General features: G+C 36.3%; 2 protein-coding genes across 2 annotated transcripts; one reads left to right on the top strand and one right to left on the bottom strand.

Annotated features, from left to right (window-relative positions):
- Window positions 1-4407: 4407 nt before the first annotated feature.
- Window positions 4408-4857, bottom strand: LOC134528956 (WAS/WASL-interacting protein family member 3-like). The gene has a single exon (XM_063362624.1). The coding sequence runs from the start codon at window positions 4855-4857 to the stop codon at window positions 4408-4410; it is 450 nt and encodes a 149-aa protein (XP_063218694.1).
- Window positions 4858-7295: 2438 nt separating this feature from the next.
- Window positions 7296-119239, top strand: LOC134529623 (carboxypeptidase D-like). Its single transcript, XM_063363919.1, has 25 exons — window positions 7296-7854; window positions 15992-16233; window positions 21853-22022; window positions 36039-36200; window positions 40516-40752; window positions 59803-60228; window positions 60335-60420; window positions 60504-60704; window positions 60788-61033; window positions 67809-67975; window positions 70772-71042; window positions 74974-75335; window positions 77840-77927; window positions 80285-80374; window positions 83921-84029; window positions 86784-86926; window positions 87819-87997; window positions 91586-91787; window positions 94715-94781; window positions 97464-97603; window positions 101641-101778; window positions 103110-103260; window positions 104007-104279; window positions 105477-105620; window positions 108758-119239. Exons 1-25 carry the CDS (start codon window positions 7402-7404, stop codon window positions 108835-108837), a joined length of 4827 nt encoding a protein of 1608 aa, XP_063219989.1. The 5' UTR covers window positions 7296-7401; the 3' UTR covers window positions 108838-119239.
- Window positions 119240-121896: the final 2657 nt, after the last annotated feature.

Below are 121896 nucleotides of genomic sequence, written 5' to 3'. Positions count from 1 at the left end.
TATAAACACCACACAATACTCCACAACAGGAATATGGTCAACAAACAAAGGTAAACAAAAAAAATGGTCTAACAAAATGGAAAAAAACCCACAAATGATGACAGCACACAAATACCGAAACCAAAAAATTCAGCACAACAGTTGAAATGTGCGCGCGAGAGCAGTGACCCGGCGTCCTGGTCTCCAGTCTCGTGCGAGCCACCTTCGAGTCTAGGCACGGTCGCGAGATGCTCAATAAACTCGCCGCTATTATCGCTTTTGGTTCTGTTCTACATTGTGTTATAATCTCTTTTATCTTTTTTTTTACCGTGTGCGTGAGTGTTGTTTTGTTTCTGGCATGTCCATGGGCCAAAACACGTGGACTAACACAACTAGCCTGCACCGCACTTTTCTCCAGCGCGGGAGACGTCCCTTGGCAGCTACACGGGCCGGATGGTCCACCCCTGCCTCCCCGCTCTACACGAGAGAGCTGGCGCTGGGCAATACAAGAAAACGGCCGAGATACGTCCGCCATGTCTCCAGGCATCCTACGGAGACGGGTACACGACATTTGGCGCCCGTACTTGTGGCGAACTTCAAGTCCACAGGAGAGCGCGTGCAGTGCGGGAAAAGAGTGTACAGTGAGTGATCAGACAGCATGAAAATCCACCTGGGACAATGGATGGATTCACTTATCCACCTAGACAGTACTTCTGATCTCATCAACGTGAGGACGCAACCATTCCTTTCCCACATTTCCAACACCTATCAATTTCACGGTTCAGATGATAACGCATCGCTGTCTCCGCCGCAACCAGATTATATTTCATGTCGATTCACCTCCCCTCCCTCTTCAACGTGACAACACACCGCGGTACCCCGTCCTTGTCCTCCCTTTCGCCGTTCTGCCATCGGTGATCTTCGTGGCGTGCCAGCGGTGTTCGGGTGGGTGCGGTGATAGCTTGCGCGGGCAGGCTGCGCAGACGGAGCGGCCACATGGGCCCCATGTTTGTAAACAATGCTGCTGCACAGGTTGACAGTTACGTGCGTGACGTGTAAGCTACCGAAAGGCATGAACCTTGTAGCAGGAGAGTGGCAGTGTCGGAACACGTGCACGTGCGCACCACTGAGGTGCAGTGAGGTGAAGACAGAAACTGCTGAGGGTGTGTTGTTGTGGGATAGGGAAACATCATCAGAGCAGATGCATAGGGTAGAGTGATGCATAGGGACGAGTGTAGAGGCTGCTCGGGCAACCGCCTCGGGTCGATGTTACCGAACCAGGATCCACCTTCGCCGAACCTAATTGACTGGGACACGCCTACGAACTCGGCAGTGCCGCCAGTCGCGTATGCTGTGCGGGTTGCCACAGGGACCGGGCGTTTAGTGCTGCCGGAGTTTAGCGGGCTCATGCACGAAGACCCATAGGAGTTTGTGCGATGGTGTGAGAGGCGTATGTTACAGTGCAGCGTGCCAGTAGAGGAGTGGACACAATACACGAGTGAACAGTTGCGTGGTCGAGCTTGTGAATGGTGGACTCCATGGGGGCGATACAATATGCAGTGGCGGGAGTTCGCCACGCGTCTCACGCAGCGATTTGATGACCGCCAGGCAGTCTTGAACTGCAAGGCCCATTTCTACGGCGAGGCACAGAGGGACACGGAATCGGTGGAGAGATTCCTGGCGGGCAAGTTGCAGCTTTATCGTCGCATAGCCCCAGGGGAAGCGCTGGAGCAAGCACTACGGGACGTGATTGCGTTAGTGCGGGAAGAATTACAACCCTTCCTCAGGCCGTATTGCAACGGGTCTGTTGAAGAATATGTGCGATAGGCCGTAGCCACAGAGGGCAACCTGCAGCGCCTTCTGGGGCGACGGACAATTACGACCACTCCTGGACGAGAGCCCAGACACACGTACAGAGCGCCCACTCTCCCAGAGGGAAACACGCAGCCCAAACGTCCACAGCAGACGGGAGCACGGGCAATCCAAGGCCCACCGAGTGGAAGAAAGAGCTCCGCACCAGAGTGGTGGAATGCAGGGAATAGGCTTGACGGAGGCCGACCACCCCCGTGTAGCCTTGGATGCCTGCAGGACATGTTCCATTGGCAAAAGGACTGCCCAAAACGACAACAAAAACAACAACAACCGTCGGGAAACGGGCAGCAGGGGGTGTAGGACCAACAGTTCTGCCCCCCACACCACCTAACCCCCTTCCCGAAGCCATGTACGAGACACGCATAAGACTGGGACAGCTCACCACCCCAGACGACCGGCTGATGCGGGTACCCGTCACTCTGAACGGGAGACCGACGGCCGCTCTCGTAGATACAGGTGCGAGCCACGTGTTTGTGGCCCAACACTTGGTACCGCCAGCGGACGTCACACCGAGACGCTGCGCGCTGCGCCTGGCCACGAGCACCGGAGTTGGGACAGCCATCGGGGACGCCATCATAACGGTGAGTGTGAGGGAGCTGGTTACACAGACAGCAGCAGTTGTAGTAGAGGGAATCAGGGAGGACCTAGTGCTCGTACAGCCTTGGTTGGTGGAGCATGACGCAGTGATAGCGCCGGCCTCTGGGCTAGTGAATGTCGGTAAACATGAGTGCCTGGCAGTGTATGCACTAGGTAGAGCACCACCTCCCCCGAGAGAGCCCACGAAGTTAGAAGATGTGGACAATGATGTACCCCCAGAGTATCAGGATGCATTCAGGTGGCTAATAAGGGAAAGGCAGAGTGTCTTCGCCACTGCCGACCCACTCAGGCGCAAAACAGTGACAGAACACCGAATCCCCACTATGCACGACCAACCAGTGTATGAGGCCCCCAGGGGATATGGTTTCCGCGAGCAACGGGTGATATGTGAGGAAGTGCACGAAATGTTGCGAGATGGTGTCATTGAACCCTCCAACAGCGCATACAACTCACGCATCATCCTAGCTGCCAAGAAGGATAAACCATGCACTTCTATGTGGACTTCCGTCCCCTGAATAGTGTCACCATCAGTTCACCACCACCACAGATCAGTGTGGAAGAGGCCTTGGCAGGCCTGGGCAATGCACGAGTGTTTACGACCCTTGACTTATGTTCGGGCTATTGGCAGGTGACAATACACCCAGGTGACAGAGAAAAGACTGCGTTCACGGTGCCCGATAGTAGACCCTTTCAGTTCTGTGCCATGCCCTTCGGGCTCAAGTGCACGCCGGCCACATTTCAAGCTATGATGGCCCGCGTGCTGGAAGGGTACATTGGCCAGTTCGTGACAGCCTACCTCGACGATGTGATCGTGTACTCCAAGACCTGGGAGGACCATGTGCGGCACCTGTCCCTGGTCCTGGAGTGGCTCGAGACTCACCACCTAACCTGTGCCACACAGAAGTGTCACACTGGACGGAGAGAGGTGGAGTTATTGGGGCATGTGGTGGATGCTGAGGGTAATCGTCCGCATCCGATGCACCTGGCGAAAATTTGCAGAAGTTGAACCCCCTAGAACCTGCAAGCAGTTGCAGAAGTTCTTGGGCCTCGCCAACTAGCTGCGGGACTATATCCCGCAGTTCTCCACGCTTACTGCCCCCCTGACAAATCTGTTGTCACCCCAGCAGCGCTACCACTGGACACCGGCTGCACAGAATGCCCTGGACAGCTTGAAGGCGGCTTTTCTCCGATGCCACACTCTGTCACAGATAAACCCCGAGAGGACGCTGTATGTTCAGACGGATGCGAGCGCCGAGGGCGTGGGCGCGGTGCTATACCAACGAGACGAAAATGGGGACAGGTGCATAATCGACTACGCCAGTGCCAAGTTCGGACGCGCTGAACGAAACTACCACAGCCAAGAGCAGGAGTTCCTGGCAGTGGTATAGGCATTGAGAAAGTACTGTCCCCACCTCGAGGGTAGGAAATTTGTATTGCGCATGGACAACCAATTCCTTATGCTGTTGCGGACTCTCCAGGGGCGGAAAACCAAACTCGTGAGGTGGGAGCTGTTTCTACAGTCGTTCGACTTCGTTGTGGAGCACGTCCCAGGAGTAGAAAACGAGCTGCCGGACACCCTGTCACGGGACCCTGATGAGGGATCGTGCCTGGAGGACGAGGTATCTTGGGACGAGATACTGCAACCTGGCCGTGAGAGGGATCACCACCACCCAAGGGACCCTACCAGCCGCCTGCTTGTGCTAGGTGTGGACGATGACCCGCCTTCTGCGGACTTGGTCGAGCTGAAACGTCGGATGCACGACGCCCAATGCACCTCTCAGGACGCTGAGCACAGACGCGCAAAGCAAATAGTGGAAACATGTGAAACCTGGACTATGAGGTACGGCATGCTCTACACACGAGGAACATGACCCGACCAGGAGTGGCGCACCTATGTCCCACCAGAGGCACGTGCAGCGGTGTTGCACTTTATGCATAATCACGACCTGGCTGGACACCCTAGGGTGGAACAAACATGGCGGGCGGTCGGTCAGCACTACCACTGGCACGGCATGGCCCGGGACATGTGGGAGTACGTGAGGACTTGTCAGATGTGTCAGGAGCAAAAAGCACGGCGGAGCGATGGGACAGAGGGGGCGGCATCGGAGGCGGTGGGGGCGGCGTCGTGTCTGCGTCGGCCTGACGTGTCCACCTGGTACCCTCGTGCCAATTGTACCACAGGGGCTGGACGGGTGTGGCTTCCTCTGTCTGTGGCGATGTCTTCCCGCATGGCATCTCCACCCCGTATGGCGGGGGCGGTGTCGTCGGCGGCGTCGGCAGTACTGGTGGCAGTGTAGGCGGTGTGTCGGTGGAGCGTGTCAGCTCCGCCCAGTTCACATATCTGCCCCCTTTGCTGTGCAGCTCTGTGTTGTTGTTGGTCTCTGTTGTTCGTGACGCGGGCGGCGTCATGGCTGTGACAGCGGCGTGGTGGTTAGCCGTGTTTGGCAGCGGTGATGTGGGCTGTGTTATGTGCTGTCATAGCGGCGTCCGGATTACGTTCGGCCCCTCGGTGTCCGCTGCGGTGTCGTCATCCTCCCACTCGTCCTGTTCTCCGTACTCCCAGTTGTATCCTGGGCATGGGTAGCCCTCGCTTGCCCATGCCTCATAGGCCTCCTGGAAGTTGTTCATTTTAAGTGACTCATGGTGACATCTGACGTTGTTGCTCCACTGTGCTTCCTCGCGGCTCCGACACGGCTCATGTCGATGCGCGCGGTGGTGGCGCAGCTGCGTCACACGATCCCCGTGTGTGGCGCGCGGACTTCTGCTCCCACAGCCGTTATTGTGCCTTGCGCGTAACTTGATGCGCGCCTATCGCGCCTTTATCGCGCCTTGCACGTAACTTGACGCGCGCCTATCGCCGGCACCCGCTTCCTTGTTCGTCTGCGCTTCGCATCTGTTCCCGCGCAATTACTCTGTCCCTACACGAGCCCTTGCTGCTTCCATAATTTAGACACACCACTAAGTTAAAAAAAAAAAAATTTGATTGTAAGTTATTAAAAGCCACACTAGTTGAGCGCCATTTTGATGCGAACCCCGCTACCTCTATATGAAAATGTATGTAATTTTAGTATTGTTCGGAATCTCAGGGTAGGTTCGGCCTTGTGGCTAGAGGTAGTGGTTCGATATAGTAGGGCCCCCCGAGCTGTTTAGGCCACTCGGGATGCCTGAAAAGAACAAGAAAATACCGGCTGATGTCTGATTAATTTATTCCGGCACAGCCCTATACATAGTGCTGCCCGTCCTGGCCTTAATGGTTGTTGGCCCGAATTGAATCGTCACACTCCCTCAGTGGCAGCTCACGATTTTATTACCCGGTAAGGTCATTCACTTGGACACGATGCGGTGATTACAAAACAAATCCTAACATAACAAACTAGAATCCTGATCAAAATTACACTTCACAATTACAATTATGTAATACACTGGGCTAAGAACACGCAGGCCCATAACTCCGGCGACGCTACCTGAATCTTAGGACTGTACCAGAAATTGACGCGTTAGTAAGATTGAATGTTACGTGTTGTCTACTGGCTGCCTTGTGCGGGCTGAAACTAGTTAGCCGATTGGTTAGGATGTCGCGTGAAGCGCCGAAGAAACATCTCGTAGTTCTTACACAGTAGGCCTACTTACGTATCATAACGAACACTCGTCTTGGGGCACTAAATAATTATGTTAAATACCATTCGGTAAGTCGAGGCTGACCACGGAACTGTAAGAAAAGGTTTGCGGAATCATACAACTATTGAAAACTACATATCGGTGAAAAATAAGAAATGCTGGTCCCGTGTTGCGCGGAGGCTGCCGGCCTCTGTGAGCTCCGGTAGGATACTCCCGCTATCACCGCGCGCTACCACCCTCCCCCGCCAGCCCTTCCACGGAAACGTGTGATTTTCGCGGTAAACTGAACTGGCCAGGTTCGGGACAAGGCGTACGGTGAAACATAATTTTGGAGAAAATAAACTGTTAAATAATGAAAATAATGTCTAATAATATCCTGTGGAAAAATACATAAACATTTGTTGTAGTTCGGCGGAGGGATATGCCATACCCGGCCGGATCCTTCCGCCGACGTAGCACTTGTTACCTGGCGTTCGCCCCATTGCACTTTCTACATTCCAGTGCGCGCACGAGCGCGTTCGGTGCACACGCCTTTGTGAGACTTTGATGAGGCATAGCGGTCTATGCGACATAGAGGAGCATTGGCGGTCGGCGTCAAAATAATGCTGATAATTACATATTCCCTTCTTTCACTCTACATCATAACATGCTTTCTCAACGAAACATTGTTTCACAACATCAACACATTCTACAGTGCTCTAATTGGCACTTCTCTTAAGGAAAAATATAAAATTTACCATCTCTATCAAGTCTCAAGTCATCATATGGTTCGCACACTAGCTATCAAAATTCCTACACGACAATCATAAACCATTCCACTAATATACATAGATTCTTATCTTAAGTTAACTTCTACTTGTTAATTCACAATTCTAACTTTTCAATCGTAAACCCACTTTAACTTTCACTATTATTTGTAGTTTGTTTTGACATGACTCGTTTCCTTTTCGATGTTGTCAATATTTTGACGTCATCGTTTTCCCCTCCGTTATTTTCAACCAATTGGAAACCGAATCTTAAAATTTACTTGACAAACATATAAATTGAATATTAATGTTTCTTTATACAGTCATAAAAGATCAACTTCGACATAAACCTTTACAATGCTAGGTGAAATAATTTAATTTAAAGGGCAACCTATAAAGTTGGGTCACTTGACTATTAGCCATTTTAAAACTAGTAGATCCAGTAAAACAACAGCAAATAGTAAAAACTTTTTTTTTTTTCAATTCCGGAAGATGCTCAATTGACATTGACATGTGGTTTGTTTATTTTTTAAAGAACAATGTTTAGGATGTTTGTATGATCATAGTTACAAGTTTTTACATTTGAACGATGGAATTTTGTCTGCGATTGTTGTTTTTTTGTGGCTTTTGTGTATTGAAATGTGCAGCTCAATTAACATCAAGGGCCTTGAATTTGAATGAAAGTTTTCTTAATCCAAATATATATTTCAGTAACGATCAGGTTACTTCTCTTTTACACGATTTACAGTCTTCATTTCCTAATTTAGCAAGAGTTCATTCTATTGGAAAGTCTGTTTTAAATAAAGATCTCTGGGTTTTAGAAATAAGTGATGATGTACATAATCGAAAATTAGGTGAACCTATGTTTAAATATGTAGCCAACATGCATGGAGACGAGACAATTGGACGTCAATTGACACTGTATTTAGCGCAATATTTGCTTTTCAACTATCAGAAGGACGAAAGGGTGACAAGGATTGTTAATACAACAGATATATTTCTGATGCCATCATTAAATCCTGATGGATTTGAACAGTCAACGGTAAGTTGCTTGGTTAGTTTTATTATCTATTAATTATCTAACAAAGGAGCCCCTTGGAAAAAAAATCCAACTGCTGGATAATTTTGCAAACAATCCTTTAAGAGGTTAGGTTATGTTCATTGGTGGTATAAAATTGTAAGAACAGTTGGTGATAAATTCCTTTTGTCATTGCTGTTCTATAAATAAAATGTAAATATGTAGTTGGGCGGTATTTGCGAAAACAATTGTTAAAAATCCGAAAATACCTTTATTTTATGCTCTTCAACGTCCTCTTTTCATTAAAAGTGGCGGAGGTAAGAAATTCCAAATACTTTAGGAGATATCGAATTTTTAAATTTCATCATATGTAGTTGAGCAGTATTTGCGAAAAAAAATGTTAAAAATCCGAAAATACCTTTATTATATGCTCTTCAACTTCCTCTTTTCATTAAAAGCGGCGGAGATAAGAAATTCCAAATACTTTAGGAGATATCGAATTTTTAAATTTCATCACAATACCAGTCCCGTGATGTGGCGGTTAACATTGTTTCTTGTTTACGTACGAGGTACGAGTATCTACTTTTTTTATTGGATAATGATGTCACGTGATCGTTCGTGATAGGCCAGAATTCAAACGAACCAATACGTGATTATTTAGTTCATTTATTGTTTAAAACGGTGTTTAATTACCGCCTCCAATTTAGGTGAGTTTTTAATGTTTCTAATTTTAAAGTCTTATTTATTTTGATATTGTTGCGCAAGTAATAAGTAACAAAAAAAATTTACGTGAGTTGTTACTGTGCATCCTTTGTTACGGGTTTGTTAGGTAAGGTCAGTTACATTATAAATAATTTAAAACTAAAGAATAATTAAAATTAATTGACATTATTTTTAATTTCGGCTTAGTTTGAAAGTATTAATAATGTAACTGACCTGACCTAATCAACCATTTTATTAATTACGAATTGACGATTCACGTATTCACGAACACACGGCAAAATAACAAAAATGGCATCGCTGGAATGGTTCCACAGGTCTTGTATTGCAAAATTAAAAAATTCGATGTCTCCTAAAGTATTTGGAATTTCTTATCTCCGCCGCTTTTAATGAAAAGAGGAAGTTGAAGAGCATATAAGAAAGGTATTTTCGGATTTTTAACATTTTTTTTCGCAAATACCGCTCAACTACATATGATGAAATGGGTGAATATTTGCAAAGTGACACATATAATGTCCCTAGGTGAATACTGTGCTTGTTATAAGTACTAAAACATTCTTCCAATTTTGATTTGTATTTGAAATCATGATTAATCTTACCATTATTAAATTTATTTTATAAGTACATTTTTTTAAATAAAAAATAATGTTTTTATGTCAAAATGTCAGTTCCGTGGCATGTCCCTTCTGCAAGTGGTTTTATTTAAATTCATCTAATTGTATATATATTCATGATACAAATTTACAAATTTTAGTCTGATTTTATAATATTTACAATTTTACAAACCATACTATAAAAAAAACCTGCATGTTTAATTTTTTTTTTCCTAATTAGTTAAATCTTGTCCCCAAGTGTTTTGTGTCAGTCCCATGGCTAATCATTTAGTTACAGTTATTAATAATATATGGCAGTTAAAAGCCATCTGCATATGCTCAGGCTTGTACCACAAATATTTGTTGGAAGTCATGTTGTTATTTCTCTTTCAGTGAGTACCTGTGTGTGTATGTTAGTGGTATTGTGTGTGGAATTTGTGTTGTAACCAACAAGGTGGTCAGTCCCAAGCTGTCTGTGAAATTTTTTTACGGAAAGATAACTTCACGGTTTTATTTATTTTACTTTCCAGGTAAGTACACCTACAGATGACCCAAGAATATCCTAGGTATTCCATTTCTCTGATTAACTGTGCCAATTTAACCTCAAATTTGTCAGTCCCGTGGTGTCAGTCCCGTGCCTAGCAAGACGACACGGAACTGACATATTTTCCATGGGACTGACATTTTCCATCAAAAATTCAATTAAAGCCACACTGGGTGGATAACATAACCTTAAATATAATGACAGATTAATTTGTTTTATTATGATGTGAGCATGATGTTTAAAATAATGCTTTATTTGTACATTTCAAGATTCTTATGTGGCAACAATGAGAACTATAAAATATAATGTAGGCTTTAATTGGCCTTTGATATATTTTAAGCTAAGATGATCTCAAACTTCTTTTAACATTTTTTTTTATCACATTGGCTACGTTATTCATTGTTTGACACAATTTTTTTTTGTTTGACACAATTTTTTTTGACAATTTTTTTTGTTTGTTTGGATATTTTATTTATTTATTTATTTATTTGATTTGTTACATGCCACACCAACAGCACAAGGCTCCAACGGTGGGCACAACATGTAAGACATGTAAAAAAACAAATACAGTAACAGAACAAAAATAAGAACAAAACAATAAATTATAAGAACAACAAATAGTAGGACAAAAACAAAGACAAGACAACATAACATACAAATATCCATATGAGTGCTTAACTTCTAAAAAGTACTTAAAATAACAAAAATGTTTCATGAGAGTAATAAATGTATAAGTACAGAACATATAATATTATGTAGATAAATACAGTTAGTATCCTTAGATTAATACATCTGGTATTAAATAATTTAGGTAATAACATTAGAGCATAAAGATAATTAATCTTTGGATGCCGAAAGAATAATATTTTTAACAAGTTTTTTCTCTCTGGTAGGTTGTAAGTGATTAACATACATATTAAAATTGTTAACAAGTCTATATATAATATCATTTGTATTTAAAAGTGTGCACAAAAAAGGTGGGTTACGGCTATTAAAAGAAGGAATTTTAATGCCAGTAACATCAAATATATGAGGACATATACGATTACCATAATAACAATGGAAGACAAAAATGGCATCTAAGATCTTTCTTCTAGTTGATAATGAACCAAGGAGGGAATTTAAATCTATTTTATTGATGGTATTTAATTTTTTGTTAATATAGTCAGATACTTTAGATTGAATCCTGTCAAGCTTTTCAATATCAGTGTTATTGATGCTATTCCATATAATAGAACCATATTCAAGTTTTGATCTTATTAGAGCTGTATAGAGGGAGAGAATAGAGTCAATATTGGAGGTGTTAAAGGTGATAAATTTAATTAGACCAAGTATTTTGTTAGATACCGAGATAATGTTTTCAATGTGAAGATGAAAAAATAGTTTTTGATCCAGTAAAATTCCTAGGTCTTTGACATGTTGAGATTTTTTAATAGGTGAGTTATCAAGTTTGTATTCATATTGCAACGGGTAGGTTTATTATTTCTTTGTCACCTGCATAATAATGAATATGAGTTTTCCAAGTTTGGTGTCATTTGCTATGTATTTTCAAAGGTTTGTGCCACATCTTTGTACATCAGACAGTCAATTTGACTTGATTTTCTTTTAAATTCATAAAAGAAAAGGTTTTTTTTGCTTGTTCTTGTTGCATAGAAGTAATTAAATGTAATATGTTAGCATATAATTTAGTAAACAACTACTTTGGAGACATTGAGCCATTACTGTCTATATTTTCAAAGTTAGATGTCAGTCCCGTGCCAACCTGTCAGTCCCATGGCTCAGTATTTTTGTTTTTAATTTAAGAAAACCAAGGAAATCAATATTATGTTGGTTACTTCAAGCTACAAAATGATCAGTTTTATCTTTCCACAATAAATGCATAAAAAAACTATTTTTTAATTTTTTTTATCTCGGACAAATGCAAGTCTCAAATGTGTCACTTTGCAAATATTCACCCAAATTTAAAAATTCGATATCTCCTAAAGTATTTGGAATTTCTTACCTCCGCCACTTTAAATGAAAAGTGGACGTTGAAGAGCATAAAATAAAGGTATTTTCGGATTTTTAACATTTTTTTTTCGCAAATACCGCCCAACTACATATTTACCAAATAAAATAATACAATTCCAAAAAATTGTGGTTTTCACTACTACAGATGTTTCAAATCACGTGGTTTCTTCTGAAGTTCTGTATACAGTATGTCTGCTCAGGTAAGCAGGCCCCTTAATCATATTAATTTGATCAAACTAACATCACCAACCTTTCATTACGTATATTTATCATCATGTTAATGGCCAAAAAAGCATATATGAGGAGGTACCCGAAAAATGTATGTTTGTCATAAAATATTTATTTATTATTATTCCATCAGTCACTTTCAAAGTACTCTCCATTATATTCAATGCACTTGTCAAGTGTTTTTTCTCACTGTTTGAAGCACCTCTGTAACTCTTCAACTTTGATATCCTCAAGTGCTGTTTGCGAAGCTGTTTTTACCGCCTCCACATTATCAAAACTCTTCCCTTGTAGATTTCTCTTCATTCTTGGGAGCAGGAAAAAGTCTCGTGTGTAGGCCTGGCGAATACGGAAGGTAGAGAATGACAGACCACCCCTGAGAGGCCAAAATAGCAGTTCACTTGTAAACCAGTGTGTGCGGAAGTGTTGTCGTGATGAAGGAACCAGTTACCCAATCGCCAAAGTTCCGGGCGTTTTTTTCTGCATATCTTCTCGCAAACATCTTAAAACTTCCAAATAAAAGTGCTGGTTAACAGTCTGGCCAGGGGAAACAAATTCCCGGTGCACAATTCCATGAAATTCAAAAAAGACAATGATCATCATCTTAACATTCAGCCTCACTTGTCTTGCTTTTTTGGTGGTTGGAAGTCTTCCACTGGCTTGACACATGCTTGGTTTCTGGGTCATACCCGTAACACCTACTTTCATCACCTGTAATGACTTTGGTCAAAAAGTTTGGATCACCTTCAATCTCTTTTTTCAAGTCCTGGCTCAAATTCAATCAAATGTTTTTTTTGATCCTGTTTGAGAAGGCAAAGAACAAATTTAACAGTACCTAACACGTCTCATTTGCAAATCCTCAGTCAAAATCTGCCGGCACGAGCTCCAACTCACTCCTGTCTCTTCTGAAACTTCGTCAATCGTGAAACGACAATCCTTGTTGATTTTTTAGCAGTTTTTTTAACGTTTTCATCGTTTCGAGATGTTGAAGGGCACCCAGATTGAGCATGGTCTTCAACACTCATCTCACCATGTTTAAAGCACAAAAACTACTGGAAAACTTGTGTGTGGCTCATAGCATCCTCCTTGAAAGACTTTTGAAGCATTTGGTAAGCTTCCGTTGCAGATTTTTCAAGCAGGAAACAAAATTTCAAACACACTCTTTTTTGTCCTTTTAAATCTTCCATGACAGTTTTGCAGGCGTAATACGAGAACAGTAAGAGAAAAACCAATTCAAATGTTGACCTGCAAACTGACGCTGTCTGGGCAGCTGTTTAGTGAAGGTATCTACTAACCCCATCTAGCGGGAGAACTCTATACTACGTCTACGCTCTAAGTCTGGTTTTTTTTTGGGTTACCCCTCATATACACATTTTTTATATTACAGTCTCAAAAATTAAGATTAATTTTCTCCATAGTTTGCTCAGTTACTAGCAACACAAGAAATACCACAATAATTTTGAACTACATGTTCAACGGTGGATATCATATCCTTCTAAATTCTAGATTCTGGAAAATATCTGCTCAGGTAGTGAAATAATACAATTATTGCTTTGCCCTTTTACAGAGTAATTATAAATAATGTGAGGAATGAAAAGAAATGCATTTTCAGAATTTTATTTGTTATATTTTTTGCATTTGACACCTTGACACTATGTGTCAAATCTTTTTACTTTTACAGTTCTTTTAAAAGGGTGTTCTTTTTCTATTAAGTAGTTTTTAACATAAAATTTTTTCTGATAATGGTGTTTTTGAGCACTACTACTCTATGTTCCTTAATTTTCAATCCAGAGTACTTAGGTATATTATAAGAAAATCAATTGTGGGAAGGGCTATGATGAAATGGAAATATGAGGTAAAAATTATTTAAATAAGAGGAAATTTTTAAATGATAATGATTATAATCCCTGATATATTTCAATATAAGCAATTTTAATACACAGTTTTAAAAGATTTACTTGTTTTTAAATGCTTAATCACATAATTTTCTTACACACTTAACAAGTACTGACATTTCTCAAATCTAGCCATAAAAAAAAACACCATTTGATAAGAATTAATATATTGCCTCAATTTTATCGTAGGCTGCTTTCAATGTAGCTAACCTAACCCATGATTTTACAGTATTATTAAATTTTGCTGACTCTAACCAATCTTTTGAATGATTTTACAATATTTTTAATGTTGCTGACCTTAACCTAATTAAAGTTCCACATGGTTTTTAAGTATTTTAACTGTCAATAACCTAACCAACCTTTCACAACATTTTACAGTATTTTAAATTGATCTGACCTTATCTAACCAAACTTTCGCTCAAATTTACTGTATTTTAAATGTCACTAACCTAACCAATCTTTTTGCACTTATTTAAATTGGTGCTGATCCTTACCTAACCAACCTTTTGCATATTTTACAGTATTTTGAATGTCACTGACCTAACATAACCAACCTTTTCTTGTAGGTTTTTCCTTGAATGTTCAAAGAAAAAAATATCATGGTGGAGAAATAAGCAGAATATGCCACATCGTTTGAAACATTTTCTGGCCATAAAAGTTATCTTTCATTTAATTTCCAAAACAATGCTTTTGTTATATAATTCAATGGACTGACTGCTACAAATAGTTTCCAGTTTTGGAGATACAAAATTCTTATATAATAAAAACTTTTAAAAATAATATGGCCTTTTTAGGTTACTATCTTTAAAATAATATGTCCTTTTTAGGTTTCTATCTTAAAAATAATATACCTAGCCTTTATAGGTTACTATCACCCCCTTAAAATTTTCAATAAATTAATGATTGAATCTGCAACAGTTTGCACATTATTTTCACATTGGTAAATGTCAGAAATCTGTATTTAACATGGCCCAATTGAAACAATGATCAAAAATACAACTGAAAAGTTAAATCTTTCTCAGGTAAGAAAATACTTTGAGTTTTGCAAGGATGTCTTTACATTACCATCATAATATGTGAAACTACAAAAAAACACAATTTTCAAGAATTAGATTATCTTTATTTTTGGACAAGCATATACCTACTTACTCTAGAAAATTACAGAAAATATTAAAATGATAATTATGGAAATTGCTATATAAACTAACTTAACCTAACCAAACCAACATTTCGCTTTTGTTACAATTACCTAGAAGTGAGAACATTTATCCTTCTCAATGAAATATCTCTTAAAAAACATGTCCTTAGCAGAAAAGAAACACAACTGACTGCAATGTAAAATACAAAAATACCATTTAAATACATAACTTCTATAAAATAACCTTTTTTGGAGTCACTCTTGTGTTGCTTGTGCAGATGTTAATATTAATTGAAGATAGTATAAGTGTCACAATAATTCCATGTATTATTAAAATAAATATGCAATATCACACATTCACACAATAACTACTTTGCAAAATCATTATAACTTCTACTACCAACACATTCTCTCTCACAACCATCAAAGGATGAAAAGGATCCTAAAATGTCTATGAAAATCTCCATTTGATAGTGTACACTCAAATACTTAGTTGTAATTCAAACGTATCACTGTCAACAACAAACGTAACCCAAAAAAATAATAAGCTTCATGAAATAAACAATAGTTAGATACCTATATTTAAAACACCTTAAATATCCCAATCACAACATTTAAGCTAGCCTAATAAACATTTTGCAACGAATAACAATCAATATTATATTAATTTGAACTGAATAAATAGGTAATTATTTTAGCCATTTGTTAAAATTTACAAAATTTTTCTTGTACCTACTGATGACAAATGACAATAATTATGTAAACATTGTTTACTGTATCAACTATAAAACTAATTTTAATGGTAATACAAACAAACTACTCAAAATAACATTTTCTCAGTTATCAAATTTATTGCAAGATCGCAATGTCCCTTCAGAGAATCTTCAAGGATAATCAATAGTACTCAAAATTACCATGTTTAGAATTGTATTTTCTTATAAAGTGTGTATTTGTTGCATTTTTGTGTTTTTCAAGTGATTGTGTTAGATGTTGGATTGCTTTTGTATTTTTAATTTGTGGTTTCACAAATTTTCAGGAGGGAAAATGTGACTCTAAGAAAGGCGAAGTTGGGCGAAACAATATAAACGGCATAGATCTGAACAGGAACTTTCCAGACCAGTTTGATAGAAACTTTGGTGAATGGGATAACGACATAACAGATGGCCGCCAGAATGAAACTTTGGCCATGATGAAATTCATTACTTCAAATCCATTTGTTCTGTCTGGCAATCTTCATGGAGGTGCTGTTGTGGCCAGCTATCCTTTTGACGATTCAGTGTACGTATTCTTTCAGTTTTATCATCATACACAGTGGCGCAACAACAGGGGGGGGGGAAGGGTATTTTGCCCCCCCCCCCCCCTCTGAAACCTTGAAGTGGGGGCAAACGGGGGCAAAGAAAGTGCTGTGTAATCAATTTTTAGATAATAAAACTGCTTAAATAGCACCATTTTCCACCTTGAAATACAAATTTTCCCGGGGGAGGACCCACCCCCCGTTTCAATAGGGGGGATCGATGATTCTTTATAAAAAGGTATATTGCCCCCCCTTTGGAAAGTTGTTGCACCCCTGATCATACATGAACATTAATGATTGAAGAACACTGTACAGCAGAAAATCCAACTTCAGAAACTGTTATTGTTCTTCTAGCAGTTGCGTAGGCCTAGTATGCTGTCAATATATCAACCGGTTTAAAATAATGTTTTAAAAAATATATATTAGGACTTAGCATTAAATATAAAATAAATTTAAAATTCATGAATACTTTGGCTTTTCTCTTAGTGAAGTTGTAACAAGTTTTAAATTAACTTTAGTTTTTTGTACCAGAAAAAAAATTAATTACTTTTGTAGTAACATTTTTGAAATCCAAGAAAAGGATTTGCTTCCAAATCTATTTTACCTTAGATGATTTATTTCTTCTGCAGCATCATACACATAGTTCATAATTTCTCTTGTAAAAATATAAACATAAATAAAATTTAAAATCAGTACTGTAGTTTTATAAGTTAATGTAATTGGGTGATTCCATAAAATTAGGGTAATTTTTGGAAATATATCTATTGCTGAAGCCATTTTGTGCTGCGAAAAAACTCATTGATTTTATGGAACAAAAATCTTAAGTTAGTAACAAAAAGTAATGTAAATGTACTGACTTAAAGAAAACCTGTGAGTAAAACAAAAACAAATCAGGCAAACAAAGCTGACAGATTTATTTACAACAGTGTCTTCATCCAGTTGTTAAATGCTGCGTGTTTATATAAGTGTCACAATAACAAAGGTGTCATCAACATACCTGTACCAGCACTTGGGTTTAAGCTGGCTGGTACTTATTGCTTTCTCCTCAAATCCAGCCATAAAAATGTTAGCTAATAGGGGAGAGAGGCGAGCCCATAGCAGTGCCTTCCTGTTGCTTGTAGATCTGCCCCTTGAATGAGGAGAAGGTCGAAGAAACACAGTGTGCACATTGCTAGCTTTATGCATTCTTTTTTTTCAAATTCAAACTTCTGTTATGGACATACTGCAAATTCATTTTAATGAATGAAATAGGGAAGTTAACAAAAATTTAGCATGCATAAAGCCAAATAACAGAAAAATTCTGTACAAGACCTATAATAATGTTATAATATATGTTCGTGTTGCTATGCTCGGAACTTTTACTTTATACTTAACTTCTTTGGAGGCAGAGCAAATTTGTAGCAGGGCAATATAACCGGTTAAATTACTCAGCAGAGCATACGTCATCCTTATCAATAGAAACATTTTATAATTATAGACCTTAATTGACTTTAAGGATAGGGTATTGCCTAAGTTGACTAGGGAACTACGTGAAATGTTTGCATGCAATGAAAATATTCTCAAATTAAATTAACGTATATTTTACAAGTTATAATTTATATATTTATAGTTTATATTTATAGATAATTTAAACTGCTACCAGCCATACCATGAAGATTGCAAATTAATCTTAATATTATCACGAGGATTAAAGTTTATTAATGGTGGTCACCTATTAAATTTATGTAGAATTGATGCGTAGTCATAAATTAAACATTAGCTTGAAGTATTTTACCAAGAAATATAACGCATGTATGACCGTTAAGGTTTTCTCTACTTTTAAATAAAAACATAAATGATGAATTATACATTTGCATGATACAATTATATTTATTTGTTATTATTATTTTTTACTCACTTAGCTGAATAAGTTTTGTGTGTCCTAGCAATCAGAAGAGAGAAATTAATTGCTAGCAGCTGCTAATCCTGTAAACACAGTTATTCCATTGAACCAGAGACCCAGTTATCTCTCCCCCCTTTTTTTCCCCCTTTGCCAACCAAGATACATTCTTCTGATGGGTATAGAGCGCTATTAAAAAAGGAGAATACTTGTACTACAATTATTTTAGTCATACTAGGTATGTTAAAACTTTGAGTTGTAGCTAGATACTTCGTACCAAATTTTAAGACTGTATTTACTTGGTGCTGAATAAAAACACATTGAACAGTGACAAAGCAAAATTCCTGATGTAGTGTTTCAGAATTTGCAATGTGTTCACCTTTCAAATGTAGCTCCATACCTAAGTTAATCTTGCTACTGTAAAAGTAATTTTTGTTTTATAATTTTGGCTTTTTATTTACAAACTTTGGCAGTTGTTTAACTGCAAATGTCTCCAACATTGTTCTCACTTAGTGTGTGGTATTCAGAACATGCTGATAATGGCACTCTTAAGTTGCATCATTGGAATTTTTTAAATGTAGAATAATACTTAAGTTATCTTCAAATTCATCTTTGACTTTGATTCCAATTTGTTTTCTTTTATCATCGAAAAGGACAAAGTTTTCAAAGTTGGATTCATGTGTACACAAAAATGATTTAATTAATGGAATACACTAAACAGTAGTGATACTTTTAGTTTTAACTCTTGATCGAAGAATGTGTGTGCTGATTGATGTTGAGCACAAGTCAAAAGTATATTTTTTAAAATTAATTAATTAATTTATAGAAACTGGAATAAAATTTGTCATGCTATTGGGCTGCAACAATCGAGAGTTTGCAAAAATTTTTTTTACAGAAAATATGTGTGCATATTTATTAAGAAAACCAAAAGAGAGAAAATAGGGTGCAAATATGCACGAAATGGTACATTTACAAGTAGTACACAAGTATATTTATTGATTATAGCTCAAAATTTCAGTAAGAGCATAGATAGAATGACAAATAAAGAAGTATGTTACTTGTTTTTAAAAAAGCTCTTTGAGAAACATATGTATTTACTTGTAAATGTTGAGGAAGCTTGCTTGCTGAGTGAGGTATTTTTTGTTATTATGTTTACCAATGGCATATGTAGAAGGTTTTATTACTTTTATTGTGCTTATTAATTTTATTCGTAATAAGTATTGAGCATCATAGTGATCAATATATATTAAGCAAAGTTTTATGGGTACCATTCATGTTAAGTTCTACTGTGGTGAGAAATGGTTGTAGATACCACTGGTAAACTCTTGTACATAGTTGCTATGTACAAGGCATGTGAAATCCAATAAATTTTTCTGCTAGAGAGCTTTTAACGGAAACATCATAATGTTAAAAATAGAGTTGTCGTGAGGTCTTTAATCTTAACACATTAGTTACAATAAATTTGCTGACACAAATTTGTGCAAAGCACTTACTGACAATATTTTTTAAAACCATAAATAATTTTGGTTATCATGTATCAGATTAGTAAAATATTAATTCTCAGGACCAGTATCGGAATCTGGTTTTTTCAGTATCGGGCCATTTCTGGCTTGCATAAATATTTTTTTCTTTTGACATGAATTGCTGATAGGAATACAAATGTCTTTAATCTCGGGTTGGGTGTCACTTCGGCTGAGGATTCAATACTGCTTAAAAAAGAGACATTTCGTAACCGGTGATCAAAGACTCATTAAGAGTTGATAAAGTAATTAAACAGTCTGCCAGCGGAGAGTAGCTCCGAGGATAAACGTAAACGATTCGAAAGACTTAATAAACGGAAGCTACTTATCAGAGCAGGCAAGAGATGATGTCCCCAGGGTGCTGGCGTGTCTTCTCTCGGCCGGTGGTGACGATAGATTGGGGAGAGCGTGTGCGTCTTTCGTGCTGAACGAGATTACCGCTATATTATCACGATTGTGTGTCAAGGGTTAATGAAGGTAAGACACACAAATTACTAGTACAAATATTGCATGCTTTCTCATGGCTATATCACTTGATAACATATAGTAAATTAAAATTTAGGATTGAAATAAAGTCTGGCTTTGGCTGGACTTGGATCCGCCTCGGGAGTGTTCGGTGTCATCTTTATGTTGAGTGGAATTATATGTAAAAATTAATAATAAACAAAACCCTCCCAGCCAATCCGCTGTGACACAAAATACTTGGGACAAAAATTAAAGGTTTACTATATAAGTTATGATTACTTAAGGGGACGGAGCACTGATGATATGGCGCCCTCTTGCAGTGGTCTGTGGTGTGCTATTTAAACACTCGTCCATGTAACACACGCACATGGATGGGGGCGGTTTTTAACAGAGGGTGGTGGTGGGAGGAGAAGGGGTCTAAAGCGGTGAGGCACATCAGGCCTAAGGGATGGCGTAGGCCTGGACTTCACATTCAGTGTTTGTGTGCGAAGTCATCAATAAGATTGTAAAATCCTGACTGTAAGGGATCGTCCATTAATCACGTGTGGCTCGAAAGGGGGGGGGGGAGGGGGTCGGGAAAAATCACGAAAAATCCCAAGGGGGGAGGGGGGGGGGGTGTAGAGAGATATCACGTGTATTTCTTTTTTGCCCGATTTCTACTAAACCGAAAAGCGATGCGTGACCTTGACTCGCCGTAGCCAGGCAACAATATCCCCGCCCGCCGCAACATGAACCACCCGGCTCGGCTTGCCAGTCGCCAGTAAGACTGTGATTTTGGTGCCGAATACATGCGTAATTCACATATAAGCCTTTCCTTTATTATTTTTATGCCAGTGAGAATAACCCTGCCACCTAAATGTGTGTCTGGACATTTTTATCACTGTGCTTAATTTTCCAGAATTAAATTAGATTATACCTATATTTAAAGATAATATTCCGAAATTTTTAAAAATATTTTGTACCAAAAAATACACGTGATTTATTGAGGGGGATGGTCTGAAACCTCACCACAAATCACTAGGGGGGAGGGGGGGTTAAAAATTTGCTAAAAAAACATCACGTGATTAATGGACGACCCCTAATCAGTGCATCAATAATTATGACTAATTATGGAAAAAGGAAAATTCCAAAATTATAAGAAAAAAAACAGTGGTCATGGTGATTTGGGCTAAAGGATTGTCAACATTATTATGTTTTGTCATTGTCTGAAAAGTGGTTTAGCTCTTTCAGTTTTGTGATTTCTCCAATAAGTCTATGTATAAAATCACATTAACAATGATGATTTATTTCTAATAATAATCATTTAGAAAATGTTTCCATAATCAACGGAGCAATGTGACTTGGTATTAAAATATTTTACTCACATTCAGAAGGTTCTGGGTACAAATCCTGATTTTGGTCATCTGTGGTTTCCTGAAATCACTTGATGTGAAAATGCTGGTATGGTTTCTTACTGTAGGCCATGGCTGATAAATTTTCCAGTTTTTCTAAATTGTATGTTAAGTATTCATATGTAATGACTTCTTTATTGACAAAACATAACATCTGTATCCATAGTACCAATTGGTTGTATACTCATGTGTCATTCTCATGAAGCGTAATCAACAGATTTTCAGCTGTGCAGGTATTTAGTTAGTGTATATCTGCTGTATCACTTTATCAAACAGTGTCTGCTGAGTCAAAACCATAATTTTGATGACACTCTTGGTCACAACCTGTGTGTATTTGTGATCTTACAGAGCTGGTCAAGGCAGTGGTAGAGAAAGTCGCTCTCCAGATAACGACATTTTTCGTTATTTGGCCAACGTTTACGCATCAAATCATCCCATCATGGGAAATGGCAGTGTGTGTCCCCTAGATCATTTCCAGGGTGGTATCACAAATGGAGCTGAGTGGTATGAGGTAAAAGGTAAGACTTATAATAATAACTTATTGAATTTTTTCATTTAAATTTAATATAAGTAATTTTTTAGACTTCAAGTAATTGGAAAATACCAATCACACAAATAAGAAAATAAATATTATAAATAATTATATTATATAAATGTCAAATTGTTTAGCCAAAAGACAAACATAGGAATGCAATGAGTAAGCACAAATAAACTTAAAAACAAAAAAAAACTGCTGGAGAAAATGTATATTTGTATACTCTACACCTATGCTGATAAATTTTTATATATATTTTCTCTGTTTGCTAATTTTGCATTCAATAATTGATAACTTTTTTTTTGCTGATTCTAAAGAATTTTGTGTAAAGAATATTGTTGAAAGTATTTAAAATGCCTTTTAAAAAAAGTATGCAAGTACATACTGTCCACATGCTACGTTTGGGTGGGTGGACTTCATAGTGCTGTGTGTTGCTGTTTGTGGCACGGTCCTGCAAAATAGTTTCACAGCATGGCCAGGCCGTGTACATGCTTTCCATGAAATATTAGTTGTGAGTGATCTCATTACTACATTAACAGGTTAGTTATTGATTTGGAACTAAAGGTTATAATGAATGCAGCCGTGTATTTATCGCCACTTGTATTAGTATTGCTTTCGGTTTTGGCAGTTTCTGCATTGCAACACAGAATTACTCTCTTTATAATTTTCTTCTCCCGACTGTTAAACGTCATTGATTCGGAATGTTGTTTGCAGGTCTACATTGTTTGATGCAAACTGTGCTGTATACGGAGTGTGCCACCTATTTTTTTTTGCCACTAATGACACACTGGCTTTAGTGCGCACGCAGTTGCTTCCCTCCTCGCTCAGACTTTTCCCCTTCTGTTTATTTCCAGCCACCCAGACAATGTGCATGGATCATATGTAGTGTCTGTCACTGCAAACAAATTACGAACATTTAGTACCCACCATAAATTCAAGGTTGTTTGAAGCTTTGCTCATGGATACAAAAATTATGCTGACCATTTTATTCATTACTTTTCAGAGTTAATGCTTTTAATTTTATTCAGAATTGAGAATGTGTCTCATTTAACTACTGGAAACAATGAGTAGAGACCCAGTTAGTTTTTTTTGTTATTGAGTGTGTTGAGAAAAATTATTATTTGAAACTTGAAAAATTATTGTGTAAGACAGATTTATTTAGTGTAAAACTTCAAATGGCATTCATTAACAACAGTGAGCCAATGATGTCATATGTATATTTTAAGGTTTAGAAAGGAGTCACATTCACAAAGAAACTAATTAATGAAACATTTTCTAACTCAGCATATCCAGATACAGTAAAAGGCTGTTAATTACTTTTTTTGTTATTTTTTAAACTAAACAACCACTACAATTGTAAGATATATGTTGAAGGTTTTAAAAAAAAATTGTGAGCATAACACCTAGGCTTCATGGTTTAAAAATAATGGACACTTTTAAAATCATTGGCAGATTAACATTGGTGATTATGGGGAAATAGCTTCCCATGTACGGAAATTCTAATAACAGGACACTGACATTATTTGAGATGAATAATGGACACAAATATTAATGCCAGTTCATCATACTCCTGTCATCTCTGTCAGTAACCAAGCTCCACACCTACCAGTGCTTGAAAATCTGGTGACAAGGGTTTAATATCTAGTATAGCTGTATATAGTTTGTTTTGTGTGCATCCAGTACCTATTATTGAAACAGTTTGGCAAGCACATATTCCAGTGTTTACATTGGTTGTACATCCTACTTAATGTTATAAATGTGAAAGTTTGGATGTTTGAATGTTTGTTACTCTATCATGCCCGAACTGCTGAATGTATTTGGATGAAATTTGGCACATGGGTATCTCATGTCCTGAATTAATACATAGGCCACATATAATTATGGAATTTCATCCCTAAGGGAGTGAAAAAGGGGGAAAATAATTTTTATGATAGAAAATCATAGGAGGTAAGTCATAGACATATAGACAGTGAGTGTGTATCATTTCTCTATGTCCGCCACATGGTCATATAGTAAGGTCTGGCAACTTATCTTTCTCCATAGCGAGACCTGTCCGCATAGTGAAGCTCGTGGTGGCTAGCAAACTAACAGCGCTAATGACAGTTTAGTTTCGAACTTCGTCAATAGATGGCTTTGCCTTGAATTTGAAACACGCTATCGTCTGGTGCATCCGTCACATGTTGCCTAGAGGTTACCTCTCTTCCCACAAACCGATTTTGCTGATGCATAACTGTGATGCGCTGAGATTGTACAATGATACCAGGCTGCGCATCATAGAGCAGGGGTGAAATATTACTAAGACAACTATTCTTATCGAAGCAGCTAAAGAAGAGAGCATGTTGATTTCCTGCATTTCAATAATTACCAATAATTTGCAATTACAATTTACGAGGCTGCAATTCCTGCTAAAGTTAGCATTTACAATGACAATAAGTCCTAGGGCCAAACATTGAAAGTGGTAGGAATCCACATGGTCACTCCATGCTTCTCTCATGGTCAGCTCAATGTTGGTTGTTCAAGAGTATCTAGTGTCCGAAACTTATACATACTGGTGGAAAATAATAAATCATATATTGTTGTCTACAGAAATATATTGTATTAAATAATGAGTGCCAAGGAACAATATAAATTCTGCAAGACTACCATGTCAATGAAGTGCAAAACTGCATTACAAAATAAGACTCATCCATTTTTTTTATAATTCATTCCCCTCTGTATCTATTGTTGAAAACTACTCAAGCTAAGTCGCAGGAAAAAGCGTGTTATAAAATCAGATAACTTAATCTATACTAAAAATTAAACGACTTTGGTAAATAGCTTTCTAAATGGTTTAGTTATGTATTAAATGTTTCATACACCTGACAGTTTATTTGGTCCATTTCTTTAGTTAAAATGTTTGGAATAAATTGCATACTTTTCTAACAATGGCAGAATATCGGCAATACCCTGAATTGTGCAAGTTGTGCCGTTAATTAGTAATTTCGACACGATATATTTTAAATTTTTATTATGTTTTTAAATTTTTTTTGTGTGGAAATTTTATTTGCTCTACTTTAGTGTGATTTTACTTTGTTAGTCTGGTGTACTCCTCTGAGTTAAACTTTGTCTCAGTGCTCTGAAGCCCCTTTCCCATCTGCGTCTCGGATATTTTGCTGGCCTAATCCCTGACTGGCAGACAGCTTACCATTTCCCCCGCCTTCAGTCACGCCTCAAGCCTGTAATATCATTTCTCTTCGAGACCCAAACTGCATAGACAAGCCTGTAGCTTGCAGGCGACCAGTTCTCAGAGACGAGCTGAGATTGGCCTTTTTCATCACGTATTAGTGTTAAGTTCGCTCCTCTGCAGGCACGACGGGACGTAGATTCCCAGCAGCGTTGCATTTTACCCTCACCCCCCCCCCCCCCCCCCTTCTCAGTTCCAAGTAAGACCAATGACCGGTCGTAACCCCCTGGGCAACCGTGACCGTCCTCAAGGTCTCCTCGCAAAAAACGAGTGCGCCAAAACTGATCGCAAGCGCTACCTAGCGACCAAGTCGCGAACTTCTCCGCTAGCCTACCCTCTAGGGCGCCAGAGAGCAGCACCTGCTTTCCCTAGAGTTATATGGACGCCGTGGGCGAGTCGATTGTTTTCAACTCAGACCCCTCCGACAGAGTTCTCTACTGTCGCCTAGTGATGCCAACTTCAAAACTCCTGCCAGAGTTTTTTTTCGCCCGCATTCGGGCAAGTTCGGAATCTTTCGGCGGCCCAGACTCCCTCCACCTGTAAGAGCCGGCGCCCCTTTTTAATTACGAGACGCGGTTTGCCGCGACACAGATCAGCGCGCGTCACGTTTGCAGACAGATCTCCGGCGAGCTCAGAAGACTCTGGAAGACTTCATCCGACCGCTAGCGACTATGTAATCGTCCTAAATAAGGGATGCTATCCCTCAACTAAATTCAAGTAGATTAGTCTGTCTGCATAGTGTTAGTAATTTTTTTGTTTTGAAATTTTCCCTTTTAATTTTTTTTAACTATGAAGAAATCATCCGCGCCCAGCCGCGCAAATCGCGAGCTACGGACCATGGCTGACTCCGCGATGGCAGCTTGAAGGCAACTCCCTTGTTTTGTCAGGGGTTCGACCTCCCAGCGATGCACATATTCAGCTAGATTCGAGATCCAGCAACTACTGGTGGACGAATTGTCCACCAGTATGTTTTTCGGCAGTCCGAGATCCATCCATTAGAAGAAGCAGCTTTCTTCCATTCTACAGTTCGGCATTTTTAACTCCACACCTGGAAGACTCGGGTGATATGGTTTCTATTCCTATTCCCCCCCCTTTTTAAAGACAAACCAGCGATAAGTGACTATCCCCTTAATCCACTGATATGGTAAACTAATCAGCGACAAATTTAATGTAGTAGAACATTGCAAGTTGTAATAATGTATCAATACAATGTACTTTGTTTTAAATAATCGCGGGCCGGCCCCTTTTCGTTTTTCTTTTGTTTTTTTTTAAAATCTTTGAAACTTGTTAAAACCTTTTGTATGTAAAGTAATGGAAACAAAATAATTCATCAGGGCAAATAAAACAGGGAAACTATAGATCAAGTTAATCGTGTAGTTTTTATTTATTGATTTTAACGATCCACCAACTTCCTCCTTGCTTGTTACAGGAAGTTCCTAAATTTTGTTTGTTCCCCACCTCGTGCCGCCTCTGGTAAATCAATTTATTTAACTAACTTTTTTTATCCCGCAAGTTTCCAAGGCTCCTTTTAATTAATTCAAAATAATTCAATTTTGAGGCACGAGGGGTGTAACAAAGTAAAGCGGCGGATTATTTTCTAGTTTATTATAATTGTGTACAGTTAAATTGTGGCTCCTTTGTTTTCCCAGTGAAATATTATCCTGGTTTGACAAGGGAACAATGTAAAGTTTTTCGTTTGGCGTGGGCATCCTCCTTCCTTTGCATTTGCAGGTGTTATCACGCTATTCCCATCTGTCGCTTCCCCGTGCTGATGTAAACAACAGTTGTTAAAAGTGGCATTAGTGGTGCAATTTAGATACAGAAGTGTAGTTCTGTGTGTCAGTTTATAGATATTGCATGAAATTGAGAAATTTGTAACTGATTTAGAAATTTACTCTGAATTTTTTTAAAAATCTTTATTTAGTTTTGTGAGTGCTCATAATAAGAGAAATCGTCCTCCATTGTCAACTTTAGTAAGTTGCATTGTTTAACTTCATTTACCTTCACAATAGATATATGTGATAAGTATAGAACAATAAAAATTTTGCACCAATATATAATTTTTTTTGTTATTTGAAAAATTTGATTTAAATTTTGTGTGACTTTTTCCCTTATATCTGACACTTCTCAATAATGGCCATATTTTTGTTCACCAGAGGTGTCCATTATGGGGAAGTTTCACTGTACATGTTTCATGATCTAATGACTTAATTTTTTTGGCCCCTCCCTCTAACAAACTCCTTTATGTGTCCTTCAGCACTAAACTTCTTCTTAATTAATCACCAAAATGTGTAGCAATTAGTATTACTTGAGTTTTAGTGAGCAGCATACACATTCTTTTTTTATAATGCATTTTTGTTTCATTAAATGCAAAATTATTTCAACAGTAGGGTATCTATAGTCCTGTATTGTAACTAAAAATAAGTTTTAGCACCAAATACCATGTCGCTGAAACATGCAGATTTTTATTTTCAATGTATTCTTGTCATAAACGTGTGTTTATCATGTTATTGATTTGTTGTAGTTATACATTTAATGAATAAAATAACAACTGCAAACATAACAGGCTTCCTGCAGACATGGGAAATCTGGAATATAGGGAAAACTCAAGGGATTGAAAAAGTGTCTTCAAAACCTGGAAAAAACAGGGAAATTGTAAATAAGCACAAAACAGTATCAGGAATTTTTCATACTACACAGTACAGTTAAACCTCGTCTCCGGACTAACTGGGACCAAAGGAAATCCGAAAAATCAAAAGTCTGAGTTTTATAAGTAATAAGCAATATAAAATCCTTAAATAAGCATACTTACCATTTATTATGATAAAAACTAAGTTTTGTAACAAAAATACCTAGTATACGTACCCTATATTGTTTACAAGACATTAAAAAAATATAAAAATTATTTTTCACATTATTAATTAACAAAGAATTGGTCCACTTTCTTCTCTTTCAAACATGTATGGCGTTTGAATGAAGCACAGTGACGCGAATGCGTTATCATTAATATTCAGCTTAAAGGTGTCGGGCTGACCCTCCAAGTATGTCATGATGTTTTTGTGTGAACATTTAATAAAATGTATACAAATATGATCCAATGTATCCAGAGATCTGGATCAACCAGGTTTTACTGTATCTTCATTTCTTAAAATTGATTGTATTTTAGTCACAATTTCATTTGCTGTTAGTAATTCATATTTGATTTTCAGTAACATAAATTAAGTGTAAGGGATACAAACCTTTTACTGTGTTTTAATTTGTAGTAGAAACAAACCTCTTTAGGCCTAGTCTTTAGTTTAATCACAATTGATAATGTCTCATTTGAAAGTTTGATCAAACAAATATATTTGTAATCTTTATCAGACTTGCAGTTTTGGTTATGTTGGCTTGATCAAAATAATAACAGTGCAAACTATTTATTGTGCAGGAAAATGTATTGTAGTCAAATTTTCATGAAGTGTATGTTAGTCAAAATGTGTTTTGATGATAACTTTTATTTTAATATATCTGTTATTTCACTGTATAGACAGATGAGACAGGGAAAAAATGTTACAGGGACAGGGAAAACATAAAAAAAATCTGAGAAACTTTTGCATTGCCAACCCCCCAACCTGAAGTTAATATCTCAAAACAGAGACACACTACCAACAGGACAAACACTTGGGTAAACCTCCAAAACAAACCTATTTTTTTAAAAATTGGTCTACTCTGAAAAAATATCTTTGATTTCTAAACAACACCCCCAAGTGGTGATGCAGACAGTGAAAATCAAATAGCAGAGCAACAAATTTGCAGAGTTCTCGAGAGCAAAACAAATTGAGGAACTAACAAAGTCAATTTTGAGCAAAAGGTAGCAAAAAATATGCAATCATGATTTTGATAAATATTTCTATTACTACATTTATTTATCAAGCACAAACCAGCCGGTATAATGGCAGTACAAGGTGTGTAAGAAAATATATAACTCTTAATAAATATCACGGTTGCATCACCGCTAAAAATTTGACTCTTAGCAAAAGGACTATTATTAAAATCTAACAAATACTTATAAAAATAACAATAAACACATTAATAAAGGTGTTCTACACACCAATGCTGGCATTGCTTACCTTAAAATATAAGCTGAAATATACTATTAAAATTTCAATACATAAATTATTAAAATATACATAATGTTTTAAAAAAGAATATATATCATTAAAATGTACTAAAATCCTAAGCCTTAAAGTCTTTATAGTATGCGCATATACAATTTACTATCACAGTCCGGATTGTTCTATCCCTAAAGTGTACTTTTTATTTCTTTATGCTGCCCGCAAAAATTCCGTGCCAAAAAAAATTGTGTTCGACAAATTTACATGTCCAGATCAATAATAGAAAACAAATTCCTCAAGTTCTTTACTTATTATCAAAATACATGGAATGATTTGATGCAAAAGAGCTTGTACAATTCATTTATAACAGATTTGCATCGCCGCGTACCACACCAAATATGGTAATGGAAATTCCCGTGATTCGTTGACTTGGTGACATTATTCAACAATTGATACACCATTTAAAACTATGCGTCCAGTTGCATGAAAAAATAATTTCATAAAGCAGCAACAATCAGTTTTTCTCTTGCACCTGGGATACCAGCCGTCATCCAAACAAATAATTAGGTTCAGTTTTACTTGAAGTTGTATCTGAAGTTGTAGAGGTCTTGTCTGCCCATGGGGCATGGGCAGTAATCCGTAGTCTGAGGCATTTGGCAGTTCGCACACCACATACACGTCCGGTCACCCCGCGAGCTAGTTCAGTTCTCCCTCTTCTGTCTCCCTGGCGAAAAAAAGCTTCGTTCCGATCGCCAGCTGTTCTCGTGCTTGCAACTTGCCGGCATGGAAACGCAAACAAACACAAAAGGGGCAGTCTTTTCTTTTTTAATTACCTGGCTTCACCTAAAATAAAATATAAAAATAAATGTACTAAAGTCATGTAAAAAATGTACTGCATCCAAATATTAAAAGATATTTAAATATTTAAAATACCAAAGAAAATTTACTTCAAAAATGAAACAACTAGTAAATTAAAAAAAAATGTATGTACAATCAGACTAAAAGACTTTAAGTTTAAAATACAAAATTTCTTAATTAAAATTCAGCTATCAAAATTAAATTATAAAAATTATTAAAAAAAAAAAACTAACAAGTAACCAGGGTTACTGGTTACAAAATGAGCTTGTGTAAGAGCATGGGAATCCTGATATTCAACTTCCTCTGGCCCCCTAAAAAGCATGAAAATATAGTGGATTGCAACCAATCTTATGTGAAAAGCATTAAATTTGTCAACCGTAGGCCAGGAGAATCTAAAAGTTAGTGAATTTCGGAGTCAAAAATTTGTAGTAACCCTGATGTGCAGCGCTGCTATATGTGAAGCATACGTAAGTTTTGACTGAGGTTGTTGGAGCTCAGTACTGCTTTAGCCTTGTCTGTGTCCTTAAATACAAGATACAAGCTGATGCCTGTATTAAAAAAAATAGGCAAGGCCTAGGTCCAAAATGCTGGTGCTTTCCAACTATATTACTTAGTAGAGCCATTCCATTTCAATTCAGGCAGGAGCGTGTCAGGTCACCATCTCGGATTTGCTTTAAAATATTACAGCAGTTACAACCAGTGCAGACAAGAAGTATGCCAAAAGGATTATGTCCCAAAAAATTTTTTCCCCATGTTATAGCCTTTTGAAGTTGGTTCGAAATCAAAAAAGGTGGAAAAAGGGGTGTTTTTTAAATGAGCGGCATTTCAAAACTATTATACTGATTTTGTTGATTTTTTTTTATTTTGTACCTATTATAGTGAACTACAGAGTGGAATAGTTCCAATGAGCCCAACGACAATATCTTTAAGGGGGGGAAACTAAAGAATTTGGCAAAAAATTTGAATTTTTTTGAATTTTCAAAAAAAAATTTTTATGTGGAATAATCAATTTTCATAAAAAGTAATTCTGGTAATATGTGGACCTATTACAGTAGTTTTACAGGAAAAATTGTTTTTAATTCTATGATGCATGGAATTATTAAAATTTAACTTTAAAATTTTCAAAATTTGACAAAAGTGCCATTTTTGATTGAAAATTACTCAAAAATCCCATATTTTAAAAATCTGAAAATTTGTAACTTTGTAGTCCTCACCTTTAGTAATAGCATGCACTTTGTTGGATAGTGTGTTTTTGCCTGTAAACATTTCTAGAATTTTTTGAAAATGTAATTTTCTTACATTTTCTAAGGTCTGCACACTCAATTAACAAATGTTTTGTTAGTTTCCAAAAAGTGAGATGTAATTTGTAAATTGGGGAAACCTTGGGAATTACAAAAGGAGAGTCTGTGTATACATTATCACATTAACATAATATGCACAATACATATACACACATATAATACATATGCATACTCTTTAACTTGCATGAAAACCAAAATTTCAAAGTAAAATTGAAACCAACAATATGTACCTATAATTAATTATATGTAGACTGCTTACCCTTCCTCAACTATATGTAACATATATTGACAAACTTCCTAAAATATTATTTGGCTGATTAAAGACAGTAGATCTGCTGGATCTTCATCAACTCAGCTTTGTCGAAAGTGTGGAGTCTTGCTGATTGTCCAAGTGGAGTAGGATTGCTTACTGCTTACAAAACATTTTGTAGTGGCACCGGACATTCATCCTTCTTCTTTCCAGATTCCTGTGGCCACTGAAACCCTTTAGCTGGACCATGGGGATGCATAAAAGACACTGTCATGTCGTTCAACTCTTTAGATATACCAGTGATCTGTCCCATCCACCAATTCTGATCGTATACACAAGCAACGAACTGGCCTACTTGGAAATCATTTATTGAATAATGTGTTTTAATCTGGTTAGATTGTACAACTATTTCTATTTTATCTTTAATTGTGCGTCCCATGTATGTCTCATTTTTAATCAGCCAGTAATGTTTAGATTGTATTCCAACAACTGGTTTTACAGTAGCCCATTCTTTTTCCTTAGATGACCTATACGTTTGAATTGTTTTACTTTCAAGAGCCAATAGAGTTATCTTTGGTACAAGGTTACCTACTTCAGCAACAAATGAAGCAGAATCTCTAATGGCATTAACACACTCTGCCCGAAGATTGAACTTAGTTGCAAAGTGTTTACACAAACCACCTATTGCATCACATGCACTTTTGCCATGCCCTGTAGCAGAAAAAATCCATTTTTTTTTCAACAGTTTGAGTATTTTTACATAGTTCATACAGCTGAAACCTATTTTTGAAATGTCCAGCTGCCCCATCTGTAATGTACACTATTGAACTCAAAAGTTCTAACTGACAAAATTTTGAAATTTCCAGTTTTATAACCTCTAAAGCACAGAGAACGTGAGCAGAGTCGTGAGCTATATCATCAGATACTATAACAAAACTTCTTATTTCCGCACCAAAGTATGCAACACAGGTAAACAGTGAAAGCTGATCAGTTTGCCAGTGGTAAGTTTGGATTTCATCAGGCAATACAACTGACCAGTTCTCAGCAAAATCAAAATGTAAAACAAGAGCATTATTTTGTTGGACAGAACTTCTTGCTTCAGCTATTCCTTCCCTTTGTATTTTCCTAATGTAACTGTGAGGAATAGCTTTTTTAACCCAATGCCTTACATGTTCCAGAAAATTATTTACAGATACAGTTTTTTTTATGAGGTCACCATGTTCCCAAATCGCAAATGTAACTTCTTCCCCTTCATCCAAGCCAAAGTTTTCAACAGTTAATGTTTCTGTGCCAGGACAGTCACCACACTCCTCGAGCCAGCAATCTTCATTCCTTGTTTCGTCACACAAACACTTCAGTAGAAGATAGTCTTCATCAATTTGGTTATTTGTTACATTTCGAAGAGCTACACAGATAAGTTGCATGTTACTGCAGTAAATACAAGAACACACAGTCTGTTCTGGCTGAATTTTCACCCATCTTGGTCGTAAGGCATAAAACTTTGAAAGACTAATTTCTATAAGAGGATTATCTTTTTTGAATGCTTTGTATGCCTCTTTGATGGACCTTGTCATTAATCTTTTAACCTTTTTTACTTTCTCGCCATTACCATCCTTAATGCAAATAACATCTTTTTTGTTTGGACTTTCCCTTGAACAGTCTTTACTATCTTCTAGGTAATATGATAATGCTAGATCTTGTACCTGTGTAGGTAAAGGATGTCCACTATAGGGGTCAGGTTGAGCATAAATTCCCTTATTTTTTATAACTGTGCGACATTTATCAATGAGGTACTTTGACACTGAAGGTAATTTTTCCTTCAATACAGTTTTACTAAATGTTTGTGGTACCAATGTTAGTAGCTGTACTTTTCCATTGTAGTTACAAGTATGAAGAGCTGAGTCAATATTCGAAAACCATAGACTACAATTGACACACACAGGCATTTCATCATCAGACTTACTTGAAAGATGCACGTGATATATGTCTTGTAATTTGTTCACAGCAGAAGTTTTTAACTCATCAACTAATTTTATCTTCTTTTTCCTCGCATAACCTCCTCTCCTATCCAATCTCACCTCTGAAGGGGATTTCAATGGTGATACTTCTACATTTAATGTTTTAATGAGACTGCTATTTAAAACACTTACTAGTTCATCCTCCGGAATAAAATTCTCTGATGTGGATGTTTCTTCTGCATCTTCAGCAAGTTCCAGAAATTTCTTTTTATAAAAAGTAACACAGTTGCTACACAAAATATCATTTTTATTTACTGAAACAGATACACCCACAAACTTTTGAATATCATCTGCTAAATCATTCACCTTACACATCCTCACACATTTACTTTTATACACACTTTTTTTGTGCCTTTTAATGTAGTCCACACATTTAATTCTCTCCGTACTATGAAAGTCAGACATGATTTAGTTCACTAGCTGAACATCACCCATGAACACACACAACACAACTGTAACAGCAAAAGTTTGGGAATTCCCTTGTAGTCTTGTAGTTGATTCCCCCTATGGTCACCAGGGATTTCCCTCAAGCTACCAGGGATTCCCCTTACAGCAAGCGCCTGGGAATATTCAGATAGGGACTCCCCCTTCATATTTCCCAAGGTTTCCCCTCATACAAAACCAGTTACAAATTATCACATACTATTTAGATACCAACAAAACATTTATTGATTGAGCATGCACAACATACAAAAGGTAATGACATTACATTTTCAAAAAATTCTAGAAATGTTTACAGGCAAAAACACACTATCCAACAAAGTGCATGCTATTAATAAAGGTGAGGACTACAAAGTTACAAATTTTCAGATTTTTAAAATATGGGTTTTTTCAGTAATTTTCAATCAAAAATGGCACTTTTGTCAAATTTTGAAAATTTTAAAGTTAAATTTTAAAAATTCCATGCATCATAGAATTAAAAACAATTTTTCCTGTAAAACTACTGTAATAGGTCTACATATTACCAGAATTACTTTTTATGAAAATTGATTATTCCACATAAAAAATTTTTTTTGAAAATCCAAAAAAATCTAAATTTTTTGCCAAATTCTTTAGTTTCCCCCCCTTAAAGATATTGTCGTTGGGCTCATTGGAACTATTCCACTCTGTAGTTCACTATAATAGGTACAAAATAAAAAAAAATCAACAAAATCAGTAAAATAGTTTTGAAATGCCGCTCATTTAAAAAACACCCCTTTTTCCACCTTTTTTGATTTTGAACCAACTTCAAAAGGCTATAACATGGGGAAAAAATTTTTTGGGACATAATCCTTTTGGCATACTTCTTGTCTGCACTGGTTGTAACTGCTGTAATTTTTTAAAGCAAATCTGAGATGGTGACCTGACACATTATCTTGCTAACTGCCTGAATTGAGGTGGAATGGCTCAGTACATACACATGATGTGTGTTGGCTTGGGCCTCAATTTTTGGAGCTAGCCTATCAAGTTTTTACATTTTTCTTATTGCAGAAGTCTCACCATTCTTTCTTTTTAACAAATTTATTTAACCTAGAACTTAGGTTATGAGTGGTGCTTATTGTATTGCTTGTTTGAGATGTCAAGCTACCTGTAAAGTTGGGAACTGTCAGGGAATTTTGAAAAACCTCTTGGATTGAGGCTGTAGTCAATGTATTTATGTAGACTAATTTATTACTTTAATAGTCAATAGGTACTTTGACATAAAACATTAAAAACATCAGTATTATTTTCTGATTTATAAAAGTACCTCTTGGTTCATACTATTGTGATAAAATAATTTTATCTAATATTAATGTGATGATATATTTGGTGAATAATAGTGCAATTGATTTTTAAATTTAATAGCTTTACTTAGTAATTTATGATGAGTGATACAGGCTGACTGAATTATCTTTACCAGTTCTCTGAATCAAATTACTTTTTTGGTAGTTTTATGTCTTAGTTATGAAAATTTTGTCAGTAGTTTTAATGTTTTACTTTAACTCTTTGTGTCATTTGCATTTGTACAGTGTCAGCCTATTTTGGGCTTCACAACCACTTGTCAGGTATTTAAAACTTTACAAAATTAAAACCAATAAAAATTTTATCTGTTACTGGAAGCATGTTATTTTACTATTCCTGTGTCCCCTTAACTTTATGTGATGGCTGGCTGCTTGTGTTCTATGTATGGTAGTCCTGTCCTTGCAGCTGTACTATATTGTTCTTATCTGGTTTACCTTTGTGGTTTTTACTTAATATTTTCATTGCTTTAAGGAAAAATTATTTTGTTTGCACAGGTGGTATGCAGGATTTCAACTATTTGCATTCTAATTGCTTTGATGTGACATTTGAATTGAGTTGCTGCAAGTATCCTGTGGCATCAAGGCTTCCAGCCATGTGGCAAGATAACAAAGAATCTCTTCTGGCCTTCATGGAAGCTGCTAATATTGGAGTGAAAGGTTAGTTCATTTTATTTATTCGATAAAAACAAAATTTCATGCTCATATGTAAACTAATAAAATATATATTAAAAACTGCTGTTAATGATTTGGTCAGTGTGGAACCCTTTATTTGTACTTTTCGAGAGAATACTTGAAATGAAAATTGACATGTTGTTTCCTACCTGAGGCAGGGTCTACATTGATGGAATGGGGCTGACACTAATAGTAGCTGCTGCCTTTCCTGATGAACAGACCTGATTTTCCAAGGGAATACGTAACTATTGTAAACTGTCGGAAAGTTTTTGTTACTGCTCCAATTTGCTTTATATGCAACTTAAGTATTTTAGGTACTCAAACAAATGATAATATATAACTATGTTTTGAAAACAGTTTTTTATACTTCAACAAAATACAATTTGTCAGGAAATGTTTGTTTAAAAATGGTGTAGATTATTTTTTGATAGCATGCATAGGCAATCTTATCTGATATTGCAAGTCTGCAAGTCCATGGAGAATAACCACATAAAAGTCGCTTAAGTTTTTAAATATTTTTCCTTCCCTTTTTAAAATACTCAAGATAATATTTTATACATGCTGTCAAGAGAGTCCACACTAAAAATACATCTGTCTTTGAGCAATCTGTGATTGGCTCTGCACTTCATTCATATACAAGTCATTTTCTTTTGGGCCCAGTTCTCCTATTTCAAGACTATAGAGTTTTATTTAATTTTTTTCTATAACCCCTTCTGGTGTAAGGCTTGATCCAGCAATAGCATATTCATGGTTGCTACAGGACTAGAAAACCGGGAAAACCAGGAAATGTCAGGGAAATTAAAATGGTCAGGGAATTCCGGGAAATGTCAGGGAAAATTCTACGAATTCTGGAAATTTTAAAGTTGCTTATAATTCAAACAAAGCTTTGTTTTGATGCGCTCGTACTGCTACCGAACGACTCCGCTAAAAGGCTGCTGCTTAAGGCACACGGCAACTGCAACTTTTTTTTACTTGGTCTACGATTGTCCGTTGCAATAGGCTGTTACAACCACCCACCATAACTTCTGGCCAATCCAGACACTCGTTTGTTCACTAGCGAACCCGGCCTTCATTTGTTCGTGTTTTGATCCTTTTTAATTTGCCCATGAGACTTTGTGTTTTGTTCCGTTCCATGCAAGAACTACAGAACGGGCATGGTGTCGTTTATCTTTTGAAGGCTATTTTCACGTGGAATAAGATGAGTACAAAGCTTATTACGTGAATTTAAAGGCGTTTCAGGTGAAGTTAGTTTTTGATGCGATCATAAGAAAATAAAGTGCATTTTGATAAAAAAGCAATACCAATTCTCATTTTGAAAACTACCAAGCTGATACGAAAACATGTGGCTTTTGTGTGCGGTTATGTTTTTGCATTTTTTCTAACTATTTTTTTTAATTACTTTTTATTTCAACCGTTATAATCCGTGAGTTCTGTTGCGTGACACTTACATTGTGTATAAAAAAAATATGCATAACTGAACATGTTTTTCCCCAGAATCGTTAGTTAACATTGTAAGAATGTAAGAGTATTGCATGTTGTAATGCTGCTATTGTAATTATCTAAGTAGGCCCGTTATATTGCTAGGTGTGAATTTGTAATAGTTTTTGTATTTGTGTAGTAATATTTTTTTTAAGAATTCATAATAATTTTTTAACCTAACCTGAAAATATTAATATGTACTTCTTTTTTTAGCTTAGAGATGTCGAAGAAAACTACTTTTAAGGAGAATTGGCTCAAGGAGTCACAGTTTCAGCATATTAAACCCTCTGCTAAAAACATAAATTCTGCGTACTGCACTTTGTGCTACAAAAGTATTCAACTCAGCAATATAGGCCGAAGAGCTCTCACCAGCCATGTCGAAGGAAAAAAACACATTCGCAATTCTGCCGTCAAAATAACACAATAAAAAAACTTATTTTACCTCATGTTGAAATGTTTATATTACATTTAATGCACGTTAATATTTATGATATGTACTTCATAAGAAAGTCAGGGAATTATTCTCTTAAATTTCTGGAAAACAGGGAAAAATCAGGGAATTCTAAGATTCTATTTCTGTAGCAACCATGATTTCACCTTGACAACTGAATAGTCACCAATCAGACTGTCTGGGGCAGCTGCTTAGGCATTTATTGGTCATCAAATAATCCTTATTCTGTGATTGTTTTGTTAAGTGTTTATTCGGCTGTTCTAGAACTATAGGATCTTTTTATGAACTGTATTTTTTCACAACTGTTCGTTAAAATCTGTTGTAGAATAAAGATACTGAGCTATTCATCTCGGTGTTGAAGATTTCATTTTACAAAAATGACTGAAAGAAGATGTTGTTATTTGTTACAAATGCTCTGTCAACCAAAACTGAAACTATGGTATTTTCCTGAAGTATTTTGCTAGAAATTATACTTTATCGTTGGATTCTGCATTAACATTGCCATAGTAACAGTTTGGCTTGGTCATTACTAATCACAATCTTTTAATTTATTTTTGAATTTGCTTTGGAGATTTTTTTACATTTTTTTCCTGCAGATATCTGTTCCGTACATTGCTAGTGCAGTAAAAACCTGTACTTTTACTTTTCATTTGTTTGGATATCACATTTTGTATCCTTTCGTATTGTTTTCCATAACACAGACTGCTTCTTGTTTCATACCCACCACATTACGAAAAAGTACTCTTTTTTTCGTTGATAATTTGGCAGAGAATGGAGTTAAACCTCTCCATATAATTTGTAAAAATGTTATTACTGAGGCTAGCGGCATGGTGAGCAATGAGATTTTTTGCTGCTATTATTTCATCTCACATACTTACAGATCTCAGGTCCTCTACTACACACACTTCACCATGTTTTGGCCCATTGGAAAAATAACCCATTGGCTGATTCTATAATAACAAAAAAAAATTATTATCAAGGGCAAAATAGAAATAATTTTATTTTCGGATACCTTTTATCTATGACGCATACTCCCAATAATTCTTAAGAATATTTTTTAATAGAAGAATTTTTTTATTTCCTTTTATTTTTTTGAGGTTTGCATGAGTCCCTTGAAATAACCTGAAATGAAAGTTTGCCCAAAATATCCGCCACCATAGTCACCTTCCTATCGTGCATATGGTTGTAGTGAAAGGCATTTATCTGTATTATATTTGTCTTCTCATGTATGACATTGGTACAACACCAGGTGTCTTCAAACTACAGTAGTGGCAAGACATTCCAAAAACATAATAACTGACGCAGCTTGTTTCAGGCTTGCTGGTCAACTTAGCGTTCCATTAAACAGCTGTAGTTGCTGTAGCGACCAGTGCTTTATTGGTCTTCCATACTGAACTTGCAGTTGCCAGCAGTTATCTATAGCCACTATCAACATTTTTATAAGGAATAACTTCTCTTGTAAATTATTTTCATATGATGGTGATGCCATGTCTTGGCTTTTCCATGTATGTGACATGATTACAAATTTTGTTTATAACTCAAAATACCTTTGAAATGTTGATTGGCCTCTTTTTACATGCCTGCATTACATTGTGATGTTTCTGTTCCTGGCTAATTGTACTCAGGTGTAAACCTCAATATAATAATTGTAGGCAGGTTTCATCATACAAGCCATGTGTTTTATTAAATGAAAGGACAGCCGTATGTATTTCTATAGGCTTTAAGTCAGTCTTTTTTTTATTGTGTGGACCGATTAAAATGATTTTTAGACTGTGGCTTTTTTTTCTTTTACAAAACTAGCATTTTTTCTACATGTTTGGCATATAAATTAATACTTTGAAGGAGTTTGGTATGCAAATGCCAGTACCTCTCACATAACCGTGTGTATCAAGTCCTTGGTACGGTAGTTATTGCACAGTGAACCAATGTTCAGCTGGGTTATCAGTCCTGTGTAATAAGAAAGATATGCTGACATGAAATGTGGTTGATACTGGATCTGGTGAATCTTCTCAGGATTTGCACATTCTGGAAAGTTAGTGAATAGTGTGGGAGATCGGAATTTGTTTGGAAAAGTCAGGGATTTTACTTACTATTCTGGAAAAGTAATGGATATAAGTGATAGTAATTTGAAGGGAAAACTTCTATCACTCAGACAGTGAAAGCTTTTTTTTTCCAGGTGGTGTTTAAGTGAATAGACATGCCAACTTTAAAATGGAATATGCAAAGTTGTGTTTGAAATAAAGTGTAGAGTGTACTAGACCAGCTGTGTTTTCTTTATTTAAAAAAAAAAAAATATTAAATAATAAATTGAAATTTTATTACAGATTTGTGTGGATTTCCTGGTACTTAAAAGCTAAGTTTTTTTTTTAGGTGTTGTAACAGATATTGATGGTATAGGCATAGAGGGAACAGAAGTGATAGTGTCGGGAATTGCACACAATGTGACCACGACCAACAGAGGAGAGTTCTGGCGGCTGCTGGTTCCTGGAATGTATAACATAACTGCCTCTGCATGGGGCTTCGAACCGAGTGTTGCTGCTATTTCTGTCAGTGAAGGGAAAGCATTGTGGCACAACTTCACTTTGGAGCGTGAAATACGACAGTCAGGTAACTAAATATGGACATGCAAATAAAAGATAAAACAATGTGCTTTTACTATATAACTTAGTTTATAATTATTGGTACTAATATGTGTTCATGAATAAAATTTGCCATATTTTTTCATTATTATATGTTCAAAAAGTATCGTATTTTTATTTTTCAGTTTTAATTTTTTTTTCTTTTAACATGAATATTGTGAGCTGTATGAAAATAATTAAAATTAAATCCTTAATGAAATTAATTGAAAATTCTGTAATTTATTTCATAGTGCCTAGTCCTTTACCAGTTAACTTTCCTTATAATTCTCATTCACTAGATGTACTCATAAAATACAAGTGACGTTCTTGTAGCACAAGTTTCTATAGTGAAAATTCATATAATGAGCCATGTATATGTCTGTGTGGGATAGTGAATAATGTCACACACAAAACGGGCCCCAGATTAAAATACATACAGTCAAACTTTGTTATAATGTTTTTCAAGGGAGCAAAGAAAAAAATACATTATAAGCAGGAAATATCAATTTAGCACTTCTCAGTGTTACCCACTGATGGGTACTGACTCTATGCTTGAATTTGCTTAACCAAGCCAACAATTTTCTTTTAACTTTATGAAGCATCCAGCTTCTATTTTCTTTGTCTTTACAGACACCTGCCACATTTCTGTAAAATTGTTTCACAATTAACAATGATAGTATTACAGTGGAAATGCCTATGTCCAATTCCTTTGCCACTTGAACATGTGTGTTCTGTGGATTCCTATCTACGAATGAAATAAATTCAACTCTATAAGCAATATAAAAATTCTTTATATTTTTCTGTGCCATTGTTGAACAGTTGACAAACTAGAATATTGAAAAACAATGTATGTTCATCTGAAAACACACCAAAATGACAAGGAATGAAAAATTTGTTATTTTGTTTTTCAAGACGAAGGTGCCAACAAACACATAGCTGCAAACATATTTATCTTTGATATCTAGAATACATAGAGTTTTTCAATTTTTTGTACATTTTTGAATTTTGAAAACAAATGTTATAAGCAGGAAATGCATAATTTGTAAAACATTATACATAGGAATTAAATACACAGTCCTTATTGGGAAAATTTTGGGACTTTGAAAATATGACGTTATAAGCAGGAAAACATTGTAGGCAGGAACATTATAACAGGGTTCTACTGTATTATACTGTTGTATTTTGCTGTAGGGTATAACACGTGTTATGGTCACTCACATAGCTGTTTATTAACATTGTCTGGTACATAACCTGTTATTTTCCTGAACTAACTTGCCATTTGAATGAAACAAACAAAGAGCTTGAAATTAACATAGTTGTCAGCCTATTTCATAAAAATGAGTGTGTAGAATCTCACACCACAAAAATTACAGCAATGAAAAATGTGGTTTTTGTACCAGAGTTTAAAGCAATGGAATTTTCCACTGCTTTTAACTTAAATATCTTGTTAGTGAAGTTAAATGGTTCATGTACAGGTAGGCTACAATAAAAAAACAAAGAGGCCATTAGGTTGTTTTTTACTAGAAGACCTTAATACTTTTATAAGTGTTAAAATTTTTTTTAAAATTTAGTTTTATGTCTTGCTGAAAATAAGGTAATTTGAGACTGATGTATACAACACAAGTCAGGGCAACTGGTGAAGGTATCTGCTAAGGCATTGAACGCACGTATGACACCATGTGTCTTATGCATGCTTCTGTGCTGGCGCCTACAAACACTTAGTATAGCACTAAAAAATTCTGAGAGTTCCCATTCTTGCAGGGGGAGTGGCTAAAACCCTGTTGGGAGTGTTGTTATGCTGAATACAAGTCCTTTGCGACATTGTAATTTATTCTGTAAAAACATATAAGACATGTGCATTGCACTTAACAAAACCCTGTTGTTGAAAGCAGCACAGTGCCACAGGTATAAATATTTGTGCACAGTGTAATCTTTACAATAAGGCTGAACATGGTGCTCATCTGAGTTAAGGTTACCTTAAAAGCAAACTTACTTATTTAAGGAACTTTAGCAAATATGCCCCAATGTTAAATACACAAACCTATATTATCACTGACTTGATGATCACGTAACGCTGTGAGATAGCGCCTACCTGCAGAATGCAAACATTCGGCGGGAAGTCGCCCACCAGGCGTCTGAGGCTGGCACTCTGCAGGTAGCCGCACTTGCTGTTTTACACATAGCAACACTTTCATATTTTTATATCTTATAAGAAGTGCATTTGAATTTTTCACCAAAAGTTGGCGTTAGAAGCTAAAGAAGAGCTTTTATTTTTATTTGATTTGTGAGATTGCAATCATTGTTTTACTTTTATAATTTGAATAATTAACTTCGCAAAGTAAGTAAATATTTAATTTATTGCTGAAAATCAATTTTGATTACATGAGTGTTATAATTCATTAAAGATTATTGAATGAGACGATTCATACACAATGCAGTTTGTAAAGAGGTTCTTCATTAAAAACTTTTTTTGTCAAACACTATTATATATATATATATATATATATATATATATATATATATATATATATATATATATATATATATATATATATATATATATATCAGAAATAATTTTCATTTGCACAATATTAAAATAAATTGAAATTTTAATAAATATTTTGTGTATATTAAATTGTTTGTTGTATCCATAATTTTTCATTGTAACATAAACACTTGTTGCAATAGTGTAATGCTAAACATTTCGCTACACTAAAGTTTAGAGCACATGCAGCAATGTTGTTATGGAACTAAGGGCAAACATGTTAAGACTCATTTATTCCACATTAATTGACTTGACTTTAGCTTAAAAATTGTTATGGTCATGCATGACAGTAAGCATCTCCAATACAGTGGTAAAAAATTGTCTTGCAAGGTAGCAATTCAAAAAAATGTCAGGGCCAGATTGGCCTTCAGTAGTCTAGTTTAGAGAGCATTGTCTACTGGGGTATGCCAACGTGGACCAATCATGGTGCATAAGAAATCACACAAAAAATGTGAATGAAACAATACATTTCCTTTACAATAAAAAATGGCTTTCATGACAAAATATGCATCTAGTTAGCTAAGGCTGCTCAAATAAAATTTAATATAAACTTAAAACTACAAATACCTAAAGTATTGGTTATAAAAGTACATATTATAATTGGACAACTTATTTTATATAAATTATACATATTTCCGGTACTAAACTCTAAACCTAAACAAGCTTTTTAGTAGCTCTATTTAAAAAATTCTAAGATTTTATGAGCTCATCCAATTAAAAAATTACTCAATTACTAAGCTGAGTAATGCATAAATAATGTGGGATGTCGATACAGAAAAGTCTCATTGCCATTGAAATCCCATATTGATTCTAAAATTTATTGGTAGTGTTAATAAGTATTTTAAGTAATATTCTCCCATGACAGCTGACCAACAGCTTGTAAAAACTATCTTTCAAGTAAAAAAAAAAAGAGCTTATGTTAGGTTATGCAAAAATTTAAGTGAACAATATTTAAAGAAACTAAAAACTATTTTAGTTCTTTTTGTGTACATTTATCGCGAGTCACTCATCTAGATAATTATGATGATTCATTTCTAAATCGGCAAATACCTGAGCAATGTAGGCTATTTCTTGCCACCATAATCATAGATAAATGGAAATATTTCCCCAATCCCGCAAAAATTACACTTTACTCTGCTGTTATTGGTTTTTGCGCCGTGCATTTGTCGTAACAGAAATAAAGTATGTTAATTTTATGTCTTAATTGCATGAACTCTCTCTCATTTAAATGACTGTACTATGTGTGTTTATGAATCAATAAGTTTAAAATCATGGTGATCAAATCTTGTGCCCATGTTCAGTGTTGCTGTGATTTTTTCAATATTGAATTAAACTTATTGCTTTGGATTTTCATCACTCTTCTTTATTGAAAACTTTAATCAGCGAAACATAGCCAGAAGTTTTTAGAGCAGCACAAAGTATGTGCGCAGCCAACTGGTTTTATTCCCCTACTTCTCCTCAAACCCCTCGGGAGATGGCTTCCTCACATCGTCGCAAATAACTGTCATGACTCGTGACAACAATATAGTTGCGCAGGGTAAAACTTGATGTGATCAATGAAAGCATTAAGTTAATCTGAACCAGATTACTAACAGGAGTATTCTACTCGTGATTGTGTTTCCAATCGGCTAAAGCTTGAAGCCAACTAAGTAGTACTGATGAATTTTTTTTAAGTGCTTGTATATTTATATATACTTCTATATTTATATATATTTTTAAGTGCATCTGTATTTATATAAAGGGTAATTTTGTGAGTACTTTGAATATTTTTCCATTATGTTAGATTGTTATAGTGGAAATTATGAAACTTGTTTAATGCAAATGTGCATACTTTCATTGAAGACTTTATTGACATTTCCCACTTTGCTGATGAAAATTAGTCCCTGTATCTTTTGCGTGACCTGATGTCAAAAACCTACCTTTTATTAGCATTAGAAACACTAACATACGTAAAACACAATGTAGGGTGGGCTGTTAAGGCATTCATGTGCCTCGACACTGTGGTAATTATTCTGTTATTAGTGTTGGTATCCACAAACTTTGTATTCATTCTGTTTATTATTGGTTGACCTTATATTTTTATTAATAATTGTGTGAAAAATTATAGATACATTTAATTGAAGAGCATTTGGTCATCACAGGAAAAACAAGACTGACTCTCAAATATGTATAAAACACTCAAAGCGAGCCAAGATTAGCAGTTGTCGAAAAGAAATGGCATTTATCTGCAATGGCTTATGTTAATATTTTCTCACCAAATTACTTACATCCATTTCAAAATATTTTTAAAGATCACCGAGTTATTGCCTGAAGGTGATATGACCAGCTTAATGCTTGTCCGAGCCACACCGCACGGCCGAGGATGCGGATCAAACCATCACTTAGCGCAGACTGGTACATCTGCCCTCAGCAGCAGGCAGAAAAAGCATGGGGATTGAAGTGCCTCATGATATTGGGGTAGTGTGCTGCACGGTAGTGTAACAGCTGGACGTAAGGGTTAAGCAACAACTAATATAAAATGTCTCTTGGTTAGCAAACATTCAATTGAAAGATAAATCAAGTACAGATTAAATGTGATAAATTTAGCTATGCTTCCCAAAATTTTTCACTGGTTGTGATCTTATCATTTTAATAAAATATATGAAAAAACCCATAGTGAAAATATATGACCGAAAAAAGCAATGGAAGGTGAAGGCGGTGGAAATAATTATTAAAATTTTGATTTCTATGCTTTCATTAATTAACAAATTTTTAGTGTCTAAATTTCTAGGTATGACAAAAAAAACTGTTAGGCTAGCACATAAATAAATAAAATAAATAAGAATTATTATTATGGGCCTCGTTCAGCAGTGAACGAAACACCATAAGGTAGTTGTTTTATATTTAGTTTTCGATTTATTGTGGCTTGTACACATCATACACAACACAACAACCCCTGTCCATCTTGACTTGACAGTGGTACCAACAGAGGCTATGCACATTTACCATTCTAGGCAATTATCCCTACTACCATACATAACACTCCTTTCCCCTACATGAGGTTCCCACACTCTACTATACACAATAATAACACACAGCACATGACACACAATCTCACATCACGAAGTCCTTAGTCCATGCTGGTTTCACTGATGCCCTGAGTGGCCTGCCTCCATCATACAACAAGTCTCCACTTGGACTGTTCCCCTGATGCACCCGTGGTGGGCTGAATCCTTTGAACCCAGCCTCATCGTCCTGGACCGGAAGTGGTGGCAGCAGCCCTGGCGGCCGTGACAACTCTCGAGGCTGGCCAAAGTCTTGACTCCAGCCTCCTCCCCACTGCCTGGAAATGGCAATGCCTGTGCATTTCCCTTTTCAGAACTCCTTGACGGTTCCGGCTGATCTGCCCCCTTTTTTTGTGCTTCCTAGGAACCTCTCGCATCTGGAGGGAAATCCCTCTCACGTTCCACCACTGATGGATACCTTGTTCGCAGCTGGTCGACATTCCGCCACAGCCTTTCTCCTCCACTTGTTAACACAACATATGATACTGGCCCTGTTACTGCCACAATGGTGGCAGCTAACCATTTTTGTCCTCGTGCTGTATTCAGAGCATATACCAAATCATTTAGCACGAAACATCGTGGTTTGGCAGTCAATTTCTTGCTCTCCTCCTGCTTGTCCGTCATCTCCTGTACAAAGTCGGGGTGAACTCTATCCAAGCACGTCCGCAGACGCCTACCTATAAGTAGTAATGCCGGGCTGGATCCTGTTGTGGAACAGGGCGTTACGTGTTGAGTCAGGAGCAGTCTTGCTATTCGTTGGTCCAGGTCACTACCCTCTATTCGTTTAAGCATCTCCTTGGTGGTGTGAACCATTCTCTCTGCCTGACCATTCGAGGATGGGTGGTACGGTGCTTCTGTGACCAACCGAATGCCATTATTGCTGGCAAAATACTTAAATGCTCCTGACATAAATGCAGTGCCATTGTCACTGACCAGCACATCTGGAATTCCATGTGTGGCAAATAGGGTACGTAATGCTGTAATGACACTCCTCGCATCCGTGGAAGAGACCGGTATGACCTCGAGCCACTTGGAAAACGAATCAACAACGACCAGGAACACCTGGCCATGCAGGGGACCAGGAAAATCCAGGTGCAGGCGAGACCAAGGCTGCTTGGCCCACTCCCATTGTTGGTTGGGTGCCTTGGGTGGTGTGTGACGTCTGGCATGTCACACTACTGTACTGTGTGCTCCACATCTGCATCAAGACCAGGCCACCACACATAACTCCTAGCTAATGCCTTTGTATTAACCATGCCCTGATGACCCACATGCAAGGTTTTCAAAATCTCAGGTCACCCGGCTGGTGGAATGACGACCCGGGAGCCCCACAAGAGGCAACCCCGGTGTACGGTCAGTGCGTGTTGCCTCCTGACGAAGGGAACATATTCCTCCTCCTGTTTGTCATGCGGTGACAGACACGTGGTAGGATCGAATCAGCTCGAGTCATCGCAGCGATGTGACGTGCGGTCAGAGGTGGCAAATTTAATGCTTCGAGAAGAAGGACCTCCATCGGAACCGGAACATCTACATCAGAGGTAGGCCGTGGGAGACGGCTGAGTCCATCAGCATTTGCGATGCTGGAACCAGGCCTATAGCGCAGCTCAAAATCATAACCACTGAGGATTATACTCCAACACAGCATGCGTGGTGAAATGATGTTTGGATTTACCCGGTCTGTCATAAATAATCCAAGCAACGGCTTGTGGTTTGTGTGGATCGCAAAACGCCGACGATATAAGAAGTCATGGAATTTCTTGACTCCAACAATGATTCTCAGTGCCTCTTTGTCAATCTGAGCATAATGGCGCTCGGTGGAAGTCATTGTACGGGAGTAAAAAGAAATAGGAATGTCTTCACCCCGTGCGCTCTTCTGACTTAGAACAGCTCCCACTCCAAATTGACATGCATCACACGTCAGAATTAGTGTTAGGTCAGGGTCATAATGAGTCAACAAGGAATCCGACGACAAGAGGCGCTTGGTCACGGCAAAAGCTGCTTCATGTCCCTGTGTTTACTCCCACTTCGCTGAACTGTGCAATAGATCATGCAAGGGTTCTGCCACATCAACTTAATCCTTCAAGAAGGAATGATAAAAATTTAAGAGTCCAAGGTAGGCTTGTAGCTCTTCCTTCTTTAACGGAGTTGGTGCGTCGTGAATGGCACGAACCTTGTCCGGTGTGGGTCATAACCCACTTTGGTCCACTAGGAACCCTAAGAACGTTATCTCTGGTACTCCAAACTGACACTTTTCTGGTTTAACATGAATCTCAGCTTCCTGGTAACGCTGCAGTACCTGTCGAACCTTGCTACGCAAATCTTCTGCTGATGCATCCTTTACCAAAACGTCATCGAAATAATGGAACCACTCCATCTAGGCTAGATAATAACCCTTCCATAAACTGCTGGAAAATTCCAGGGGCATCACCTACGCCGAACTGCAGCCGATTAACCTGAAAAGCACCCATGTGTGTGATGATTGTCTGAGCCTTTGCAGCGTCTTCATCAACTACAAGCTGCTGAAATGCCTGTGCAAGATTGATCTTCGCAAAAGTGGTGCCCCCATTCAATTTGGTTAGCAGCTGGCGCACAGGTTGAATGGGATACAAGTCCTGCTGTAATGCCTTGTTCAAGGTGCTCTTGTAGTCCCCACAAATTCTGACCTCCCCATTGTGCTTAATAACATCAATCGGTGTCGCCCACTCCTCATGCTTAACCGGTGTATACACACCCTGGGAGACTAGCTTTTCCAACTCCTTTTCCACCCTTGGAAGGAGTGCAAATCGAACTGAACGAGGCTTAAGCTGTATAGGTCTGACTCCTGGGTCAAGCTGAAACGATATAGGTGGCCCCTTGAACTTACCCAAATTTTTGCTGAACACCTCTGGAAATTCCTTGATAATGCCGTTACACGCTTCTGAGATACGTTAAACACAAATAACTTCTATCCCAAGGCGTGCATCCAATTTCTTCCAAGAAGGGAACGCTTCAATCCCTTAGCAGTGATGAGGGGAAGTGTGCACTGTTGTGACCCATATTGTACCTGGACATTGCAAGAGCCTATCGACCCAATTTCATTGTTACTGTAATCATGAAGTACACATGCTGCCTTACTGAGTGTGGTAGGTGGGCAAGGGAATATCTTCTGATAGGTACATTCATCCACTATTGATAGACCCGCACCAGTGTCTACTTCCATTTCAATTAACTGGCCATTTATAGTTACTGTAGTGCTGAACTCCGATGCTTCCGACACTCCTATATTCCACAAGTGATACACATTTGGTTCGAACATGTCATTGACTATCGCGGGCTGTGGCGCATCCTGTACAGCATTTACCTTAACATTAGATTGCAACTGTGCTGCTTTGGTTCGATAGATTCTCTCAATGTGCCCCTTCCTCTTACAGTAAAAACAATCACTATCCTTAAACCTACACGGAGGTTTGTGACAATTTGCACAGCTTGAGCAAGGAACTACATGCTTAATAAGATGTGCTTTGTTTCCACTAACCTGATCCGGTGCAGCCTGGAGCGGCATACGACTTAATTTATCTGTATTTACCACAGATGTAGAAGCCCCTCCGATTTCTCTGGAATTCTGGTAGGCAGCTTCAGCAGCTAGGGCCTTTTCTTGCGCCTGCGCAAACGACAATGTAACTTCAGCTAACAGTCTGCGCTGCACCGCTTCGTCGCCTAACCCACACACAAAACGGTCCCGCAAGGTTAAGTCCAACCCTTCACCGAATTTGCAGTGTTCAGCCAAACTTCGCATCTCCGCCACAAATTTAGCAATACTTTCACCGGTACGCTGACACTGCTGATGAAACTTAAACCTTTGAAAAATTTCGGTAGGTTTTGGCGCAAAATGGTGCTTCAACAACGCAATGATTTCTGAATATGTTTTTGTTGCTGGGTTCTTTGGTGATATGAGCGACCGTATTATTGCGTACGTTTTTTGTCCACACACACTCAAAAACACTGCCAGTTTCTTCCTGGCTGCTGTAATCTCGTTCGCCTCAAAATAGAATTCCAAACGTTCTGCATACGCATCCCATCCCTGCGGCCGACTCGCATCGAACTCCTCAATGTGGCCTAACAGGTTAGCCATGTCGATATTGCTCCTAGACGAATTACTTGTACTATCCTCGTCGCCAGTATTCTATATTTAGTTTTCGATTTATTGTGGCTTGTACACATCATACACAACACAACAGCCCCTGTCCATCTTGACTTGACAATGGTACCAACAGAGGCTATGCACATTTACCATTCTAGGCAATTATCCCTACTACCATATATAACAGTAGTGATATTTTAAGGTTGAACTAAAGTGACTGTGACATGAATTATCATTAAGTTATCAGTAAAACTAAAATGTTTGTGGTTGTTTTAAAAAAATTGAAGAAGTTAAAAAATTTTGATAAGTATTTTTCTTTGTATTCTAAAATATCAAAAACACACACGTAAGATATACAACAAGTTTAATCAACAAAATTATGTCTTAGCACCCTTCAATGAAGGGAGCTGCACAATTATTTATTTGGTGACCAATCTGTATCTCTAATATCAAAGATGCTACTTGTCATATAATTTGCGAGAAATTGTAATTGGTAGTGCATGCCAGGTTTGTTGACGAGGGTGATTAAGCCAGATTGCCGAATTACTAGCTGCGCAGAGCCCCTTTCCCCCTCATGGCCATATAGAGCCCCCTCTCTCCCCTTCCCCTCCCCCTCTCCCCTATCACCCCCTCCCCACCCCCTCTCACCCCTTCCCCACCCCCTCTCCCCCTATCTCCCCTCCCCTGCTCCCCCTCCCCCTCCACCACTCCCTCTCTCCCCCTCTACCCCTCGCCCACTCGCCCACCCCCTCCCCCTTCTTCAGAGACGAGCACTTGCATCATGCATGTAAAATATCTTCCATGCTAAACACTAAACTACTTCACACTGTAAAACTATTTAGACAAATCTTATGAAAATTTAAGTGGTAAACCAAGAAACCTTTCTGGCCAAATGCTGGGATGCTTTAAGAAGAAAATAAGTTACTGTTAAGGTTGCTGTCTACTTGCAACTACCCTGGATGCCAAACATTATTCAGAACTTCAGGTGTTACTGTGACATTAAATAAATGCTCAGAAAATTCAAGTGGCTGCTTTTATGTGCAGTGTGGGAATGGTAGTATTTTTCTTCTGTTTTTGCGTGAATTTTATTTTTTTGATACTTGAAATCACTAAAATGGGCCTAATCACAATTGGTTTTTATGTTTGAAAATTCTGGTACTGAATCTCAAAGGCAGCAGAACAACAAACATCACAATACTGTCGTCATTACTACCCTACTACTTTACAGACAATGGAAAGATGGGATGCCAGTTTGGTGAATTGTGCACTAGAGATGGTGCACCATGTGATGTACCATCCAATGTTGCCTTATGTGCTTTCTAGCTTCTAGATCTTATACACACAAAATAGGTCCAGCCTGACAGTTTGTTACAACCCAGACCCCACTGGCTAGCTCAAAATTGATCTGAATTGTACATACAGGGTTTGTTCGGAAAGTAATAGGTCTGAGTCGATCTAAAAAAAAATTGAGCTAATCGTTACAATTCTTTAAAAACTTTCAAAGTAGGCTCCTTCTGCGTCGATGCAGCGCAGTCACCGCAATTTCCAAGCATTGAAGGCGTCACGGAAGGCATTCTCCGGAATAGCCTTGAGAGCCGCGGTGCAAGCTGCTTGGATCCCCCCTGTCGTCTCAAAATACTCGCCTTTCATCGGCCTTTTCAAGCGAGGAAACAAAAAGAAGTCCGGGGGGGCCACATCTGGGCTGTAGGCCGGCTGCGGAAGCGTTGGGATGCCGGCCTTAGTCAGGTAGCTATGCACAAGAAAGGCAATTTCTGGTAGTCAGTGATCACTTTTGGGACCATCTTCGCGCACACCTTACGCATGTTCAAATGCTCCGTCACAATGTCATGAACCACAGATTTTGGTAAATTTTACATCTGGGCAATTAAACGAATACTCAGTCGACGGTCTGAGTTCAAAACTTTGCGCACACGAGTCACATTGTCGGGGTTTGTTGAAGTCGAAGGTCTTCCAGCACTGTCTTCATCGGCGACCTCTTCCCGGCCCTTCGAAAAGGCCTTGTGCCACCGAAACACACCACTTCTTGCTAAAGCATCATCTAGGTAAGCCTGCTTGATCATATCAAACGTCTCTGTCGCAGATTTACCGAGTTTCACACATAATTTAATCGCGTACCTCTGCTCTAACGAACGCTGCATTTTTGGCTTGCACCACTCACAGAAACACGTCGCGCGAAAAAGCCTGTCCTGACTCTCCAGCTGCTCGGAGACAACTGACCAGCTGCTCGTTCGTTAGCTAGGAACCCCCTCTACCGAATCCAGTCGGTGCGCGCACGCTCCGAAGTACAGTCGCGGGGGAAGAAAATCAGCCCTATTACTTTCCGGACGAACCCTGTACATAAAAATACTTGAAGAATTTGTTGGTTTAGAATATACCTTTAAAATTTAATACAAGCCTTGCATATTCCTGATGAAAATAAAGTTTCTTGAGAAAATTAATGATGTTTACTGCTTTTTATTATCCTTTACTAAAAATTCACATTAGCACAATGGCCACCATCTTCCAACCAAAAAACTGTTCCAGATTGTGCACAGAACTCACAAAAAAAAATTTCATTGATTCATATAAACAATTTACTTTAAAATGGTACCAAAATGTCCAATGAAAACCTTATTTATTACTGCTATTAAAGCCAATGATTTCACACGAACTCATGGTACAAGCCAAGAGTTCCATACTTGGACATTGATGAAATGACTTATGTTTGCCTCATTATCAGCTTAACACCGATGACTGCAGTCAAAAATTTTTATATAACATGTCCAAAAATGTTTATAAATCGGCGCTGCCCAGACCGCAGCCACAAAATTCATTTCAACTCTACATTATTATTTTAATTCCAGCCATCGCCTGACTGTGACCATTCGGTATCACGACCACAACATGACTAATGACTGACCTGACTACCTCCATTTATGAAGGAGGGAGGTGGTCATGTGTCCCCACAACCAATCACATACAAACTGAAGACACACTTTCAAAAATCAGCCAATCAAAGCACAAGTTACAAGAAATTAAAAAAAAACTATTTACATACAACTAGGGGCTTTCCCTTCTCTGTCTGTTTCCAATTCTGATGACACATTTGTTCTTGAGTTCCCACGCTGAGCAGGGAACTACAGTTTCTGTCTCTCTCTTGCACTTCAGGGCACACCTTCCTATCTCTTTCTCTCTAACACTGATGTAATTTACCATCACATTGCATCATCATACTTTGAAAACTTAACCAACCAGCCAAATAGGTAATAATGACTTTTAGCAGCTTTGATGTTTAAATTAAGTAAATTAACAGAAATACTTTAAAACATACACTAGTAAGAAATAAGAGCAAAACAACATGTTGCCAATCTATGACTACCTCTGAAACATTCAATCAGCTTTCATTTATATTGAAAAATAAAACCTAATCATTTATTGAAAATTATTAGAAACATTATAAAATGATTTATGTCAAGGCTTTATAGGTTAAGAGGGTAAGGGCTTACAATGCTACAAGTTCAAAATTCATTTGGTAGGCTTCTGGCAAAATAATAAAAAAATTGTTAATGTTTTCAATAAATAATAATTAGAAAGAATTATCCAACTAAATGGTTTAAAAAATGTGGGAGCCTGAAGAAATTAAATTTGGTAGATACAGTTAAAGTATGATTTAACTTGGTGGCTCATAGAAGAAAAAATTACACCTCAAGTTGAACCGTTTCCATGAACACATGTATTTCTAGGGTTTCCAATGTTATATTTTTGGCTTCATGGATACCATATTGTTACGAGGCAGTCAGAGATGGCCGGAGTGGCGTTCTAGCAGTCCTTATCTTTAGGGAAACCTCGCAAATACAAGTAACACCTGTCCCTCCCCATTTCACTACCAGTTTACGGACTCCCCATTAGTGTTTCTCTCTCTGTCCATGAGTCCGGGTGCCTCTGTATCTCACCTGGAGGGTTCTACGGGTCCCGAAAGCACTGTTGCCTGTAGTGGTGTAACTAGAATGCCATTATTCTCGCAGCTTGATGACATGACACTTCAGAGTGCTACGGGATCTTTCAGAGGGCTACCAGATCTTCCAAGGGTAATGCGGCAGGTATATAAGGTGACGCCGACTTGGCAGTGAGTGAGGCTGGTGGCAACACCCCAGAAAATGATTGGAAAGGCTGGTGGCAATACCGGCGAATCCTCGGAGTGATACAAGAGTGAAGTGAAGAGGTCGAGTGATCCGTTGGTGAGAAATAGCGGGTGACGAGTGACGGGCTTCGTGTGTAAAGATCGAAAAATGGTGTCACTACGCTGCGAACAAGTGAGTAGTGCTAAGCAGTGTGTTGGGACTGAGGTGCGTGATAAGAGATGAACAGTAAAGAGAGCCACTGTTGAGCCGAACTCAAGTGGGGAGAATAAATAGTGGACTTGTGAAAGTGTCATTAAGGCCGGTATTCCAAAAAACAAAAATAAGGGTTTAGGTGTTGAATATGCTACACTGGTATCCTAACCGTATTCCTATTGCACATTACCGCTCCCAAACCCTTAGATAGGTCACTTGCCAGTCCTTTAATCTTAGAGAGAAGATTTTGATGTCCGGTCTGTGACCTGTTTGAAGCCCAAACTTCTGCACATTCACAGAGATTTTTTTGGTGATTTCGTCCAGATGGTGGACCCAGGTCTGATGCCATTAACTTGTATATATACACTTTCCTGAACATTGGGGGACGTACCAAGCTTATTGGTATGCCAAATGAAACTTTTATAATGCAAACAAATCCTGGAATACATTTTGTACACTTCAATGGTCATAACAAGAAATAATCACAACTTAAAAAAAAAAAAAACTTGAGTAAATTGGAATGACAGCCTTGAATACCCATAGTTTCTTTCACATTTTTGTCGTGTCATAGCAGAGTGGTACAGTGCAAGGTACTCAGAAACGAGATTATGGTTAGTAGCAAGTTTTATTCCGTTATGACCACTATAATCCATGTAAAATAAATTAAATGCTATTTGTTTGAGTAATTGCTATAATAACTTTTAATACATATCTCAGTCCGTTGGTTTGGTTATTTCATGTAATAGAAATTATAGTATGTGTATATAAATTATTGAGGCACTGACATTTGTAAAGGAGGGAAGTGCCATTTTTCATCACATTGCCATTTCTCGAGGAAAAGAAGGATCTACTGAAAATGTAAAAGTGAACATGAACCAAAATTATCACAAATTTTTATCATAATAAACAAAATTAGTCAGTGGTAGTGCATTTATACTCCTCAATAGGTTTTTCTTTACCTGAAAAAAAAAAGCAGTAATGGCACTTACCTCCTTTTCATTGTCAACGCCCTAATTGTTATATCCTCTATGCTGTGAAATATTTTACGGTTACAAAAATTGTGTTATCAAATGTTAATAAGAATTGAAAAAAAGACTTTTCTTCAGATGTAAACCAGACATGCTGATTTTTGTCGTCTTCCATTCCTTTCATGTAAACCTAAACAAACAAACGTCAAGTAGCGGGATTGTTTCCCGATGTGCAACTGTAAACCTCGCGCCGGCACTGTTTATTAAAACAGTTTGGACACATTCTGGATTACGGCTCGCGAGTTTGGATATGGTTGTGTGCCAACATGGCAGTGCTTATTCGCTACCTTACCCAAACTCTTTGAATACTGCCCTAATTCGTGTACATTCATTCAGATTGTTGTAATTTAAGAAATAGTGTAATTATTAAATAATAAAAGAAACTCTAGTTGATTAATTGGACTACCCTTTCCGACCTATTTTCGCCACATTTAACAGTATGCAGATGATATATTTTCACCTTTCACAGTGTAGATTTTTTTGCCTAAGCTTTAAGTTTCTACAAAGAGACTTTTTTACTCCTCTGTCACCTTCCCTCTAACCAGATGTGTATCTGAAGCAGAAAGAAGGCTAAAATAAAAGTAAACGCCAAACACACACACTACTATTTTCAGTGCTAAATGATGTCCACTTATCACTTGTGAATGTATATTTTTATATTTTAGGAAAAGAAAAAAACTTTCCTGCAGTTTATCTAGGTCCGAGCTATATGAAACAAATATATATCATCTTATACACTTGTTATGTTTAAATTAGTGAATATGTGTGTGTGTATACATTGTAACATTGCAGAATTCCCGCCCCCTAATATTTTAAATATTTTGTTGGTGTTTTAATGATTATTATTAATTTAGATTATGTTTAATAGTGTTTTATTATTTAGTTTACTTTATAATATAAAATTAACGTATATTATTTACATTTTTTATATATTTTAAAGCATAGTATGGATAGTTGGACGGTAATTTCAAGAACATTCTAGAAGGAGTGAAAAGAAAGAAAGGACATGGGTGCTACACACTGTCGCTAGCTGGTCATTTGTCACACCTCAAGATAGTGCGTCGTTGGAAAATCCCAGCACATGGACGTGTTCCTGCGCACCAAGAAACTGGAACTTTTTCTGGGCGCAGTCTCGCCAGCCAATCAGGGCGAATCATGAAGTGGTGTGATGTGTCTCCCCAGGCCAGTATTTTTCAGGAAATAATGTGATTGGTCGGTTGGCCCACGGGGTTACCTCCCTTTGTTTTGTTCTTGTAAAGGGGTGGTAACTGCGTGGTGCATGGTCAGTTGTCGTCTACGGCTGGCAGTGGCCAGTAGTGGCCGGCAGTCGACAGTCGTTGCTCGTATTTTTCAGTTGTGTCGTCGTCGGACCGGTGTGACGTCCGGCTGCGGCAACTCACAATGAAAAAATGTAACTCGTTACAAGAATTCTTTTCAAATATAAACTAAATTTTAATAGTGTTTTCGCTTGTATTTGTTATTATTCTGGGTTGCCGAGCCGGGCCAACTCGGGAATGTAACAACATATACATAAAATCATAAAAAAAGTAACTATGACAGAACTTACTAGACTGGAGTGGCAGTTTATGAGAACTAAGTGAAGAAAGGGAGAAAGGGTATAATTATTTTATTGAATCCAAACCATGAATATTTTGGCCGTATTTTAGAATATGGACTATGTATGTAAATGCTTAAAAACTAGCTTTGGAGTTTTATTCCCATAGGAGAAGTGTAGCAGCCTGAAACTGATGAAAATTCAACTTAAGAGTAACTATTTTATTTCATTTTCTGCACATCCACCCTATTAATTACCTAAAATGGTAAAATTGGTAAATTTAGGGTATTTTAAAATAAATTGGTTAATAGATTCATAACTTTTATTTTGGGCTAGCTCTACAGGTATAGTATTTGTGTATTCTCTTATTAGCTTTGATTAATAAGCATTTCATATTATTTAAGATTTTTTGTTAATATAGAAATAAGCAATCATTCACAAAGCATCATTAACTATTAACATTTTTTCTTTATAACATAATGTAAGCTAGAAATAATCACACATATTAATTTTAAGAGCTAGATTCATTTGTCAAAATATCAAATACTGTCACATGATTACATTTGCAGCATCTTGAATACATCGGTACATGTGGTGTCTTTCAAGGGAGGCAATAATGCTGCTACACGATTTTGCATCGAGATGAAGAGACCTTAGATGTCAATTTGGAGTATTTCTGTCCATGATGTGTCGATGCATGCCCAAAATTCATTTGTTGTGGTAGGCCAGTTGCAGTCCAACGATGAACCATACATTTTCGATAGGCAAGAGGTTCGGTAAACGCTCACATCTATGAAGCTATGTGTCATGGTGATCATCCAGGAAACATCGGATGATGAGTGTCGCATGTGTTTGTACATTGACATGTTAGTACAAGGTCCTAGGTAAAGCCTGAAGATAGGTGTCAAGAACAGACTCCGAAACCTTTGTGAAATACCTAACAATTTTGGTTCGGCGTAGAAGCGATGCGAACTATGCGCGAGTGGGGCTGGTATTTGATGGCACCCTGTATCAATACTTGAGGCGCTGGGCTGGTATAACGGTGCATCTGCAGGTCTTAGCAGGACGAGCGCCATGGATGCAACCATCGAGGTGCAGCAAGCAGAAGCTGAAATCATTAAAGAAGATGATGGCCTATCATTTTTCTCCTGAGGCACGACGTTCCAGGCACCATTGCGGTCTCAGGAGCAGTCACTGGCAGCTGCAGTAGTGAGTGCCTGGAAATACACCCTGAAGTTGCAGACAGTGATAACTGTACGAGCATTCACGGATCGATGTGTCTCATGCCTAAACTCCTGTGCGAGCGTTTTGAATTTTTTAACATGGCTGTGTGGCCTGTAATCGTCGTGCACACCAGATGTCTGTCCTCGTGCTTATTGGTGTGACAGGGCCATTGGCTTCCAGCACATTGCTCGTCCCATCTCTCTTCAACCCACTGATCCCACACCCGCATCACTGCGTACATTTTTTTTTTATTGCGAGAACAAATTTCGCGGTAGGATGATCCACAAACTTGATAGGCCACAATTCTCCTGTGGTCAGTTGCTGAGATCTATTTGTATGGTAGTTGTGTTTTTCGATGTGGTATGCTCACTCTGTGTATAGAAATGGCGGTGAAACCCAATGCCACAAACTTTCAACAATCTAAATTAAGGTATTGCCAGTGGCGTAAATGCTGCTCCACTCTTTTGAATGACTAATTATGACATTGTCCCAACCTGCTGTACTAATTCCCCAAATTCCTTCAGGTGCGTTTGTCTTACTGCAATTTTAATCGCCAATATATTTTAAAACATGCATAACACATAATAAACAAATGCATACACATGCTGGTAAAACTGTATGTACCCACTTTTTTTAAAATATTAACAACTCTGGAGATTATAGTTGAATTTTTAGGGAATATTAGTTCTATTGTACCAAAACTGGGTAAATCAGGTTGATTGATTCTAAAATATGTAACTGTCTACACAAGTGAAACTAAATTATTAATTAAATTGCTGGTAAACTTAATAGAGTTAGGGGAAATAGATATGTGTTTGATATATTTTAATAACTTCCTGTTTGTGGTTTTAAATATCAATTTTAGTTTTTAGGTATTTTCTGGAATTAATTTAATTGGTATGAACAGCAGCATAAAGAAAGTTGCTTGTGATTGTGTCAGAAAACTGTCAGGGGATGCAATCATGTAAATAAATTTTAACTAAAAGCACTTTATTACCACCAGCTGTGCATATGCGCTATTAGGAACATTAACATGGAACCAAACTTCATCATGTGTAGCATGTAATATTGTTTTTTTAGAACTCATGTTTAATCTTAGTGATTAGTGTTTTCAAAACAATCTTAATACATTATTTTTTTTTTTTTGCTTCTTGAATATATATTTATTTTAAATTTCTTTTTTTGATAGGTAATAAAGTGGCTCATGACTTGGAGGTGAAGTCATACATACCTGCTGATACGTACGGTTTTGTCATTCCACCAACTTTCAAACATCACTCCAATGCTGAACTTGAAGAGGAGCTACAACTACTTGCAGATACTTATCCTGATCTGACCTATCTGTATGATGTTGGGTTGAGTGTGCAAGGTCGTAAACTGTGGGTAATGGAAATTTCGGACAATCCAGGTGTCCACGAGCCAGGCGAACCTGAATTCAAGTACATAGCAAACATGCATGGCAATGAAGTTGTAGGTCGTGAAATGTTGTTACTTTTTATCAAATACTTGTGCGAAAACTACATATCAGATCATCGAATTACGACCATTATCAACTCGACTCGTATTCATATTATGCCATCTATGAATCCTGATGGTTATGAAAAGGCTAAAGAAGGTATGTTGAATAATGTTTTCATAGACTGCAAAATATGTAATAGTTTGATATTTGTGAGTTTTATGCTATAAATGTTTGTACATTTAAAATCTTTCTATCTGTGTAGGTGATTTTGAAGGTGTTGAAGGGCGTCCAAATCACAATGGCATTGACTTGAATAGAAATTTTCCAGCTCACTATCATCAATCATTTGTAAGTTAAGTCGTAACATTTGTGAAAGCCTGAATGTTCAAATAATTTAAAATTACATTTTCAAGTTTGTGCTTTGATTACAGTCAAATTATAGACCGGAGGTAGAAACAATTGCTGTGATGAATTGGAGCAAAACTTACCCATTCGTTCTCTCTGCCAATCTTCACGGTGGCTTCTTGGTTGCCAACTATCCGTACGACAGCAATCCTTCTATGAAAGATGGTGTACCAAACATCAGTCCAGATGATGAAGTTTTCCGCATGTTGGCCAAATCATACTCTTACGTACGTACATTTTATTAGGTATATATATATCATGATTTTGGGATAGTAGATTGCAGAATTTAATTATTCTTTTTTAATTACAGGCTCATACTGATATGCACTTACCATATCCTCCTTGTAAGAACAGCCCACGCACTATATTCCCAGATGGCATTGTGAATGGAGCCCAATGGTATGTCGTCTCAGGCAGCATGCAGGACTGGAATTACCTTCACACCAACTGCTTTGAGCTCACACTGGAAATAGGATGTTTCAAGTTCCCCCCTGCATCACAGTTGCCTATGTACTGGGTTCAGAATAAAGAAGCCTTGTTGACTTATTTGGAAATGGTAAGTTTCCCTTTATAATGATGACTTTTCAAAATTTTGTTGGTGTCTCAAATTGTGGTTATAAAATTTATAGCCTATTTTCCAAAGGGAAAAAAAATGTCTCAGATACTCCTGTATGGACGGCTGGGCATTATTTTAAATAACTGTAGTTTTTTATGTACCATTTAAATTCATAATGTATGTTAGTTTTTTGGTATTTTAAATACAATTGGTGTTTATTTTCAATATCAAAATAAAAAAGTTCTTTAGAAAATATTTTCACTGAAAAGAACTAGCTCTAGCCAAGTATCTTTATTCTTATACTTTATATATCTAAGCCGCTCACTCCTTTTTGAACTCTATTGATCCTTGGTAAATTACGTTTAAACACCTGTTGTAACTTGACGTATTGTTAGTAACTCACATGCTGAAGATCTTGGAAGATCTTGGGAGATCTGCACTGGGCATAGTTCTCCCAAGGGCATTTTCTATCCCCTTCCAGACAAATGCTAGTTAGTTTCCTAAATGTGCACCTTTCTCATTTCCTACCCTCAAAAAGTGCTGGCCAGTAATTTATATTACACATCTGGCCGGCATTTAAAGCTTAATAAATAAATAAATAAGTGTACATATCAAATCATCACTTTCTGATCATACTATGTATGCAGTTCTGAGATTTGATTTTACTACACATATTAAGGATTTAGGACAAACTGATCTCAAACTCACTTTTGTAATATTTAGATCTCAGAAAGATGAGCACTGATATATTTCATTTAAATATTTATCTATCTGAAATTTTACAAGATTTTTGTTTCAGAAATATGTGTTTGATTATGTATTTCAAATATAAACATGTGAGTATTTTGAATGTAAAATATAATTTTTTATTTATTTTGTATTTAAAATGCAAATATGTAAGTACATTTCCTAATCCTGCCTTTAGTGAATCACTGTTACATCCACTCCTAATTAACATACCTTGCAATTTTGATGAAATTTCATGTTTAGGTTTTTTCATGTCTTGTTTTTATTTTTAGGTAAGTGATAAGAATTAGTTTAATAACAGTACCGTCTTACTTCACCTCTAAATGAAATACTCTGCAATAACTCTTAAAATATACATCTCATAAAAATTCTTTCCCACAAAATTGTTTCTATTATCACTTCTCTTCTCTTTTTATCATTTTGGTATATAGGATTTGAAGTATTTTCCCTGATTTGGTTTGTGGCATTTAAACTTTTTTCTTTGACCAATTTGAATGATGTTTTGTATTTTGCAGAAATTCAAGTATTTTTTCTCAGAAACATTTGTTTTGGTTAATATTAATAAACATATGTGCTAAATAATGTTTCTATAACTAGGTTTTTCTTAAAAAAAAATTAGAATTGTTCAAGCACATATGACAGCAGAAGCACAATAACAGGGTGGCCAGCCAACTGGGAAATCGGGAAATACGGGAAATAGCCAGGATTTCTTAAAAAAACCAGGAATACCTGGAATCAACCAGGATTTTTTATTAGAACCGGGAATTTTTTTTATGAAGTAACGATCGCAAAAATATACGGCTGTTAAATGAGCACGTTCACCACCCGTCGAAGCACGACAGTATGCTCGTGAGCTATATTTTGAGAAAGTTAATTTGTTCATATTGCATTTAAAAACTTTTGTAGTACGTAAGAAACCGTTAACAATTCAGACTTCCATACTTATTATGTTTCTGTATTCAAAAGCAACAGCATTTTGGCTGAAAATGTTGTTGTAGGTTGGTAGTAATTTCTCGCACGGCATGTTGGTAGCACTAGTTTTGTGTGTATATTTGTTTTTACTTTGCGCTCATGTTGTTGCGTCACGGTATCACGGATACTTTTCTCGAGTTTTTTTAAAAGTTTAGTTGTGCGGGACGTTGTTTTGAATTTTTTAATCTAACATGTAATTGGCGCAGACTATCAAAATGTCAACGAGTTCGGTCACCACATACAATGACAAATATACGGAAGAGTTTGAATGGGTGGAGAAAGATCCAAAGTGCAGGACAAACGCTATTTGCAATTTGTATAATTTTAAAATCAATATCGGTAGCATGGATGGGAAGAACAGCATTAGCCAGCCACGCAAGAGGGGCAAAACACGTGCGTTTGGTGTCAAGTAATTTTTGTGACGTGAGATTATAAATGTTTTTGTTGTTATAAGCAAGTTCATTGATTTAATTTTTAAGCCTATAGTTAAGTTGTCTATTGTTTAACGCCAATAAAACATATTGTGTGTGCTTTGTGTAACAAAAATACAAATTGTATGCAAATATTGATAAAAACCACCCTTGAAAAAACCTGGAAATAACCAGGAATTTTATTATCCCAGAAGAGTGGCCACCCTGAATAAGATTTTCTGACAGTCATACACTATATACAAATAAAGTTTTAGTACAAAACTATCGTTGATGACGGGAGTGAGGCACAGGGGAGGAAAACCTGGTAGAGAACGTGAACAAAGTGGTAAGTGACTTTAAAGGCAAGTTATATTACATCCCTTATGAACATGCAACTGGCAAATAAACAATATACATTCAACAAAAGTGCAGTTGAGAATCAACTCTTCCAAAGATAGTACTGTGATCAGGAGCACTCTGCAAACATAACAATCGTAAATTAGCAAGAGCCCTAAAATGTATTCAGACAATACCCTTAAAGACGGAGCTGAGCGACTGCCTAGCAGATGTGTTTTTCTTACTCTCACTTATACAAGACAAACTTTTGGCACTTCACAAAGTACTTGGTACACTGCAATAATTGGAGACAGTTTACAAAAATACGAAGAAATACTATTCATTCGTATATCAAAGTGTTATAAGCTCCAGTTACATAGCACAAAAAATGCTTAAAGGAAAATAAGCTAAATATTGCTAGACTTTATCCACCGCGACGGTAGCGGATCATACGGGAGACTTTACTTGCCTTAGTATTTATTGGTGAATGGACAGTCCACAAGAGTGACGACCTCTAGTTGTTTCGACGGTGGTCTGGGGATCCGTGATGACTGCTGTTCTCGGTAGCGGAACACTCGCCTTTCTTCTAGCACACTTTTCACACGTGTCAGTACCGGGATTACTCGTTAACTCCTGAGTGAAGGCAGAACATTCAAAGTCTTATAGGAAAGAGCTCTAACCCAGTAACGACTCGTGGTACACTTCTCAAATTACAAGTCACAGTTACTAACTGTATTATCTACTCCACCTTTTTATTTACAAGTACTGGGAGGCTAATGTATCTAAATTCATTAATGGTGTTGGAATGCCAAAGGTACAGTTCGAGTTATTCGACTCCGTCACTAACACCAAATAGCTGACTGCCAAGCCATGCTGCCACAGCATACCAACATCTTTCAGCCCTCGCTTACTCGCCTTATTTTTACTAAGTCCGAAACCAGTATTATTACCAGTATTATTTCCTCGACTATCTTTGTTCTCAAATTATTACAAGTCATAGCTACGCCTCGTACAACAAGTCCAGAATTCTGTTTAAATGTAATTTAAGCAAGGTAGAGAGCTTATCATTTTAAAATTCGAAGTTCAAGAGGCGGCGATCGTGGTGGTGGCAGCAGATGAGCTTTTTGACGGCGTAGCGCAGAGGTGTCTCATATCCTTTGATGGTCAGCTGTTCCCCATTTCGCTTCTGTCTCTCTCTCGCTGAATCAGGGGCGTTGATGCCCCCAAATTCCCTTTCGACAAGTAGCGAGAATATTCCAGATTAATCAGGTTACACAAAGAGAACACAAAGCACTTCTGTCTCCGCTTGCACGCCATTCCGAGGCAGGCTGATCCCAATCGAGCCTCGCCGAGCTGTTTCCCGCCTGCACCAAGGCAACTAACTGGTGCCTGCTGAGCACTGTGGATAGCGTCTTTGCGTCACTAGGCGCATGCATTGTGACCAAAATTGTATGGTGATGCTAGTCTACGTAACAAGATAAGGCGGGCGGTGACATGTACGTTGTTCGCCACTGTATCCTATAGCGTCTCGATGAGTCTCCCATTCAGAAGTACAGGTACCCTGATGAGGACATCCACCTCAGAATCCAGCCGCTCCAGACATGGCAGCGGTTGGCATCCATGCCCCTCCAGGGGGAAATTGTTTTCGTTGGGTGTGGGCCGGCCAAGTGTGGGCAGGTTAGCATGCCTTGAGGCACTGGAAATGCTGCCGGTGTTGCCAGTGGCAGTGGTGGCTCAGGTGAGGTCACCGATGACTCGGAAAATGTCAGCATCGGTGGGTGTGGGCTGGTCTTGCTGGCCAGGAGTGGGTGAGGCGGTGTGCATTGAGACCCTGAAGGTGCTGCTAGGGTCTCCGATGATGCTGGGTGTGAAGTCGGGTGTGGTGGCCAGCTGGTTAACCTTCCCCTAGTAGGCACTTCCTGCCGGCTCATTTCTTCCTCTCATGGTGTGGACTGGGCAGACGCTAAGCGGCAATATTGGCAATGTGGTGCTGATCTTCGGTATGAGGGCACCTCTGGTTCCGGTTTTAGTCATGACATGATTGACGAATGGTAGAGTTGATGAGGGTTGAATGGTGTTGGCTCTGTCCCCTCCCTCTGTGCAAATATGCATTTTTTTCTTTAAACAAAACTTAACCCCTTTACCGCCCCAAGGGGTGGAATCTTTTAATTTGTTAAATAATAATTTAATGAATATTTATTTTTACCTTTCATTTATATCTTACTTAATTAGTTGCTAAGATACAATTTCTTTAATAAATAAAGACTTACCCCGATTTCATCTCCATTAAGAGATAAATTTAAATAAACACAAAAAGATAAGCAATACGTAACTCTAGATGCAAGGTTTGTTTAGTTTTTAATTTCTTATTCTAATTGAATTTGAAGTGTTAGTTTTTTGTTTTAATAAAATACATACCCTTTTTACCAACCCTAGGGTTTGAATTTCGCAAACTGGTAAAATTGTAGTTGGCAATTTTAGTACCATAAATAATTTATCATGTGTAATTTAATTCAGGAATTTATATTGGTTGTAAAACCATACATACCTTTTAAACCTCTTGGTGGTTGCATTTATCAAAATGTAAAAATTGTGGTTGGTAGTTTCAGTGCGTTTATTATTGGTACCCAGTTTTGTTTTTATTATGCACAATTGAATATTAATTTAAAAAACATTGCTTAGGCCTTTTTTTACCCCTTAGGGTTGAATTTTGCAATATATAAAAATTGTGATAGGTAGTTTTTGTATTGTTATTATTAGTACCCAATATCATTTATCACGCTTAATTAGATTCAGAGATAAAATTATTAATCTTAAAAACATACTACTTTTTCACCCCTTAGGGTTATAACTTTGGAAAAAATAAAAAATGGTAATTGTTGTTTTCATATGTTAATTATTGGTACCCAATATCATTAATTATGCCATAAAAATTTGGAAATATATTTATTAATCGTAAAATCATACTTATCTCTTTTTCACCCCTTAAGGTTTAATTTCGCAAAATATAAAAATTGTTTTTTTTTAGATTTTGTATATTTATTATTGGTACCCAATAAAGTTTATTATGAAAATTCAGAAATATAATTATTAATCTTAAGAACATACCTACCCCTTCTTCACCACTTAGGACTAGAATTTTGAAAAATATAAAAATTATAATTGGTAGTTTTTGTACATATGTTTATAATTGGTATCCACTATAATTTATTATGCTTAATTAAATTCGGAGATATAATTATTAATATTAAAATCATATTGTACTCCTTTTTCGCCCCTAGAGGTTGAATTTCGCAAAATATAAAATAAAAATTCTGGTTGGTAGCTTTTGTGTGTTTATTTTTGGTACCCAGTACCATTTATTAAGCTTAATTAAATTCATAGATATAAATCTTAAAAATATACTTACCCTAATTTCAACACTTAGGGGTTGACTTTCACAAAGTATAAAAATGGTTGTTGGTTGTTTTTGTATATTTATTTTTGTTACACAATATCATTTATTACTTTGAAATTAAATTTGGAGATATTATTATTCATCTTTAAAATATACTTACTTCTTTTTCACAGGGGTCTATTTTTAAAAAATTTAAAATTTTAGGTTGTATGTATTCATATGTTAGTTATTGGTACAGAATATCTTTTCTTTAGCTTGATTAGTTTTAGATATATAATTAATCATCTTCAAACCTTATTTACCCTCTTTTCAGCCCTTTAGGGGTGGAATTCTGTAATTATATATAGCCTAGTATAAGTCAGCTAAAGACCTTTCTAATAAAAATAAAGTTCATCAAAATCTGTCAAGTAGTTTTCGATTGATGCTCGAACAAACAGACACAGACAAAAATTTTAAAAATTATATTTTTGAGTTCTCAATGATGTAAATAGCCTTTGCCAATAGTTTTTCATCATTTCATCCAATAGACTGACTTTTGCCCAGAAAAAGTTTATTATTAGTATAGATAATAAAAAAAAATGGATTGCTCTGCCTTTTTAAGTGTGTACAGAAATGAAACTTTGCATGATTGCATTGTATTAGATAATTATTGAATTACAAGGTTCTTATGAAATTTATTTTTTGTAACTAATCTCATTACAATGGCTATTACCTGCTTTGGCTGTAAAACTTATTTGATTTGTATTGGTAAATTCTTTTTAAGGTTGGTATAGTTAAAAGAGTCATTGTGTTATGCCACTAGTGTGGTTGGTGTGATTGGTGTGATTTTAAACTTAAGTATGCATTTAATATGAAATTACTTGAAACTGTTCTAAATTAATTTTTAAACTCTTAGTTTTTTTTTTTTTTATAGGTTCACAGAGGTGTATCTGGTTTTGTGAGAAGCACGGAAGGTAATCCTATTTTCAATGCAACAATATCCGTTGCAGGAATCGATCATGATATCAGAAGTGCTTCCGATGGAGATTTTTGGAGACTCTTGCATCCAGGAGACTATACTCTTTCAGCATCTGCCCTTGGGTATTTTGCTTTTGTATATTTTTGTTATTTTATAAACTGCTAAGGCATGGCCAATACTATTTCCTTTATTCCTGGTTTGTAGCCTTGTAATTGTCTTATGACCTCCTCGTCGACAAGACTTGAAACCTGACTAAAAAAAAATTATTTACTTTTGAGGGTTTTTTTTTAAGTATCAGAAACACACATCCATCAGGTACAGGTGTGAAGCCACAGCCATAGACAAATGAGGTGGTAGCATAAAAGGTGCACTTGTCTATGTGTCATAGACTCAGAGTACTCTGATGCTAGGAGGTCTTCTGTTTTGCATGCATCTGAGTAAATAATGGCAAACCAAATGTATGTTAAAAGCATTTTATGAATAAGAATGTTGAATAAAGGCTTATGAACATTTTGTGTGGGTTCAGTCAACTACGTACAATGATGTACCGTGCAACCGTGATTCAGTAATCTTCTGTCATCTATATGTAATGTGATGTGCACTAGAAAGTTGCCTGCTTTGCATTTTTAATTTTTACATTTGGCATTGTTCTCATCCAGTATACACAATGCATTCACAGATAATGCTGGTGGGTCATATAGATGTGTGTTTTGTGTGAAAGGGATAACATTGTAGTTTTAAGTGGATCTGTCTGCTTATGATGCCCATTTATAGTACTTGTGGTGGTGATGATGATGATACTTAGGAAGGAAAAGCTCTGTGCATAAAGGAGGTTGAGATACTAAAGAAGCTAGATACTAGCTTTTTTGTTAAACATCTGGAAACTATGCATTGAAGTTGGTACATAATAAGAGTTATTTTGATGTGGTGGCACCCATTTGATGGTTTCATATGTGGTGAAGAGTGATGTTGATTCAGCAAGAAGCCATATTTTGTGGCGACCTGAAACTCCTAAGTTTATGTGATTTATTGTCAAGGTTGAATGCTACATATGGGACTGTAATTTAGTGCCAAAGTGAGTGTTGTTGATAATCCCATGCAAATGCAAAGGAAGCACCAGGCAAAAACCCCTTTCCTTTGTCTTTTTCACATGTGTCACAACGAGGTCAGTCATCTGAAAATTAACAAAAGAAGGGAGTAAACTGCGAGTTGCCGATTTTGACGTCCCTTTGTGAGAGTAAAGTACTTACCAATAGCAGTCAACCCTGTAAGGGAGAAAACCCAACTCTCAATTGTTTTCGAAAAACAGCCAATGCAAAATGAGGCACAATTTAATATACTCGTATCGTTGCACTAGTGATACCTAAGGCAGCATGGCCCAGCAGTTAAGTGTCTGACTAATACTCTGGTGACTTGGAATTACACTTTGGATCTTTTGTTTTTCATTTTTTATCTACTTCTCACCAATAATGTGAAAATTCATGTTCATTTATTGAAAGTAGCCTACCATAACTAAAAAATTTATTTACTACGTTGTAGGGTATCAGTAAGAAATTTTATGCAAAAATTTAAAAAGGAACTTTCTTGAAGTTCTCGGTGCCTCAAATTGGTAAACCTGAGGTGCATACTTTTCCCCTAGTTCACCCACCCTCCACGAACACCCTTTTGTCCCGAGGGAAGTCGCCTCTTATCCGAGAACAAACGGGGGATCGTTGATGGCCGTCTACGTAAAATTTCATACTGTGCTAAATTAATCTTTTATGTTTTGTATTTTTAATAAATAAACATGACTTTTCACTTCACCATTGAAAAATCGATAAATAATAAAAAAAAAGTATCCAAAGTGGGATCGAACCTGAGTGGCCAGCGTGGTAGTCAGAAGCTGTAACCGCTGGGAAACGCTGCCAAACCGATTCCGAGTGCAATGATGCGGGTACATAAGTTGCGCATCATTTTTTGATTGGCTATTTCTTGAGAACAATTTATAGTTGGGTTTTCTCCTTCACAAGGTATATTGCTATTGGGAAGTAATTTACTCTCGCAAAGGGATGTCAAAATCGGTGACCCTAAGTTGGCGCCCTCCCCTTGTAAACATTTTGCATGTGACTTCACCCAGCAAATTTAAGGAGAAAGTATGACACCTGTAGCCATAAAAATCATCTGTGGCAACATGTACAAAATGTTTTAGTGAAAGTAATGCAACACTTACTTTTTATTTTGATACTTAACTTCTTCTATCCAGGAATTTATATTTGATGAAATGGTTCAGGTTCCTTACATTTTGTGTGTTGGATACTTTACTAAACATTTGATATTTTGCTAGCATTCCATATTCATTTAAAATGCATTAAGACAGTGAAACATGTTCATTTTAGTGCATCCACTTAAATGCAAACATTTAGATCAAGTTAAGAGTAATGCTTTGTGTTGGTTGCATACCGAACATTGATTTGTTAGTCTTAGTCACATTCATGAGCAGTGTGTTTGTCAGTAATAATAAATAGGTGTGAAATAAGTAAATATTAATCGCGTGCTTTCTAACACTCGTGTATTATTTTTCTTGGCTTCACAATATAATAAGATTTCTGAATCAGAAATTGTACCATAAACAATAAGCAATAGAACTGAAGCATTGTAAAAAAATACATGTAATATTTCTAGATATAGCTATGAAAATGGAACATTTTGAAGGTGAATACCAGAAATTGGTGTAAAGTAAATGCCTTTTCATTTAGTGACTAGGGTCTATTGGGACAGTTGTATTTCAATATGTTTGTGGTTTAATTTTGGTGTGTCTAACCTAAGACAAACTTTTTATTTTATAGTATAATTTTAAAATAGAAAATATAATTTTTTCTATTGTATTAACATAGTTTATTGTTGAGAAATGTTTTTACTGCACAATTAAAATGTTTCAGATACGACACTCAAACAGTTCGTGTGGTTATTCCGGTTGATGTTGGTCATGCTAGCGTCAATTTCACTCTGTTGCGTCGCAATCCAGAGAACTGGGCAGCCCATGCCGATTATAACCTTGAGCAGAATTTATTCTCTGAACAATATTTGAGCACTGCGGACATCAACATGGCACTTATAAAACTGGACATGGAAAATCCTGATGTAGCTCAGTTTTTGGCAAATGACAGTCCAACATCCTCTGCCATTCAATTACTTAAAATTACTGACCAGGTAACATTCATATTTATAGTGTAATCACCTATTTTTTATATTTTTTTGATGTTCTTATATATGTATATTGTTACACATCAGTAATGACAGAGTGAACTGTAAACCCAAGCTCTGCTATCATTTTTGTCAAACTTCACTCACTCTTGATGACTTGTGTAACTAGTGGATCTTTTAGTTTCAAAAGGTAAAATAATGATTTCGTCTAGATATAAGTATCTCAATGTTTATTTAACTATTGGTTACTTTCACATTAAAATAATATTTGATAAATTGATCAACAAATATATTAACATGGATTTGAAATCACATTATCTAAAGAATGGGCCGGCCCTAATTAGAAAATTACTCTTAATTATTTGATAAAATTAAAATATAATCAGAAACAATAAACAGGTTAATTATTCACAATCCCAGCACACTTAGAGCAATTAAAGTCCCGAAAGAAAAATTTCTGGTGTTCTGATTCTTTCGACGACGTGATATAATGCTATTCTGAAAATATAAAAAAAAAACTGTAGGACAGGAGGTTTGACGATTGCTGGCTGAAGTTGAGCTGCTAACGAGGCGTCAGGGTGCCTTAGTCGTCCTCATTGCTGGAGGAAGGACTCGAGGGTGGAGTGGTCAGGTCCGCATCCGGCCCTTGGACCCTGTCTATGAAAAAGTCCGAAACAAACATGTTCAGACCTGGTTCACAGACAGTTAGCAAAATAGGCAGAAAATGCCTATTAACAAAGATGATTGGGGGAAATAAGGTTTGTCAAAACTCACCGTACAGGGAGATGGCTTCCAGCGTCAGCCAGGGTGCGGAGCTCGCAAACACGCGGTTATTGCGGACGTTTCCATGATTAAAAAAAAAATATATATTGTAAAGTATAATTAAAGAAGCATGACTACTTCTACAAGGTATGCAGACTGACTAATTCCTAAATACTAAAGGTTGTAGGGAGCACATCCCTTGTCTAGCTGATTATAGTCAAACCTCTCTGAAACGACCTCTCACGGTTCCCAGGAATAGGGTCTTAATAGAAGGGGGGGGGGGGGGGGGTCGTAATAGATGTTTTCCGAAATTTTCAGTTGATTTCAACCCCCCCCCCCCCCCCCCCCCCCCCCCTTCACAATGCTGTCACTCACAATGCTAGACGGCTTTGCTTTAAACCCACTTCAACCTTCATGACAAGTCCGTCGCCCTACAGGCCACCTCGAAAGAAAATATGTCAAAAGACAGTTTATTTTTACTGGTTAGTTTACATGTACGTTTTCTGCTTGCCGTAGTTAAATACACTAGAACCCCGATGTCACAAACCCCGGATTTAACGAAGCAGTGATTTTACGAATACATTCTCGGGAACCGTCAAAAAATTGGACATTTTGAACAAAATGTCAAAATCAGAAAAAAATTAAAAAAAAAAAAAAATGAAAGATCATTAAAATCTGCTAATTTTAACACACAGCGTATTTTTGTGTCTGCTTTAATACTTCCAATAATGTTCATGTAAGAATAACAAAAAAATAATGGGACATTTCCTTTAAAAATTTAGTATATTCATCATTAAATTTTGCTCCTTGTTTCTTTTATCTTAAATTTGATTATAATGCTGCTAAAAAAAGAATGTAGTAACAGCATTATATTGTCACCACTCACCACCTCCGGCTAGCTCAAAATTAGGTGATGAGTGGAACATACAGGTTGGTAGCAGGTCACGAAAAAATATTTACTCAATGTTCGATGTATTACCTGCTTTTTTATTCATGTAAAAATCACACTATATTCCGTACAACAGAGCACACAACAATAATTAAACTGTACCTCCAGAAAGGAGAAAAACACGTAAACACTTATTACGAATTACACTTTATTGCCCGGATAAGTTCCGGGCAGCGACGGCTGGACAAAACCCTTTGTCGCCTCGCTGTGGACTTTGCCTACGACTACGGTCCAAAAAATTCTAATTAATTAAAATGTCTGAAAGAAAAAAACGTTGTTAGGCGTCGCCTGTACCGTAGTCGCAAAGTTGTAATTTAATAGAACATTACTATATTATGCGAGCCATCGCCCGACTACGACCTCTCGTCACAGTGTCCAAACAATGACTGACTTTACAGCCTTCCTTCCCTTTGTGCGGGCAGTGTCCAGGGCTTGCTGACGTAATTCTCAGCCAATCACAGCGCATGGCAACAAAAACTTTCATGAAATGCTTACTTCTGTTCCAATGACGCAGCGATTTTTTCTCTTTCTCACACTCCCGTGACCGTGACTCACACGTCTAGCATGTGAAACAGAGCCTCGGTCGTGGAAATAACGAAGGAGAATCACGTCAGCATGCCTTCCCACACAAAGAAGCCAGCGAAAAAATACTAGCAAAATAAACTTATGAATTTTATAATTAAAAACAATGAACTCAGAGAATTACGTTCACAATAACTTCTGAAAGGAAAAAATGTTTACATCTAACCTGAAATTTGACCAAAAAAAATTTATCACAAATTATTATTACTGAATGGCATGGGGAAGGCTGTAATCTGGGTTGTTACAATATTTACTACAAAGAATTGGGTAAATGTTAGACTTTATTGTTACCATCTGGTTTTAGAGCTTGTATATTCATCGTATATCTTCCTATACATGTATTTGTTATTGTTTTAAATATTTATGGCATAAGTTTGACAATATTTTTGAAACAGAATCCCTTTGTCAAGTATTCTACTCACATGTTAGTTTTTGTAAGCCACTTTTGCAAATGGTAGTGAAGTCACTTTTGGTCACTTTTGGTCACTTTTGGAAACTGGAACATCACTTTTTTTCACTATTTTAGGGGGGATAATTTACTTTGAGGCTTGCAAAACCACTCGAGGTAAATGCTGGGATGCTTCTTTAGCTCGGCCATGGTTGATTCTTTCCACAACACTACTGATCTGTGTTGTGTGTTACCATCTCGTATGACTATTCTGTCAACAAGACATTACGACCAATTAAAAAAACTGATTATGTAATCACTTAAGGTTAAAATTGTCTATTCCTCATTAACTGCAAGAATTTTCTACCACTTTGGAGGATCCACATTATTTAAACTATGCCAAAAAATTTTATTGTTTATTTCTCTCGTATCAACTCACTCTATGGCATTCCGAACATTGTTTTGTGTTTGTAATGTATTACTTGAGGGGCTCTGGAACATAGTGGTGCAAGTCAAAAATTTTGCAGATTTGAGTTTTCCATTCCAAATAATAATTTTAACATTTCAAAGATGAAATATGAAGCTAACTCAAAGCTGCAAAAAAAAAATTTACTTGCACCACTATGTTATGGACCCTCTCAAATATATAATTGATTTGTGTTCATATTTGTTGAATATATTTTTGTTTGCATATGCTCAATGTTTTTATTATATATTTTTTTCCATTTTTTTATTATCAATTTGGCTATTTCAAAAACAAATTTTATCATTATCATACATCACAAATTCATGTAAATTAATTATTTTTTTAATTGTAAGATTTGTTGTACCTATGTGGAATGTGGCTTTGTCCAGTAACATCACCAAGGAGATGTTATACAGGATTTATAAATTAAAGTGTATGTTTTTTCATACTTATGGCTTAATATCATATGATGCAGCTAGACAAAAGAAAATTAATTTGTAAACTCATAGTTTCAATGTTTAAGCCATGACATAGACTTGCAGCATGATTTGCAAGCAGATAGTTTAATCTTTTGGCATTTCCTTGGGAGTATGGAGGTGAAGTGACAATAAAACATCCAGTCATGAGCCTGGGTGGAAAACCTCTACACGGCCAGGATTGGAATTTGGGACCATTGACTCATCAGCCATGAGTCCCAAGCTCTTGACCAAATGGTTAGACAAAATATTCATATGTATACTTCATAACAACATTTTATCATATAACGAACCTAGTTATTGTTTCCTTACAGGTTGGCTCATCAGAAGAAAATAAGTTAAAAATAGCTCTTTTAGGTGGTTTATACGCTTCCCATCCAATCGGAAGAGAACTCCTGTTACGATTTGCTCGTCACTTAGTGACTGGATTTGCAAAGAAAGATTTGGAGATTATGAAAATACTCACCAATACAGTGATTTACGTGATACCTTGTATCGACCCTGGATTTCGCCCACAAAGTGATCCAGTTTGCTACAAGACTGTGGGTGCCAATGAAGCTGGTGTGCTGTTCAGTTCCTCCGACAACACCACCATCTCAAACGCTCTGCTGACGATACTGGCTCAGAGTGAAGTTGATTTAGTGCTCAACGTTGCTGGGGGAGGATGGTTTTCAAGGTAATACTTATGACACTAATGGCTGAATGTTGATGTGTGCGTTGATGTTTTGTTTTCCATTTAAGTTCCGAATTACTCAAGATGATCATTTTTACTATAAAATATAATTTTGGTTCATAAGCAAAACATTTAGAATTGTATGTTTTGTATGGGCTTTAGCTTGAAACCAGTTGAATCCTTATCAGTGCTGGAAACAGTGTTGAATAAAGCCTCTAGTGGCACCATCCATGCATAGTAATGCAATCCAATCCTGCTCAGACAGTACTGCTGGCTAATAGTGCTATGACAAGGTGTACTAAGCAAGGAGTTTGATAAGAAAGTGTGGCCAGTTCCTTTTCCTCTCTGTAACCCCACCCTATCAGTGATGGATTGCATCACCCAAAAGAAAATTTGTGCCACATCATTAATTCATCTCCATCATCAGAATGCTGATAATATGGGATCAGTATGTATTTTGCTGAATGGACAGTCGTCTTAATATTGCCATGTGGTAGGCTGGATCAATATCCGAAGATGTTCAGAACTACCTTGGAAAGGGGTCGTTGGATGAAGTCTGGGGATGGGATGAAATTAATTATGGCTTGGTGCAGCCTCCAGGTAAACCAGAATTGTTCCTGAATGGGCAGATAGTAGGCTTGCAAAGTATTCCTCACAAAAATTGGAAATGTGACAAATGTTTTGGATTGCAACTGTAATTTACAATTGTTGTTTGTGTATTGTTCACAGCATACTTTATTGCTTTGTCACTTTGTCATGAAAGACATATGCAGTAAACTCTCAATTATCCAAGCCTGGATTATCCAGTTTTCGGGTTATAAATGCTTAAATTTAGATTTATTATTATTTTGTTATATTCTAAAGCTATGAAACAATGGCATTGCTCGGGCACATTACTTCGCTTAGCTGTTCTATATTTTTAACCACCTTTTACCGAGTATTAAAACTTTTTGGTCCGACTCTTTGTGTGACCGACCCCCTCATCTGTCTCATTTATCACACTTTAAACCCCAAAGGGATGCCCTGACTGCTGTTTCACATCTCCAGTCTCCATCTTGTTTGTTTCATGTGTTCACTTTCTGCCTGCCTATCAGCCTGACATGTGCCTAGCAAATGAATTGTGTGTCTGGCATTCGGCTGGACGAAGAGGCGGGGGGGACTTGCCATAATTTATGTGTGCATGGTCATCGCGATCTTATCTTGAGCAGTATTGAGTTAACTTTCCCTCTTCATCCATTGTAAATGACCAAGAACTAACAACATACGTGGAGGCAATTTTCACGTGTGTATAACAACAGCTTTTTATGATGCCGACAATATTGTTTTCTCATGCTATTTATTTCCCACACTTGTAACAGCAACATTTCATGACGAACACTGCAGCCATGCCTCCACAAGATGTGCAGGTATTGCTGCATCCCTCTTTGATTTATGGTGACTTTCCTGTGTTAGGTCTGTGAAAAGTACACCTCGGAGGATTGGTGTATCAAAGTGCTACTTATATATTCCTTCAGCTTGGCAAAAGTTTCTCTGCATGCTAGTTTATGAAAGGACAAGGAACTTAGAAGAAAGAGTAACTTACTGCTGAGGGGTAGAAAAATTAAATACTAGGATAGGAAGGGGGATGGGGGGTTACTGCTGCCTATCCAGTAGACGGAGAAAGACAGCATGGCGAGACAGTGCCGTATTCTTTATGTTCCAATAAGTTGAGACACAGTTCACAAAGACTTAATTTGTGCTCATAATTTTACTGAGGACAAATATAGGGTGTGACTCAAATTCGAGGTCGGCCCTTACCGTGAAATAGATCATCCAGTTTTTTTTTTACAGGATTTCTATTATCTGGGTTTCCATTTGTAGGTCCCAATTAACACGGATAATCGGGAGTTTGGCGTACATAATTGTCAATAATTAGTGGATAGACTATCAGCTTTGCTATTCAACCACATAATTTACCATATAAGCTTATTGAAATAAATTTATTGATGTATGTACATAATGTAAACATTTAGATACCTGTACATTTCCATGAAGAATTCTTGGCTCACAAGCATAAAATTTGAATTGGAAACTTTGAGCAAGTGTGCACACCCATTTGGCAGCACAGGTGTCTGGCATGGCAGCAACCATCTAGTGTCTGTGTGCATAGACTTGGCCAACCCTGCACTTTGGCATGCGAGTCGTACATTTGACAAACATTTAGTGTCATTGACTGTCAGTCATGCCATGAATAAAATCTGTTTTATGCAAATGACAGAGATGTGCACATTTTCTGCATCATTTGATGTACATTTTCTAAAATCATTAGGAATAAATTAGTCTTTTCATTTATTGATAGCTGCACAGTGTTGTGCTGCTGCATTTTGATTATTGTGTGTCCCACAGGAAACTGGGCGTGGGTGTAATGTTTTACCATTGGTCCCTCTCACTCAGTTTCATGAATAGTTAGTGTAATAATTATTCATTTTATTTATTGTGTTTTTCTTATTTCCTTTTTCTTCTTCCAGAGTACCAAAGACTGATGCGAAGCATGGAAAACTGTTGTCAATGCTAAGTGCAGTATTTAACAAAACATTTTATAGTTCGTCAATAACTGTAAGTTGCTATGTTTGAAATGCTGGTTCATTTTTAAATTTAAGTGCCTTTCATAATGAGTTTTTTATAAAGAGCATTTAGAGAATTCCTGAAGAATTTAGTACAAGTAGTGATGCTGAATTGATTTATAAATAGAAACCTTTGTTTTGTCAATAATAGGGTGGTAACAGCATAGAAAAATGAGATAAATGGTGAATAGTTAGAGAATTTTACTATACACCAATCCCTCACTTAGCACGTCTTCAAATTCTACTAATCCATTTAGCGCAATGTTAATTTTTCTGCCACAGTCTTGAAATAGCACGTCTGTAAATTTCAGTCAGCACGAAATTGCCACAGCAACAAAAAGAAGTTGGGCATGATGTCACGAAGTCTGTTTCAGCTCGGTAAACAACAGATGTACCGTGGCATACAATTAGCTATACGTGGGGAGAAGAGATGCACTGCACAGGTCTGACTAAGCCAGGGGTGCCCACAAGGGGGGGTAACGACGCAGACTGTGTCATTAAAATTTCAGGGGGGGGGGGGGGTTGTTAAAAGGCGAGAAAAATGTATATATTATTTACATACTTATAGCTTCTAATGTTAAAATACGTTTCTGGTGCTTTGATAGTTGAAAGGGATCTTGTAAATCAAATTGGCAACCCCGCACTTTCCTCAACAAAAGCAGTTTGGCATCTGTCGGTTCAGGATGGAAATATTACCTGATATGACCAAAATTATTATTAGAAAACCAGTTTTAATTAATGCAAAATGTGACAAAATATAATACTAAAAAAGTATAATATTATAAAATAATTGAGTAAATAATTGAGAAAATGGCATAAAAAATTTCGGTGGGGGGGGGGGGGGGTGGCTTATCATTAGGTTAGGGGGCGGGGGGGCACCTCTGACTAAGCTATTGGATGTTGTACAAACATCAGCTATGGCAAGTTCAGTTGCGGCTATTGAGTGTAAAGGACGAAATGTTTTTACGTCTGCGCGTATGCAGCCGGGCCGTACCGTTGTCGCCCGGCCACAGCCCAGGCCGTGATGAACTTCAGTCTAGCCAGTGGCAGGGAACTTGCACGCACAAACACAAAGCAACGTCTGCCCATTCGGCTGCCGGTAACTATCTGTACATGCGCAAGCACTTGCAGTTGGAATCATAGTGGAATCATGGCTTCCAAGTGAGAGCATAATGCATCGTGTTCAAATATTTGAGACAAAAGTAGAAGTATTATGGTGTGCAGAATCTCATGAAGGCCACATTTTTGTTGGTCATACTTTATTTTTAAGCATGTCTACTGTGCCCACAATCATACAAAATTACTCTATCAAACGTTTATATAAATCTGATGCTGGTTGTTGTACTAGCGGGAATATATTTGTCATTAGATACCAAAACAGAAATTGACAGAAGATTCACATGGAAAGGATTGTTAAATGAATGTTGCAATGAAAAAAAAACTCACAGATCTGATAGGATTGGTGTGAACCAAGTGGTGATTCGCTAATAAGCACGTTAATTTTTCAAAAATTTTAAAGTAAATATCCGGACAGTAATATCGGTTTCACCGCCAGTAAAGGATGGTTTGGAAATTTCGTGGAAAGGTACGTGACGTGAGTTGGCCTTCTCGGGTGGGCAAGCCAACCAACCGACTGGCGATAAGTACAAAACCACCTATCTCCTGTTACACGGTGTCATATTTTTCATACAAAGTATTCTATGGTAGGCTTATAAAGATAAATGGTGTGACATATTTATCGTTGAGTGTTATTCTACGCATATGTTACGTAAAGAATATTTCCCTACACATTTTGGAACACATTAAGTAAACTAGCCTTGCTATTTATGGAGACTAATGCTTCAGAATATGCTATTTCGAATAACACGAACATTTTTAGGAGTGCATTTGTCATGCTAAGTGAGGGATTGGTGTACAAAAATAGTCAAGTAATAGTAAATAATTACATAATACTTAAAATATAAATATTTTAATATCATCTTTCTTAATTTGTATCAAAGATATGAATCAGTGCATGTTGTTGGTGTTAAAATGTAAATAGAGAGTGCATCCATGGAGCAGGAATCTGTTAATATTGTGGACAGGACTTGTCACTCTCTGCTAGACAGAATGGGGATGGGAGGTTAGGATAAGTGAGAAGGAGAGAGAAAGGTTCCAAAATCCAGACCATCACCTGTGTGGTAGTACTATTATTTTATTAATCTTGATAATACAGAATAAGCATATGCTGCCATTGACACTAAATGCATAATCAGTCATAGCCTGGATGTCTTTTGTTATTGTTTAGAGTTAAACTTAATCACAGTTTGTGAAATACCATACATTATCACATTAATTTTTGTTTTTCAGGACATATATCACTGTGACATGCATCCAGATTTGATCCAAATCGATGACATGCTGTTGCAGCATGTGTATGGAACATTTGGGATTCCAGTTGTAAGTATTGTTGATGCTTCAGGTGTTGGCCAACAGATTTAGGCTAGTTACTGGTCAGCCTGCATAGTAAAGGGTAGGGAGTGAGGAAGGTATATGTTGAACTCCATAGGTATTTGCCTGGATGGGGATGGAGAACAACTTTGGGAGAAAACTGCCCCCATTACAGGCAACCATGATCTCATGTGGTCTTCAAAATGGGAACAGGACAACTACTACTTGACTAAACACGTTTGGTTATTGTTATTTTCTTTCTTGCATGAAGTATATTTGTTTACAAACACATCCTGGATGATTTTTAGTTTAAATAAACTACTGTAATGTTTTACTTAAATATATTGAATGTTGAACATTTTATAAATTCAGTTTGGTTAGCTTCTCTTTGATAGATATCTGAAGGCTGGTTTGTCTGTGCAGGTTTGTATTTATGAAAAATTGATTTAAAGTGAAACATTTCATAATTATTATAATGAGGTTATATGATTATGCTTCTTTCAGAGTGCTTAGATTTCACTTGATTATTTACTTCAGAGTAAGAAATTTGGTAACGTGCCAAGCTGTGAAACTTTTTTTTTCCCCTTCTATTGTTTCTTTCTTTGGAAAACATTTGAAAAGATAACATGAAGCTGTGAATTCTAGTTCTTTTAATCCCTCCAAATGCCCACATCAAACTGTTGATTAGGATATACAGTAGAATCTCGTTAACCCGGACCAGTTAAAAAAAAATGTTAGTAAATGAAGACTTTTTTAACAGATGATAAATCACTATTCTGAGTAGGTACATTACTGGAATTCACTTTCCAGCAGGCAGTTCATTGCATTCACCCCACCTGCTGTTGCTACGCAGCAAACTGGTGAGACTCAACCCTTCCCTCCCTACATCTCACACTTGACATTGACCTAGAGATAACATTAGTCAGTTGCGCTGCAATCTCGGTAGTGTTCGTGTGTTGTCCTAGTGTCACTGTCGAGTTGCAGTATCGTTGTGCTGTTTCGTTAGCGCGTTGTTTGCGATGGCAACAAAACGTAAAAACGTTGTGACTGTGGAAAAAAATTTTGGAAGCATTGACAAGAATTAATAAGGGAGAATCATTTAAGAACATTGCTGCTGAGTTTGGAGTAGAAACATAGATATATTGATGGTTTATTCCGAGAGTCAAGCCGAAACATCACCAAATGAGCTTCTAATACTAAAGCAGATGCAAGATTGCGCTGCTTGTAAGCGATATACAAAACTTAGGTAGCAAAAGCTCACTGCCTTTTTTTTTTTACTACTGACTAGTTTGTACCTATATTGTGTACATTATAAATACATATTATCTGTTTTTAAGGTGAAAGTGTGCTGATAATAATTTTTTAACTCCATTAAAAATATTTTTGGTAAATACATGCATATTATTTTTTATCGTTTTTCCCTTATTATTTGGATAACCTGGATTTTCGTTAACTCAGACTGGCCCCAGCCCCAGTTAATCCCGTGTTACTGAGGTTTTTCTGTAAAGACAAATAGTTGCTCGATATTGGTAGTTTCAAATGAAAGTTTTTTACTATAAGCCAGCTGTTAACCGTGAGTAGTCAGTGGTAAAATTATTTTTCCGCTCATGAACACAAAGAATATTTTCTCTGTTTTCACTCACAGTTATTTCGAAACACACAAGCTAACAACTTTGTGGCTCTGTTGAAATAAATCAAGATCATAAAGTCAAAAACCTTTGTGCTGTTTTTATGCATTGGTTTAATTTCTCGAATAGATAAACAAGTTAAATGTGGTACTAAAATATTGGCACTTATAATTTGACAAATTATAACATGCCTCTTTTGTCACTTTCATAAAAATCAAAATCCCATCCTACATTTTGATTCATTGCATAAGGCACACAGGCTGTGTGTTCAGAGTGCCACTAGAATCAGCCTGTCTATCACAAGTCTTTGACATTTGATTAACTAAATGCCTTGATCTGGAATTAGTATTTTGTAGAAAATTGAGCATTTCTTAGTTATCAGGTTTCTTGCCTTTTAATGGGCAGCAAAATGAGTACTCGATGAGTGTTCTGAGTGACACCAAAGTCTTTCCTTCTGCTCAGTTTTGACATGCTTAGCAAAGTTTTCCATGTACAGTTATTATCTTGCTTACTGAGTTAAAGCCCGTGACTCCAATACTCATATACTCAGGGTTGGAGCCCAGTTCAGACAAGCTCATGTCATTCGTTTCTCTCTCTTGGCCGTTACCCACCACCCAGTATAAATCAGTTCTGAGCCGTTGCTCCAGCTCATATAACAGTGCGTGCTGCTGGCTTCGTGTGATCTCTGCTTCACACCGGTTGATGAACAACTCTCCACTCTCTCGACTGCTATACTCGCTCGTCTCCTCACCACCACATGCACCTTGAGTGCCACAGAAGTGCCCTGCAACGCGCCAGCCTAACAGAAACTAACATCCCGGCCGTGCATAACATTTAATAACGTACACTTACACTAAATTACAGGAACACAATCACGGCACCGATAATAAGTTAAACCTCAACAAAAGGTACCTTAATAACCAAAATAATTGGGAGTTATATCTCCACAGCTATTAAAATAGGGTTTTTGTACTCTTTCCTACTTTTTTTGTTGCTTGTACTCAAATTACTGTAAATGTATGTAGAACTCTTTAATTTAAATTTACTTACGGTAGGAAGAATTAATAATTACTTGAAAAATATTTACTGTAAAAATGTTATAAAAATATCACATTTATAAATTTTATTGTTTACTTTTGTGAACTACTTTCAATGCATTAATTATTAGATATCATTCTCCTTGTTCACCCACTTTAAAGAAACCTTTTGTTGCTTATTTAATGTATAATGCACTGAAATATGGCAATGTTTCTGAAATAAAGGAGATAAGGGTTTTTACTTACTTTAGTGAGATTGTGTGAATTGTTAGTGTAACTAATAGGTGTGATTCAACATTTAGGTGTCAGTGCACTTGGGCTGCTGAAGCCTTTAGTGAGATTATGTGAATTGTTAGTGTAACTAATAGGTGTGATTCAACATTTAGGTGTCAGTGCACTTGGGCTGCTGCAGCCTTTAGTGAGATTGTGTGAATTGTTAGTGTAACTAATGGGTGTGATTCAATGTTTAGGTGTCAGTGCACTTGGGCTGCTGCAGCCTTTAGTGAGATTGTGTGAATTGTTAGTGTAACTAATGGGTGTGATTCAATGTTTAGGTGTCAGTGCACTTGGGCTGCTGGAGCCTTTAGTGAGATTGTGTGAATTGTTAGTGCAACTAATGGGTGTGATTCAATGTTTAGGTGTCAGTGCACTTGGGCTGCTGCAGCCTTTAGTGAGATTATGTGAATTGTTAGTGTAACTAATGGGTGTTATTCAACATTTAGGTGTCAGTGCACTTGGGCTGCTGCAGCCTTTAGTGAGATTGTGTGAATTGTTAGTGTAACTAATGGGTGTGATTCAATGTTTAGGTGTCAGTGCACTTGGGCTGCTGCAGCCTTTAGTGAGATTGTGTGAATTGTTAGTATAACTAATGGGTGTGATTCAATGCTTAGGTGTCAGTGCACTTGGGCTGCTGCAGTTACCCTCGTGCACGGGACATCGCACAGCTCTGGCGCTCCTCCCTCCCGCCTTTGAAGCAGTTCTTGAAGGCCACACAACAAGGTAGAACAAGCTACGTTTTTATTCCCGGCTTTCATGTTTGCAAAACAAGGTTTTTTTTTAAGTTGTTTTAAAATTCATTACTGTCCACAAATTATTTTTTATTAGTGAAGACATTGGAATCCTTGCCTTTTTCAGAGGTCATAGTGGGAGACAGCTTTTAAATTAACTAATAACAATTATTACAAACACGCCAATGTCTTAGACAATATTCGTACCCATTATTCTAGGGTTATAGTTCAGGTACACTGACCACTCAACACCATAGTCAGGTATTCGGTAATATGTTGAGTTAAGTCTTGCTGAATTTATTTAAAACCAATGATTTTTTATAACCAAGTAGAAATTTTGAAGGGAAAGAGCAGGCATTGGCTTCTAGTAAAGATTCCACGAAAGAAATCTTGTGGATTTATTTTGTTTGTAATATTTGCTGTGTAACCGTTAGTGCAGAGTTAGCCACCTTTCAGAACTGATGGGCAATTTAAAGTGTGTAACATTCTGGTGGGATATGTTAAAAATTTACACACTGTATATTATTTTTGGTTCATTTAACACTTTCTATTCTTTCATGCTTTTTAAGGTTGTTATGCACTTAAATTTTTATAATTTTATTCTTTTATATTTGTTTGGCAAAAAGATTATCTTTTTTAATCTTTTGTAATTGTAATTTGAACTTATTTTTAAAAACAAAATATGTATTTTAAACCATTAGTAATTTATTGAAAGATTTTGAGTGCCTGACAAACAGTAAGAAAATTTGACTGGCAGACACTGTACAGATTTAATGTCACATGTATAAAACATCAAGGAACAACATACATATGAAACATAGACATATATAAGACACACAAAAAAATGAACAGTATAATTAATATAAACCAAAATACATAGAGAGTTAACAAGCTCAAAATCTGCTTTGAGGATAGACACATGGAAAGAGGCATATGAATCATGCTTATTACGAAATTTTAATACTTTCACTTGCATAAGATTAAGTTCACCAGTGATGGCAGTTAATTGGATGGAAGGATTTAAAAGTGCCACAAACAATGCTTTAGTTTTACTGTGCACAGGCTTAGTGACCGTTTTTAACTCCTACTTATACTGGAGTTTTTTTTTTTGGCCACGGTAGTTAGTTTTGATGATGTGCCAGCAGTTATGTTAAGTCTGCATTCCTGCTCTACTGGTATGAATTTCAGGTCTGTGGGCCGATATGCTGAGTTCTTGAAATTCCTGTGTATTCATAGAACTAAGGACGGGCATCTTGTTGCTGCTGTATGGATTTGTTGCTGAATTTTTATTCCTCTTGTCTTTATGTTTCCCATCATCCTGTGTTATTTTATTACTGTATAATTCATTATATGTTCTCATATTTTCTTTTCCATTAGTCGTTTGATTTTTTATTTGAATAATTTCTCTCTTTTACTCAAAGAATTCCCTCTGGAGTCATCTAACAATGTCTTTGAGGACTTAATTTTCATTTTTTAAATAACCAAAGTTTAAACACAGCAGTTTTTGTATGTTGATTACTTCCTTTAATTTCTTTACGTATTTTTAGATTTAACTTTTAGAGGTTTTTTTGATCATTGACTATCTGGAGCATTTGTTTTGCACTGAACATGTCACTTTTAATGGAGCATAACAAATCACTGCCCAAAGACGGTGCACATGCACTATAGTCCATCGGCTACTCAATTAAAACATTCAGCAACATCTTGTAGAAATTATTAAGTATATAATATCTCTGAGAAAATTTATTTTGGTGAATATTGTTATTGAAAACTGTTGTTTACTTAAGTTTTAAATGACACTGTCCTTTTGATAAAAAAAATTAATAAAAAACTCTGTTAAAATAAAAATCATATTTTGTAGAACTGTGTTCTATGATTTTTTGTGGAAAGAAACAAAAAAAAAATTTAACTTATAAAAATGTTTTAAGTAGAAGGTCCTTTTCAGAGCCTCTTATATTGAAAGAGGATTTTGATCATAGTAATACTGAAAAGTTAATAAGTGGTTTGGGTATTCTCTGAATCAAAACACTTTAAGATAGAAATTGAGACACTTTCATTCTCTTTTACACCCTTGTGTACAAAACTGACGATAAAGTGCTGTTTGAAAATTGTGTGCAGGCTATTATGTTCAGGTTCTTTTGTCTAAAAAATTGAAGTTAACTTTATAAGCACTGTCTTTGTGTTATAAATGTTTTTTTTTATAAGAATTCGGTGACTGTTATATTGATGATAATTACTGTGCAGAAATAATGCATGATTTTACAATTTACTATTTTGAGGCCTGTTTAATTACCTAATGATTTTGGGTACCAAAAATGACCAACCAAAAATTTTCATCCGTAATTTTTTATTTTGTAAATTTCAATCCCTTAGGTGTGAAAAAGAATAAGTATGTTTTTAAGATTAAAAATTGCATCTCCAAATTTACTTAAGCTTTGGGTACCAGTAATGATCATACAAAAACTTATAACCACAATTTTTGGTTTTTCAAAATTCCATTTCATCTCAGCAGATATTCATAAGCAATTCATTAAAAAATATATATTATTTAAGCCTTTTAAAACTGTGATTTCAAACATAGGCCCTTTGCATAGTCATGTAAGGAAAGTCTAAATAAAAGCTTTACAGGTCAATCAATTGTAGTTGTACGTTTCTTTGCCTTAAGTTATGACTGTGCTAGCCTGATCTTCTTGTAGAAATAAAATTTGAACTGGGAAAACACTAATACCATAACATTTTTTTCTAGGTGTTGAAGGCTTTGTACAAAATATGAATGGACATCCCTTGCAAAGTGCTGTGATTTATATTGATGGTTCATATGCCATTCCTGTTACTACCAATATGGGTCACTTTAGGGCGGTTTTGCCTGTTGGCTCTCACAGTTTGAAGGTATTGTATGAATTATTTATTTTACTGCAATGATGAAGGTTGAGTGTGTTACATTATTAACATTCTGAAACATTTTAAATAAAACCTGAAGAATGCTGCCATTAAAAAATATTTTTGCCCCTTTAAATTTACATGAAAATATTTGATTGTTTTATGGTCAATATATTAGGTTTGGTATGAAACACAGCAGTCTGCAGAAAACAAATTTGAAATCTAGTAAAACATTTTGTGCTTTTAAATAACTGAAATAATATGTTTAAGAATGTGAATTTTTCTCTAAAATAGGAATGTTTAGAAACATTCTTTGTATAATTTGGTCACTTAAATATCTGTTGAGTGTTCAGATGATCTTTTGATCTGTGGATAATCTGTGTATGTTAGTAATAAAAATATTGTGAATATATTTTGTCAGCCATGTTAGTGAAGTAAGTTTAAGTTATGAAAGTTATGATCTTCAATTTGTGTCACCTTTTTCCTTGTAATCCTGCACAAGCATTTTGTATTTGGGAGCAAATGGAAAATTGATGAGTCAAGAAAATTATTTTTAATTTGTTGAGTGTTTTAAGAGCATATTGCTTACAAATGTGATCTTCCCTAAATTTTGGAGAATGGGAACACAAGTTTTTTTTTCTCTTTGTTGCTGCTTGCCAAGTGTTTTTTTTCTTTGTTTATGATTTTGTTTTTGGTGGGAAAATAGAAAGCAGTTTCTAACAAGGTCCATTTTCTTGAAAACCAACATGAATGAATATTTTTTTTTTTTTGTTTGTTTGTGTACATTTTTCAAGGAATTAAATCTGTGTACAAAACATAATTTGATTATGTTGTTAACCACATTCCATTATTTTTTATGGTTAAACACTGGCACTTTGTATTTAGGTTTTCAATGTTTCAGATTTCATGTACAGGATACGAGCCAAAAATAATGGAATTAAATATTCAAGAAAATAAACTTTTGCAAATTAACATAGTCTTGAAACATATTCAACAATTGGGTTACCATTCCCCCCAAGAGATAAAGAAAACATTATCACACCTGAATTCAGAATATAGTAGAATAACAGACATCAACTCGTAAGTATATAATTGAATTTTATTACTTTGATTATTAATGGGAAACTACTTTTGAATATTGTTACATGTGGTACCCTATTCTTGATGCTGTTGGAATAGTTCCATTAGAGGAATAACTGAAATTCAATAAAGATTCGCTCAACCCTATTCTTGAACACACCTAGCGGAATTATCTATCGGATTGACGTCACAAACTGTTGGAGTTATTCCGCCACTTCCTTTGCTGGCGGGATCACAATTCTGCTAGAGATTTGAGAGTTTGTGTTTCTTCGTAACATTAATTTTATGAAAATGGAGGCTCTATTGTGGTTCTGAAATACTTTAAAATCGTGTGGATGGTTGGTTAAGTTATGCTAGCTATATTTAAATTTTGTAAAATATTGCTAATGCCCAAGTTATTTGGTTAGCTACATTTATAACCAGCAATAACTTATTCACATCATTGTAGCATGTGATGTATACTCAGATCAAAATATGTGGCATGATACTGTAGGTAGGCCTATCACCGAGTTTTAGGCTATATTTGATTGAAATTTAATGTAATCCTAATTGCGAAAAAAATAATTATTTATAGAAACTCATATGTCCAATTTACTGCATTTAAAAATTGCAACACTTGTGTTATTAAAATTAATGTGTTCATGATAAATAGCTTCTAAATGAACTACAATTTAAAGTTTAAGAATGTTACATTTGTTTCTGCGATTGGCAATATGAAAAATTTCTTAAATATTAACAAAAGTTATATTTGCAATTTCTCTTTACTTAACATTTTACCTGCTGTACATGAAAAATATGGAAATTTTCATCTTGTAGAAATTTGATACATATTTGTTAATTGTGTGTGATAATTACGATTACATGGTTTTCGTACAACGTAATTTGTTTTTCACACTAAGACTTACAAAAATGTGTCATGTTCTGATTGGATAAAAAATGTGTCATGTTTTGATTGGATCAAAACTATGGTGGTAGGCTAATGTATAGGCTGTGCACATTTATTCACAAAATGTATACCTATTCCAGGATTTAAAAACACTCGAAATGAGTCCAGTTATATAAGAATTTTGTTAAATTACAATCCCTATCTCAAAAACTACCCTACATTCCTGCCATACAGGTAGACACATGTAAAATATCCTTGAAAACAACACACATCAATAAAAAGCCACACTTGTATTATTAAATAAATAATATGCCAGAAAAAATAGTTGCTGAAAGATTTTTTGATAAATTTATAGAATTTTTTTTCCAGGGTCCGCTATACCAAACAAATATCAATTTTCTCCCCAAATAATTGCCATGAAATTGTCCATAAAAGTTATTATTTGGTAATGACTTACAGTGATTATGAAAATCTCAGTGTACACATTCATTAATGATTTTTTTAACCCCCTATGTACTGGGTTACAAACATGAAGCGAGTTGAGTAGTGTTAACATTGGTTTTATTGGACCAGATTAATAAATAATAAAAAAGCAACTAGGTCACCAATTTCTCTGCTACCATACTGTATACAAAAAACCTGGATACTCACTGTAACATAATACAATCATTCATTAACACTTATGCCTGTTCCTATCAAACAAATTTCAGACCAGATGTAAGACTGGAAAACAATATCTTTAAGAAACAACTGCATGAAAAATAGTTCCTTTAAATATTGTGAATATTTATATACACATAAAAAAATCAAAGCAACTAATTGACGTCGTCCGGGCCTGCGGCCCCTTTGAGCCCGATATGCCACCGCCCAAACGCCACCATCTGTTCAAACCTCTCGCTTGTGCATGCGTGTGTGCGTGTGTGCGTGTGTGCGTGTGTTGGTCGCCCGGCAAGAGGGCACTTAGCTGCAGTGCGCCGCACCCCTATATGTATTTAATAATATTGTAACCTTTTCGCCCCTAAAATAGTGGTACGACAAGTCAGTAAGTGAGTGTCTTTTGTTTTATTAATATACTATTTTTTGTAATAAAGTACGTGCAAGCACGGCCAAGGATGCTCCCTAGCGGGCGACGACGGAACTAACATATAACTTTATTCAAACTAATTTACCACATAAGCAATTATTACAGACAGTCTGGTCGTGGATGTGTGTATGTTAATTTTATAAAGAGTTCATGTTATTTTATATAATAACCCGGGGCACGCAATAGCTAAGATGTTAACGGTAATTGTGTTGGGCACGAAGGGCACCATGTTTCCTGCCGCAAGCCTTGTCTCCCCCCAGTCTCCTACAGCGGGCCGAGAGCGGACGTCTCTGCAGACACCCCGAGGACATCACCGTTGTCTCACCGATAAGTAGTTCTGTTAATCTAAACAATTCAATTCGTTTTCTTCTTTATCCTTGGGGCCTCTCTCTCGGTCGGTGGGGCTGTGTAACTATTAATTTTTATACTGTCAGGAGTTTTTCACCACCTGCGTTTTACGTAAACGTTTGAGGCGGCCACGTCGGTGGTCCGCCCCCTCAACTTAAACCGATTCATGCCTCGGGCGTTTTTAACAGTGTAAAGGAAGGATTGTATGAGTACGTGTAACGTAGAAGTAAATAATACCAACTTAATTGAGTCACGTATCTTTGTGTTCGGGGGGGCCACGTGGGTCCTTAACCCAGTCAGCGGCGTGTGGGACGCCCTAAGAGCCCACTGCGGTTAGGTAGAAGCGTGCCCGACGCTGAGAGTGGGCTCGGTTAGGAACAGGTGTTGAATTCAAGATTAGGAGGGCTAATATCTCGCCTCACACGGGCCACGTAACGCCCTGAGTAAGAGCCTCTAGCCGGGTCCACGTGCCCACTCACGTGGTGGCGCCTACTATTTCCATCACTAATTCAAAACGTAACACCGGTACGCCCTCATACTATTAAACTACTTTAATTAAGTGTTGATTTTTTACCCCCAGACTATCTGTAGTGAGGAGGTAATTGATTATTTTACTTTAAAGAGACTGGTTTTTAAACAGTTTTATTCCCAGACATGACCAAATTACTACATCATTCAACAATGAGGTACACGACAAAGTGAAGCTTAGATTTTGTGCAGCATTATCTTGTGTGTGTTTGTGAGTGTTTAGTAGGAGGGTTTGTATGGGCACCACTTCATCACATAATGAGCATGAAGACCCGGCAACAGCCTCTTGTCTCAGGGAATGATCTTTCCCACGTAGCTGTTGGAAGGAACCCTATTATCTCAGCATGACCTGATTTTTCAATCATACCACATGCCTCTACATTATGTCCTGACTCTTCCATGTATAGCAACATAGCCTGCATACGTGGTATTGTTCATTTTTATTTACTAATACTTGGCTCCCATCATTACTTTTAATCTGCAAAAATTGCCCAAGATTAACATGTAGATACAATTTGTATGTCCAAATCATACCTATGGCTAAATCAGCTTGAACATTGACTTAAAATATGATGGCATTGGTGATTTGTCAGGTTAAAATTTCCTTTTAACAACACAATTAAAAACTATGTTTAATATAATTTAGTAAATAGGTTTTTGTAAAGTGTTAATAACAGGTGTACAGTGCAAAGATTTAAAGATTTAAATTAAATTTAACATACTTTGATTATTTTCTTTATAGGATTGCAATTGGTTCCAATGATGAGATAACTGATTTTGTGATTGCTGCTCACGATAACAAAGAGCAAATGATTGGCTATCCAGCAATTGGATTTTTTGCTAACATTGATGGACGTGACCCTGTTACAACTGAGATATTGCTTCAGATGGTTGCTGACCTCTTGAAACAATACAAACAGGGTGAAATGGCACAGAATATAAAGGTTAGTGAGTTACTACTTTGATATGAACCAGTGGATGATAAATGAGTTAATTTTACCATAAATCTTTAATAATTATCTATAGCAGTCTTGTTATATGATGTTTTATGAATGAAAAATTTTTTTTGAAATAAATTTAATGAGACCCATTTTTTTTTGCTATAATCTAAAAGTCAGCATACAATCAATCATATTCCAGGTAGGTGTACACGGTGTTAATATCAGTTGTTGATGGAACAAGGTTTTTCCAAAACTACTCCAGGAAAATGCTTATTTATTTACTGTTTCATTGAACTGTGATTTTGAGTTTATGTGCCCCTAATGGCCTTGCTAGCGATGATGCATTAAGGGCACGAGGTTCATAGCCTAAAAATCGCTACACTTCCAAATCTTTTTCATATTGTTAAAATGTGAATAAAACCTTTGAAATCAACTACCTGACTACTCGGCTCAGTCAGTATAAGTATTTGCGTAGCTGGGAACAGTGGTTATTCGAGTCAGCCTCTTCAGACGGGAAGGGTATGTTTCTCCCCCCTCCTCGCTGGCTTGAGACACGCAAAAGCACCGAGCTTGCCTCCTCCCCTGGAATGTGCAGGTTCTACTCGCACATGCGTAGGACAGGGATGAGAACAGCAGTGTTGCCAGTTCTGCTCCACGCTTCCCTTTTCACCCTTACCACGGGCAAGACCCTCCACAACTGGTCTAGGTTGAGAATTTGCCAAAGAGCCGAGACAATCTTGACGGCCTGCCAGAAAATACCTTCTCACGCACTTTAGATATGGTTCTAAGACATTACCGTGCTGTACTTAATAATTTATGTTAATTATGTTTGAAGATGTAAACAGTAATGCACATTGTTTGGCACCAACACATTATGATTATTTTCATTAAAATTTTCAAACATAAATCTTGAACTCAGATTTCACAAACATGTGTAATCTTCATGTCATAAGTTACAATTTTCTCACTGTTATCTCATTTTATGAATATCTGAGTTATGATACTTAATTTATACCACATATGTAAGGAGACAAATAAATAGGTAACACAATGGCAAAACAAATTAATAAATAACAACTAGCACAAATGTAAAATTTAATCTTTACCGAGTCACTTAAATGCAATTATTGCAATAGTATATTGTCTGTTTAGAGGAACTACAATTAATATTCTTCTCAGGTATTGTACACTATTAATACCTTAAGCATTACAAATGTAAATTTTCCTGGTCGAAATCCACAAAGAACATCGATATGGAGCTTCTTTATTATTTACATATGAGAGAAAGAGACAAACATTTACAACTTCGAACATCTTAAAAAATAGCTTGGTTTAATGTCTACATTCACTACCATTGATACAGAAATTAAACAATTAATTTGATTTATTTGTTAACCCCTCACAACCTTACAGAGTAGGCATACATGTGAATCCCTTGGCGGCCGATGAATGAGCTGCAGGGGTTGAGGGAGTTGGCGAGTGCAACACACTCTGGGGAAAGATCCAATTGAATATTAAACACACTCATTGTAACAGCTGCACTGAATTGAGCACCTACGCTGTTACACCCCTGCCGGCTACCAAAATGCCCAGCGAAGGCGAACAAGTTCATCGCTCTCTCGCTGGAGTGGCAAAAATTTAAATCAAATTTACATAAAATTACTAACTACTCCAAAGCCTGAGAATGACGCAAGTATGACTTTTATAAAGTCATTAATATATTTAATCTTAAATGGGCATTTACATCTAGGGCCAAAAACCAATAACAACAAACATGACAATAACCTGATTATTTTGGCTTAGTAGCAGATAATGAATAAGTAATAAAAAAAATATTTTGGACTTGAAATATGCATTAAAAATATTACATTATAAATTCATGTTAAAATTAAATGTCAGTCAGCAACTTTTCTTTAACACTTGCAACATAAATATTGATACCTAAAAATATTGAAGGGTGCTGGGTTCGAATCCCACCAAGTAACCTCCAGTTCAGCGCTCAACACACCAAAGAAATTACTAAACAGAAAGTTTAATCGTTAAGTGTGTTTCGAATAAAAACATCGAACAACAAATCAATAACGTAATAAGTTACAAAAGAAAGAAGGAATTATGTAATAATAAGACCACTGTAAGTTTATTATTAAATACTTTTCTACTGATATTAGATATAACCAGTTATCACAATTTCGTACGTTTGTCAGGTACATAAATTTTAAGTTAACAGTCTCCTAAATGTCATTTCTGAAAATTTAATCATCTGGAAGTTCGAGCATTTTGATAGGATAAGTATGAAGAAGAGCTAGAAATTGTAGTTTTTATCTGTAGACATTTCACATGAACATCATGTTCTCATCTCTGTTGAGTGCTGAAATACTTACGTATATTACTTTTTAAGTTCATATAAATTTCGAAAATTTCCAGTACCTAAGTAACACTAAAGATGTTCCAATTTTATAAATTATGATTTTATGAAATATTGATAGAGAAAAATATCACCTACCTTAAATAAAATATCAGTGGTTGATCTGAAAGACCATTTTTAAGAGTAAATAAAATGTACAATTTGTTAGTTGTTGCTTAAAATTTTTTCTCCCAGTTTTATTGGCATAACATAACTTTTGCTTCAACTTCATTTTGGAAATAAAAATGGATCTTCGCACATAAAAAAAAAAAATTGTCTCTATTTCCACTAAATGTTTTTCATTGATGAAAAGAAACATTAAACTGGTTCTCAAAATTTCATTTGTGTGTTTAGCTATTAGAATGTATTAAATATTAATGTTAAAATTCAAAATTCTTTTTCATCATCAAACTACATGCTAATGTGAACAGTTTTACAGTATGATTGTGGTAATGCATGTCAGTATGCGGCATCTTTAGAAGGGAAACATATACAGTTGAATGTTATTTCATTTGTATTTTTTCAGGACAAGACACTCCATATGCTTTTTGGCTCCACAAAATTGGTAGAATCTTCAGCAACAGAAACTGAAAGTGAGTTTTAAAATATTCATTTTAATAAGTTAGTTAGATGTATTTGCTGATAATATGAAAATTTTAATATTTCATATTGAATACTATTTTAACCAAATACCAACCATACTTAGTTACTGAAATAATTTCAGAATATCTAATCAATTAATGGAAATTAGCAATAATTTTTATTTTTTGTGTGTTTCATTTATACAATTTTTAATAGCTATGGAAATATTCAAAGGAAAATTTGTATTTAATCTCATAATGATAAAAAATTGCAATATTATTACATTGTAACCTATATTTTGTATTGGTGTGAGTTGTCACATTCTTATAAAAAGGTATTTGTATGTTAATTGCCCAACAATGGAGTACAAAGCTGAAGTTTGGGATTGTAAATTATTATAGATTGTAGGCTTTTGTGGCCAGAGTCACTTACTATACAGGCTGGAGCAAAACGTGTGTATCGGTTTTGAAGGGTTATTAAAAATAAGCGGAGCAACATCCAGAAATGAGGTTTGTTTTATTGAAATCAGTATACATCCCCTTTTTTTTTATCAAGTTCAGAAGATCACATCAGGAAGATGGTGGCCATCTGCCGCGATGCATTGATTAAGGTGATTTCGGAACTCTTTGATCGCTTTTCGGCACATTTTAAAACACCTTTTATCCTTTTGACGGCATTACAGCCCACACAGCTCGAGTTGCAATGGCGAAACTTAGGCAGGTGTTTCCAGCATGCCGCGTCTCTCTGAGTGGGACGTGGGGTGGCCCGTGTGCTCACAGTATTTGAGCGTTTGACTTCTTCCTGTGGGGTTATCGCAAGGAAAAGGTTTTCAAACATCGTCCACACACCTTCAAAGAACTGGAGATGCAAATACAGGAGGAAATCACAGCTATACCCCTCAAAAACTACCACGTTAAAATATCTTGGAATTATTATTGATTCCAAATTATTTTATCAACGTGTAGATTTTCTAACTTCTAGATCCCGAAGAACACTTGCCTTTTATTAAAGTCATCACTAATTATGCTACAAATTCTGATTCTATTATTTTATCTCTTTTCATTGCACTTATTAGGTCAAAACTAGAATATTGTTCAATAATACGGAATAATATTAATTCTTCTGGCAATGATAAAATTGAACCTGTCCAAAATAAGTGTATCAATCTTATTGTTCAAAAAACAATTTATTCCCAAATTTATTTCCAAATTAACTTCTCTCTTTGACCGGTGGGCCTACCTTGACTTTCTCTTTATCATTAATGGATATAGTCCCAAAATGATTTGTAAATATGTTTAGGATAATATAGCTATTCCCATAATTAGTGTACTCTTAGTTGATATCATTCATTCTACCATGTATAATAAAATTTATAAATCTATTTTATTCTCCATCAATTTTTGATTTAATGAATGTTTATTTGTGTCTGTGTCCATTGTTTATTGTTTCCTTTGTGTGGTTTTTTTTTTTAATAGTTAACATTGTTTTGTTTGTTGTATGTTTCGTACACACACTTGCAATCTATTCAAGGAATGTTGGTGTGCATATCAAAATTGTAAATAAATAAATGGATAAAAATAAATAAAGGGGTGGATGTGTGTGCCTGTTACAACCTTCACATATTCTTACCATAAATCATTATAATACCAACGTAACCACGAGAGTAAAGAAATGTAGTTAATTTTTCACTATACCTGTGTTTATCTTGAGGAGGTAACTCCAATAAGGATTCACGTAACACTTTTTTGTATTTGAACATTTTTGTAACTTATTATGTCTGTAACTCCCTGGTGAAGTTTGTTGGTTGTGTCATAAAAATAATTTTATGAAAATTTAAAATATTGGCAATCGCTTGGAAATGACACAATGCAAGAAATGATGCTCAAGGAGCTGTATTTATTAAATTTTTTATTATTAGAGCAGCAGGGGATATATTTCTTACAGAATTAGTTTAAGGAGATTGTAGTAAAATGTATGCAACAAATTTCAAGATAGCTGGAAATGAGCAATAGTAATTTATAAAAAACTAAATGAAATTTTTTTTGGTGAATTAAATTTTAAAGAAGGTCAAGATAAAAGTTTAAAGTCAGGGTCAAAGGTCAGTATTCAGAGTTTTTCAAGGTAACAAACATACTGCTTTAAGTAAATGCACTGATAAAGGGGTGGTGTTGATCAGGGGCGTAGCCAGGGGGGGGGTTTTAGGGGTTCAAACCCCCCCCTTAGCACCAAATCTTTAATTAATTTCTTATTCATCACTCAAACAAATTTCATATTAAAATTAATAAAATTTTTATTATTACAATATTTAAATTTAAGAACCGAAAACTGCTAAAATAGCACTATTTTACACCTTAAAATCCAAATTTTCCCGGGGGAGGACCCCCGGACCCCCGCTTTAATGCGGGGGGGGGGGGGGGGGCATGCTTCTTAACACCCCCCATACACAAATCCTGGCTACGCGACTGGTGTTGATGCAGTTAACAGTCTCAATCAGACCCAAAGGTCACTGAGAGTCTGTATCAGGTTATAAGACTGCTTTTGATGAATTTCTTGGCAAAAACTATATTTAAATTAATAATAAATGTATTAATATGTGCCTTATGTCTTTTTAGCAGGACTTAGCATAGAATTCTTCAGTGATGCACGTGTGTTATTTTTGGTAATTATTTCCTACCTTTATTTTTTTTTAACAGAACTTTCATCCTTTGGAAATTGGCTAGACAAAATGGGAGTAGTGGTTTTGGTCATGTTAAGAGCTGGTGCCTTCAGTGTAGAGGGTCCTCACATAAACAGTCAGAACATTTTGAGAAACGCCACTTTTTCAGATAAACAGGTAAGATTACTTAATTGAGTACATTTTTATATAAGTAAAACTAGTTTCAAGCATGTTTATCTTACTAGTGTAATTTTTGAAATTAACTGTTGTAATTTATATTGCTTCAAAAAAATATGTGTGTTAATTTAACCTGTATTATTTAGGCCTATTTTCACAGTCATGTAAGGATAATCCAAGTCAAAACTGCAGGCTAGCAAATGAAATAATATTTTCTATTGATGGGTCAAATCACAATTTTCTTAGATCCGAATCTTGAATTTGAATCACAAAGAGTACCTCATCTCCCCATTATACATGAATAAAACACTGCACAAGAAATAAATATCAACTATGTTTTAAAACAAACATTCCACCCTTGAAATGTTCAATTTAAAACTTTTTTTTTCAAACTAATACATGTCTTATTTTTATTTATATTATAACATATTTGAATTACATTATCCTGGGGGAATGTTAATAGGATAGGTATGAAGAAAAACACAAAAAAATTCTAATAATCTTCAGAGTTGTCAGTGTTATAATTTTTATTTTACTTCATTACCTCCAATATTTTTCTTCAAATATTTTTCCATGAATCTCAAATCTTTCAAAACTAGATATTTTATGGTATTTTAGTGTTTGAGGATCCGCCCGGCCGTAATATTTTCCTTTGTCTCAAATAATAACTGTAAAAGCCAGCCGTAAAGTAGCACTATGTTGTGTCACCTGCTGAGTGAGACATAGGAAGCTTCAGTGAAGGTGAATGTTTGTAAATTAAGTAAAGGACTTAACTTGAAATCAGGATTAAGTTTGCCTGGGGAGTAACAGTTTGTTTTGAATGAGACAGACTTGGTTACTTGCTGCAATGTGTCACTGCACTTAATCATGAGCAATATGCTCTGTGAGTCCTATGGCATGAAATAGCATGGGCGATGGATGGATACGTCATGTGTAAAGTTTTAAGCAGATGCTACACTGCCGTGGTGAAGCACATTGAATATTAAACTATATCAGTATAACCTTTAAAGCACAGGAAGTGTGCTGTCACACACTGCATGGGTAATGCACCATGATGTGGTGAGTTTCTAATGAATGTCTGCCACGAATCACTAACCACGTGACTTGCACTAGCGCATCCTGGTAGGTGCAAGGTGCACTAGTCCTGAAAGCTTCCGGATTTTCTCACCAGAGCTGCTGCTGACTTGCGGGATGGCGTCATATAAGCATTAGCTAAACACTCGGGCATTGGAGCTGTTTCTGTGTAATATATACAAACTATGTTAATTGGGTTAAAGTAAACAGGCAATGAAGGAAGCGAAATAGCTACTAAGGAAACGGTAAAATATATTTTGTTGATTCATCATATTATTTATTTGTGGCATTGTGCGTAATGCTGCACAAGTGCCATTACCATTGTGCATGCATGCAAATAAAAATTTACATAGATGTAAAAGATCACTACTTCGAATCTATGATTTAAAATCATGCCGTAATTTTTTGGCATTGTCACTCCCGAAACTCGAACAGCATTACTTCAGGGCAGGTGAATATAAGTGTCAGTAAAAATAATATATTGCCAGGAGGTGTGTTTGTTTCAATTTACATGTGATTACAAAAATATATCAATAAAAGCTTAAGAATAAATACTAATTTTAGTTTTTGTTGCCTGTTCAATAAAATGTTGTACCTTCTGTGCTACAAGGAATTGTTTTTACTGCTCAGAGTAGTAATAGTTGTAATGGAATGATAGTATCTACTTGTAGCTGTGTTTATAATTAGCAGTGAATGTATAATCAATAGGTAGTTGTGGTTTTGAGGCCCACTTATGGCATGGGTGTATTTGAAATAGAGTGCTTGTAAGTTGAGTCCTCCCACAAAGCCTTTGGGCATAAGGTTGGAATATTAATATCCTCTAAAAACAGCTTGTAAGAAATTTCAATGAGTATATATTTTCAAAGGAGCTAATTTAAGTCACATACCACTTTTTGGAAACTATATAAAAAATACTCCTGTTTCAATTTGCAATGTGTAAAATAGGCCGCTTAGAGGGAGTGTTGTATTATTTAGCTGAGTAGTATAAAAAAAAGTGTTAAAATTTATACTGTAAGCTCGTACTAGCCACACTAATAGTATAAGGTACAAACATGTGAAGTGAAAATAACTCTGCTGAAAGGCATAACTAGAAACAATCTTTTTTTTATATATAAAAATATGTTTACTCAAAAAACTTAAAATAACATGTTTATAACATTTAATGCATCTTTATAGAACCAACCAAGCATGAAATCTCAAACTCGCAACAAGCTGCAAACACTAGAAATGTTTTACCATTATTATATTTTTCTAGCAGGGAACATATTTGTATCCACACTGTACCGTATTCTGCGGTCTACCGAACTGTGTTATTTAGAGCTTCTACTGTGTTATAAGGTACAAAGGTAAAATACAAAGTGAAAAAATAAAATCACAAACAAAGTAAGTTCTCAAATGCTTATTACAAAAAAAAGCATCCAAAAATGTTAACAATATCAGTGTATCTATGAGCTTGAAAGATACTCAAACAGAAAATTTGCGAGCTTAATAGATCAATAACTTAGAGTATAGAACATAAAAAGCAAATACTATTTGTGATGTCATCAGATTAATTCTTTTACAATCATGATGATAATGACGCCAAAATTCATAAGTTAAATACTTCATTTCTAAATTCCTAAAACTCTGTAATCCACAGTTCAATTAAAAAACCTTAATATTTACCCTGTAATTAGTTTGAAAGCACTTGCAGTATTGACTAAAATAACAAAAAAAAACTTATGCAGATTTAGTCCAGAAAAATAATATCAAGCCATAATCTATCACAAAGAAGCTATATGCAAATTAAATAGTTAATGGATTAAAGGCAACTTGATGCATCCAATCTTACAAAAGGAGACCTGCGATGCAGTACTCAACAAAAACAAGGCGTGGAAAATTAATTTCCATAAGTTTGAAACCTTTTGTTTTAACAAAGTTGCATGAATGTGACTGCTTGGCTTGCTAAGTAGTTAGACACAAAAAATAAACATGACAAAACTGTGTGTGGCCCATGACATCACAGTTTAGCAGCAACAAATAATAATTATGTGTAGTTGAGTCTATAATATGTATATACAACGTACATGTGACATGTACAAAATGTTAGGTTCGAAATAGGGTTAGGTTCGAATAAGGGTGCACCCCAAAGATGGCGTAGTTACTTGAGCTAGAGGGGAAAACATTAATGCCCAAACCATTCTCAAAACTCATCCTCACATTGCTCAACAGACACACCTGTCATAAGGAATAAAGTGGGAATGCTAATAAGCTGGCTTGACTGGTGAATAAAAGGATTTTGGCTATTTGCCTGTATAAGGTAGTCCCATGAAAATCGCATAATAATGCACAAACAAGCAATGCAATGGCTTACGAACCCAATTTAAAGTTATGATACCAACTACTAAACTTGTCGACATTCCTCGAGCAAGCTATTATCAGCGAAGGAGCATGCAGACGGGCTTAAATGCAGTTTATCGCCTGCACACTTGACTCCCCGATGATTGCAGCTCCATGCCAAACAAAGTGCAGAACAAGGCAGCCCACACCCACACACTTGGTACAGTCACCTGCAAAATTTCAGCCATCGGCCAACGGTGGGTAGCCTTAGGCCGTGAGTAGATGAAGGCTACTAGGAACGTTTCAGTCCCACTAGAGAGGGTGATGCGCCCTTCCGAGCATTACACATGCTGGTTATGGGTACTAAAATTAAATCAACCTTACTGTTGAAGGAAATAGAGGTACTTCGAGACATTTTGAATTCAGACTTGATGAGACATTGTGGAAGGCAATAGCAGTTGTTCACTGGTGTATTCCAGCCCTCACTTAGATTGCCCAACCTTCAACAACTACTGTTTGTTTAAATGCCAATGAATGAATGTTTTTAATGCATGTATGAAATATGGTTCTAAGATGCTGTTGAAATTTTGTTACAGTACTTAAAGTACAAATTTGTTTGTGTATCATATTTTCTTCTGTTTCAGATTTTCAGTGAATTGATTCATGATTATATCATCAATGAACAAACCACACACAAGTCAGAAAATTGCTCAAGTGTGTCTAGCAATCAAGCTGGTGTAAGGCATGACTTGGCCTTACATTCTCAATATGATAACCTGATGGTATGCTTCAGTGTATATGTATATATACATATATTATAAGTTTTGCAGAATGTGGCAGAATTTATTGTTACTTTATACATGTATGATTTGTATTTACATTGAGTCTAGTTCCTGATTCCCATTAGCTTCTCTTAGGGTGTCTCAATGCTCTCTCTCCTTCATGCTTTACTCTGATCTAAGTTTCTTCTCTCTACTATACTGGCTGTTTACAATACATACTAATAAATTTAATAACTTGTAAATGGTAGATGACATAATTAATTTTTTACTGAAAATCCCATTTTCTGACATTTAAAAGGTCAGATCCACAGTCCTAATAAGATAACTAGTCTCTCACAGTTATGATTGAAAATCTATAATAAAAGGCTTTTAAGAATTGGGAACTTATTTTTATTAATTCAATGATAAAAATTTTAAGTTTTTTCTGCTAAATTTTTTCACAAAGAGTGCACGATGAAACTTGTTAGGCCTTACAATCTGTACGACTTTGAACTCACCTCCAGTGGTATTTAACTGTTTGAAGACATAGACATCATATTCATTCAAACATACTCATTCCATTTACAACCTTTTTCATACACAACACTCTTCACATATATTTAAGAAAAACCACTGATGAGTCTAGCTCCAATGAGGAGTGCGAACTGTGGAACTGGACAGACATTGAGTGACTTGCGAATAAACATTTTTAAGTGCCAGTGATTGGTGATCGGACAATTTTAAGTACAATTACTTATCAGTAATGTAAATATTAGTAATTAATAAAACTGTAACATAACTTAATTGGGCTATCCCTTACGAACCCAGTTCTCCCCACATAAGTCATAACAATATGTTATGTTAGTAGTAGAAGTGATGATATGTCAACTTGCTGCATGATTAGTTGGTTTGGTCTCTTAATAGTACTATCATAATAAAATTTTAGATATTTTTTTAAGTTGAATTAAAAGTGATGTGGAGCCAGACTTAAAGCCAAACACAGAGGGTATAGGTAAACACCGGGCTTTGATTTAAATAAATGCAAACAGGACATTCTGTGCTGGTGAATGGAAAATTATCTTTCTTTTACAGAATTTATGTTTGTAAAATAATGATCTATTCCTTAAACAAGTATAGCATTTTCCTGCTTTTCTTTTGTATATGCCTGAATAAATATTCTTAATCTAGAATATTGTTTAAAATAAAACATTGTGTTTTAGTGTTTTGATTATTTTTTTGTGATTATTTCTTTGATTTTGTGTCTTAGTAGTTTTTGGGTTATAATTACATTTACATAATCTGTGACCATTTCCTCCTGTTCTAATGCCTTCAGATGCTTTTTTTCCCCCCAGGAATACATTTACAGTAATAACTCAGCATTTACAGTGACCGTCTATGTGCACTGTGACAGAGCACCAGAGGCATCCCAACTGACCGCCATTTGGGAAGCACACAAAGCAAGCTTATTTCACACTCTCTCCTGGGTTAAACGAGGCATCACAGGTACTAACTCCACAATATCTTTTTGTCAAATTATTTTTTTTCACTTGCAATGCATTGCTTAAGAACTACAGTGATTACATACATAAACTGTGACATACATAAACTGTGAACTTAAAAGTTTTGTATTTTTTTTTTTAATTTTACTTTAGGTTAATGTCATTTGTGTGGTTATATTTCTCTATGCACCTAACCATCTAGAATTTGGATAATGCTGACTGTTAAGTTTTTACTTAAACGAATACTGTACATATTTAATTTTTAAACCATTTCAACTCTCTGCCGAATTTGAGTAAATAAACTGTGGAAAATTTGTGTCTGTGACCAAGCAATGTTTATAAAAAAATATAAAATGTGTTAAACTTAAATACCCGTTTTGGATAGCGATTTGTATTGTCAGAATGTTTAAAGGAGTCAATGGCCATGATCACTAACATGTGAAGCTCATATGGCAAGGATCATATGTATAATCTCAACCTTTGATGGTTTCTAAATGGTTATGAGCCCACAAGAGTCTTGTAGGTCCTTGCCACCTTGTTTGTTTACAGAACCAGGTGACATAAAACCCCACTGATACCATCTAAAAAATATATATATATTACACATTTATAATCTCCTCTAATATCTCATGTATTTTCGTAAGGTATGTTGGATATGAGAATCAAGTGTATCCTAATTACTTTGTATTAAAAACATAACCGATTGCTCATCCATCAGTTTTATTGTGTGATTTTTTTTTTTTGCTGCAGGATACGTGACAGATAGCAATGACAGACCAATTATAGGAGCAACGTTAACAGTGAAAGGCAGCAGCCACACAGTCAAATCAACGCGTACTGGTGCCTATTGGAGACTTCTGCTATCTGGTCATTACATTGTTACTGTGTCTGCCCCACATCATTTGACAACAACAAAAATGGTCACTGTAGTAGAAAGCAGAAAGCCAACGCAAGTAATGTTTAAACTGGCTCGTGACGAAACTGTTTTGGGCATGCCAAGGCTAGTCTTCATAATGGTCACTGGTAAGTTCAAGCCACCAATAAGTATTGTTATCTTTAAATTATGTTACGAATAGTCGGAGTGATTTTAGCTAGTAGTTACCATTGTAAAACCATTAAATACAGCCCAGCATTTGGCTTAAGCCAATGGATTAACTTCTTTTTTTGTTTCATCTTGTTTTGTAGGCTTGTTGGATTAAAGATGTTTCTTGATCATAGTAGGTTTACTTTGTTGTGTGTGCTGAAATTGTTTTTGAAACCCAAGTTTTGATCATAAGAAGGAAACTAAGACTATTGACTATACAGTTTAATAATCTAAATCCTACCAAACAAAAACGTTACACTTATGCCAATGTAGGGAGTTCTATGACTTACAGCTTAGGTTTTAGACCTTAGAGATTATCTTAAAAATGAAAGTGACACAGAGACCTAATCAGTGATTTCCTTGTGGAAGACACTCTCCCGTGAGAGATAGAAGCATTCAACTTACCTTCTGAGTGACCAACGACCCCTGAAGACTGACTGGAACTGAACTCCGACATACCTTGGCTTGTGTTACCCTCTCAAACGCACTGAGAGTGCTTCATAAAGTAAATTTACTTTCACTAGGCCTTCGGAGTTGGCCCTGTCTGTGCTTGTATTTATGGCTCGGCACACGATTGCATTACTGCCGGTGCAGACATCAGTGTTAGGTGCCCGCAAGACACACTGCTGTGCAAGACCAACCATCACTGGAAGAAAGGAATGCCAGGAATTAGCATAACAGTGCTACGTGCGCATCACCGTGCCTTTGTTCCTGGCAAAGCCACGCGCCAGGCAAATAAACTGACCACCCCACCCTGTGTCTAAACAGTGAATAACATGGAAAAATAAAATCCAACGGCACTGGAAAATTTACAATCACAGTAAAACATATTGTTCCTGTAGGTCCTAGTGACATGTTTTTTTTGTAAAAAAAAAAAGAGAGAAATAGCTATCTCAATCTTTAGTAAAATTATGAACCCCCTCTGACTCTAGATCAGATGTGTTTCTCATTGTCAAAGAATTAAATTTAATATTGGCATTTTGATGTTTTCTTTGGTGTAAATGTACTTTGAAATCAGCTTTAATATGTTTTAGCAGATTGATTTTGGAAATGACAAATTGTATGAGGGATAAAGTGACAGTATTTCTGGACTGCAGTGCTGCCCTTTGTCTGATCGTGATGTTTGTGTGTTGTAGGCTGCCTGTGTTTGTTCATTATACTGTTGGGGGTCTGCTGCTACACATCATGCAGGACCAAGAAGTATAAAAATACTGAATTTTCTTTGTTGTCTCAAAAACTTTCGCTTTATGAAGATGATGATATGAAGAAAGAAGAACCAGGTAACTGCAATCTAATTTTCAATTTGTAATGAACATAAATAAAAATTTAATAACTTAATTACTGCCTGTAAAGAGAAATTTTGTCGTGCAAAATAGTTTTTGTTTCTGTTAATGAACATTTGCCATTGAAATTTATGATAACATCCTGTAAAAATTAGTGATTTGTAACTAGACTAATAATAATGACAATAATAGTTGGAATAATAACAGTAGTATAGATATTTAAAGGGACTGGAGATATTTTTGTTTGTTTTTGTTCTATTTGGTCTAGTTTTTTCGTGTCAGGTCTCTCTTAATGTCTGTACTATTATTGCCATCCATTGGGCTTAATCACACACCTATAGTAAAAAGGTTTTTTTTTTTTACCCTAACATTAAGAAAGTCAGCCAAAAATCTTTAAATACAACATGGCATGGCAAAACCACAAGTATTGAACTATCCAGCACCACAGAGTTCTTTGCTTGAGGTGAGTTGCCAAGCCACATGCAACGTACTGGTCAACACTTCAGTTGAGGACTGATCTACATGGTGTGAATTGCGCTGCTAACAACATCCTTCAAGAACATTCAAGATGTTTTAAAATATCATAAACGTATATTCTTTCAATTTCCTAAATTAATATAAATAACTTACTAAAATGCAGACAACTGTTTTTATCAGGTCCTAGTTTTGGAATTCTCGTATACCTAGATGGTGGTGCTTGATGCCACACTATGTAAATTACTAGGCATAAAGACTCAGAGGGAGTCCAAGCAAAAATTTGCGGGATAATCAAATAGAGAAATAGTACTTTACTTTGCCTGAAGTCACGACTGTGCAACCCTGCTTAAGTCTTAGGGTGTGACGTTACCTACATGGCTACTAGGAAAAATTGACCAAATCTGTTGTTCGTATCAACAGCACCCTTCTGTTATTAGTTAACAGGACGCTACACTCATTAAACACGGAAAATGAAATAAACGTTTGCTTTTACCTGAAGACACCAAAAAAATCTTCAAAAATAATAATGCACACCTGAAGTACTAATGGAATTGAAAAAGGAAAAATTTAAATCGCATTTCCCTTTTTGTACTTTTGGTAGATAAAATTGCAAAATTAAAATTTTTACTGTACACTACATAGCATCTGGCATTATAATTAACACAAAATACTGAAATATTAGAATTATTTTATCAAATGAAATATACCACCAAATTTCAATAAATACCTCTCACTGAGCTGCTGAAAACCACTATGAAACCCACTTGCATAAAATATTTTACCATTGAGGAATTTATAAACCCACCAAATCTAGTGGGAGAATCACTGACTGACAACACTGCATTTAAAGAGAGTTATGCAAGCTTACATAAATTATCAGCTCCATTCAGTAGTAAAAATATAACTTATGTCGAACCATATTTCAATGCAAAATACAGTGAAAGTTTTTTAATCCGGCACGTTATAGACCACGACCAACGGGGTTAGTGATTTTACTGGATTATCAAATGTAAATATAGTTTTAACAGGTGAATCAAAGAAAAATTCACACACAGTACAATGGTATTTAAAACAAGTTGAAACATGTTGCTCTGTAGAAAAAAAGAGCACTTTGAACTCAGTACACATGATTGATTTCAACTTCTTTGGAAATTTAAAACCTCAACTCGTATATGCTCTCTTTACAACTCTTTGGCATCAGAAACATATCACGATAATGTTTCACGAAAACGTTGCATTAAATTTCGGCTTGAAATTTTACTCCTATCGCGCCCAAAGAATTTTCACTTAAAAAATACAGATGAGTGTTGGTCTTCTTAAAAAAATCACTACAGAAATGTACCTGTGAAATGTAACATGCTTGAAAACAGCAAACACTGTACAGAAATGAAAACAGAGGGAAATGATAAACTGTGAGCTACCAAAGCTCTAGCAGCGCTGTAATGCGGCTTGGCGACCACCTGAAGATATCTGAACGCAAGCGGCTTGATTGGTGCCAGATTACAGAGTGTGTCCAGCCGTAGAATTCCTTTCACTATGCCTACTTTTCAAAAGTGTTTTGAATCCTGAAATCTAATATAAAAAAAATATTGTGACAGTAAAAAATTATAATGAAAAATATTTGGCACAGTAGAGAAACAAAGGTAATATATTTCCTTGCTACATTTGCATGCATTTGTATGCTTTTATATATAATTAAGTATAGAACAGTGAATATATTCTACATTTTCATTTGCACCAGGTATGTTTCGTCAGCCCAAAATATTGGCTATGCGTTTTATTTAACTAATTTGTTGGGGTGTTGTGTGTGTCATTTAAGTTATTTTGCTTTGCTGTCAGGTTAAGGTAAATTACCATCTTATACACGTTTGAATTGTAGGACTATGATGGTGTCTGTAATAATAGAATACTAGTACCGAATGTGTATGTGTACAGTACATATTGTACTAACACGGCACACTCATGCAGGGTTCAAATTCAACACTAACTGGCCTTGCATTTGAACTACGTAAGTTCAGACCCCAAATGTCAAAATTGCTGAGCCCCTAATGTGGATACGTGGGCAATTTAGAGCCTAAAATTTCATTTCGAAACATGCCTTCTGTGTAAACTTTCTTCATTCATTTATCGTTAAGTAAGGTGGGCTAGGATTAACATTCAACTTCTTTACTAGGTTTCCATCATCCATGTTGCAAACTTAAAAAAATTGGGATAAACTAGAAATTTAACATTATCGTGAGGCCATCAGTTATTTAGTCAAAAATAAGACTAAGCACCACAGCAACTTTACTTCCTCCAAAACTGTAAAGATCCAACGTTCACATATTGTGTAGATACGTTAAATGTAAAAAATTAAAGCTTGGCACTAACAAGTTTTTTGTCCAGTAAATTGACATTTTACATTGCTTGAGATCAACATAAATAGTTCTTGTTGAATTGAATGTGTCAAGCTCATCTCACCTGATCATTTTACCTTTTAAATTCAGCTGTACATTTAAAGTAATTTTCATCCCTGCCTCACTTACTATGTAAAGAGAAAAATATTATTGTTAGCACTTATAAATTTTTTTATGTTAATATTTTATTTGTGTTAAATATAATTTGTGTGAGATCATTATCTGTTTGTGTTCAACCATTGATATTGTTTTGGTTTAAAGGTCATTTGGAAGTTTCAGCACCTTATTTTGATGAAGATTCAGAAGATGAAATTGTTTTAGTTAATACTTGGAAGAAATAACCACAGAAAACTATCTAGGTAATTGGTTAATAAGACTGCAGAATAAAATGGCTTTTATTTTTTGTTAACAAATCATTGTTCATCTTAATGCTTGGCAAAATAAAAAGAGTGTGATATAAACATAACTTGTAAATTTTTTATTAAATAATACAATTATAAATTAGTTCTAATATTAATATTTTTTCATATTGGCAGCTTTTACTTGTGAAATTTGTGAATTTTTATTAAGTGGAGGTTGATGCAATGGAGGTGATTGCAAGTGGAAGTTTTTGAGGTGTAGTGTTGGGGTTGCAGCTTAAAGTGCTGGAAAAAAATATTGCAATATTACTGTAATTAGTTATCTAATTTTTTTTCATTCTGTTTGTTTTTAAAAAGTATAATGTGTGTGTTTCACATGACTTAAAAGTTACTAATGTATGGTTTTATACTTAAAAATACTTAGCCCAAAGTTGTATTGATTCAGCCTCCAATATCAGTATTCATTGGCAGCAATAATATGAATGAATCATGTACAGTACCTTGTTTTTATGGCTAAAAGAAAGTTTGTTGTTTTATTTTTATAAAAATACTAACAGATGCATTACATTGAATACTGAAATTCATTTTTACAACATACTTCAAATGTAATGATCTGGAATTCAGGTGTAATTGTACAATGCAGAAAATACTTGAGCAGCTCTAGTGTGGTTTTTCCAGTTTAAGGCAACTTTGCTATGATGCTTTATTTATTTGATGTACTTATTTGACAGATATAAAAAAAAATTATTGTAGCTTTTATTTTTATGACTTTGGTCTTGCATCATACTATTTGCAGAAGCTTATGTTTCTGGTGCTTCCAATTTTTCACCACCAATAAGGTGTTTGTTACGCTGTAATGTAATTATAAGTTAATCAACAGAATTTGCTGAATGTTCTGATGTTTATCATTTGTAACTACAGCTATCATAACAGTGCAGTGAAACGAAGCTACATAGTTAAAATTGTGAAACCAAACAATTTATTCTATATTGATATTTAAATGGGTAAAATATTGTTTCTTGGCTTCTTGTCTGTGATTGGTACTTACTATTATTGGTTGATGAATTGGTGGATGATTACATAGCTGCATTCATGCATATACTAACGTTTTCAAAGTATGTTTTGTTTGTCAGTTATGTGATATGATTTGGCCTGCACACTTGGGCTGAGTCTCATTACTATATTGGTGCACACTGTGGCACAGGTATCTTGGAGACAAGCAAGTGCGTTAATGTAAGTGCCAACCTGGTTCATCACTCGTACATGTTCTGTGTGGATGTCATAAGGTGGAAAATTTGGTTGGAACTTGACAATTTTTAGATTAGAATTAATAAACAGTGAAATGTAGGGTTAATAGTAGCAAGTGTGTAAATTGTTAATATGTAATTCAGTAAATACAGGATGTCTATGAAAGAATACCCCAGTTTCAATGGTATATTATAACAGTCCGATTTAGACTATTTACAACAAATAATACATCAAATTGAATGTAAACTAACCTAGTTTTTCTAACAAATGTTTAGAATGTGTACCTTTAGTTATACGTCACACATCCAACCTAAAGTCCAATTCTTCGCACAATTCGGTTAACCTGTCCGTAGTAATGGAAGCAATAGCTTATTCACTTCTGTTTCTCAACTGTGGCAAAACATTAGGTATCAGCGGGACATAGACACAATCTTTTATGAAGCTCCAAAGCTAAAAATCGCGTGGCGTTATGTCAGGTGAATATGGAGGTCAGCGAAAAAGAGCTCTGTCGTCTCGACCATTACGACCAACCCAATGGTCAAGGACTTCAATGTTCAACCACTCTCGTACAAAGAAATTCCAATGGGGAGGGGCTCCATCCTGTTGCCAAATAAAGTTTACAGGTTCACCCTCTACTAATTGGAGAAAGAGCCATTCTTTCAACATATTCAGATAAGCCACTCCTGTTACGGTAGCTTCAGCGAAACAATGTGGTCTGTACACTTGACTTCGGGACACAGCGCAGAAAAGTTTAATTTTAGGGAATTTCTTTGGTGTTCTTTAAGTTCATGTGGATGTTCTGACCCCCAGATACGAACATTATGGGTATTTATTTACCTTTCCACTTAGGTGAAAAGTTGACTCATCGCTGAACATCACACAATCAAGAAAGTCATCTTCCTGCTCACACACTTGAATTGCAAAGTTAGAACGCACACCATAGTTATCTGTCTTTAAAGCATGTAGCAACTGTAACCGGTATGGATGCATGTGTAAATGTGTTCTTAAAAGCTTCCACGCGGTAGTCTTTGGCAACTGAAGTTCAAGACTTGCTTTCCAAACAGATTTCTTAGGACTACCCATTTAAGATGCTCTGACATGGTCACTATCCTTTACAGACACTTTTGGTCGTTCCGTGCTTTTCCTTTTACAAACATATCCGGTCGTTTCGAATGGCCTATATCATCGGCAGATGTTTTTATCACGTGGAGGATCACAATTAAACTTTAAACGAAATGCATATTTAACTGAAATTACATATTCACTCTTAGCAAATTGCAGAATACAAAATGCTTTACGCCCAGGAGTTGTCATTTTGCATAGGTGGTGCTGCAAGCGAGAAAACAACAGGACAGTACTTGTGCATGCGCATGTCAAAAATTGTTTGAGTTACTTTTTAATTGTGACCTTGGACCAAAACTCTACAGCACTTACAGTTGATACTATTAAAATTTATAACTGGGACATTCTTTTATGTACATACTGTATTTAGTTGATTCCCAAGCTGATGGAAAACATAGTGAATTATTTTTAAGACTCTGCATCTTCCATTTTGATAAAAAAAAAGCACCCACATTTGTGCTTTTATGTAAGGAACAGAAATGACAGTGTCATTGTCATCAATTATCTCTATCTAATAATTTATTCTGGGTTTAATATTGTTGTGACAGTTTTAATTATGTACATTTAAAATAGCACAAAGTGAAACTCAATGAGTACTTAATAAATATTAGTACTATAATTATTATGTTTTGGTGGAAATTTAAAAAGTGTTAAAGTATTCACATAATTATATCACCAACAAAAAATACAATCTTTTCTTAGAAAAAGCCAGATTATCAAAACTAAACTTTTACATAAGAAGTAGTGACATCTGAATGCTCCAAAAAAAATGTGTAACCCTAGAATGCATAGAAAAATCACTAAAATAAACCTAGGGTTCCTAGGAGACCAATATAAGTAATAATCTTATGATTTGTGGGTTAATTACTGGTGAACAGTATAAAACTAGGACTTGTGGCTTTACTTGTGAAATGTCGTAAGTTTGCATACCTACTTTGGCCTTTTACTCCTTGTCATTCTGGTGGATTACAACCACTTGCTAGGTTATTCAGGACTGCTTATCATGAGAGTAAATCCTCCAGGGAAGAAGCTTCAAACAATTTCTCGCCAGAAACACAGGTGCCACGTCATCCCATAAAAGGGTTGATGAATGAATTTCTAAACAGGAAATTTCAAATAATTATTTTTAAATAATTTATTTTCAACAAAGCTTGACAAATTTGTTATAAATGAAAAAATTCATATTCAGTTATAACAGACAGTATTAATTATCTAGAAGCACACAGTTTAAAACTATTCTTTAGTGAGATTTAGGTTTTCCTTTTGTGTTCTCATTACTGGTTATTAGTTTTGTTGCTGCAGGCTCACCTATAAAATGGATAAATAACCATTCAGTAAAACCTGTTTAAGATGACATGGCTTAACACGTTTTTCCGCCTGAAAGTCAGAATAATATAGCACCTAAAGTTTCCTATAACATTAACCATAACATCTCTCTTTTATATGTTTTGGGGTCATTTGATTTTCCCTTTTAATAAGCATCAAATTAACACAAAATTACTTTAAAAAAATTTCCTATAAAAATATTCTTACGTGATACTTGTTCGGACGCATCCTATCATGACAACACTTGTGTTTTAGTTAAAGAACCGTAATACAACAATGCCATCTTTTATTTCCTTAATGGCGTTTTTAATGTAACACGATTTCCAATGGTTACTTTTTGTAAATTTATGCTCGTAATGAAAAACACACCATTTGCAGCACTTCAAACTCAAAACAAATAATGATGGCTGGTGTAAAAGCATTCATAAGCACTATCAAAAACATGAAGCACAAGTAATCAAAGCTGTCTCTTAAAAAAATAATTATCAGAAAATATTTTGTGATTTACTGAAAAAACTGAGTATTTTTACCTTTCAAACTTCATGGCAAACAATTATTTGTGGTGTTTGTATTTATTTAATCAAGCATTTGTAATGGGATTAAAAATAACTATGACCATGGACTGCAATCGGTAACAAGATTACACTTTTTCCATGGACGTTAAAAGTAATGAACCCAATAGTTTTAACAGTTGTATAAATTGATATTCACAATTGATCTACCACCATATACACAGTATGAGTTTATATGCCACTTTTATCTACGGTGAAACAGACATTGCAACTGCAAAACAAAAGAAATGTATGTAAAAGTTGTAGTAAATGTGTCTTTATATTCCTGAACTAAAATACAGTTTACATGGCCACAGTTAATAAGCAAAGTGGATGAATAACTAGGTTTTAAAATGTAAATATTAGCTCTTTTAGTCAATATTTTGCATATAAAAAATTGTTATTAAAACAATTCACATTTTTAATAGAAATTATTATATTTTGCATTATTTTGCGATTTGCTAAATTTCCCTGTCCTTAAAAAACTTCTGTAAATAAACTGCTATTCAGTGTAGAATTTACTAGGCACTGTATATCTTCCGAATAGCACAACCTTTTAACCCATGAAACTCGTACTTGTTTTACTTACCCTTTTAATAGGTTCCTGCTTAAGAAACATAATTTGTTTGGTTTTTCCATTATCTTAAGAAGGTTTTACTGTTAAACTTACTGCCCGTACCAAAATAGAATTACTTTTTAGTTTACACTAGTTTTTTTATATACATAATTAATTCTGTTATTAAATTGAGAAAAAGAGTTCAGGTCATTTCTTTTAATTTTGTTTCCTGTTTACTTATATTATAGTAACTAACACTTACTTCCTGGAAGTACATGAAGTGCTTACAAATAATGAAATAAAGAAGAAATAATAAAGATTATCTTTATTCCAAAGGAGTTTTATGATAGTTGTTCACAACTTACGGACAGGGATTGAAAACTTTTTTTTTAAATCTTTTTTTTTTCGTAGATAATTTATATAGGCAGATATTATTATGTTGAAGCCTAGTCATTGAAGAGACAATGACTTTGTTTTGGTATTTTCACACACTTATGCCAAATTTATGAAATAAGTTCTCTTATTGCTTAACTTCAAACTTATTGAGCATAATAAAACTATCTCAACATCATTTGTTTGTAAGTGCTTTCTTTCCACATCTCTGTGTAATAGATGCTACTTTACAACATTTGTTCAAAACTATCTCAACTGGTATCGTAATTGGTTTTGTTATGCAGTATACACCACGAAATAAATTTTTTTCACCAGCCTGTTCTGAAAAAAGGTTTTCATTAGAACAAAGAACTTTTTTTGCACTGTTCACAATGGATATATGAATTTTTTAATTTTTTGGTTTGTAACTTGAATGACTTTGTGCATAATATAGGTGTGAATAGGAAATATATGTATAAACATGGCATGGTTTCACAAGTCGCTCAGAGCAAGAGCAAGGTGTATAGACGTAGGTGCAAAGGCCCGTCACAGTTCTGGTTGTGGAACAGTTTTTTTTATTAACGGGGTTGGTCCTATTGGCACATCTTTCCAGTACATGTTTAGTGATATTTTACTAATTGCATGCTTTAATTTTTCCCTGAGCATAGAGTGGTGAAATTACATTTAATTATTTTGACTGATGAGCCAACACTTGTGAAAAAATGCATTCTTAATAAACTGACAAAAATAAATGTTGAATACCTTTTATTAACTACTGCTTTTGAGATGCTGGCTTACTTTGTAGTTATTAATTGTCTGTCAGCAGGCCTTACTTAAAATCATGCAACTTAAAATCATCCAGCAATCAAAACCTCGCTACTCTAAATTCCCAGGAAGCAAAAAAATTGTTAAACATTGTGTTGTTATTTTCATCAAAGTTTTTTGTAAATAACTTAATAAACTGTACTTCTTCATTAAGTTTATATATATGAGAGAAAGAGCCTTAAGAATTTTTTAGGAATTTTTTCTTTTGCACAATTAAAAACAAAGGTTTTTATTATAAATAGAGATGAAGTTTTATTTGCTACCCTGTTATATGCAGATGATTTTGTATACATTGTAAATATGAATAAATATTTATTGAGTTGTGATTTTTATGCTGTAATCATGTAATGTGTAATCCTGAAAGATTTTTTAAAGCGTGAAAACAGAATGTTTTGTTTTAAAGCAGTTAGTATGACAAAAAGGTAAGTTGAGTTTTGTGAATTTTAATGTTTGTTCATTGAGAAGTGTGCATAGGTTTTGCTCATCAAACTTATGATGATTTGTTATTATATTTTATCATAGCCTTTAAAACTGTAATTTGTTCTACTTTTTGTTGCTTTAAGATGAATTTGAATAAATTTAGAATTTGTAAAATATAATTTTTATGTCAGCACTGTTTATGAGACTGCATATTTGAGTGTTACCTACTGTTACAGTTCGTGAGTGTAGTAGATTGGGTATTAATGATTAGTCTTCAAAACAACACAATTAGGTTAATGATGATATGTTCTATGATGCATCATTTCTGTGATGTAGGCCTTCCTTTGTTTTCTGGTTATAAATCTGTACTATATACGTATATACTGCACCTGTTGCTGCAGCTCTACCTGTGTTCCTAGTCCGTGCAATGCTCTTCAAAAAATGCTCATAAGTCTACCTTGTGATTGAGTGCATGCTTGCTCACTCTGCTTCATTGGTTGTATTATATGTTCAAACACATTAGCCATAATGTCTGTTGTAAAAACATTTTTGTTTTGACAAATTTTTTTTACAAGTCTCCTGCTTTCGTCATAATATGCAAGTCCATATATTAAATGCCTATCGCTGTTTCACAGTTGGAACAAGTGTCTAAGATTACAGTGAAGGAGAACAGGAAATTAAATTTTTCTGAAATTATTTTTAAAATAGTACCAGCAACATTGTTTCCAAGCTAATATTTTAATAGTCCGGACACAAATAGTGATGTACTTAGGACTAATTGCTGAAACAAGTAGGTTTGTATGTCATAAACAATTAACCATAAAAAATAAGATGATGTATGACATTTGGTGTTTTTTAATTTATACTATCCATTCCTCATAATGGAAACATCTTCTGGATGAAATCAATTCATACAAGTACTAGTGCCTTGAACTTAGCCAGCATGCAGTTTAAGGTTAGAGATGTTAGCACTGTGATATGGTATATTGAAGAAGTATAATATTTTGACTATGAATATTAGACCAAAAGTGATGTTTGTTATGAAATGATCTGTTTTAAAAACCCTTACCTCAGATGAACAAATTACTTTTTTTTTTTCTATAGTTTTAGTAAAACAAATTGTGAGTGCTGTTTTGATCAACACAAATTTTCATGTAAGGTAAGTTTTTATTGGTTTTGAATGTTAACATTCCTTTATAAAATTGTGGCTGCATTTTGTACAGAGCCAAAGCATTTGTATTTGTATCTGTGAACAAAATTTATATTTGTGTATCATTTTGTAGGAAATAAAGTAAACTTTGTTATTGAATGGTATTTAGTGACCTTGAAGTAATCCTGATACCCTTTCATTGCTGGCTTACCAGCAGTTTGAACTGTGAAATAAAAACATTTTGTATGTTCAGATAGCATCATAAGATCAATTTGAAGTCGTGTCACTGTCGTGGATAAGTTGGGTTTCCTAGGTTGGCGACAGTGAACTCGCGCCATAATGGACGACAGACACGAGGCAGTAGTGTATAATTTTTTATCTGTAAATAAGCAGTGTTTCTAATTATCCGTCTATGTAGTCATGTATTGTTGACACTACCTTAGTAGTTATTAAAGGACTTTAAGTGAAACTACATGGTGCCGAAACCCGGGTCCGCCTGCGAACTAATTGGTGAATAAATAGCAAACAATGGCAGAATCGGGGGTTAGCTTGAAACCGTCAAAATATTTATCGGTATCAGAAGATGGAATGCCAGCACTCTGGAAATCGTGGCTGCAACAATTTAACTGGTACACAACAGCAACCAATCTCGAGAAAAAGGCTCCTGAAATCCAAGTCGAGACATTCATGACCGCGATTGGACCTGATGCAGCGAACATTTACAACACATTCACACTCACTCAAAAGGAAAGTACGGACATTAGCGTCATCAAAACCAAATTTGATGCACACTTCGCACCAAAAACGAACATTACATACGAAAGATACATCTTCAACAAAATGAAGCAAGAAGAAAGCCAACCATTTGACGAGTTCCTAACCTCAATTATCAATAAAGGAAAAAGGTGCGAATTTGGAGAGTTATATGATAGTTTACTTCGTGACAAGTTGGTGGTAGGAATTACCAGTGACAAAGTTCGGGAAAAACTGTTAGCAGAAGAAGATCTCACATTTACCCAAACAGTGAAAATATGCAGGGCGTGGGAAGTAACTAAACAACAAGTACAGGCTATGCAAGCTGATGCACCTTTACCAGCGGTACATACTCTAAGTCGTAAAAACCCCACCCTTGCAACTAGCGATCAACAAACACACACAAAAACTAACTGTCACAGGTGCGGTTATATCCATCAACAACGCCCATGCCCAGCTCTGGGAAAAGAATGCAAAAAGTGCAGGAAATTAAATCATTTAGCTCAGGTATGTAGGTCAAAACAAGTGCACACAATTACTAGCAGACCCCAGGACCAATACTTACAAAAGGAAGACGCTGCCACATTCTATGTGTCAAACATAAACATACACCAGGGTGAACTGGATTGGACAGAAAAACTGGTGCTACCCAACAAACAAAAGGTTACTTTCAAACTGGACACAGGCGCACAATGTAACGTGTTAAATAGTAGTGTCGCCAGTAAAAGCTTGCTACATGTGACCCCTTCCAGAACAAGAGGACTCCTGTCGTTCACCCAACACAGTGTTCCAGTATTAGGGGAGACAACAGTCAGTGTGTTTACCAACAAGAAAACCACACACATGCTCACGTTCCGTGTGGTGAACAAGGGTCTACCGTGCATCTTAGGGAGGCAGGCCTGTGAATCATCGGGGTTTATCAAACGAGTGGAAACAGCGGTTGCAGATGGTGAGTTTTTCGAAGGGATAGGATGTTTAAAAGGGTTTGCACATGACATTGACCTGGTAGAAGAACCAAAATTCATGATCTACACACCAAGGAAAGTACCTTACACCATTCGAGATCAAGTTAAAGAAGAAATGGATTACATGGTCACTAATGGAATCATCGAACGCATGAACGAACCTATGCCGGCAGTATCTCCCATGGTAGTGGTGAGAAAAAATGGTAAAGTTAGAATCTGTATGGACCCATCTGATGTAAACAAAAACCTAAAGAGACGACACTATCCCTTACAGACTGTAGAGGAAATAACAGCACGACTAAAGGGATCCAAATATTTCACACTCCTTGATTGCAAAAAGGGATTCTGGCAGCTCAAAGTGACCGATAGAACGTCGCAGTACCTGACGTTTGCCACTCCATGGGGCAGGTACAAATGCAAAAGGATGCCGTTTGGACTAGCTTCTGCACCCGAAGTTTTTCAGCAGATAATGAGTCACACACTGCGAGATGTACCACGTGCAGAATGTTCGATGGACGACATCCTTATACATGCAGAAAGCAAGGAAGAATTAGAGGAAATCACCAACGTGGCAATCAGCAAACTGAAAGAAGCAGGGCTAACGCTTAACTCGAGCAAGTGCGTGTTTTCACTAAAACAAATAAAATTCTTAGGACACATACTGTCTGACACGGGAATCCTTCCAGATCCGGCGAAAACAGAAGCAGTTGAAAGATTGAAGGAACCATCATCGGTCATAGAACTTCAACGATTTCTGGGAATGGTGAATTACTTATCCAAATTCATTCCCAGAGTTGCAGAACTGTCAGCGCCACTTAGAAAACTACTGGAAAAAAAAACGTTGCGTGGCACTGGGGCGCAGAACAAAAAACTGCATTTGCAGCACTTAAGGAATCATTAAAATCTCCACCTCTTCTGAGATACTATGACCACACTACGCCGGTAACACTCTCAGTAGATGCCAGTAGCCACTCTGTAGCTTCAGTGCTCATTCAAGAGGGCCAGCCTATTATGTACGCATCTAAGGCACTCTCTAAGTCCCAACAGAACTATAGCCAAATAGAAAAAGAAGCCTATACCATATTGTCGGCTTGCAAAAAATTTCATGAATACATCTGGAGAAACCAGCATTTGACTATAGAAACGGACCACAGGCCGTTAGAGGCAATTTTCAAGAAACCCCTCCAAGACAGCCCAACAAGACTCCACAGAATACAGTTTGAAATACTACCATACAACCCAACCATCATCTACAGGAAAGGAACAGAACTGCACATAGCAGATACATTGAGCCGAGACTGTAACAACATGCCAGAGCCAGACCCACATCCCATGTTTGAAGTACACGTGACCATACCGTTGTCACCCTCACGGGCACTACAACTGAAGGACTGCATCCAGGAAAGCGCAGAACTGTCGGATCTTCGTCAGATGATACTGCAAGGTTGGCCAGACACAAGAAATCAAGCACCGGCCAACCTGCAAAAATACTGGACCTTCCGTGAAGAATTAGCAGTGTATGAAGACATCATCTTCAAGGGCAACAAAATAGTAATACCCCCGGGCTGGAAATCATTAGTTTTGTCACAACTCCACCTATCCCACAAAGGAACTCAAGGCACACTGGCATTGGTACGAGAACATGTGTTCTGGCCAGGTATGGCGCAAGACATCACCAGGTATGTTCAACAATGTGCTACATGCCAAAAAATTCAAAATGATTCACCACAGGAGCTTCTAAGCAGTGAGCAAGTTCCATCCCGACCCTGGCAATATGTCGCCTCAGATATGTTCCAGTATAAAGGGAAAGAATATCTCCTTGTTGTTGACTCGTACTCTGGCTATTTTGACTTTGTGATGTTGAGTTCAACCACTAGCGACGTAGTCATCACGAAATTAAAAATTTGGTTTTCTCAACATGGAATCCCAGACGAGCTTCGCACTGAAGGAGGCCCGCAGTATACATCCTATCAGTTCCAAAATTTTTGCAAAGACTGGAACTTTAAACACAGACTATCAGCCCTCAATTTCCACGCTCTAATGGACTAGCAGAAAGGTATGTGCAGGAAGCAAAGAATCTTCTTGCAAAATGTGCTGAGGATGCATCAGACATATGGCTAGCATTGTTACATCATCGAAATACACCAAGAGGAAAACTCGGTTCCCCTGTGCAAAGACTCATGGGACGCAGGACAAAAACGACCTTACCATCCTCCAAAGAACTTTTGCCGCCGGAATTAGTGGAAAAAGTTCAAGAGCATCTGACGGCGATAAGAAAAGCCCAAATGGATCAATTCAATAAAAACAAACGGTTGCCGCACCAACTCAAGGCAACAGATGAGGTCCTTTACCGTGAGGCGCACAAACATTGGGTACCTGCAAAAGTATTGACACACGTACCCAACGCGAGATCGTATATAATTGACACGCCCAGGGGACAATATCGCAGGAATTCTTGGTTCCTCAAGCCCAAGAAGCCTCCGGTAACACAGCCCGAGCAGCCCCACACCCCGCACCAGCCAGAGCCTGTCTCGCCAACAGCTAAGCACCAAGAAGACCTACAGCCAATACTTTCCACACCAGCGTCGGCGACCACCCATCACAGCGACGGATCTCCCGAGTTTCGGGGATTCGACAATGAGGACTTTCCAACAGTGACAAGAAAACACCCAGCCACACCAGTGACAACCAAAACACACAATGGGAGAAGAGTACTTCCACCTGAGAAACTTAATTTGTGAATTAGTTAAGTCAGGTCAGGTTAAACTCCTGACCATTACATTCAAAACCTAGGCCCAAGAAGCAGAAAAAGGGAGATGTCGTGGATAAGTTGGGTTTCCTAGGTTGGCAACAGTGAACTCGCGCCATAATGGACGACAGACACGAGGCAGTAGTGTAGGCTATAATGTTTTATCTGTAACTAATCAGTGTTTCTAATTATCCGTCTATGTAGTCGGGTATTGTTGACACTACCTTAGTAGTTATTAAAGGACTTTAAGTGAAACTACAGTCACTATTATTAAATTCAAACGGAGTATATAAAGTGAAATATTACTAAAAATCAAGAACTTGAATGTAATAGTAAGGTTTTTAGTGAAATCATTTGCAAAATAGAAACAATTCATTCTTGTCTACTGTGATATTTAGGCAATAATGATTTAATTAGAATATTTGAACAAATATTGAATGGTTTATATAAACACAATTTTTATTTTCTACCGTGCTTTTAATCAAACACATGCATTAACTAATGAAATTGAAAGATTTCATTTGTCTAAGAGTTTTAAATATTCAAGTTATATAAATATAACTGATAATTACATCTTATTGTAGATAAAACAATTACTTATTTTTGCAAAACATAATAGGTATCCATAATTTTGTATGTTTAAAATAATTTTACAAAATTAATTTGAATGAAAATGTAGGAGGAAAATATATGCGAAATCATAGTGGAATGTTCCTATATTTCAATAGCTTCGTACGCAGGAATAAATCACTAGGTTTTTTTTTTGGTTTCCCATAAAACACACACAGACACACATCTACACATGTGAATGAACACAATGCTATGAAAACCCATTTAAGTTGTGTCTGTTTTTGTGTGTTAACAGTATCCTTCCCATTCTTTTGTGTGCGTGGCAGGCAGTGATGTATGCCGTGCGACATCATGCACATTAGAATTTGAATTGGTTCTCGTTTTAGCCCCCTTTTCCTTGTTCTGCTGGTACGTAGTATTTTATGGTTCTGATT

The sequence above is a fragment of the Bacillus rossius genome, chromosome 2 (genome assembly GCF_032445375.1).
Source record: "Bacillus rossius redtenbacheri isolate Brsri chromosome 2, Brsri_v3, whole genome shotgun sequence".
In the NCBI taxonomy this organism is placed as follows: domain Eukaryota; kingdom Metazoa; phylum Arthropoda; class Insecta; order Phasmatodea; family Bacillidae; genus Bacillus; species Bacillus rossius.
This window is presented reverse-complemented; position numbering and strand designations above follow the sequence as displayed.

Excerpts from the sequence above, each read along its gene's own strand:
- LOC134528956 (XM_063362624.1), bottom strand. The coding sequence starts at position 4,857 with ATGACGCCGCCCGCGTCACGAACAACAGAGACCAACAACAACACAGAG.
- LOC134529623 (XM_063363919.1), top strand. The coding sequence starts at position 7,402 with ATGGAATTTTGTCTGCGATTGTTGTTTTTTTGTGGCTTTTGTGTATTG. Across the intron at positions 7,855-15,991 it reads ATGGATTTGAACAGTCAACG|GAGGGAAAATGTGACTCTAA; the intron begins GTAAGTTGCTTG and ends ACAAATTTTCAG. Across the intron at positions 103,261-104,006 it reads GGTTAAACGAGGCATCACAG|GATACGTGACAGATAGCAAT; the intron begins GTACTAACTCCA and ends TTTTTGCTGCAG.